The sequence below is a fragment of the Neolamprologus multifasciatus genome, chromosome 4 (assembly GCF_963576455.1).
Source record: "Neolamprologus multifasciatus chromosome 4, fNeoMul1.2, whole genome shotgun sequence".
Lineage (NCBI taxonomy): Eukaryota > Metazoa > Chordata > Actinopteri > Cichliformes > Cichlidae > Neolamprologus > Neolamprologus multifasciatus.
In genome coordinates this window covers 28,553,574-28,667,055 of record NC_140442.1, presented here as the reverse complement: position 1 = coordinate 28,667,055, position 113,482 = coordinate 28,553,574, and the positions used below count along the sequence as shown (strand labels likewise).

Genomic DNA, 113,482 nt, shown 5'->3' with positions numbered 1-113,482 from the left:
GCGCAATTCATGAGTAATAAATGAGCTGACTGCCAGGTTTATGAACTTGTGAAGAGTGCTAAGATTCTTATCATCTATGAATATTTTTTGCTTTATTCATGAGCAAACTCTCTACTATCACACTGCAGGGCCTTTTTTGTTATTTTTTAGAGCTCTAGTATGGCGATTACACTAAGCTAACCATTTGATTTCACAGAAGTTGCTTTAAAATCCAGACATGTTTGAAGAAGTTCTATAAAAGGTTAATACCAACTCGTGATTTGATAGTATTTTCACATCCAGGAGACCAGGATTCAAGTAGAAACTTGGAATACATTACCAAGTGTCTACTTGTACTGAAGCCCATCACCGTCATAAGAGGTGTCCATTCCTGTGAGGTTTGGGTCAATATTGATATGATAGCATCAAACAGTTGCTGCAGATCTGTGAGCTACACATCCATGATGTGCCACCATTCATTTCTCAGCTCGTCGTTTAATTCGTTTTTAAGTGACTGGTGAATTACAGATTTTATAAACACAGCAAAACTCAGAAACAAAGTGCATTTCCAACAGAGCTGTTAACAATAAAAAGTGTTTTGGTAAAAAATTACTATGAATGGCATAATCTTTGTCTTGTCCTATTGTGTGCAGCAGTGTGTGTGTGAGTGTAAATGTTAGGCAAAGTGCTTGAATGGGAAAATAAGACTTGTAGTAAGAAAATGCTTTGAGTGCTCAAATTAAGAAAAAGCCTTTATATATGTATATACATCCAGAGCATACATCCAGAGCATACATCCATTAAGGGTCCTCAGGCTACGCCCATGCTATCAAACCCTGCATCGGAATCTGAGTGAGAGACATATAGCTGAAGCCATAATGACTCAGATGTGGCCCTGGCTTGGGCCAGGTGATAAAGAACCAGGATACTCTAATGAGAAGTGGGCTACTGGAACAATTAAAGCATAAGAGGACAAGGGATGGGAATAGGCAACCTTTGGAATGCTACTACACATGTAATCCCAACAAAAGTGGTTACTTGAAGAGGATGTGGGATCTTTGCATTCTTTCTTTGACAAGAAAGTACCTTCTGAACGTCTACTAGAAGATATGAATGCAGCATTACAATCTCTACTGCGATCATCACTGAAACCAACCAGATGATCGACACCATGGCAACAGTGATTCCTGAGATGTTTGACTACAGCATGAACAAGGACAAGGAGCAGTACTCTCCTTGAAAAGGGAGACTAGAGGCCAAACTCAAGGTTAGTACAGAGGGAAGTTAGCCAACTATCAGAACTGAAGAAAGGTGTGCTTAAGAAATACAACAAGCTGGCCATACCTGAGACCTTAGAAACTGCCAAGCAAAGACTCATAGTCTTGGCTAACCACCCGAAAAAGTATACCAGAGAAATAGTAGCTAGGATAAAAAAAACAGATGTCCTGTACTGAACCATCCAAAGTATACTCTCAGTGGCAGGGAAGCAATATAAGAACAATGCCACTAAGCCTGGAGACTGAGCAATACTGTAAGGATATATGGAAGAGAGGATGCAATACATCAATATTCAGTTGCTAGTGGATCTGAGAACAGACCACAGCAACCTCCCTGAACAGGATCCAGTAAGCCAAGAACTGTCTTGAGTCTCAAGTATGATGCATTGGACAGCACCAGGCCCTGACATGATTCACACCTATTGGCGAACGTATAACTACAAGTACCTTGGAATCCCACAGGCAAATAGGAACCATGAAAAGGCCACTAGGAAAGCAAAGCAGCAACCACCAAATACCTGCAGAGAATAAAGCAAGTCCTGAGGAGTCAGCTGAATGGGAAGAATAAGATCCATGCAATTAACACCTATGCCATGCCAGTCTTTAGATACCTTGCTGAGGTCATAAGCTGGCCAAAGAAGAAGATCGAAGCCACTGACATCAAGACTGGAAAGCGCCTTGCAATGCATGGAGGGTTTCAGCCCAGGTTCACCTCCCTGATATTGTACGTTAAGTGGAAGGAAGGAGCCCAAGTTCCAGTGAATGTCAGAACTATGATCCAGGATGAAACAACAAAGATCCATCCAATAATGTGCTTAGTGAATACCTCAGGAGGCAGAAATAAGAGAAAGAAAAGGAGCAAAAAGAGGAACCATCATGGAAGAACAGGCTCTTGCTGAGCCTACTATTTGCAGGTAGAAGCAGTGACTGATATTGGAAAATGGCTACCAACACCAATAGCTGAAAAAACTGGACTGAAAGACACCACAAAGGCACTAATCATGGCAACACAGGAACAAGCTCTAAGGACAAGATCGATAGAGGATGGGGTCTACACCAAGCCAGATTCCAGGTGTAGTGTGTAAGAATCCATCACATTATGGAAGGGTGCAAGATGCTAGCAGGCAGGGTATACATGGGATACCATAATCAAGTGGCTAGCATAGTATACAGGAACATCTGTGCCAAGGCTGGCCTGGAAGTCACCAGGTCAAAGGTGGTTGAGAATGACCAAGCTAAGATCCTTTGGGTCTTCCAGATACAGAAGAACAAATGGTGACGGCTAACCAACCTGACATCATAGTGGTGGACAAGCAGAGGAAGCAAGCCTTAGTGATAGATGTAACTATACTAAATGATAGCAACATATGTGAAAAGGACCACAAGAAGCACAAGAAATAGCAGGGACTGAGAGAGGAGCTAGAGAAAATGTGGAGGCAGCAGTGGTCCCCATGGTAATCTGAGCACTCAGGGCATTGACCTCCAAAACTGGGTGAGTGGCTCCAGCAGATCCCAGGAACAACATCTGAGATCTCTGTCCAGAACAGCGTAGTCTTTAGGCCTGTCCATAGGCAGTGTTGTGGCATTGACACATTTGGCTGCCAATAGAAACGGGTCAAAGCTATACTCTGTGCTGAGATTTAGTAAAAATGCAGAACATTTGACACTGCTTCACAGTACACATGGACAATGAGCCAAAATGAACTGTAAAAGTGACTCAAAACAAGGTAATGAAATGTTCTCAAATGGGAAATTAAGGAACCTGAACTCAATTCATCTGAGCATTATATTACTTACTGTAGACTAATCTGATGGCAGAAAACCCACAAGTTAGCAATAACTGAAGGCAACTGTAGTGAAGGCCTACCAAATTATTTTAGGGAGCAAGCTTAGCATTTTGTGATGTCCATGTTCTGAGTTCAGACAGTCATTCACTGAAAAGGATACGTTGTTACAATAAGATGCGCCTTGAGGCGACTTTTGTTGTGATTTGGCGCTATATAAATAAAATTGAATTGAATTGAATTATTATTATTATAACTACCTTCATTGAGGACAGCACTTCAGTCATGTCAGTCATGTCAAGTGTGCGGAGGTGCATGAAAATGTTGCCATTTTTTAGGCATTTCTGAATCTCACTGTAGCCCACTAAACATGGGCATGGATAAGATGCAGTAATGCATCATAATGGACACCAAATTTCTAATATTAGGCCAATCAGAGTCAAAGTCCTGCATATCAGTAATGCAGGAGCACTTCAGTTCAAATTTGTCAAAATCTGATTTAAAAAAAAAAAGCCATTAGTCTGATGTAAACAGGTGAAAACAACTGTCAGATTTAACCGGAGAGCTCAGAAGAAATGCAGCAGAATCTCACTTTCATTCACAGTAAACAAAAAGAGAGGAGAGGAGGAATCATAGCTGAGGCTATAAATATATTCTCTCTTTGCACAATGTGAAAATGCTAAATAGATACATGCGGAGGAGGTGGACGGAATAAAAAATGGAGACTGGGAAAAAAAATGAGGGAGGAAAGGTTTGGAGAGAGATGGGGTAGAAAGGGAAAAAAGGAAAGAAGGTGGGAAATGGAGGAGAGGGTTGAGAAGGAGGACACGAGGAGGAGAGGAGAAACAATGTGCATTAAGACAAAAAGAGGAGAGAGGATGGGTTGCAATGAAAGGTCGGAGAAAATGGAGAGACAGAAATAGAGAAGTAAAGAGCTATTCTGGTAATGATGTTGTTGCCATGGAGACGCTGTCCTCGCTCAGGCTACTCCACAGGTGCCTCGTGGGTATTTTTAAGGAACTGTGCTGATTGGAGGGGTTTATGGAAGAGAAGGCTATTGATTGGTTGGTGTACATGGATGTCAAAGGTCGTGTCATTGCTTCCGATTACTCCCCACATATTTTCTTATCCCCTCCTTTTATGTTCTCCCTCTGACGAGTCATGAAATGAATTTAAATAAAGCTAAAATGAATGAGGTGCATCAGTGAAAGTAAATGTGTATCACACCTACACACTGTTATGTAGTAAATTACAAGTGCGTAGAGCGCTTAATGAAAGGGTTTCCATGGCCAAGCAGCTTCACCCAAGAGCTTGCCACCATTGGACTCTAGAGCATTGGAGATTTGTTCTCTGGAGTGACAAATCACACTTCTTTGTCTGGCAATCCAATGGACGAGTCTAGATTTGGTGGTTGCCAGGAGAATGTTACTTACCTGACTGCACTGTGCCAAGTGTGAAGTTTGGTGGAGAGGGGATTATGGTGTGGGGTTGTTTCTCGGGAGTTGGGCTTGGCCCCTTAATCCCAGTTAAAGGAACTCTTTATACGTCAGCACACCAGAACATTTTGGACAATTTCATGTCCCAACTTTGTTGGAACCTTTAATGAGCAAGTTTGGTGTAGAAGAACTTGACTGCACAGTGACCCAATAGAACACCTTTGAGATGATTTAGAGCGGAAACAGAGCCAGGCCTTCTCATCCATCATCAGTGTGTAACCTCACTTTCTGGAAGAAGAAAACGCCCGTGAACATTCTTCTAAACCTTGTGGAAAACCTTCCCACAAGAGTTGAAGCTGTTATAGCTGCAAATGGTGCCAACAGCATATTAAATCCAATGGATTAAAATGGGATGTCCTCAAATTTATATGCATGTAAAGGCAGACAACCAAATTCTTTTGGCAATATAGAGTACAAGAATTATTTATCAGGGTTGGGGTCACAAGGGCAGCAGTCTAAGCGGAGATCCCTCTCACCCGACCAGCTCCTCCAGCTCTTACTGGAGGACACTGAGGTGGAGGACTGAGCCAGTCAATCGACGTAACATCTGCAGCGGGTCCTAGGACGAGCCTTCGGCCTTCTCTCAGTTGGGCATGCCTGAAAAACCTCACCTAGGAGCTGTGAAGGAGGCATACTTGTTGCCTGAATGACCTTAACTGGCTGTACTCTGAGCCCCTCCCAAATTACCAAGCTCCTCATCCCATCTCTAATGCAGGGCTTTGGATCAATACCTGACTGCTCCAGTCCACACTTCAGAAAGGACTTTGGCATAGAAAAAATGCTTGTATGAATGGGTGAATGAGGCATTTTGTATAAAATGCTTTGAGTGCTCAGATAGAGTAAAAAGCTCTGCGTATTTACATTTACTCATTCAATATAGTTACTGAAAGGGTAAAAGTAGTATTGGGTTAAGGGTTTGTTTGTTTTTTTACTTTTGACCCTAATACAGTCATTTATGAAAACAGAAGCCCCACCCACATACTGTTCAAACTTTCTGTTTACTGGGGGTAACCAATCAGAAGAAAGCTAGCCAAAGGCAAAGGTAAACGAAACAGCTTGTTCAGACAGTAATAAATTGAGGGACTGCACCAAGGCCTGCTAAGTTTCACTAGACCAAAATGCAGGAGAGGACAACAGGTAAAAGGTAAAGGGTTTATTTACAACAAACAGAGAACAAGTTTGACAGAGGTATCCAGGTGAGTGTTGCAAAGGTCAGGGGCAGGCGTAATATCTAAAAATACACAGCAGAGATGTGACACACACGGGAGACGCAGAGAAGAAGAGATACAATGTAAGTCTTTGTCAAGAACCAGAATTACTAAATACAGCTGAGAGCTTGAATAAGGATTATTTTCAACTCTGAATCATTAAACATAATCCAGTAGAGTCCATGAGTAAATATCCAAAGCTTTAAATGAGTAGAATGCTCCAGTGGTATTCATATACTCATTAGCAACTAAAAGTATTTAACATAGTTTTATAAAATGAAGAAGTGAACTTTACGTGCGAGTGTTTCTTTAATTGTGACATCACACAGCACCAGTGGGTGGAAGTACAATCTTAGAGTAATAGAAATGTGACAGGTTCAAACCCACAGCCGTAGGAAAAAAAGAAAGAAAAAATCTATTCATACTGAAGGAGGGTCACAGAGACTTTATTATTAGAGTGAAAGAAGAGGGGGGGGAACTGGGCACATGGGTGTCATTAAAAGTTAGAAGACATTAAAAGATGAAAAGAAAGGAAGGGGATGGAGGCTGTTGAGGACAGATTAATAAACAGCATGTCAATATGTGGCGCGCGCACACACACACACAAACACACACTTACGCAAAAGGAGCAGTGGTGAGTCAGCCTCCTGTGAGTCACAGGAGAAATCAGAAATGTCAGACTGAAAAAGAGAGCGCACACACACACACACACACACACACACACACACACACACACACACACACACACACACACACGGCTGTAGCCACCCATTTCTGACATTAATGAAGATATCCTTGACAAAGTGTTCTCTTTCCTTCCTCTAAAAAAAGGTGACAGCGTAAGGCTTTAGGCACACACACACCTGAGAAACACGTGAGTTTAACACACCCTGTGTTGCAGTGCAGCTGGATGTTTGGATAATATTGAGCATACGCAGACATTAGACCTCGTCGTGGAGGATGGATATTTTCTGTCATCTGTTGTTGTCCCCTAACAACTCCCCAGAAGCCCAAGATCAACACCATCAAGGATTTGGCTGCTGCTCATTAAACACACGATCACAAGGTGAATTATCCGAGACAGCAGCGCCCTCAAGAGGAGAAGAAGGCAGAGTGCAGGGATGTTACTGTGATTGCAATAACGCAGTACTTTTACTACATTTTAGGAGTAAATGCTGTATTTTTAAGTGCACTTCAATCGATAGTTTTTGTTTTTTCACCCTTTTTTCTGCTTGTCCAAGTCCACTAGAAATGAGTGCATCTGTAAATGTGAAATTTACAGTGGAGCTTGTAATTGTGATTTAAAGGCCAAACAGCCACAAGCTCCCAGAATGCATTGCTATTTACAGAATATTACTGTGTTAAAAATATATATATATATTTAGTAATAATATATAATATATATAGCAAAATCATGCTGTGATTTTTGCAGGAAATTATTAGAACATATAATGTTGGGTTTTTTAGTCTGAGTACAAAGTCAGCCAGCTACTATTTATGAAGTTCAGGAGTGTTGGTGGTGACTAATCCTAAGGATTTATTGGCCTGACCTTCTTGTCTTCAGTCAGCCTCCGTAACACTGATGAGATGAAGATGACTACTAAAAATCAAAGCTATGTTAAACCTTTTTTTCATGAGTAAAACTGGACTGCAACAGCGCCACAGGTTGACACTTTTCACAACTGACAACTGACAACACGTATAAGGCTTCAGAGTGACACTCGGCTCTTTGAAGTAAATTTCAATCTCTTTTCCTGATGTTTATCAAGAACGTATATTCACTCCTGATAATATTTACAAGACAAGAGCAATGACTCATGATCACATTTAAACAGCAGCATTTGCTCCTGAGCCACAGCCGTCCAACAACAGCTCAGGAAAAACTAGGAGTATTATTTGACAGCGACACAGAGTGCCACAGAGCCTCACTGTTATATTGTAGCTGATATTATTACCTGCATGATTTGCTTTTCTTGTGTGTGTGTGCTTTTCTTTACTGGAATAAATATATTTCTGCTATCATGCACATATTGATGCTTAAAGTTTAAGAGAATGCAGGAAATGATGCGCAGAACGTAGATCTGTATCCGTGATTTTTTTTAAGAAATTGGGAAATTCTATCAGAATTTTTTTTAAACAAACAAAAGCATTTGACAATTCAATGAATTATAATCCCACCATTTGACCTTAGAACTGAAGAAGCTTCTCGGATGAGAGGTGAAACGTCTTCAAGCAACTTAAAGAAGTCCAGACGCTTTTCTTTGCAAGCTCCTTTGACTATGATGACCTGGATGACTGAGAAGCTTCACAGACAATGAATTATAATGATTTTAATGTGCACAGACCCACCAGAATTCTGTAAACATAAAAAATAATGTTTATTGGTGACTTAATAGGGCTAGAGCTGATAATAAAATGTAGTGTGGTTGCAGCAGTAAATATATTTGATTTTACTGAGTGGCTGTAACGATAGTGTCTCACATGTCTTGCTCACATTTCTCAAAGTAAACATGTTAGAGAGTTAAAGAAGCAATGGTTCAAAAATCACTCATGTGCTGTTTCCATCTATTAAACCAACATATTTCATCGATAGTGTCTTTTGACAGCACACAGTTATACATTTACAGTGATACACTGGTGAATTTTTCACTCCTGCCGATTACTGTGCTACATCAACACCCCCCCCGCCCCTGCGTCCATTGTCTTCATTACTCTGAGTGAAACTTGCTTTCTGGAAGGTAACGCAAACTGAGAATCCACACGAGTGGGCAGTGCCTTTAAAAACACGAGTGGCTATGACTGTCTGCGTCTCCACTAACGAGCTGCTCTCATTCAAAGACGAGCGCTCCCATCTTCCTCCTCCTCTTCTTCTCGCTCACGCACCCACCTCCATCTTTCCCACTCCAGCGTTGTCAAGGCAACAAACCGTTACATCGAAGCTGTTAGTCATAAGTCCACGCAGACAACCCCCTCCCACCCCTCCCTTGACGCTGTCGTGACGTTTTATCACGTAAAATCTCATTTTGATTCATTTTTCTTGGAATCCTGTGTGAGCTGAGTGTGTTCATCAGAGTTTCATCATCCTCATAATAATATTATTATTAACACGATCACAAACATATATAAACATAAGTATTGCTTTCCACTGCTTATCGCCGTCCTAAAGTCACGTGGGCTTTTTTTTTTTCTAATAAGGCCACCCAAAACAAACACCCACACCCACACACAGGCGCACTTCAGCCCGGTGGCAGGCAGGGAGGAGGAGGAAGGCGGATCTGTAAAGTCCACTCTGCAGGACTTCCTCGCTACAGCCGAGCAGACCCTGCAGCGCAGTAAGTACTCCACGCTTCCTGTCAACCTTGTGCTCTGTGCCTTTCCACAGTCACTGTGAACATAACTCAGACACAGCTAAAACAGGCTGGAGAGTCCCGTTGATCCCACGGGTAACAGGTGACAGTGCACCGTGGGAGCGTGAACACGACTGTTTGACTTGCTGTCATTCTTCCCGTGTGTGTGCGCGCGCGCCGTGTGCGTGGAAGGTGAATTTTAACAAAGAGGAGCTGATAATGGAGTTTGAGCTGCAGTCGTGGAAATCCGTTGGATTCGGCTGTTCTGTGCTCATGTAACAGCTGTGACACACTTCCTGTTATGCATTGGGAGCGGCACTGATACCTTGTGACTTTTGGGTTGATATGAAACATGATAAAACACAGCAGACACGGGCTCACGTGTGTTTTTATTTTTAAATCTTCCGCTTTAAACCGGTGTGGTGCTGGCTGTGTTCGTGCCATGGTGATTGTGTTCTGTAACAGTGACATCAGGGACTTTAAGATCCTATTGTGAAATGAAACAGACTTTTTGCTCCTTTTATGCGTCAGTAGTTTAGCGCAGTTCAGAGCCAAAGACGTGTAAGTACATGAAGGAGCCATTACAAATGGGTTATTCCATTTTATGCTATTTTATACCTTTTAATGCATTTCTTAGACTCACATTAGGGAATGCCTAACAGCATGAAAACATCAACCAAAAGAAGAAGCACGGTGGCAGTGGCATCAGGATTTAGGCTTGTCCAGCTGATGTTTAGCAGAATTTCAGTGAGAGCTCAAGAGCAACAACCACAAGGTGACCAGAGACCATAGAAAGTCAATGACGTTCAAGTGACTATGGGTGAAATAAGCGCTGGCAACAGAAAGTGGGCGGGACCCAAGACAACATTATCTAAACTTCCAGGCAAACATCTGAAACTACTTCCTGTGAAATTAATGTTAACTAATGTGACTACTAACATGAGAGCAAATGATAACAGATATATGTCAGGATAGCAAATTCATTAATTCAGGCAACCAGAGCCTGGAATGGCCATAAACAACCGACCATCAAGCCCCACCTCACAACTTACAAGTCTAAAGGATCTGTTGCTAACTTCTTGGTGCACCACACCTTCAGAGGTCGAGTGGAGTCCATGCTTTAGTGGGTCAGGGCTGCTTTGGCAGCAAAATGGGACCAACACAATTATAGGCATGATCAGACCTAATGTTATGCCTGATCAGTGTGCATGTGGTATTTGCATGTTAATATAATTGACATGCTCTATGCTTATTTTATACACTAATACGGCATCTTATGAAAAACTTACCCAAGAAACTGAAACAAACTAACCCATAACTCTTCTCATTCCTTATTGTAAGGAATGAGAAGAGTGTCGTTGCAGGATATTAGCACACAATAACAGACATGTCATGATGGCCTAATGTATGTGTAGTGCTTTTTGTTACCAGTGTATGAAGGGTTTAGAGCCTGATTTTATGTTCTAGCAGGCCTGAATCCTGAAACAGTCACAGAGGGCATTCAGTATATCTGTTTTTAGATATGTATATATCTTTTTATAGATGGAAGACTGTTCAGCTAAATCCTTTTAGCATGTTAGACGGCCCCTTGGTGAGTCTTTTCACTGCCCAGTCTTTGACCCTAAAGATGGAATACAAATGCAGGAGTGATGTTGGCTGATGTTATGTTTCATGGGTACAGATTTTCTCGTACTGCAAAATTTCCTGAAACAAATATGAGTTATTTTAGCGTTCTTTCCTCTCAAAAGCTCAAATAAGTCAAACTCTTTATAATGTGACATGATGAAAAATAATGTTTGTGAGGTACTTTGTTGATGCTCTGTGTTTATCTTTGTCTAACCCATCCTTCTAATTGAATTTACTTTGATTTTATTCAGCAAATGGTGCAGCCTAAGGCATCGGTTCTAACTGCTCTGTTCCTGGCTCTCAGATCATGGAGGACTCTGCCCCCCGTCGTAGTCGCGCTGCGTTTGCGGGGCTGGTGGGAGTGTCCCAGGTGCTGGGTTTGGCATCGGTGGTGCTAACCGGTGTGTGGATGGGTCACTTCCGTGGAGGTTTTGCCTGGAATGGCTCAAAGCAGGAGTTTAACGTCCACCCTCTGTGCATGGTGCTGGGCCTGGTCTTTCTGCATGGAGATGGTGAGTCCACACTGATCAATGACTGTACAGGTAGAACCACAGCCTAATCAGGATGTGGCTCAAACTGAGTGATGCATCTCTGTGATTGTATTATATATTTTTTTATTGTTAAATGGTCCTCACCCATCACTCCCCATCAGGTCAGGCTAGATCGCTGCCCCTCCCTGAGCCTGGCTCTGCTGGAAGTTTCTTCCTGTTAAAAGGGAGTTTTTCTTTCCCACTGTGGCCAAGTGCTTGTTCAAAAGGGGTCAGCTGATTGTTGGGGATTTCTCTGTATTGTTGTCAGGTTTCTACCTTACAAGATAAAGTACCCGAGGCGACTGCTTTTGCAAATTTACTCTGCATAAATAAAATAAAATTGATATCAATTGTTTGTTTATTATGTATTTGTTTTTTTTCCGGCAGATATACCGACCATGCGTCAAACATTTTAGATCCCTAATGTTAGTGTTAAGCAATAATCCAGAGAACTCATGAAATATCATCTGTATCATCTATAAAAGATTTATTAAACAGAACACATTGTACGAAGAATAAAGACAGAGACAGGAGGTTATTAATGCAAACAAGTGCTAACACACACACACACACACACACACACACACACACACACACACACACACACACACACACACACACACACACACACAAAATCCAGAATCAACATGAAACCAAAGAAAGCCATCATATTCCATTTAAAACAAGTTGAGCATTTTGGTAAATGTTTCAATGTTATTCAAGTTAAACTCTTAACTTGCACCACCTGGGGTAGAAATAGGCGACTTAATTTAAAATGTAACATCTCGTAGCTGATACTGATATTTGTTTATCGAGCATGTGGCTAAAACACAAGCCAGCCCTGCTCCCAATCGTGGAATTGTTTCCATTGAGCTGGTCAACTGGCACCATAAATGCCTTACAGAAGCAGAGCAGAGAGTTCTTGCTGAAATATCAAAGTGATGTCCAGCTGACCAGTTATCCAGAGCTCAGCTGAAAATGTTAGAATAGTTTGAAAAACCTGCAGTCAGTGATTGTTCCTCTCTCTTTCTTTCCTTGCAAAATGCTCAACAGAAAATGGCTGCTCTAAATTAGTAGGACTGTTGGTGTGTGTCTGAGCTTATGAGTGTGCACCAGTGCATCGTAGCCTCAAGCCACTGTTTTGCTGACTTGTTACATTAAGCTAACACTGGCCAGACACCCATCAATCCTCCCTAACCGGACCCAGCAGGACTGAGACAAACAGAGGAAAGGGGGAATGGTTTGCATCACTGAATGAATGTAAACAGCTTGTGTGTGTGTTTTTGTCACACATCCAGTAAAGGTTTGACAGGATGACTCTAAAGGGAAAAGTGGCACAAAAAAAGCACCAGTCAGCAAACAACAGCATATTTTTCATTGACAGCAGAGAGCCTCCACTCTATTGGTCTTTAAATTCTCTTGTCCAATTATGGCATTTCTCAGAACTGGGTCTTCTTGTTTGTTCATGCTGTGGCCTGTTTAGACAGCTGGATATATTGAGCTAACCACTGCTAACTGCACTTCACCAGTTTTAAAATGTGTCATTATTATGGAATTATTATGTTATTTGCACCCTGATTGTCAAAATTGTATAAACAAAATCAAATATTCTTGTGTTAGAGTTCAGGTTAGTTGCAATTGACCTTCATGCTAATTACCAGATTACCAGTTAACTTGATACCTGACATTAAGAAGGAAGTTAGTTTGTTAGATGAAAGTGAAATAATATTTTTGACTCAGCTTTTTCATGTATTTACTCTGCCTTTTGTCATCCTTTATGCACAAATGTAGCTAGTTATAACTAGATGAAAACAAAAGGATGAGGCTCTACACAAAAAATTAAAGCAACACTTTTTAATCAGAGTATATCATCAGCTGCCCAACACTGCCACAAGGAGGTTCTGGGGGACAGGCATTTACTGTAGGAGAGCTGGACAGGGTGGTAGAAGGCCCTCAATCCATCACTGGGACTAGTATCTGTTCCTTTGTGCAAGGAGGAACAAGGTGTGCACTACCAGAGCGACAAAATGAACTCCAGCAGACCACGGGTGTGAATGTTTCTGACCCCAAAAAATCATAAACAGACTTCACGAGGGTAGAACTGTCTGGTACCGTAGAGCCCTATTGGTATATGCCATCAAATACCAGAACTGGCCGGTCCACCATTGAGAGCATGTTCACCTTGAGTGACACACGTGACCCTGGAGAAGCTCTGGAGAATGGGATGCGGCCTTTAGCATTGTTCAGACTGACATCTCTGGTGGTGGGTCAGTGATGTGTGGGGAGGCATCCCCATGATGGGACACACTGACCTCTACAGGCTAGTCGACACCATCCTGACGGCCATTGGGTGTCAAAAAGAAATCCTTGGACGGATTGCCGGAAACTTGGGTTACTGCTAGTAACTCGGGAAATCACCTTATTGGTGCAGGAATATTATTCGTCACTGTATTGTTGATTTTTTTAGGCCAGTGTTAAGTGGCTCAAAAAACAAAAAAACATTCCTCTTCAAACGGTCAGGTACAAGGACTGGACTGAAAATGGGTGAAAATGCAGTCAATGTCCAAGGAAAAACTTTGAAGACCTTCAGAAAGCTTCTGCTCAAGAACACTTAAGAAAAACATGATGAAAGTCTGACTGCTGAAAACGGAAAATATAAGAAAATGAAGAGTGGCTTAAGATGTCTGCACAGCACTGCATGTTTTTGTATGTAGTCTTCATGTAGCTTTAGTCTTAGTCACTCTGCAACAGCACGATAAACATCATTCAAGACTGAACTCAGATCACCACAATATAACGTTACAACAGTGAAAAATGCAGAACACATTTCACACCACACATTAAGGCAGTTGGATGACACACCAACACGACATGCACATCGACACAGCCAGATTAAAGGAAGTGCAAATGACAGCTGAGGTGAAGTTGCTCTGTCACACAAATGTTTTGTGAGGTGAGCAAAAGACTTAAACAGCGTAAAAATTGTAGGAATTTTATCAAATCTGACTTAAACTTCAGATGTCACATGTTCATTTGATCCAGACGCTTGGTATGTGGACATGAAGTGGAGAGACTGCCCACCAGCAATTACTGTGTCACACAAGCGATTAATACGTCTAAATGTATTCATTCATTCATTGTTTCTAAATGACACTATATAGCAGCTTGGTTAGGCCATTCTTTCCAATTCCCGTGTTCAGTTTCTTTTTAATGCAGATTTTCCTTTTCGATGGTGCCGTCAGTCATCCAGCTCAACTTGATTCATTTTGGACACACCGTCACCGTTTTTGACGTATTGCTGCCACCTGCTCATGCTGCAGCACACTTTGCTTTGTGTCCGCAGCCCTGGGTACCGCTCTAATGAGAGTAACCACATTAGCTCAACTGGTTCAGTGCTAGATTGCATTAGAGCAATAAAAACAAAGGTTAACTGGACATTAGAATGAGTTTGAGGAAGGATCTTAATGTGAAATGGAAACCTCCTGGGGGTGTTCCTCACACAGAAACAAACACATGTCCACACTAATGCTGTTACACTTCAGCTCATGCCCCCCTTTTTCGCCTTTAATATTGGGTTCTTTTGAGTATCTTGCACCCCCATGAGGTGGCTTAAATTTCTGTGACGCTGTGAAGTGGAAATGAAACAAAGCTGTTGGCTCAGGTGGGTGAACGAAGGATTTATGCTGAGAACAATTAGAGAGTGTGTGTGGTAGAGCTGGAGGCTCAGTTGCTGCACAGTATTAATGCTGACCTTTTACCACAGTGTCCCCTCACTTCCACCTGGACCGTCCTGACTCTGGTTCTGCTGGAGGTTTCTTCCTGTTAAAAATGAGTTTTTCCTTCCCACTGTTGCCAAATGCTTGCTTATAGGGGGTCGTGTGGATGTGAGCTTGACAGATTGTCTGTATGTGGTACCCTGGAACAGGCTGGCAGTTTGTTTTGGGTGTACTCTGCCTCTGGAGCCATAACCATTGAGATAAGCTCCAGCCCCACTGTGACCTTATACTGGATCGAAGGAATGAAGGAAGGAATCTGTAATTGCTTTATTTTATAGAAAATCAAAGCTCCAATAATGGTGTCACTGCAGGAAGTGACACACAATCATGCTGTTTAAGTGTTGCCTTGAATTCTGAATAAAATACCGATTGTGTTTCCAGCAAAGTAAAGATAGACCTCAAAATAACAATTGTTTCTTTTTACTTGTGATTCCTTCCATAATGTCACGGTTTGGCTTGGCAAACCGTGGGGGGTGTGGTGAAGGAGGACCCAGGCGCGGTGCTCTATGTACAAGCAGTGCGTTTATTTACAGTGATGGAACTGATACACAACAATAATACATCCCTGTGTGCTCCCGACTTCCACTCCGTGTCTTCTCCCAGTGTTTGTGCTCATGTGTCTGCTCCCTCGTGCCAGTGCACTCTGTGTCTGCTGCCCTATCGTCCAGCAATCCTTCCTGGGAAAATAGAGGCAGTAGTTAGCACCCTCAGTTCACTTGGTAAGCTCACACTCACAAACAGACCAGCTGGAGAACTGACGGGAAGTCTCACGAAATGATCCCGCGTCGGTGGGAGCTCCAAGACTCTCTTAAGTAGCTCCCCCGACGAGGCCTCATCAGCAGCAGGTGCGTGGCTTCGGGTGTGGCCAGTCCCCTAGCGGGGCCACACCCACCAGGCCTGAAGGCGCCTGTAAACAAGAATTCAGATACACCTGCACCCATACACACACATTCATACCTACAAGGACGGAGAAGAGGAGGCAGCAAAAAATACATATAATATAACCGGTCCATGATTGCCCAGGGATCCTGGGTCGCACAGACCCAGAACCCTGACACATACTTTACATGGTCTTCTAATTTTGTTGCCCAGTGGTCAATGCAAACAGCTTACAGGCGTGCAGCGTGTTAAAGACTGATTGCAGACATCTTCATCCATTAGTAACGTGTCACATTCTGCCAGGCACCTTTAAAAATGATGGACAATAAGTGTAGATGAGTTAAGTTAAGAAGATGAAAAAATGTTTCTCTTTATTTAATAATAATTTCAATATTCCAAAATCACTACGCTTCCTATATGTTGCCCATTGGTCATGGTTCAAATACTGCTGAACCATGTGTGAAACGAATAAATGAAATGAAATGAAATAAATGTGTCAGCGTAGAGTTTCAGTGCGTTCCTAGTACAAAGCTCTCGTTGAGGGTTTGAAATATGAGTATGAATCATGTTTTGCTGTTTCAGACTGCATTGGATGAAAAAACAAAAGTCTAAAAAAGCAATTAACATGTGTGTAATGTTTGATCAGTGTTAAATGCACTTATTTGATCCTATAGTCTTCCCTCTGTCTCCACGTCTCTGTCTGTCTGCCTCTCCAGCCATCCTGGTCTACAGAGTGTTTCACAATGAGCCGAAGAAGAACGTAAAGCTGCTTCACGGCATTATTCACCTGCTCGCTCTCATCATGAGTATTGTAGGTAAGGGGGCTACATTAGCCGGCGTCTGACTGCTGTAGATGTTTGTATTTTTTAAATAACCATGTGTGTGTCCGTCTGACATGTTGCTCTACGCGTGCATGCAGGTTTTGTAGCTGTGTTTGACTTCCACCGGGCAGCCAAGATTCCTGACATGTACTCTCTACACAGCTGGTGCGGTATGACTACCCTGATCCTGTTCTGCTTACAGGTACACACACACAGACTGAATTTCTGCAGCAAATGTAACAGATTACAACACTAAACTTTTTATCCCTCCATTTTTGCCAGTGGGTGATGGGTTTGATGTTCTTCCTGTTTCCTGTTGCGTCGGCATGGCTACGAGCCTCATACTTGCCTGTCCACGTGTTCTGTGGCCTGGCTCTGCTGGTAATGTCCGTAGGGACCAGCCTGCTGGGCATCACGGAGACGCTCCTCTTCAACATCATGTATGTCTGTACTCGAGTATCTGCCCCCTCGTCTCCTCTTCATTTCATTAGTGATGTTCTTTAGGCATAAACCACAGACAGTATGACATCACACGAGTGGCTTGGTGAAGGTCGTTGTGTTTTTATCATTTCTTTTTGAAATCATTTCTTGCTTAAGTAACTAAATTTATTTGACTATTTCCACATTATTGTATATTCAGCACCAGTGGTTTCCCATTTGTCCAGGGAATATAACATAACATGGTTTTAATGGCTTCATATCAGATATTACGAGTCTGGTTGGTGGTGGATGGTGCGTAAAGGCCTTTTTAGTTCGGGTCATCGCTGATTACAACTTGAATCTCAGAAGTCAGATGGCTCTGATAAAAAGAAATCCAGTATAATCCAGTACATCCGCACACTGCTCTTGTTGCCTACCGTGGTGGACATGGTACAATCACCAGTTGTAGTGGTTCCTGGAGGTTGTTGGCTGCATGAAATTGGTTGCAAAGAAGGCGCTACACCAAAGACCTCCTAGCAGGCTGCTGAGGCTGTGAGCAATTTTTAAAAATCATTGTCTGTGAATATTTGCTAATGACATGCTAAGAGGTAGCAAAACTTTCAAAAATGCAAGTTTGTCATTTCCATTCAAACTACAAACACAGCAATATGATAGTGACCAAAGCAATCGGAAGAAGGTCATTGCCAATCGGAATAAGTTTTTCCCTAGTGACACGTGGTTGCCACGTTGATCACTGACCAGTCTGTAGGTCTGTGTGATCCTTAAGCAATCATTTCCCAGCAAACTCCACCAACCACTCGCAGTAAAGTCGGGGAGTACTACATTTTCCCTCACAACTGCTGGTTGAGAGATGGTCACTGAGTGACCTACATTCATTGATCCCACAAGTGCAGAATGTCAGACAAGTTAACATCACATGGTTAGTGGTCACATGTCTGCAAATCCTCAATAACCACCATCTGCTCCTGATTTATCTCAACTAACCTTAAATTTTACTATGCCCTTACCCACTTATGATCAGTGTTGGTCAAGTTACTTGAAAAAAGTAATGTGTAACTAATTACTGATTACTTTCCCAAAAGAGTAATCCCATTACTTTACTGATTACTTATTGATAAAGTGATAGATCTTTCAGCCCAATTCTACTTTTTCTACATAATCATCATACAAAATGTAATCAAATGGAAAAGTCTCTTTTTAAAACTTGTTTTATTAGTTTTAATCTTTTAACTTTATGCATCAAGCAAAAAATTAATTATCTGCAACATTCACTGACTGGAAGAAATTAGTTTAACATTTAAACCCATTTTCTGCACATTCCAGCACATAAAATAAAATATTTTGTGTGTTTACACTCAGTCTTTCAAATAGATGCAAGTAAAACACAGCAGAAAATAAATAAAGTCAAAGACTAGCGGTCCTGTTGCTCTATTTTCACCTGTAAAGCAGGAGTGAGGTAGGCGGAGGTTTACCCTGGTGCAGGTGTGCCGCAGCGGTCAGTGGAAGAATCCACGAGTTTCTCTGTGAGTTTCCCATTACGTCGTAGCTACTCGGTGCTTGTTCGGAAGTTTAGGGGTTTTTTCGCTGTAAAAAGAAGTTTTCTTCCCACGCACAACGGACACTAATGTTTTTGTCACTTTTCATGGAATCAAACTCAAAGTAAGGTCAGTACTTCCACGCTTTAAACGCTGCACGCTCATACTCTCTCTGCACTCGATATATGATCCATTGTTGATCTGCACACAGCTGTTGTCACGAACGTCGCACTCGCTTACGTCACTGTCATGAGACGTTCTCGCAAAAAATCACGGTTTTAGTAACGCAGTAACGCAGCGTTCCTACGGGAAAGTAACAGTAATCTAATTACCGTTTTTGCAATAGTAATCCCTTACTTTACTCGTTACCTGAAAAAAGTAATCAGATTACAGTAATGCGTAACGCGTTACTGCCCATCTCTGCTTATGATGTCTCCTTGCTTCCTTGGGGCCAGGCCGACCTACTCTAAATTCACCCCAGAGGGAGTGCTGGCCAACGTCTTGGGTATCCTGTTGGTGTGCTTTGGATTGGTGCTGGGACACCTGATGACGAGGGAGGAGTACAGACGCCCACCAAACCCAGAGGAAGAAGCTCTGTCCGTCCATTTCAAGACACTGACTGACGGGGGATCACCAACCACGCCTTAATCTCACTCTGAAGCCTGACGCCCCTCTGTGATCTACATCTACAGAGCCAACAGACTACCTGTGCTACCAGTCTCTGTTAGTACCTCCATACCTGTCAGAAAATGAGTTCAGCTTTAGGTTCAGTGAAGTAAGAACAGAAATCTTTAATAACTGTCTTTCTCATGTTATTATACCAACCAGCTCTGTCAAACATTTATACAAACATAGTTACAAATGTATTGTTTCACTACACATTGTGATATGGGGCGTCATGTTTGTGTAGTTGAAGGGCGCAGTTTATATTTTATTGTTTCCTGTTGTGCAGTGTTCATGGTTAGGTTGTGATTCTCGTTTTGCTTAAATGTGTCTTCACTTCACTTGTGTTTTATCATTGTGTCTTATCTATATTAAAGATGTAGCATCAGCCGACCGGAGTAGGTGCAGTGTTCTCCTCTCCCGTCCTTTCCTCCACAGCTCTGCTCTGCATTGTGTGTCGGCTTTGTGAGGACAGTTATTGACATTAATGCACTCCCAGCGTCTCACCCCCAGTTTTAACCATATTAACTACAGTAAATCTCACACCTAACATAACCCTAAAACCAGGTCTTCACCCTCAGACAGACAGCGGTGTGAGAAGATTCAAGTTGTACCTTCCACAAAAGTATTATTTGTTTCTGTTTTTTGGTTTCCTGTGACAAATAACTAAAGTCATGATGTGCGGATGGGTGGTTCACGTAATATTCAGAAAGCTGGAATTCAGAATCTGTCCGTTTCAATATCAAGTATTTCTCCTGACTTTTTTTTTTTATCCTGATCAATAAGATGGCACCACCACAACCACCATCACCTTTTCTGTCCTCTTACCAGTCACAGCAGATGGCTGCCATGGGCGTTATTTGGTGATTGCGCTGATGCTATCCTTTTTAGTACATCTGGCACCTTATCAGTGGAATTAAATTTGACTAAAAAAAGAAAACACAAACACAAATTTCTACTTTGACGCTCAAAAAGAAGCTACACTACCCTCAGAACAATTGTACAAATCCTGCAAACGTAGCCTTTCTGTGAGCAGGGTGGAGCAGGGTGGTGCGCTGGTAGTCTGTAGAATAGACTCTGTGCTCTGCTGGAGAACCACGTGTTCAAAAACTGTTCTCCGCAGCCGCTGTCTACTGTCCGTGCTGCTTTTCTGTGTCTCTGTGGTGAACATTGGTTGAGTTCCCCTCATGTTCCTCTCTGTGTAAGTAAAGAGCCACAGGTCCACGTTCATTTTGGGGTCAATATGTGGCATTAAAGGTGGTGTAAATTGGTTGTATGATAAAATTTCCTCTGCTGTTGCTCCGTCTTTGTGACCTGCAGTAGCATAAAGTCCTGTTTCCTGACCAAATCCTATCCTATCAGTAACTGTTCCTGTTTAAATGCTTCAATAACCTGTTGTGTGTATTCAAATACCTACATGTATGTTTTAAATCTACTTGTTTTGTTTTGCTCGCCTTCAGTCTTTGTGCCTCAGAGAGAGCTTGGTGGAGGTTGTTCATTTTTCTGTAAGTTGTGACAGTGTCGTTGTTCACAGGAAGTCCCGATCTTATCAGGACAACCTGAAATAAAGTGTTTGAAATTATTTTCCCCAGATTTTTAACATTGGATGTGAAAGCAGCAAGAAAACATATTTGAATTGTAGATTGTTTTAAAATGAACGTTCTAAAACAAACATTTTTACTGTACGTAACAAGCTGTTCACGTCACCTTTATGTGCATCAAGCTGCACGAGTTTTGTAGTTTTGCCTTTCTACACCAACATTGTGGATTTTAAATCCCACAGGCAAGATGTCACTGAAGTGCAGACATTCAGTAATAATCTAAGTGGGTATCACGTTAACTGTTCAGGGTTTACATTTTCTAACACTCAAATGTAACTGGACATGGAACTGAAAAGCAGTTTGATGGCCAGTTCAGGTCTGTTCCCTCTTTATTTCATGAAAGGTTAAACAGATAAAGGAGCAGTCTGGCTCATTCTTACAAAGCAATCATAAAAGGCCCGATAGCCCACTGACTGGTGCTTTATGTTAAAATCAATATTCTATTTAGATTGCTTCTGCTGCCCCCAAGTGGCCAAAAAACAATCAGTCATTGTAAGAGCACTGCATACAAGATCAACACAATCTTTCCACCACAGTTAAAACAAAAGCATTTATCCACACGAGCATATGACTTGTGCTAATAACAATTCAATTCAATTCAATTCAATTTTATTTATATAGCGCCAAATCACAACAAATGTCGCCTCAAGGCGCTTCATAGATACAGAGAAAAGCCCAACAATCATATGACCCCCTATGAGCAGCACTTTGGCGACAGTGGGAAGGAAAAACTCCCTTTTAACAGGAAGAAACCTCCGGCAGAACCAGGCTCAGGGAAGGGCGGCCATCTGCTGCGACCGGTTGGGGTGAGAGAAGGAAGACAGGATAAAGACATGCTGTGGAAGAGAGACAGAGATTAATAACAGATACGATTCAATACAGAGAGGTCTGTTAACACATAGTGAGTGAGAAAGGTGACTGGAAAGGAAAAACTCAATGCATCATGGGAATCCCCCGGCAGCCTACATCTATTGCAGCATAACTAAGGGAGGATTCAGGGTCACCTGGTCCAGCCCTAACTATATGCTTTAGCAAAAAGGAAAGTTTTAAGCCTAATCTTAAAAGTAGAGATAGTGTCTGTCTCCCGAATCCAAACTGGAAGCTGGTTCCACAGAAGAGGGGCCTGAAAACTGAAGGCTCTCCCTCCCATTCTACTTTTAAATACTCTAGGAACAACAAGTAGGCCTGCAGAGCGAGAGCGAAGTGCTCTAATAGGGTGATATGGTACTTCAAGGTCATTAAGATAAGATGGGGCCTGATTATTTAAGACCTTGTATGTAAGGAGCAGGATTTTGAATTCAATTCTGGATTTAACAGGAAGCCAATGAAGGGAAGCCAAAACAGGAGAAATATGCTCTCTCTTTCTAGTCCCTGTCAGTACTCTTGCTGCAGCATTTTGGATTAACTGAAGGCTTTTCAGTGAGTTTTTTGGACATCCTGATAATAATGAATTACAGTCGTCCAGCCTGGAAGTAATAAATGCATGAACTAGTTTTTCAGCGTCACTCTGAGACAGGATATTTCTAATTTTAGAGATGTTGCGCAAATGGAAGAACGCAGTCTTACATATTTGTTTAATATGTGCGTTGAAGGACATATCCTGGTCAAAAATGACTCCAAGGTTCCTCACAGTGTTACTGGAGGCCAAGGTAATGCCATCCAGAGTAAGAATCTGGTTAGATACCATATTTCTAAGCTTTTCAGCGCCGAGTACAATGACCTCAGTTTTATCTGAGTTAAGAAGCAGAAAGTTAGTGGCCATCCAAGTCTTTATGTCTTTAAGACATTCCTGCAGTTTAACTAATTGGTGTGTGTTATCTGGCTTCATGGACAGATAGAGCTGGGTGTCATCTGCATAGCAGTGAAAATGTATGCTATGTCTTCTAATGATGCTGCCTAGGGGAAGCATGTATAATGTAAACAGAATTGGTCCTAGCACCGAACCCTGTGGAACTCCATAATTAACCTCAGTGTGTGAAGAGGACTCTCCATTTACATGCACAAATTGGAGTCTATTAGATAGATATGATACAAACCACTGCAGTGCAGTACCTGTAATACCTACAGCATGTTCTAATCGCTCTAATAGGATATTATGGTCAACAGTATCGAATGCTGCACTAAGGTCAAGAAGGACAAGCACAGAGATGAGTCCACTGTCAGAGGCCATAAGAAGATCATTTGTAACCTTCACTAAAGCTGTTTCTGTGCTGTGATGAACTCTGAAACCTGACTGAAACTCTTCAAATAAACCATTCCCCTGCAGATGATCTGTTAGCTGTTTGACAACTACTCTTTCAAGGATTTTTGATATGAAAGGAAGGTTGGAGATTGGCCTATAATTAGCTAAGACTGCTGGGTCTAGAGATGGCTTTTTGAGTAAAGGTTTAACTGCAGCCACCTTGAAGGCCTGTGGTACATAGCCGATTATTAGAGATAGGTTGATCATATATAAGATCGAAGAATTAATCAATGGCAGGACTTCTTTGAGCAGTTTTGTAGGAATGGGGTCTAAAAGACACGTTGATGGTTTGGAGGAAGTAATTATTGAAGTTAACTCAGAAAGATCAATTGGAGAAAAAGAGTCTAACTTAACATCAATGAAACTAAGAGTAGCTGTAGATAATATTACATCTGTGGGATGATTATTGGTAATTTTTTCTCTAATGATAAAAATTTTATTTGTGAAGAAGTTCATGAAGTCATCACTAGTTAACGTTAAAGGGATGGTTGGCTCAACAGAGCTCTGACTTTTTGTCAGCCTGGCTACAGTGCTGAAGAGAAACCTGGGGTTGTTCTTATTTTCTTCAATCAGTGATGAGTAGTAAGCTGTTCTGGCTTTGCGGAGGGCTTTCTTATAAAGCAACAAACTATTTCTCCAGGCTAAATGATGATCCTCTAAATTTGTGACATGCCATTTCCTCTCCAGATTACGAGTCATCTGCTTTAGGGTACGTGTTTGAGAATTATACCACGGGGTCAGGTACTTCTGATTAGAGACCTTAGTTTTCACTGGAGCTACAGTATCCAGAGTCGTACGTAGTGAGGAGGTGAAATTATTAACAAGATAATCGACCTCTGTTGGGGTAGCGTTCAGATAGCTGCTCTGCTCTGTGTTGGTACAGGGCATTGACGATGATAACAGTGGCTGGATTATATTCTTAAACTTAGTTACAGCGCTTTCAGAAAGACATCTACTTTGATAAAGTCCACTCTCCACTGCTGCGTAATCAATTATTGTAAATGTAAATGTTATCAAGAAATGATCAGACAGGAGAGGGTTTTCAGGAAACACTGTTAAATGTTCAGTTTCTATGCCATATGTTAAAACAAGATCTAGAGTGTGATTAAAGTGGTGGGTGGGTTCTTTTACATTTTGAGAGAAACCAATTGAGTCTAACAACAGATTAAATGCCATGTTGAGGCTGTCATTTTTAGCATCTACATGGATGTTTTAAATCACCCACAATAATTATTTTATCTGAGCTCAGAACTAAATTAGATATAAAGTCTGAGAAATCAGACAGAAACTCTGTGTAAGGCCCAGGTGGACAATAGATGATAACAAGTAAGACTGGTTTCTGAGTTTCACAGCTGGGGTGGACGAGGCTAAGCATCAGGCTTTCAAATGAATTAAAAGTCTGTCTTGGTCTTTCATTAATTAATAGACTGGTGTGAAAAATTGCTGCCACACCGCCCCCTCGACCTGTGCTTCGAGATTTCTGGTAGTTAGAATGACTCGGGGGTGTTGATTCATTTAAACTAACATAATCATCCTGCTGCAATGCATGTAATGCTGTCTGCAAACACATATGTGAACACAGTTTTTCTTCATTGTAAAACCTTTAGGGCCTTTAACCAGTGTTGCCACACAACAAGAAGGTAATGTTCTTGTTCTAATGTAAGATTATACCCAAAAAAGCTTTTCCTTGTTGGGTCACACAATGAGAGACAGACTTACAGTTCAGTCTTTTAGTCAGCTTTATTCCTCTTTCTAACTCAGTGATTCCACGTGAGCCAAAAAACACATTCATGTTGCTTGAAATGTTTGATAATGAAGCTCTTCTTGTCACCATCCTTGGTTTTAAATGTAAGCTCATCTTACACACTGTGAAAGAGTCCAAAGTACACACTGACTTGGCTCTGTTCTGACGGGATATTTCACAGTCAGGCACCAATGCAGACAGAAGGTAAACATCCTACATGTGATGCACAACGCACAGTTTTGCTAACAGATTTTCAACGTTTTCACTTTGAACATCAAATTGCTAATATCATCTCACAGCTGCAGTCCCCTGAGCAGTACGAGATGATGGCAGTGGTCAGAGACTGTACTGTGTGTGCTGTGTCAGAGGTCACTTGTTTCATCAGCAACAGCAACTGAAACTGAGAAGTTTGGGGGGAAAAAGCACTACAAATGTACAAAAACTGGCATTCATGTTTATAAAAGACATTTTTAAAGAAGCCTGATCTTAATATACAATTAAAGTGAAACTTGTCCCTCTTTTAAATATTCAGCTAGCCACCTCCCCTTGTTGTTAACAAGGTTAAGATGGAAAAGTTCAATCATTCCTTGCTGACATAGACAAAAGCATTTTGAGCAGCAAACTGTGTCTTTTGCCATAAATATGTTGTCTGTTTTAGCAAGCTAGGCAAACTACTGGTTTGAAAGGAAAACCTTGTAAAGACATAAATAAACATGTGCTTGATGGATTCATAAACGATAGTGTGCTAAAAATTGGTAACATTCAAAAATCCCAAGTAGACGGTGATCGCTTTGGGAAACGCAAAAAAGAAACAGCGTCATTTCTGTATTGCAGCAGATGTTTGTTAGCCCTAGCATCTAAGGTACGACAAGAAAAACGCATTTTCCATTCAAAGTAACGATTTTTAAAACCCAGTAACGTGGCACAATGAGGAAAACTTTTTTTTATGTCACAGTTACTGTTACTGACGCCTAGTCTTTGATATCACATAAGCAGAAACACTGTCGACAACTATATTTGTTTGTTATATAATAAGAAACTTTTGATTAATGACTTAAAATCATTTGTTGCAGACAAACAATTTAATTATCATCTTTGATTACGACAGTTTTTTTCCTATTTAACATCCAAATTTAGGTCTATGTTCTGACCTAAACTTCCTTTTTTTAATTATACTTTTAAACAAAAACTTTCACCACTTTTAAAAAACTTTTCTTGTCTCTTTTTATTTCTGCCCTTGTTGCCTCAAGAGAATTTGCCTTTTCCCAGAACAGCACTATAAATAAGAACATCATTAAATAAAGGTTATATTGATTCACTGCACCAGCTCATGGTACAAACCGATTTCACATGAAAAGTCCTGCCTGGCTCTAGTACAACTTAAGATGGTGTTGCTCCAGCACAGTACAATGTACATGTTTTGGAGAAGTTGTTTCTTCACATTTTGTTTGAACTTAATTTTTGAAGATTTTAAACTTTTTCTGAGCGCAGGCGTTTATAACAAGCACAGAAACACACCAAAGTTGGAGGAACCATCTGAAGAGTAAGTAAACACACGGCTACGTATGCTAATGTTTGTGAGGCTAAGATTCTGATCTGACTGTGAAATACACAGTGGGAATAAGATGAAAAGAGTGAATTGAACTTTAGTTTTTGAAAAACAAACAAACCTCAACACAGTAAATGAATGTAGTTGAATAGTGGTACATTTTTGGGCCTCATTGGTAAGGCTCTGTGGCTGCTGTTGGTGGTAAGATAGTTAGCTTGGCATGGTCATAAACTAAGCTGGTTTCGCGCAGATAAATAGATTGTTTCATTGGAATTTTACACAGTTATCTTTGGAAAGGCAAGAAAAACATACAACACCATCCAAAGAGTTCAAATGCACATTGTTGAGGACAAATATCCAGAAATTACATGTCAAGCCTAGTTAATGGTCAGAGTGAGAGTGACTGACAATACTGACAACCGAGGCACATACAAGCAAAATGTTTCCAACATAATACAGTATGAAGAGCCCTGGTGTATCACTTGGAATCATATGGTTTGCATAATTAGACCATTAGGACTACAGAATATAAAAGGCCTTCAGAGAGCACAGAAAAAGGCTGAATGGATGACCCTTCCATAAAATCCAATTTTTACAAATGCGCTGTATCGTTCTGATTGAACCTAGAAGAGACCAATGTTAACCCAACATGGAACTCTTTAGAGTTTCTGCTTCATGTAAACTAAAAGTTTCAGTTTACGTGTTCTCACAGACGATCCCCCAAAATAAACACGATGGCAAATCCCAAAGGAATACCGTTTTAAGAAAAAACAAAAAGAAACTTTACAGTTTAATACAGACATAACTTAAAAAGATAAATACAACTTTTTCTCCTTTTTTTTTTTTTTTTAACTCAGTGTTTATTCAATGACAGTATTTTCGAGTTTCTCAAACTATGGCTTGGGTCTGGGTCACTAGCAAGCGTTTGACTGGTACAATGATGCGAGCCTGGATTCATCCATTTCTCTCAAGTCTGTGTTATTTAAGCGCTTCAATCTTGAAATGAGATCTTTATTAAAGGCGTCGGCAGCAGGCAAAGGTAATTGCGGTGCTTTTTCTCTCCTGTCTGGACGTTACCATTTAGACTTGAACTGCAGTTTTAAGATGTAATTCAAGCCAGAATTGTGCAAGAAGAAGAATACAGTCTTATTCCATAATTATCTTCTTCATTCTTGTGCTTTGTGAGGTGAACACCTGTTAATGTTTCACTTCCAAATGGCAGAACCAGTTCATTATTGGTGAATATGTTCCATGCCGTTCTTATAGGTTAGGCATCTTCACCATGAAGCAGTCAGTATGCCTAAGATGAAGCGGCACTCTTTCCAAAAACGACATACAGCAATCACTTAACCTAGCAAGTGACGTGGAGTTCTCTGAAGCATACTAACAAATACAACCAAATGAAAACAAAAGCTTTTACCCAGTCTGAACTTGGTGTGTCTTGCTCTTATAAACATTCCAAGTACTAAATGTAGGAACTTGACATTACTTTGTTTCAAGAACAGTCTTCCAGTATATCGGTACAGTGACTTCATTTATACCACTTTTCATTAATGTTCTTGTATTGTCTTTACACATTGGACTCTACAAAGGGTCTTTTTGGTTTAACCGGAGACGTAGGACCCGTACGTCTCTCAGTCGGTCTGTCCGAGCAGCTGTGGATCATGGGCAGCGTCCGAGCCACCTTCACATCCATGTAGGAGAGATTCTGACAGGCAACCTGCACTGAGCCCTCACCCTGATGAACGTTTCCTGGCGTCACCTCATAGAAGTCCAGCTGGTTATCATAAGAGGCGTGACCATTGTGGGCATTGTTGTTGCTGCGGTTGTGGTAGGCAAAGGATGAGAGCTGGGGTGGAGGGGGGTTTTTGCTGGGCGAAGTGACAACTGTGTCCACTGAAGACACGGCCCAGGAGCGAGACGGACTGAGACAGGACGCTGAGCTGGACGGAGCCTGTTGCTGATACTGCTGGTGCACCCTTGCCGTCTTGTCGATTATTCCCATAAAAGGAGTGTTCCTAGATGAACGTCCCACCTCTCCAGGGTAAGTCCCGCCTCCTGACATGCATATTTCTGACTGGGGAGAGGTGATCAGGAAGTTATCATCATGGTAACCACTAATGCTTCTAGCAGAGGCCAGATCTGAAGGTAGATCCATGTGCTGAACTGAGGCCGACGTCCTAAAGCCTGGCCCAAGATTAGCTGGTTGTCCAGTAGCAAGACTACCACTACTGGGGGAGAAACGGACGCTGACACTCTGGGAATGGATGAGAGGCCTAGGGGAATGACCAGAGGAGGAGGTTGGGTGAGCACTGAGTGGACGTCGAAGACCACCCTGGTGTTGATACTGATAATCGTGTGATGACTGAAGCCTATCTGAAGACCCCATTGCTGCCTCTGTAACTTCCAAAGGGTAGTAGGCTGCTTTGGATTGGTTACGGCTGAACTGACGGGACTGGCCAAAACGGTTTACCCCCGCCCACTCGGCTCCTGCTGCTTTCCCATAGCCAGATGTGCCTCTGGCCTGGCTAACCAGGTCAACTTCTTCTTCTTCATCCTGTACATAAGAAGCTCCAGAGCTCAGACCAGGCTGAGCCAATGGGCTAGGCCTGACATCCATAGGATTTGAGCAAAAGCCTTCCCCAAGCTCTGCTAGTTCTTTGGGCAGATGGGCGAACTGGGAATAGGCAGAACTTCCCAAAACCATGCTGGAGTGGGTAGAAGAACTGGGCTGATTGGTTCGGACCACCTGTGCTTTGGCTGGTTGGAGCCAGTGGCCTTGGACGGGGTTCTGCTTCTGGAACCTCTGACCAGCCAGATGGGGGTGACGGTGGACTCCCTGGTTCTGATCTAAGTCAGACTGTGGATAGTTTTGTACACCTCCACTTTCGGACAATGTAGGCATACTTTCAGACACTATGCCACCTCGCTGCTGATGCTGGATTAGGGAGGAAGTAGGGCTGAAATCGTGGTAAGATGTGGAAGGAGGGGGAGGTGCAGAGTGACTAGGTGAAGAAAGGGAGGCTGCGTGGGTGGGACTGGGGAGGTGATGATACAGATGAGTGGGGGAAAGGGAGGAGGGCGATGGTACCCCAGAGTGGCAGCGGGTGTCAAGACTTTGAACCGCAGGTTGAAGGTGACACGGAGAGGAGTCTCTTTCCCTGAAACTGCTCTCTGCTTTCTCCTCTTCCTCCTCTTCCTCTGTAAGCCCCTCTCTATCCTGTACCTGCAAACAACCTGAATCTCTAGACCTGGCCTCGCTGATGGACATGTTCTGCTGATAGATGTGATTAGATGATGGAGGATGAGTGTCCTTTTGCTGTGCAGCCTGCCGACACTCTTCTTTGACCCGTGACAGCAGGCGCTGAATCTCCCGGTTGGATGGGCACAAACGGCTGGCTTCAATCAGGTCCTCCAAAGCAGCGTGGAATTGTCTGGGTTGTGATAGTGACAAGGAATGAAAACAGGACAAACTTCAGAAGATGACAGAGAATGTGTATATAAAAATGTTTCTGGAATTATAGGTTTCATATTGTCAGTGTTTAGAAGGTCTGTTCCAATCTTTCGATGTCTGGTTACCTGAAATTTGCTGCAATCACATTCACAAAGAAAAAACAGGCTTAAAAATGTGTCCCTCCATCTGAAATCTATGCCTTCAGTCACTGTGACCGTAAAGCAATGCTAGGTCAAAGCTTTAGGTCTTTACTCTCTGGTGAACGGTGGCAGTCAGTGACCCCACGGTAACCACTCGTCACTAGTGGAAAATGTGTCTGGTTGGCAAGCGGTTGCAGGAAGTTGCATGTGGTCATCAGTGGAATACTTTTACTTTGAAGGGAAATGGTCTCCGTTTCTGGTTTGTGCTGTACTTTTTCATGCTTCACCACTACATGGTGGTTAGTTAGTGACTGAGTGCAGACAAGTTGGCATCTTCTATGCGAACTATGAGTGACTGCAGTAATCTTCTAGCAATCAAAGCACAATCAAGATGGTTTTTGGTCCAGCACCCTTTTTGCTTTCCTAGTGATTGGAGGTTAACAGGGGATTGCCAGCTGGTCTCTGGGCCTGTGTAGCTGAGGCCTTAGCAAACTGTGTAGAGCCTTAGCATGGAGGTAACTGGAAACTGACAACACCCCGCCAAGTTAAAACACATGAGACCCTACCTGACAGCACATATGTCTTCTTCTTCTTACAGTTCAGGTCACTCTATCTCTCAGGTTTTCTTTACATGGTAGTGAGCCTAAAACTACTCCACTCTTTCTCACTGCAATCTCGTGTCTAAATTTCAAATAGTTTAAAAATGTCAAACAATAAAATCATCACAGTTCTACTACTGAAGATCCAAAGAACCCAAACTCTCAGAAGATGACGATCAGTTAGTTTTATTCAATTTCTCACGACACTGTTTACCTGCGGCTGCGTTTGGCACGGGCTCTGGCATAAAAGGCTTCATAAGATTTGGCTTTTAGCTCCAGGGCCTTTGTAGCAAACTCCTCAGCAAGGCTAAAGTCCTGTAAGGAAGATTAACGATATATCGATACTGAAATAAAGTTTTCGAGATGAGATTTGTTTCAAAATAACAAGCAAAATATTCTCAGCATGTGTGTAAGAAAAAGCCTCACGTTCATCTTGCGGCGGCAGCGTGACAGGTTGAGCAGCACGCACACCCTGAGCTGTTTGAACGTCTTCAGCTCGTCTCCTGGAAACTTCTGGAGAGCTGACTGATAGGAGTGAGCGGCTTCCCTCACTTTGCCTTGCTGGAAAGAAAAAAAAGAAACTCTTTCAGAAAGAACTTTGGAATATCGAATCAAATCGATATCGAGTCAATCAAATCAAATCTCATCGAGATGGAAATGTGCGCTACCTTGTACAATTTATCTCCTTCTTGGATCAATTTACTGAGCAGAACCATTAAGATATCTGGCTTAGAGGTCGCCATGGCCCAGGTTGCAGGTCCTACAAACACACACACACACACACACACACACACACACACACACACACACACACACACACGATTTAGAGTTCATGAAGGTTTATTCTGCAGGATGATGTATTGCTAATGGAAATGAACTATATGGGAGTGCGGCCATGCAGCAGTGAAGATGCTTACTGCATAACTACAACATCCATGGTTTAATTCTTGCTGTTAAACTGAACATGCTTCATGCTTCTACCTATTTTTGCTCCCTTTTTCAGTAGAGCGATGACTGCAGAAGTGTTCCTGCAGCCGACTGCTCGATCCAGAGGGCGCATCCCGCTGCAGTCCACATGCTCCACTGACGCACCGTGATCCACAAGGTACTGCACCTGGACACGGGTCAAAGCGACATTTTTCACCACTTTTATAAATTCTCTACATTACATTGCCCTCTGCAGCGGCTGCAGAACAGGTAGGACAGGTAACTGTTCTAAATTAACTAACACAATCATGGTTACTCTGGCTGTACACACCACATCTGGGTCTCCGCAGAATGCAGCCAGATCCAGAGGCGTGCGTCCATTGCGGTCTGCATGAGTTGTGGCTGCTCCTCTCTCCACAAGCTCTCTGACCAATGAGAGCTGGCCTTTTAGACACGCCCAGCTCAGTGCCGTGAGCCCTTCTCTGTCGGTCTGTTCGAGGGAGGCTCCTGGAAACAGACAGATTCATTAGAGTCGGAGCTATTGTCAGGGTCAGAGTGATTAGAATGGGGGCTCTAAGGAAGACCTTATAAATAATGGCTACAAACACGGCCTCACTAGTCTCAGCACACATGCCATTTCTGTTAAAACCGTAAATTCCTACAGTGGAGTGTTTGATCACGAGGACAACAGATTCATTTCATATTTCTTTGTCAGGAAAGAGGAAAACACGTTTTTACAGCAGTGTACACACTGAGAATACTGTACAGTATCACAGCTGTCCTCTAAGATTAGCGTTTGTATTTAAAGTATTATTGATTAGGACCAATCTCGTTTTCAAGGGTTTTTTAACATCTGAATCTCCTGATCAAAGAAAAAGTAAAAAATACTTTCTGACTGAACTGAAGTTGGACATAAACAATGTGACTGCTGGTTTAATTGCATTGCTGCAGCAACTCTTGCTGTTTTTCTGGCTGCAGAGTGCAGTGTGTGATTACCATGATCCAGCAGCAGCTGGGCAGTGCTCATGTGCCCCTCTGAGGCTGCAGTCATCAGAGCTGTTCGCCCCTGCTGGTCCACCATGTTCACCTCCACCCCCTGATTCAGAAACAACTCCACCACCTGACCGAAGGATGCAGGAGGAGGAAGACTGCAGTTATCTGCTGCAGGTATCGTGTGATCATGTGCCTGTTTGCTTTCTGGTTCCACCATACCTGCCAGTGACCCCGTCTCACGGCGCTGAAAAGTGGAGCGACACCCTGCTTGTTTCCTTGCTCCACAGCTGCCCCCTGATCCAACAACAGCCTGCAGACAGACAGACAGCCACATCCTGCTGCTGCTGTCAGAGCTGACGCAAACACACAGAGTGAGACAAGGAAAGCAGACGATTACAAACTTCAGCTCTGTAGCTGAACATATGGCATTATAAAGCTGTGGTAGGTGTTAGAGAACAAACATTAAATACAGAGTTTATTTTGAAATGACGCGATGGATATTAAATGAATCCACGTCTGAGCTTTGGTAAGAAAAGTTTGCAATGAGACAGAATCACCCAGGTCTGATCTGCTCTGCTGGAGGTTTTTACTTCCCACTGTCACCAAGCGCTTCCTCACCGAGGGGACGTCTGATGTTGGGATTTTCACTCTACTACTCTACTCTTTACAACATAAAGGACCTCGAGATGACTATGTAAATAAAACTTCTGTATTTCTCAGGAGAACCTTTTGTTTTCAGTATAGTTTTCTATTGTGTATTTGCTCGTTTCCATGTACCGTAATTGTCGGGCTATAAGCCGCTACTTTTTGCACAAGTTTTGAACCCTGCGGCTTTTAGTCAGGTGCGGCTTTTCTAAGGATTGTCCATGATGTTTGTGACATCATAAGAGGATTTGTTTTGTTTGTTCCGCTGTTCTCTGGCACTACTTTGCCTGGCGGAAGGATCGGGGTTCAAGAGTGGTATGTTGGTCACATGTCCATCCGCCAGGCAACGTAGTGCCGTACGTAGTAGTGCGAAAAACAAACTTCAAAGTAGCGCTACGCGTTCAGCGGGAGGCGTGGATGACGAGCGGCGAAAAACTTGCGAAAAGCAAGTTATGCTCAACTCCACCAGTGGATTCTGACAGCGTGGAAAAGTGTGAAAACATCCACGATCACCAACGGAGTTCGAAGGGCTGGACTGCTGCATGATGGAGAGCAGGACACCGCCACGGCCCTTCAGAGGGTGTTCAACTCTGACACTGACAACGAGGATTTGTTTGGTTTTGAAAGTGACAACGAAGGAGAGAAGCTGAGAGTGGATGACGAAGCCATCCTGAGCCTGTTCGTATCCGACACTGGAGAAGAGGACTTTGGTGGTTTTAGTGCAGGAAGAAGAGAAAGATGGTGGTGAATGACTGACTTTTCTTCTTGTTAAAGCCGTGTCACTGCACCTGAGCCTAAAAGGTAGTCCCAATCTATTTTTCTGGTGTGCTGTAGGTTATTGTTATGTACTACATTTGTTACTCGTTTATGAAGCACAGTACATGTTTCGTACTTGTATTTACCGCTACTTGTACATATACCTAAAAAGTTATGCAAATATGTCCCCATAACTTGTTTTTCAAAATATTAATAAAAGGGGTGTGTCTCCAAACAGCCATCTCTTTCCTGACAATTCCCTTTGTGCATATTCTCTTACATATGATAAGTCAACATTGAAACACCTGCGGCTTTTAGTCAGGTGCGGCTAATGTATGTACAAAACAGGATTTTCCCCTGATTTTAGCTTGTGCGGCTAATATTCAGGTGTGCTTTGTAGTCCGGGAAATACGGTAGTTTTTATTGCTTCAGTATAGTCGTTATTGTATCAGCTTGTTTTTCACATTTACTGTATGTTTTTATTTTTATTTATTTATTGTTTGTCTCATTTTAATTATATTTTTCAAAGACTTATTTTATTGTGTTGGTTTTTTGCACTTATATAATATAAATATAATAATCTTGGCCAGAGGAACCAAACATGTAGAAGAGTCCAAATACTTATTTTTTCTGTTTTTACTGAAGTGAACACTTTCGTCCACTAGATGCTACTAATGTAAAGTATCGTGATCAGTCATGTTGTCTCCTGCTTGCCTCTCATTAATTATGAGGTTGTGGTGGGAAAATGATCCTGCTACATCATCCGTTATCGTAAATGACCTTTTAAGCAAACCAAAGCATGTTTATGAAAACATTGTTTCCCACCATGTTCCATGTGAATTTATCACACTGATGGCGTCTGGTTGACAGAAAAACAAAGCCTGCCGTGACAGTTACACAATAGTAGTTACATGGTCATTACCTGTCTCTCCCCATAGACTGTCATATGTGTTGATCTCAGGTCTCTCCTCCCCTTCTTCATCTTCCTCTGGAAGGTCCAATAGGTATGACACCATCTACACAAACACACACACCCGACTATGTGATTATATATTCTGTACCACACAGTGTTAAACATTAAAGGTGTGTGTTTGTATCACCTCTGTGTGTCCCATGCTGGCTGCAGCAATCAAAGCCTGCTGCACTGCTTGGCTCCTGCTTGCCCCCTTCTGTCCACAGCAGGTAGTACAACTCCACTCCGCCCTCTTTAGGAGAAAACGCAGCACCTCGAGGTGGCCTCGCTGGGCTGCGTGAACCAGCACGCACCGACCGGAGCCGTCCACGTGACCCACCTGCACCCAAGGGGAGACAGACACTCAAAAACAGGGTTGGGACTCTTTCTAGGTTAAATTGCAGTGATGCCACTGACTATCAGAAAAGGTTATGAGACCAAGAATCAAAAGAAAAAGAGCAACTGAACTGCAACAATCTCAATTTCCCTTATTTAACATATTTCACTGTATGTATAAGGTTGGTCCCTTGCATACCACGGTGATAATTTTTGGTGCACAATTACCTTGGAACAACGCGAGGGACAGAAAACTATTACTTTTTTCAGCAAATGGTGGATCTACAAGCTACTGAATTATGGGATGTACTGCACAGAAGCCTGTGAAAATCCTGCTGTTGTCATTCTTTACATTAGCTGCAAACATCTGTCTGACACCAAACTGCACATGTGGAGTAGAACTGGTAGCTACCTTGGCTCTGTGCTGACTCAGCATTGTGACGATCTCCAGGTGACCAGCTGCAGCAGCGAATCCCAGTGCAGTCAAACCGTCATGTGACCAAGCATCCAGCTAAAAATCGAAGGTGGAATTGTGGTTGGAGTAAATCTGCTCTTGTTAACACCCAATGACGCGTCTCTATGAACTCACATGATGTTTCCTTTTTCTTACCTGTGCTCCATGATCAAGCAGCAGTGCTACAGCATCAGTGTGGCCCAGGTGAGCGTGGACACACAGCAGGGGGGCGTTGTTGAGGACATCGCTACAGTAATCCACATCAGCCCCGGCCATAATCAGCAATCTGCTCACCTGCAAAAGGAAAAGAGGAAAGTTACAGCAGAACTGTGGTGGGAAATACACTCGTGTGTGTGTGAGTATGCATTGTTACCTTGATATTGGGGGTGTAGAGGTTGCGCAGTGACGCAAGAACAGGGTTCAGGCTCTGGGTGCTGTATGACAGCCACAGCCCTTGCAGAACTGAGGAGGAAACCCCTAGCTTCTTACTCAGGCCCTGGATGAGGAGAACAAATGCGACAGAAACCAACAGTTAGACATAAAACAGTTGCATCTCATTGGTTTGTGATCTGTAAAAAAATCTCCTGGTGTGGTTTCCAGCCTCTTGTATCTGCGTATGCGTGTCTAACTTTGTGTGTGAGAGCTCGCCTTGTAGATGTGCGCCTTCAGGATGTGATGCCCGAGCTCCAGTGTCTGCTGTCGGGTCAGCTTTCCTGCCTGTCTGCAGAGCCAGAAGGACAGGAGAGTGTGGCCACTCCTGGAAACAGAGACACAGCTCAGTGAGAAACATCTGTCCCTGTTTTCTTCTCTCTCCATTTGTCACTCATGCCCTCTGGCTGACTATACCTGGGATCGCAGAGGAACCGGTCATCCTGGCCCTCCTCCCTCCACATGAGCCACTCCCTGAAGGAGGTGTGGTTTAGCATCCGACTGCCGTCGCTGCGCCGCAACAGGAACGAGGAGAGCTGCTCCAGGCGCTGTGAGAACTCCGCCCACTCCAGCGAACCTCCGGCCAGGGTGCCCGCATTCACCACCTCAAACAGCTGTGCATCGACAGTATTGTATCCACTGTTAGCAACTATTAGCATGCTAGCACTAACTGAAGCACATCAGGAAGTTTGATGATATTTGTTCATAAAAAATATCCTGATAGCGTCACTGATTTCACAGGACGGTTCTTACAAGGTGACACAATTATACACACAATCGATGCATTTCAAGTCATTACTTCGAGGCCTTAAATCTATTTGCAATATTGAATATGGCTACATGAGGTGCTCTGTGAGTAATATCATGGTCTAATTATAACGGTGTGGTGTGAATGAGACACGGCGGGTCCAGGGATCATAGCTTTGAGCCATTTTATTCAATATTCACACCACAACACACTAACCCCTGAGTCCCCGTGTTTATAACTAGGCGGGCGTAATGAAGGATGCCGTGCAGGTGCGTCCGCCCTCCCTGCACGACACCGCAGACCACGCCCCACCACAAACGGTGATAAAGATGACAGAGGAACATTGTACAGTTCCCTGAAGGAGGGACCAACAATCAATTTTGAGCCAGCGGGGGAAGAATATGTTGTCAGTATTGCTAATGCTCACTAGAGTTATTCGGTGTGTATATTTGTTAAACAGTCATCTTCACTGAAGAAAAAAGTATCACAAAATTCAGTAGTGTTGCAAACGTTACTTCCACTAAACTCATCATGTTCTGAGTCCACAGTACACTACATAAAGTTTACCAACGTGAAAATGCTGGTGTGCTATGCTACAATCACACTGGGGACCACAGCCCACAAATTACTAAATTACTCCAAACTTGTTGCCTTTGAAATGGTTGTTTTGAGACGGTGACCAGGCCTGTGAACACTCAGTCAGCTGCCATCCTTAAAACAACTTTGCTGTGTCAAGATGGCAGAATAACAGCAATAAGACAGAATCAGTCTACAACTGATTGGCGTCAAGTCAGCAATTATATGCAATGTTTTTATGCTAAAACGAATAACTATGATAAATGTACTACCTGCAGTCAATTACTGATTTTTCCTAGTTGCAAGGAAGCTGCTGTCCTGTTTTTACTGCGACTGAGCCTTTACCTGCTGGTCAGTCAGCGGGTGCAGCGACGCCACAGTAACGTTGAGTAAAGGTAGAACTCTCTGGAAGGACGACTGGGTGGGAAAGCGCATGTTGAGCTGCAGCAGGTAAACCTCTGCTAGACTCACAGGAACCACCTACACACACACACACACACACACACACACACACATTAAAAGACTTTTCGGTACATCAGATGAGCTACAAAGAGTGCACACATTTGTGCTTCATGGTGACACATCAGTATCTCTTTGTTTACATTTAAAATGCCACGCCCACTACTTTCCTCAGTGTCTAATTATTTAAACTAACATGCTCTCGCTCTTGTACGCTTCTGTTATTTCAGCTGACATTTATATTATGTTTACACTGAAACTTAAACAAGTCACAGAATCACTGCTAGTAAACGTTTTGGCAAGTTCAGGGTCGACTGAAACAGAGACTGTCCCTTTCACAAAGTTGTTGGACATAAAATTCAATGACTGAAACTAATTTTACAATAAAATGTAGACAGAACAGTCAGTCCCTTTAAATACATTTACTCAAATGCTGATATAATCTCCAAGAGCCAACTGTGACGGACATTTTTCCAGCGGTATGGCACAGTAACTGACTGAATGTGTCTATAGCTTTTTAAACAGTAGCACACTAAATATTTCCAGTATGGGGAAGATTAGTAACTGTCCTATATTTTGGCTAAAAAAATCTGGTAAAAATGACAAGCAGACAGTAGAGAAAATAATTTTTGCCCTCCATGTGGAGTTCCTGTAACAATGTGATGTCATGTGGAAACTATGAATACCGCTTGATTTATTTCATCCGTGTTTAAATGAAAGCGCTTTAATCTGTGTCGATTATACTTCAACTGTCAGTTGCTTCTTTAGTCTAGTTTGTAGCAGTCTCGACTTTCTTCAGAACTTTATTTGACCTTTACCTTCTTTCCCCATCTCACCTTGAAGCTGGAGCTCTTCAGAACGAGGTATCCCCCCTCTATCAGGTCCAGGATCAGTTTTAAATAGAGATACGAGCCCCTGCTCAGGCTCTTCAGGTGGCTGATCAGTTTGGACAGTGCAGTGTTATCGAGGCGGCCATTGCTCAGTGACACATTGCTTTGGATCTCAGTGCTGCTGTGGATACGCTGCATCAGGTAACCCTGAGAAAAGACAGACCGATGCAGTACAGATGTGCAGACAGACAGAGAAACTCACAGAAAGGTGTAAATAGATTTACCTGCAGGTCCTGGTCTATGGCGCTATTCTCATCCATTCGGTCTAAAGAGATGCGGTGAAAGGGCAGAGAATGAGTGATGTCCTGATTGAATAAAAACACAAAGAAACAGATTTTGTTAGTTCAGAAAAAGTTTTGTTTATTAGCCTGTGTGTGCTGCTCACAGTAATTTGGCAGCACAGATAGTATTTGCTTCAGAATAATATGATTTTAATCATATTCAGAAGGTTCCAAACTGATAAGAGATATTCAGTTAACACTGGTAACAATGACAGAAACCAACACAACTCAAAATAGTCCCCATGTGCTTGTTTGTATGTTTATGCTCTCTTCACAATGCCGGGAACCAAGGACCCACTGCACTGGCATAGAGTCTTTCTCCTTTAAAGCCTTTCACATGAGTTCAGGGTGAACCTGCTCTCATCTATGGAGCTGCCAGTTCTGGATTTGTATGGCAGATGTGTATCAGGCTCCACAGTGCTGTGCTGTGACCAAAAGGCCCACTAGAGGACATCGGGCCCTGAGACCACCCTCATGAAGTCTGTTTCTGATTGTTTGGTCAGAAACATTCATGTTCTAATCCTCTTCAACCCTGTGCAGGTCTCCTACAGTCTCCTGGAATCTCTTCGATGTTCTTGAGACGTTGCAGGAATGGTACGCATTGGCAGGAGCCGGACTACCTGTGTGACCTCTGTAGGGTCGAGGTATCACCTCATGCTACCAGGTGACCCGAGTCAAATGCAAACAAATGCAAAAGTAGTGAAAAAACAGTCGGAAAAGATGAGGAGGGAAAAATGTCTGTGTCCTCCAGTTGTAAAACCATTCCTGTTTTGGAGGTTGCCTCATTGTTGCCCCTCCAACGCACCTGTGTGCTCTTTTGTTCCCATTTCACGGCCACCTTTGTGATTTTACACTTCTGTGTGTTTGTGACTTGTGTTTACCTGCTGACTGGTCCTGACGGTGGTAATGACCTTCAGCCAGGAAGGAAATTTCTGGATGGTTCGGGATAGAAAGGAGGTCAGCGTGTCTCCGTAGTCCGGCCGGTGGAACTCTGCCTCGTTTAGCCCATCAATCAGTACAATAAGGCCCGCCCCTTCTACATGCAGTTTATTTTCTGGAAAACAAACAAAACAAACTCACATTGCATCACTGCACATCAGTTAATGTGCCACAGTTTACCGAACACAAGCTAGCAGAATGTAGTAGAAGCTGTACCTCTGTAGAGAGCATCGAGCGGTTCTAGTATTCCTTTCTGAAGGGCAGAGATCGGATCCTGGATACAGGAGCGCAGACTGAGCATGCTCTGGAGCTGTGGCGCCCGGTGCAGTAGTTCACGATAGGCGGCCAGCTGAGGTGCGCTACTTAACGTAGCCGCCATGTTGTGGACAAACTCCGGAACGAGACAGGTGTGGCAGTTATCGGCCTGACAGAAGTGATATGAGACGACCTACAAAACAGAGGCAGAAGAAAGTCGGTGAATCATCTGTATCATCAGTAAAACTTTGCTGAGGTGGATTCACACGCTGATCATTCATTATACTGGTTGGTATTACAGCAGTCTAATTCATGTGGGTCTTTTATGGTCATTTCCACTGCTGTACACAAGCAGCCTACAGAAAATAATGAAAGGCACAATGGGTCATCTTTGATTAAAAAGTAGAAAGAGATTGTTATGTTGGAAGTCCCCTTCTCCCCCATCCTGGGAAATCTGAGAGATGCTTTGCATTTTAGCAAACTCGAAAAGATTAAATTCACCCTGCGTGGGTCTATGGCCAAATTTTTTAAGACCTGGCAACCCTTTTTTGACCATGTTCAGACTTTGCGGTCCCGCAAGGCTCCCAATTAGCCAGCTCAGACTTTATTCTATTTTATTTTATCTTATGTTTAAGTATATGGACTCTATTGTTCCTGCGCTTTATGATGGCATTTACTTACCTACTTTATACATATTTCCTTTCTCTTACAGATTTGACTTATCTCTACAACTAAGCTGACCACTCATGTTTGTGTTTGTGTTGTTTTTTTTTTCTTGGTTTGTTTGTTTTGTTTTTTCTGTGTCTGTGTGGGGGTGTGGGCTCTGAAACTCTCCACATCTCTCTTGTACACTCAGGAGCTGTTATCTTGTACTCCAGGGTTTACTATTCGTATTATTAGATTGGACCCTTTCTTTTTTCTTTTTGTACACCCACTGGTACTCCTATAATTATGAGGTGGGAGTGCATGTTTCATATTGTTTTATGTTCTTCAAAAAGAAAACTGCATATTGTTCAATTTGTCTTTTGTAAAAATGGATGCAGAAAATTTAATAAAAATATCTGAGGAAAAAAAAGTAGAAAGAGGAATGAAGTAGGGATACTACCTGTCCCGCGAGCCTCCTCAGCGCCTCCTCCTGTCTCCTCCTCATTTCTGGTGTGCCTGGACAGCTTTCTCCTGATCCCCCTTCATCTCCTCCTCCACCTCTTCCCAGGGAGTCGTGGGAAAAAGTCTCCACATCTGGGAAATTCGAACATACAAACGTGTCATTCGTTCTGAGCAGCTGTTGCCTTCATTAACTGCATGATTTTACATTGTTTTTCTGATGCCTGGCTCAGCTATGGGTCCGGCTACTGGCCCTGTGGATTTGATTGGGTTACATATGATGACTCTGTTACTCTGAGTGAATTTAAGTACATAAACATTTTTGTCTAAACTGGTCAAAGACACTCAGAGCCTCGTCTTGGCTGTGCGCTTTGGCTCTTTATCTTGCTAAAAGGCTACACAAGAAATGAACTTTCTGATATGCAAACACAACCTGAAGACAGTTTAACTCTTGCAGACATTTTTTCTAGGGTTCTGCTAATAGCCACATGATGTACGATACAGTTTACAGAGCTGTGATCTTTTCCTCTTACGTTTGTTTATGGTCTGGCTGCTAGAAGCATTTGGCCACATACGGTTTCCATGACAACTAAGTGCCACCAAGCGAGCAATGATGGCTGTTTTGCCAAATCCCATGTTGCCGATGATAACCGCGCCCCGGCTGGTTGCTGGGTCATCACTGCGGAGGCAGGTGTCCATTTCTTGGAAGAGCCACTCCCTGCCGGTGAAGAGCCAATCAGATGAGAGACCAGGAACCTCAAAGTGAAGCGGCTTCAGGTTCAGAGAGGGAGTGAAACGAACTGCTGGAAGAGAAGGAAGAGAGGAGCGCGTGTAATACTGCCATTTAGAAGAACTGCATCTCAGGATGTTTGGCACCATGTGTGCATTCACCTCTGTGGTCCTGTTGACTACGAATCCCAGAATTCTGTCTGGGCATTCTGAGGGATGTCCTTGAAGGGATGTGTCTCTGCTGCTCATCAAGATAAGCCAGGTCTTCAAGGTGGGCCGAACTAGTGGCTAAAGAGAAATTAATTTTTTTTAAAAAATGCTGTAATAAGACTGCTGCAAAATAATTGACATCATGTGCTTTATACAGATGCTCAGTTGGTTATAGAAAACTAAATTAGAGTTTGTAGATATATTTTTTTCCTCTGAAGAAACTCCAAAGTTTAAGTTAGCTATGGTTAATGTGTCCTTACTACTTGGTACAAACAGGTCTGACACTTTGGTAAACCGATGCATTCACGTTCTTGCCGAAAGTTAGACGAGAATATTCTTATAATTCTTGTTTTTGTTAAAGGAGGACACAGCTAGGAGAAATTAGTCAGTATAAAAGATGGATGTAGCCAACATGATGTCACCATCTGCTTTGTGAATTCAATTCAATTTCAATTCAATTTTATTTGTATAGCGCCAAATCACAACAAAAGTCGCCTCAAGGCGCTTCATAGATACAGAGAAAAACCCAACAATCATATGACCCCCTATGAGCAGCACTTTGGTGACAGTGGGAAGGAAAAACTCCCTTTTAACAGGAAGAAACCTCCAGCAGAACCAGGCTCAGGGAGGGGCGGGGCCATCTGCTGCGACCGGTTGGGGTGAGAGAAGGAAGACAGGATAAAGTCTTTTTATGTAGCCTAGAGCTATATATATGTAGAGTCATCAGCTAGACTCTTTGGCATATAATTGCAGCCAGCTCTTGTTTTACATTCTATGGACTCATATAGTTCCTAGACTTTAAATCTCTTTTAAAACTGTTCTTATTGTTCAGTTACCATTAACATACCTCCACAAATATACTCCACAACAGTGAGAAATATTTAAACACTCTCAGTAACAAATATGTTACAACAATTTAACAAGTTAATCTTAACATAACACCAACCAACCAAAAGTACTCATGTGTCTTCGAGCTTGTATGAAGACAAACGTGTTTATAGCTTTAGCTTTATTTCCGTATCTGTTGTTAGCAAAGCAAACAGGCAGGATTAGTCGGATTTCAGTATCTTGACAGTTCCTATAAAGTTGATATAAAACCTAACAAAGGACTAAAACAAGTTAAAAACTTTAACTTTCCCTGGCTGCAAACACAAAGCTGTGAGAAACCTACCAGAACTTTTGTCTTAATGACTCCAGTAACAATCCTGTTGCACTGCAGAGAATACGAGTGCAGGCTGTGCCTTGTATCCTGTGTGTCACTTCCTTCCTTCCCCAAAGTGCTCATGACTTTTAGCTTTTATTGAAACAGGAGAAGGAGAAGAGGAAAAGGAGAATGGGCTCTGAACACGTTACCCAGGCACCATCTCCAGTTTTCAGCTTGTTGCCTTTTATCAGCAGTTTATAAACTACCAATGACGAGCTTGTTAACACACCTGCCTGTGTACAGATGGAATAAACCAGAAACGTGAAAGAAACCAGACAGTCTTAATAGGTTATCTTTTTAAGGTGTTAAGGATTCTGTATTAATATCTGCCCGTGCCTCAGTTATGTCTCTGGTGAAGTATGGCCTGGATCCAGGACTGTGATTTTCCTATGTGTGCTTCTGAAACACTGTCTTTAACGCTCTGTGTCTAACTGTAGCCCTAACCCGTACATGTTATTTTTGGATTAAGCTAAAACTGACTTCTCTCTAAATAGATGTGCACAATTAGAATGATTATTTCCTTTGTTCTCAGACTGCCAAGACTTGGAACAACTTTTTATGTTTTTACATAAAGGTGAGGTTTTTTTAAAGAAAGATTATAAACTAGAGAAAAGGCTGTGTTTTAATTCCTCACTACTGCGTGCACGTGATCCAATCACACTGCAAAGTGTCCTGGCAGGTTTTTATAATAACAGCAACATTAAAAAACAAATTTCATGTTTTATTCAGTTTGATGCAAAATGAATGAACGTGCCCATAAAGTCATCCGTGTCACTTATTAATAATATAGGAATCTTTTTCTAACTGTCGCCCCCATAATTCACTGCAATTGTTTGTATATTTGTGTACAAATTTGAATACAAGTGCGTTGCGTATGCACTGGGACACACTCTGAATTCACTTTTGCAGAGCAGAGGGGTGCACTATGAAGCCAGATTATGGGCTTAGTGAGCTGTGCTGAGTTTAACCCTTTAAGACCTACCATAGAACCAAGTCCGCCAGAGCTTATATTATATGTTTACATGCTGTGGAGCCATTTTTGGGAGCATTTCAAGTTGCTATACATCAATACAACCATTACAGCCTAGATTTTAATAATATGTATGAATTAAGTGCATAGTAATTACATAAATTGCAAAAAAGTGCAATAAACTACAAAAAAACTGAAAATCGTTTTTGTTTTTTAACATATTTTTCTATTTAGAGAAATTTAAGAGGCTTATCCCTCAAAACTGTAAATACAAAAAAGTTGCACAAAATAGTTTCCCACCACAGGAAATTTATTTTGAGTGCCTTCATAGTTTTAGTTTTGAAATACACCAATTTTTATATACTGCAGGAAAAACGAAAATAAATATTATAATGCAAATTTGCAAAAAAGCAGCATATGCATCAAAATAAACTATTTCCAGCAGTGCAATATGAGTCCTAAGCATCCCAGAAACCACACAGAAAGTCATAAAGTCAAACATAACTTTTAAAAACACCAGTATAGGCTCATTGAGGCCCTGAGGGTAAAAAACTACATTTTCCGCGAAAATGACGTCACTTCCAGTTTCGGGCAGGTCATGGCGGACATGCGATAGTTCGTGCTGACGTCTATTCCAACATAGGAAGTGTTATGAACAGCTGATCGGATCGGCAAAGCCTGTTTCTGGAATATTATGTTTTTGTTGCTGCAAGTGCTTTTTATGCAGTTTTTGCAAAGCTATATGTGGAAGGAAACTGTGACCGAGGACAAGCTGATGGCATAAGATGTAAGTACAACTCCTCCGGTTTCATATGCAAAAAAAATTATTGCGCTAGCTCACGTGGTTGCAGAGCTACCGGGATTTAAAAATAGTTACGCAAAACAGAGCGTGCCCGCTCCGACCGGTTTTAAAGGGTTAAACTGAGTTTCCCTGTCCTGCCGCTGGCTCTCTTTTTACCAAGTTTTCTTTTAAGATTTGGTCTAAAATGAAATTATCTGTAAGCAATCTGCAAAATTATAGATTCTTTTATATGTGGAACTTGTTCAGCTGGACTTTTATGGTTGGTTGGCGTCAGCCAGTTAGTTGTGACTTTTCTAGACCACACTGACTATAAATATCTGGTAAAATGCAACAGAACCTCAAACTGCGCTGAAAGGCAAAAAAGGCCACATCGCATTCATCTGCCATCTTACCAGCAACCGAATTAGGGCGAGGCATGAAGTAGAGGGGGATGGAATGGGTGGAACCTGATGACTGGGTGAGGCCAGCGCCTCGATCTGGGTGGAGTTTGTTTAGGCTGTAAGTGGAGGCAGCCATGCTGTCGTCCACCCTATATAGAAAACCCTCATTTCTGCTTCCTGACGCTACCACACTGGTAGACGAAGTGGATGCCACCACTGGTCGACCCCCCTGCTGCCACAGGTTGAGACTGCTGCCATGGTAACATTCTCCTGCATACTTAGCGCCGTCATCTCTCTCTGCAGCCGAGTCAGCAGAATAGCTAGTCAGCGTGGCTGAAAATTAGAGTGAAGGGGAAACAGGGGGCATTAGCAACAAGAGCTGGTTGTTTAATGGCCCATTTGAAGACAAATGCCCCTTACCTATGATCCCACTGTCTCTGCTCTCCAGTGTTGAGGTGGGGGAGGTGACGGAGGCGTGGTTCGGGGAGGCATGCTTGTTGTTACTACTGCCTTCAGCACCAGTGGGAGGGTGCAGTGTGGAACTGGGCGAGGTGTTGCTACTAGCCAGACTGGAAGAAGGAGACATCCTCTGTGGGAAAGGCAAAAGAAAAATTATTGTGCATTATAGGTATTAATATTATATCGTACAGTTCTCATTCTTATAGTTATCATGTGTCTGTATAAGTTAGCATTTTTTGGCAAAACATCTTTAAATATTCGAATAGAAACACAGTGGATGGATGAAATAGATTTATCAGTGGAAAAACATCGTACGGCAGATTCACAGTTAAATCTCTGAACCTAAGAGCATTCGATGATTTAGGTGGAACAAAAGCGTGTGTGTTACTTACCTGCCCATCCTGAGCATGGTAAGGGGAGCCTGACTCTCCACTGACGACCTTTTCTCCAAGTAGAAAACCAAGCCTCGTCATCAGGGCATCAGCTGCCTCATCTACTGAGGGGGGTGGTCCTAACTCCTCATCTTCACCTAACGAGTGAAGAAAAGGGAATTTAAAAAAAAATACTATGCTGATGATGTCATCTGACTGTTGACTGTGACATGTGAAACAATGGAGACCGTATACCTTCATGTATTATAATCACATTACATTTTTTCAGTAATGTAGCGACATAAACCATTAGTGAAAAATATAATTCCAGTTGCAATTATGCCAGTACTCGTATTACAAAGATTTCAGCTTGTGCGCAGCAGAAGGAGAACGATGAAGTCTACAGCTTGTCAGGAATGACATATGGACATTCATTTTATTTTTATGGCACAAAGGGACGAGAGCGTGATGATAACGAATCTGCATGCAGGACAGAAACAACTGGATTATACTGGTGGCAAGATTTGAGCTTTTTGCAAGCACAGACAACATGCTAACGCAACATGCTAGCGAAAAACCTAGCGTGATGAGCAGGGAGAGGGTGAGCTTCAACAGAAGACAAAGCAGTGATGAGCAGTCAGCCTCTGTTTCTACCTGTTCATAAACAGGTAGAAACAAACCAAACAGCCACTTCACGAGCGCATGGCACAACACAGAAGAGCCACCTCCACAGGACAAGACTCAGCAGTCCATCTGCATCTTAAGGATAAAGGACACTCTTTCGAGGATGCCAATGTTCACATTTTGGACAGAGAGGACAGATGGTTTGAAAGAAGAGTGAAAGAAGCATCTATGTCCACTGTGAGCGACCATCTTTGAACAGAGGCGGTGGTTTACGACACCAACTCTCTGCCATCTATAATCCAGTTTTGAGATCCCTTCCCAGACGCCTTAACGCCCACTCACATCCTGGGCCATCTGACCTCAGGAATTCGCATGATAAGGTGGGGCCAGGTTTCACAAAGAGCTCACCTGAACCCTGGCTGATTGGGACCCACACCCAGTTTCACACCTTGGCTCAGGCGATTAGAGGATCATCAGGGGGTCCTTTTGTCCCTCTGTGGGGGGACACTCCCACTAGGTTTATATCTGGGACTCTCCACCATTTGACCTTAGAACTGAAGAAGCTTCTCGGATGAGAGGTGAAACGTCTTCAAGTAACTTAAAGAAGTCCAGACGCTTTTCTTTGCAAGCTCCTTTAACTACGATGACCTGGATGACTGAGAACCTTCGCAGATACCTGTTCATAGTAGAATCACTGTGATGATTGTTTGCAGGTCTCTCATACGCTCATGCATATTCCACGTGTGTCCGTATTTGTGTCCCTATGGGGATTTGTGTTGGTGTGTGGGACTGTAGTGATTCCACTTCCATCACTTATCGAATCGATTCCTTATTGATTCTCAATGGCGTCACTTTGAGAGTCACCACCATCGCCGAGCAGCTTATCAAACACATTACATTTGTGCAAATGAATTGCATGCTGGGTGATTACATTTTTTTGCATGTTGGAGGTATGTCCCCTCTTTCTTGCCATCTGGGTTGGAGTCATTGCTCAAAAAAAAGTGTTCTGTATTACACAGAACACTTTTCTAATCCAGCACACGTTACATTACTTTCGTGTTTCTCCATAAAATGACCTGAAACACACTGTCTCATGATTACCATTTAACAATATAAACCCACAGGCTACAGCCCCACACACCAACACAAATCTTTCTCTTAGTATGTAGGTAAGAACACAAAGCAAAGATGAAAACCAGCACAAAGAGACTTTAAAACATGAAGGTAGAAATGCAGGCTGTAGCCTGACAGCTCATCAGATTGTTATCTGTTGAAGTTCAGGGTCTGGCTGCTGGGCTGGGGTCAGCATATGCTCAGCATAAAGCTGCCTCAATGACAGTTTTCTACAGACATCCACTGGCAACCTGCTAAAAAGTCCCAATTTGATGTGCTGGGTTCAAGAGTAGACACTGTTATAAGTCCATCCAACCAGAAGAAATAATAAAAATAGAACAATTCAGAGAATCTCACACACGCTGCAACTCACTCAAAGCACATGCAAAACAGTGATTGATGTTGCTATTAATGTATTCACTATCATGACCTAAATATGCCAAGAGCACTGCACACACACACACACACACACACACACACACACACACACACACACACCAGGACAAGAATGTAAGCCGCAGCACGAAAGCTCCGACTCTGTTTCTCTCTCTCTGTAATTACAGCTTTAAACTGCTGACTGCTGGTGAAGAATCAGACACACACACACACACACACCAAAAAAAGCCATCCAACACAAAGCACATGTGTGTGTGTACGTGTGCACATACATGCGTGTGTGTGGTCAGTCAATGACAGGGTGTGTGAGTCGTTTTTAGCAGAAGAAAAATAAAATGGAAAGATCAGATACAGAGCGCGCAGACATTTCCATTTCTGCTTTCTTAACTAGTTCAGCTTCTGATTGCTTCTCCTGTCTTTCCTCCCTTCCTTAGGAGCCTTCCTCTCCCTTTGTCATCCCTTCTTCTCTTCTTTCTTTGTGTATTTTTTCTTTTTTCTTTCCTCCTTTCCATTCTTACGTTCAGCTTTTCTTTCTGTCATAGTTTCTCTCTTCTTCTAACCATTTGTTTTTCATCTCTCCTCCAGTTTCTTTCCTTACTTTCCCTCAGTAGTCTGCCTTCTTTTGTTCCTTTATTTCTTCTGACTTTCTTTGCACCCTTTGAGTTTTCTCTGGTCCCATCTTTCTTTTGTTTTTCCTTTCTTTGATTTACTTGATTTCTTTCTTTTTCCCTCATGTACTCTCTTCACTTCCTTTCTTCCTGAACCAGAAGGACTTTCTGCTGTAACAGAATCCTGATATAGAAACTCTAACATGTTTCTGTCAGTAAAATGATGCAATCATTTCTAAAGCTCTGGAGCAGTCTGAAAGTGTCACCATGATTCTGACTTCCTGTAACATTCAGTGAATAAAATGATGAACAGCACCAGGAGCATAATCCTGGGGCAAGAACGTTTAGATAAATGAGAAACTCAGAGCTTTGTAAACTGGGATTAGGATGCGTTTTAGCTGATCTAAGCACAAGTGAATGGATACAGGTAAAGGTGCAAATGCAGCCCACATAGTTGAGATCTGATTGGTCAGATCATTTTGGTCACATAATGCATTTTTAAATGAAGAAAAACGTCCTTTCTTTGATGTTATTTTCTGTTTTCAGTTATGGTTTGGATAAGTGAAAGCAACAGAACAAGCTGGTTATATTTTTGGGAAAGTATGGTGGCTAAAATGGACCCTGTGAACTCTCTGAATAATAATAATAATAATGATAATAAATTTTATTTAAAAGGGGCTTTGAAGACACCTAAGGACACTTACCAATAGAATAAAATACATAATAGATCAATGACAACAAAGCACAATAAAAAAGCAAAAGGCACAAGATAAAATAAACAAAAAATGAGTTCACAGTGAATATGCAGATTTGAACAGATGGGTTTTGAGTTGGGATTTAAACTGGGGGAGAGAACCAATGTTTCCTATATTTGGGGGCAGAAAGTTCCACAGCCTGAGAGCAGAGCAACTGAAAGCTCTGCTTCCCATGGTGGTGAGGCGGACAGAAGCCACAGCAAGCTGGATAGAAGAAGATTGAAGCGAGCGAGCAGAAGAAGTAGTGCTTAACAGGTCAGAAAGGTGAGGAAGAGCAAGGTTATGAATGGCCTTGAAGGTGAGCAGAAGAACTTCTCTTGAATTTCACAGGGAGCCAGTGAAGCTCCTGAAGAACGGGGGTGATGTGCTGGTAGAAGCCAGTTGAAGCTTGTGGAGGGATTTTTGGGGGAGACGATGTAAGAGAGAATTACAATAGTCAATGTGGGAGGTAACGAGGCTGTGAACAAGACTATTAACCACCTCACAGAGAGCCTGACACGAAGTCCTGAGGGCAAACTCAGTCTAAGGAGTTAGCTGTGACTACATCAGCCAACATTACTTAACCAAACAGCCTTGTGAGAGGTCCTGACTTCATTTTAACAACATCATTCAGTGTCACAGTAAGTACCTTGGGTTTTCTAAAGGCCATTAGTATATAACTTAACTCATTTCTAGATTGTAACATCTGTTTGGAAACCAATCTGATCTTGCTTTAGTTCTTTGCGAAGACATAAGACAGACGTTTCTCTCCCTTATTTCAGAAAAAAAAACCTCTTACAAAGTGAAAGCAGCAGCTGAGGCAGCTGAAGCACACTAAATTGTCGTAAATGTGAATATCTGCAGTTATTAATGGAAAGGATGAAGATGCTCAAGTGTATACGCTGGAGTACACAAAACCAACCTGAGGCTAGGACACAAGATACGTCTGCTGAGGAGGAGGAGTCACCACATATCGATATATAGCGATATAATACTTTGTCAAAAATGCAGATAATCACGTTCCTTAACTAAAAGGACAAACTTTCCTGCTCTGGCATAGAAAGACATGTGAGCCTTGTGGACACCTGCATAGCTGAAAAAATAACAAAACTGCAGTTCTTCAAACAGCCACTTGGGGCTGACTGTAAAATCATAGCACAGATAAACATGTTTACAGGCGAGTTTTTTTCTAACCTTTCTGTTCATAAAAAACAAACTTTTTTAGATTCATTTGCTTACACGCTTGGAACAACATACTAATCAGACCTTAAATGACATCACCGGGTTTTTGCTAGCTTGAGCAGCTCGACTCATTTTTAGGGGGAAATGTAGAATCCACTTTTTTTTTTAGCTAAATTTAAAGGGAAAAAAGATATTGTCGCATACTATTTGTACAAAATCTGAAAAAAATCAAACACAATTACAGATAACAGATTAGAGTAAATTAAAAAAATATAGTATTTGACTGATAAAACAAGAATTTCTGGCCATAGAGAGATCCATCACTCTCACCTTCCTCCTGTCTCCTTCCTCTTCGATCTCTCTCCACTCCTTGGATCGGACAATCCCCCCAATCGCGACACAACTGCGAACTCTCCTCGTGAGAGTGACAACAGCAAACGTGCAACAGCAAGCGCCGCAGGAGGGACGAGGTGTGGTTGACGAAGCCCCCCGCAAACACACCTCGACCACAACCGCAGCCATTCGCCGGCCACCACGGGTGACGGACACTGGAGCGCCCGTGGCAACACCACTTGGCTCTGGAGCGGGCGCATGCTTTCAAAATAGCCGCCGTGCAGTCCATGGCTAGCTGTCAGCAGGACTCCGATTGGTTCACAGTACTTCCATGTAGGGGGCAGAGTAAACTAAGTCAGCTGAAGTTGTGCTCTTCTCCCTCTCCATTAAATTTTGTTGGTGAAAATGTGATGACATCATGATCCCGTCTTCTTCACTTTGGTATCGAGCTCCTCCTTCTCCAGAGTACACAAAGGAGAGGGGGAGAAAAAGATGAAGGAGGTAGAAGTGAAGTGATAAGAAGAGGAAGAGACTCTCCGGAAAAAGAAAAAAAAACACACCAGAGGTGCTCCGACTTTTCAGGCTGAGTGACTGCGGGACAATAAAACAAGCAAATCCAGTGGTAACAGATGAACTTCTTTGTTACTCTTCAGAGGTGAAACAGCAATCTGCATACATGAGAAGTGCTCTAAAGTTGACTGCAACTCACACAAACCTGGGAAATGCATTTCCACTGGTTATTGTCCTTTGTAGCCAGAAAAATGAAAGTCTTTCTCATTCACAGGTAGAGTCCCAGAAAACAGAGTAACAACTAAAGCATCCAGTGCAAAAACAAGCAAAAAAGCCCACAACAATCCTCTCACATACGGTACGCTCTTAGGTCAGAACACACAAAAAAGAACACTTCTAAGTGTGCAAAGCCTCTTTCTCCACCAGCAGAGCCTCCGTATCTGGTCTGAAAGACGACCTCCCTCGTCCGACTGCACCGCAAATCAAAACCTCCCCTCCTCCAACCCCCAAAAAGAAAAAAAACCCACACAGGAGAGAAACAGAAAGCCTGCAGGAGGAGCTGAACCGAGAGCGTAATCTGTTACATGTCGAGAAGCACGAGGAACGTTTAGAAAAACAGTTCAGCCTTGTCTCTTCTAAAAGAAGAAAAAACGCGCAGAGACAGAACAATTTCCGAAAAGCAGCAGAGCAAAGAAATGCTGCAATTAAAGTGAAACTCTTTCCAAGAACAGAGGAGCGCCCACAAATCACAGTGAACATGGAGGACTGTAATCCACTTTAGACCAAGAAATGTGGAAAATGTATATGAAGTAAAAAAAAACTGGTTAAATTGAAACAAATATTATTTAAAATGTGATTTTATGAAAGAGTGCAGAAAAAACGGGTTTAAATTTAAGACTTGAAGGAAAGATTTAGGCTGAAATTTGTGGAAGAACGAATAAAAAACACAAAAAGCTGGTTTATGATTCTATAATGTCTCCAACTTTTACCTTTGACCTTTTGTCGTTCACCTAGAAATAGTTTTAGTGCAACCTAAAACATTTAACAGGTTACATTAATACCTTATAGGTAACATATAGATGTACAGAAAAATGAAACTACTAGAGATAATGTATCTAAAGCATTATCCACTCATCTTAGAACTTTATTACACTATTTATTTTTTTATTTAGTTTTCTAAAAACATACAGAGTAAGAACCTTTTGTAAAGCCACAGTTTAAAACAGAAACTAGCTCAGCAGAGCATTTACAAGCTGTAGTTGGTGGAGACCAAAAGCAGAGTTAAGCCAGAAGCCCAAACTCGGATATCAGAGTTGCTTTTTACTGAAGATGTGGAGTGGGTCAAAGTCGGAGCTCTGACCCACTCCACGATCGTGGATGACGACAGCAAAGAGGACGGGGGAAGCCTCTGTGATGTCACCCACTGGACTGTGAGGTCCTGCTATAAAGGCTCGAGTCAAACATTTTTACCATGAGCATCTCTTTGAAAGCCAGATGTGATGATAGAAAAGTGGAGCTGACTGTGAAACAATAACCTCCTCTGATTGAATAATCATTAGCAAATAAGCTTGGGCGATATGTTGTCAGTCCAACAACCGATGACAGGCGATATATTCGCGCAGGCACAGACATTTTGAAGGGCGGAGCCATGTAATCATGCGTGGACTGATTTTCACGTTTAGAATTTATACGTTTTGTTTGTTGAGGGAATATTTTATCTTCTTTTCTTGTTTCTTTCAGTATTAATATAGCTACTTTTTGGATTATTCATTCATTTATTTCTTTGTTTGAGATTCGCCAAATCATACAAAAGACTTAACATCACGACTGAGATTTTTTTTGTGCTGGCTGGAAGAGACATTTTGATTTTTAAATTACCTTTTGTTTAATTTGTATTTGTTGTTTGGTCGAGTGTGTAAGACAAACACTGGAACAGCCTGTAAACACGGTTATAGTAGAAAAAGGATGCAGTTTCTCGTTGTTTCCCTCCCCACCATTGTTGTTTTTTTATTTAAATAAAATGTTTTTGTGTTTTTTCTGAACACAGGCCGCTGCCTTTCGTTCTTTCTGAGTTTGAGTAAAGGAGTCGCTGCATTTTACGAACTCTGAGGAATGTGCGTTTGTTCACAGCTGGAAGAGTGTGCCATTAAAACAGCGCTATTATTTGTTTGGTTGACCGCTTCTCTTAGCTTCAATAAACAATATTAGCAAACTTACTCATGGGCAAATAAATAAATGCACCGCTCTTGTGTAAACGATCGGCGAAAGGCTCGGCCTATCGTCAATAGTCGATATGTTCATCCAATCGCCCAACCTTATTAGCAAATGACAATATGCTAAACAATCCTCCTTTCTGAGTCTATAAACTCATTAATAAAGAGTCTACCAGACACAGAATTGTATCCAACACAAAGTGTTTTTCAGGTTGAAGTATCCCCCCGTGTTCATTAAAAAGAATTCAGATTTAAGCAACTTCAGTTTTGAATGAACTTTTCTGACCCCCGAACTGCGTCCATCTTTTACACTGTTGGACTTATTAGTAAATTTTTGCTAGTTAGTGTAAAATACCAGCATAAAATCTGATTATATGTTAATAATGTCTTTGCAGCTTATTTACACAGCACGCACATAGTTAATCACGGGAGGTTTAAACATGTTATTCAAAGAAAATTTATCAAATATTGTAAACTGAAAATAAGCTAAAAGCTAACCTTAAGCAGTTAAGCTCAGATATGATAAGCTCTAGTCAATCTTGAGCTAGAGTTAGCTTGTGTTTTTTCTTTTTAATGACTGAATTTAACTGCAAAGGCTTTAATTATGGTGAATTATTATAGTATTATAATAATTCATCAGATTATAGTGTTTACTAAGCAAAATACAAGTCCCAAATTGTATTTTAGCAAGAAATATCCATTTACTGCTCTTAAAATGAAAGCTGCTAAACGTTGGTGGCCAAAAGATTTTACTGTTGACAAAAATCTGCTTAAATCAGCTTAAATCTTGGACTCTCCACCATTTGACCCTAGAACTGAAGAAGCTTCTCAGCTGAAAGGTGAAACATCTTCAAGCAACTTAAAGGAGTCCAGACGCTTTTCTTTCCAAGCTCCTTAGACTACTGTTGACAAAAAGTTCATCTGTGGCTTAAAAAAAGCACAACTGTGAGTTGAAATCTTAAGCAGGCATTAGCTCCTTTTTCTGGATTGAGGACATATAATTTATTTATTATTAAATTACTAAAAAACTAAATATTTGGCACAATAAAAAATGTTTTTGTACAAAGCAACAACTTAATTTCCAATTAAATTACTTTTAGCTATTAAAAAGCTAGCTTACACTTAATTACTGCTATGGCCCAAGCTACATACCACAACATACTTTGCACACTGCCTCTATCTGAGATCAGTACAGGCAACAACTCTCTGTGTTGCTTGTTCCTGACACAACCTCAAAGGTATTTGTGTCTCTTCCCAGGATCAAACTGTGGATCTATGTCAGCAACTAATGATGTGTAGAAGTCACGGAAAGGAGCAGGACAAAACAAAGGACAGCGATATGCCGGGGTGGTGAAAAAGAGTATAAGCACAGGGGAAGAAAAAAAAAGGGTTAAGAGAAATAAGCCAAATCTGAGATTGTCTATGTTTGTGTGTGTAGACGTTGTGCAATAACTAAAGAAGTCTCCCTTCTTTAGTGCCGTACTTTATAAAGGGCAGAGAGATAAACTCCACATGGTAATGTTTAAGACAAGTGTGTCAAATCAGCCCCGAGGAGGAGGAAGAGGAGCAGCGGGAGAAGAGTTTAGGTGAGGAGAGGATTGGAGAGCTTGGCAGGGGGCTGGGTGTAATATTTCAGTGTTTTCTCTCTCACTCAGGCACAGTGGGGCGATCAAATACAGGGTCAAAGGCCAACCCACCCCCATCTGCTACCATGTGTAACAGGTCACAGCCCTGTGTGTGTGCGTGTGTGTGTGTGTTTGTGTGTCTGAGGGAGGAAGAAAACACATAGTGCGCAGATGACACAAACAGTCTGCAGTTTTAACTGCCTTCGAGTGCCTTAATGAGGAACAGGCTTGTGTTACCATGGTTACAAGAAGATTTGCATAAATTGCGCGTATAGATTTCTTATGATATAGATTCATTATCCACACAGAAGAGGACACAGACCCTCCCAGCAGCTTGAATCCTGTTGTTTCAGCATGTTTCACACCAAACATGACGTTTTAAGCAGCAGAGCATTTGCAAAGATCAACTGGTGAAACGACACAGACAGAAATGAATATGTTGTCAGTTGACAATGTTTCATCTTCATCGAAACGTTCGCTTAATGACAGAGCTTATCAGCTCAGACTGTTCCAGAAGGATTCCCCAGCTTACTACCATTGTCTGTGTGCAGCTGGAGGGTTATGATTTAACTTTGCATTAACAGCCATACGGACTTTCCTGAAATCCTGACAATATGTTACACTAACTGGTTGTCCTCCTGTTGGCAAACATTTGTGGGTTTCCACTGTATAAGTGTACTCACATGATAAACGTGAGTCGACGCTTCACAACAACGGGCAGGTTTCTTGAATTTGCAAGGATGCATTTCATATGTATACATGTTGTTATGATTCAGTGTCATGGATATTTCTTTTGTACTGTGTTTTTTGTCTGCCACACCAGAGGGTGGCATAGTTTGTGTCCTGTGTTATTGCTGCTATGTGTGTTCCAGGTGGAGGCTGACCATTGGTGGAGGAGTGGGAGAGGCCGGCTATAAATGAGGACCCTTTTCAATCGGCACGCCCCGCCTACTTCCTGTTCCCAACGAACTGTGCATGTGGCTGCGTGTTAATTTGTATTCTGGAAGCTTTTGCTGTGTTGTAAATAGTTTGTTGTATATAGATGTAAATAGTTGTCGATACTTTTTTTTTACTCGGTAGCTATAGGGGTGAGAAGCCATTTTTTTCTTTGGGAACCTTTTCTCCTGTTTTTGGTTAGGGAGGCAGGTAAGACACTTGTAATTTTCTTTTGGGGTTTTCTGTGAAGGTGAGCCAGCTGCATTTCATTTCTAGAGTTTTTGTTTGTTGTTTTGGCCATGCTCACCATGACGCCCGCTACCTTTTGGGACTTAATAAACTGACTGGCTGTTGTGAAATCCGTGGTAGCTGGTTTTTTTTTTTTGGTTCATCTTCCTTGAGAGCAGGGAGTGTGGGGGCATAAGTTCTCCTTATTTTTATTTTCCTTATGTTGCACGCCGGTTTTCCACGGGCTGGGGTGTAACATAATTGGGGGCTTGTCCATTTTTTAAAATTTTTTTCTTGTTGGGTTCTTTTGGTGAGTGGGCTCTTTCATTGTATGTCTTTCATTGTAACAATGTATATCCAACATGTTTATTACATTTCTCACACAAATGTATTTTAGTCTTGTACCTTTCATTTATTCTCGAAAGACTTTTTCTTCGAAGGAGTTGAGCTTCACCCTCTAGAAACTATTTTTGTTTTGCCTTATAAACATTACTCCAGGTATGGACTTCTAGAATTTGATGGTAAGTAAAAATGAACTACTAAAATACTAGTGAGAAAGAGCTGACATAGTGTTTTGGTTGGTTATTTTTTATATAGGCTCGCTTTACAGTAACAGGAAAAGCAAAGGCTAAGCTAACTGAAGTTAGCAAACATTAACTACTAGCTATGAAACGATGAAGTAATCGAATATAATGTGAGTTAAGATTTTTTGAAGTATTTTCCCTGTGTGTGGTTCACAAATACAACAACCCCCCAAAACTTACAGCTTCGTCCTGTACTAAGTGGTGGCACCAGCAGCGCTGTAGCAGTTAAACAAGCTAACACAAGCTGGGGGATAAGATGGCATTTAGCGTTAGCCTGGTGAGTTAGTATCTAAAATCTACAATATCATGGAGTGAGCGGCATTGTGAGCTATGAATTGAGACTATTTGTTGGCATTTTTGTTATTTTAAACAACTAAAGGCATGCAGAATTGTCTGGTAGTTATTCTTGCTTCTAGTGCACCTGTGAATGTAAACATACCTATCACTCAGTGTGTCTGTGCAGGTTCAGTCATCCAGGTCATGGATGGAGCTTGAAAAAAAGAAAAGCGACTAGATCTCAATCTGGGTCAACACACCTGAATCAAATGATTAGTTCATTACCAGGCCTCTGGAGAACTTCAAGACATGTTTAGTCATTTAAATCAGCTGTGTTGGATCAAGGGCACAACTAAAACCTGCAGGACACCGGGCCTCAAGGCCTGGAGTTCGACGCCTATGATGTAAGCCAAGGTGTGAAAAAGGGTATGGGTCATTATCAGCAGAGGTTTCGAGTGAAACCATAGTGAGACCTTCCCTCACTAATCATGTGACCCATTGAGATCAATTGGCACAACTTTTTAAAGAAGTCCAGCTGCTTTTCTTTCCAAGTCCTTCGACTATCACTCAGTGACGCTGATACTGATAACATCATAAACATGTTCAGGAAGTATAAGTACAGCTCTGATGTAAGATTTAAGGGCAGATTTATAAATATTTGTATATCCTGCCAGTGTGTTCGTATTTTCATTGGGTTACAACATAGAAAAGTAGCTCTTGTACTTCCATTAAAAAGAACCAGGGCTGTGGCTCTGACAGTGGACACTTTGTTACTAATGAATGAAACACTGCAGGTATTAACCCTTTTTGGTCTAAGTCGTTATCATTGATGAGTTTGCCCTAATCCTGTGCTTTCAGAACATGATGTTTCTGTTCTTTTCAAAAACTGTGCTCCCAGGTCCAAATGTACAGGTTAGGGTTAACTCCCAGCATTATTTAGACCTCATATGGTTAACATGAGCATCCCATTAGTAAGGTAAAATAAAATCAAGGTATGTACATTGGATCAGAACAGGAAAAGGATTGGATCAGTGCATCTACGGGGAGAAGAAGCCACAAGAACAAAGAAAATCAAGTTTTGGTTTTAAAATATCACAGTTGCCATCACTACTGGTAGTTATTTCTGAGTCCTATGCAATATCAACAAAAATATTTTTTTTGTCAGCTGTTTTAAATGCAAATAAAATAATTACAATCACGTTCTATTTATAAGATGCAGAAATATATACACAGATATTGTGACTAATATTTGCACACATATTTCCAGCACTACTTGTTGTTTTTATAAGACCACATGAACGTCACACAATCAAATACTAAACATGAGTGATCGACCAACATACTGAGCTACACAGACAGCCCCAAAAGGTTGATTCTGTTCATGTGGACGTAACGTTTTCAGTGGGAGAAACCTTTCATTGAGCACGCACTGAGATAAATAGACAGTCCTACCAGGTCTCTTGCCCAGGCGAAGGTTAAGGAGAGGAGAGGAGGGGAGTGAACGAGTGAATCCTTCGATCATCCTGACTTCTGATGCCTCTGAGTCCGTGTTACCTATTGGAAAAGTGACAAAGAGCCACAGAGAGACACTGCTGCATGAAACAGTGGTGTACATAAGAAGAACTCATCTGTATGTGCCCAAACAAACAGCCACCCATGATCTGCGTGTTTTACAACAATATTAGATGAAAATATTTTGTGTAATATAGCATTAACATATCTATTTACACATCCATGACATGGCTTCATTGAAACACACAGACTAGAGGCACGGCTTCTGATCGGAGCACAAAACGACGGGTGAAAAACACATATAATATGAATTTACTGACCACTGGTATTGTTCTTGCGACCTTTGCCGCCCAGTAGCATCTTCAGGCTGTTCCGGAACATGATTGCTCACGATGTCAGCAAACACACATGCGCACACTTCCTGTCAACACTCCTACAGAGATGGAGACAGAGAGAGAGTGTGTCAGTAAACCATTAGAACTAATCACTTCCTTTTCCAGCTGACCTCTTATGTCCAGTCATGTTATGATCTGTATGTGTTCCTTAACAGAATCTCATTGCTCTAACAGTTTAATCATCTGCAGTGAATGTCATTTCCTTGTGTAAATGTCTCTGACTGAACTCAATATACTGCTATAGTGCTATAACATCAATAACAGCAGGTCCCCAGAGTATCTGAAAGGACACTTATGTAGCTTGGGTGGCAGAAACAGAAAACAGGGAGGAGACGTGGCACTCCTGAATGCCTGAGAATCCTGAATAGAAATATATGTAAGAATTCTGTTGTTGTGCATTGCATCAGTGATAAGCACGGAGGACTAATAAAAGGATAAGGAAATACATCTGTTATAGGATTATGTGCATTATATAGGTTCTGTCAGGTAGAAGATGAATCAGATTTCCATTTATTCTGGCATTATAAAAAGGAGCATGACTTGTTTCTAGAAGAACTTTGGTGGCTTTTAACAGGAAGAAGGCTCATGGAGAACCACCCTCAGGGAGGGGCGGCTGTCTGCCGTGATCGGCTAGGGAAGAGTGGATGAAGACAGGACAAAGAAATGCTGTGGAAGAGAACCAGAGATTAATAATAACATGAGGTGTATAAACACATAGTGAGTGAAACACTCAGGCTACGTCCGCACTTTTCGTTTGAAAATGCATCGTTTTCTCTCCGTTTTGGCCTCCCGTCCACACTGAGACGGCGTTTTCGGGCTAGTGTGGTCATAGCCTCAGTGCATCATGGGAATCCTCCAGCAGCCTAGACCTTTTGCAGCAAAGTAAGGGAGGATTTAAGCTCATCATGTGTTGATTCATCACATCCAGTTGAAAGCTCAGTGAAGCTAGCAAAGGGGTCATACCGCTGCAATGCTTTAATACATACATAAATGGACTGTTACTTACACAGCCCCGTTCTTTTCTGTTTGATTACTCAGTTTCTTACTACATGCCTCATTCACATACATTCATACTATCAATTTTGACTTAACCCCGTAAGACCCAACCCATCAAAAACAGCCAGAAAATTCTGTTTTTTTGGAACTGAGATGTTTAAAAACCCTTATAACAAAATGCTATATCATGTTTTTATGGTATATCTTTATTATATATTTATTAGTGCTGTCAGTGTTAACGCATTAATGCAGTCATCACGATTAACACGATTAAAATTTTTAAAGGGCTCAACCCATCTGGAGCGCAGAATGGACACACGTTGGACAAACTTCCTGAAATGGGTTAGCAGAGTCATTTCAGGGATTTTGAGTCAGACTGCGCTCCAGACGGGTTAATTGTTCATCGCTGAGTAACCCCTTACATGGATTGATCTGCGTTAATGCGAATTAGCCCATTTTAACGCGTTAATGCAGATCAGCCTGCGTTAACCCGTTAACTCTGACAGCACTAATATTTATTATATATTTTTTGTATGGCATTTGATACATTGGGCATTTTTGGCAACTTTTTGTTAACAACAATGTTAATTTTAGACAAAAAAGAGTTTTGTCCATAACATTTTGAAATGATGGCAAGTATTGATCATGTTCATGAGATAGAGGTCTCAGAAACTAATGTAGGAAATATGATACAAATGGCATTATAGGGTTAACATTCACACATTCCCCTGGAGAATTCACAGACCAATGGATACATCAGGGGCAACTTGGGGTTCAGCATCTCGCCTAAAGACACTTAAATATACAAACCAAAGGAGCTGTATGCTCTACCTCCTGAACCACAGCTAAACATATATGAGCTCAGAACTTCATTCTGCAGTCAACAGTCATTTGCTCATAATGGGGTCTAAACACATGCTGAAATAACCAGAAGTACGTTACTGATATACCATGGCCAGTTAGCTAGTGTTATAGCAATAAGCTCATCAACCCACTTTTGGTGTTAGCAGAGGGTTGTGTGTGGTGCACCCTCTATGAATCTTTATGACCACTGTCTACGACTGTAGCTGCGGACTAAAATCCTTTTTCTACTCTCCAACCTCCAAGTTTTAGTTGGGAATTCAGTCTTTTCAGAGCACATTTCCAAAGCTGAACAAGGACCACTGTCAGCAGCTGCAGTCCAAGATGGTGGAGGTGGAGTCTATCCATGGAAAACTAAAAAGCAGTATTACATTTAAGAGTTGATTCTACACAGAATCACACATCACACAACATTTCCCTTCTTTGCTCTTTTGCTTTACTACAGTGTGACTTTTGAACACACCCATACTGCTGCCTGGCAATGCTGTTGCTAGGCAACCATCTGCGGTTGCTAAGCAATCCCCTAATGATAATTCATATTGATGTAACCCTTTTTGCCTGTTGGTGTATGCTTCCCTGGTTTATCTGTGCCGTATGAAGGCTAAGGAACTTCAGATGTGGGTCACTGTGTCAGTGTGAGGTTATTGACTTTGAGCAAATAAACAACTCCATGAGACTTTACACAACTTTAACTTAACGTGAAAGACACTCAGGACAAATATGTGAAACTATTCAATTGAAAGATAGTTTGATTTAAAAAACAGATTTCTGACATATATCCTAAAACTGAAGATGGCAAATGCACATCTTTAACCTTGTGACGTCTAAGCTGTCAAACCCTAACCGACCTTGGGCAATCTAATGAATACCTCATTTGTGTTTTATTAAACTGTTCTCCTAAGTCAGCAGGAAAATTTTTTTTTATTCATTCTAACTATATTTTTCCAAAATATAGGGATAGGTTAGGGCTACCACCTACTTCTTAGATCTCAGATGGGTAAGAAGATAAAGAAGATGTACTCTACATTTCAAGGGCACTGATTTGATTACACGGTATGGGTACCTGACATCTGGGAACAAAAGATGTGTTTTAGTGTTGACTTCAGGTTTGGGGTTAGCCATGTGGTAGCTAATACGCACTGCATTAGTTTTGTTGTGTTCCAGCTGTGAGTTCATCAGACGACACAGTGTTGTTTGCACTATCAATGTGGGGGGGGAAGCTGGAATCCCTGAATGACATTATCGCCACTCCGAAAAAACTCTGAAAAAACTCATCTTTTCAAGATGCTGCTGTTTTTCTCTCTGTATAATCTGGGAATCTCTTATACTGATATATCATTAATGGTAAATACAGGCGCAATTGTACATGCACATCTTTAACCTGACCACACTGGCCATGCTGGTTTCAAAAATTGAGAGTATCCAAGGCAAAATGACGCCAAAGCGTGGTGCACGGTGCTGCTGTCAATTTTAGCTCATGCCTCGTGCCTTTTCGCTCTCCTTGTGTTCTGAACTCTGCTGGTGATCCCTTTCCTGTTCCAGCTCACTTCTCTTCCAATCAGCACTCAATCTACACACAACGTGATCCACGTCGAGCTACATACTGTTCGGTTTTTAGGCAAATACCTCTGCAAACAGAAACAAATGCGGTACTATGAATATGCGGAGTGGAGGAAAGTAAATGTACTTCCTTGTAAAAAATTTAAATAGTTTGTGATGTCAGTTAGAGGGATTATTTTCTTTGTTCCCTGATTTCCAAAATGTGGGAGAATAATGCAAATAAAAACAAAAGTTATATTTCCTGATAGAATAGAGTTAGGGTTACAGTTAGGGAACCCAATGATGACTTAGGGTACTTATTGCTACATAACAAAACTAAATTGTGTCTCGTGTGAGAGAGCCGACATGGCAAGAGGGACGTTTAAATAACACAGGAAGCCCGAGTCGCAGTGGCATTGCTTCCTCACTGTTTTACTAAGAAAATGTCTCTGCTTCAGGATTTACACTCTGAAAAACATCCATGTACAACATGCACTGAATAGTCTTAGGACTGGCACTGAAACCACACCAGGGGTTTACAGTTTAAACAGTTTAAGGAACCACTGACCTCTGGCCCCCTCTGTTGACCATTGCTGATAACAGCAGCATAGTGATAGTTTCCACTGGGAAACGGATGTTTTCACAGCACAGCAATTTAATAACTGTACTCTCATTCAGCTTTATTAAACTACCAGTGTGACTCGTGTCAGCAACAGTGCATATTAATTAGGCTTTTACACACACACACACTAATTTCTGTAATGTTACTGCTGGCTTATTCCAGTTCGAAATATGACATACGGCATAAGGTTTCTATATGATTTATCATTATCGTGTTTTCTTTTTATTGGATATGTCTGACAACCATAAGAAGATTGGCAGGTAGAGCAGGGCGATATCACCAAAAATATTTATCACGATATACATTTGAAAATTTACGATAACCATATAACTGACGATATAATTGACACTAGACAAAATACTTTACAACTCCACAACTTTATTAGTGCAAAAAACCCCATCAATGTATTTTCACTTAAACAAGCAGCTGTTTTTTATGTGCATTAAAGTTATATAAAGATTTAAAAGTGCAAATGCAAATTCCTTGCTGACAGTTTAACCAAAAGGCATTTCCAGTGGAAATTGGCCGACATATCCTCAGCATAACCATGTATAATATCCACAAAACTTAAAAAGAGGTTATACACACACAATACGGTAATATTATGTTGAAGCACAGTACGTATCACTCCGCGAGGCTCCGCCTACGATAGCTGTAATGCTCCGACAATCCATCAAGCGGTGCGGCTTCGTAGCTTAGCAAAGTCGTACTGAAACATTTGACAGATTTTCGAGCGCCGTGTACATAAAATGGTTTTGAGGTCAGTAAACACAACCAGAATTCATACATAAGGCACACGGGATTATAAGGGGCTCTGTCAATTTTCAGAAAAATCAAAGGATTGATTTGAAGTGTGCCGTATTTTCCAAACAACACGGTAATAACGACGGCCCGCTAGCATGCGCTACCAAAAATAGTGCTTTGTTGTGTATCTGACGAACGAAAGCTAAACCAGTTCCACACCACTGAAGCTGCAGCATTTTTACAAACCAACTCTGGTCCATCCGTTTCATTCAACGATCCGCTTTCGCCCTTCTCATTCTCCATCGCCGCCGCCGTGCTTTTCCCGCCATGTGTGTATGAAAACAAAGGCACTGCGCATGCGCGTTTTATCCATATTCCATCGCGATATTTCATTTTCTTATCGTTGCCCAACATTATACCGGTATTAACGTGAACAGTATGATATGGCCCAGCCCTGTTGGCAGGAATATTTTAATCACAAGAAGATCACAAGCAACACTGCTACTTAGACACTGTGTGGAGCCATATGCCCCTTTAGTTCCATTATATTCATAATAAGCCAGATACCTAGATAGCTAACATCTCCAAAGCTCAGATTACTCCAAAACATTACAGACAGATGAACAGGACTACAGACTGGAGGTAAAATGGATCAATTTGAAGTTTGATTTTTGGTTGAACGCTATGTCACAATATGTGAGCATAACATTAGCAAACTAGATGTCTGATAAGGTGAATAGTGTTATGAAAATAAAAGCTATGTCATTGTCTTACCAGGATGGTTAACTTTAGTGTGCTGTACAACATCAAAACTACCAAGTGATCACAAGAAAAGTCATCTGTAATTCTGATTTTCTTCCATTAACATTTTTTTCTGCTTTTACCGACCCTAAGTTACAGTAAAGTAAACCAACTGCACTCGTAGTGTCACAGGTGTGCTACTCAAATATAAAGCTTAACAAAAAAGAGCATCACTGTTTTTCAGTTCTTTTTGTTGGGGTGTTGGGGTTACACTGGAGGTAAACCTTAGGTTTAAACTGCACAATCTTTAACAGACACATTATTTAATAATGGAAATGTAGGCTTCCTGCAATTATGAGGTGGGGTCCACATGACAAGCAAATTTAATTCAAATGACTGACACAGCACTACCTGTTTCCTGATATAATCTAAAATGATCCAGTGTATGCTGGGAGACTTCACTACATCAACAATGTATCAAGTTGAAATTTCAAATATTTCCTGCTTTTAACAGTCCTACATGAACCCTGTTAGGATTAAGTCACCATAGGTAATAAGCTACATTATACTTATACAACCAGAAATGTAATAATAAAAACATTTTTTGGAAGGAGAAGAAGAAAAGAATCATTCTAACTGACACACATCATAAAGTATTTATAGTGGATCCAAAAAATAGTTAAAATAGATCTAAAATGCCCATGTGAACAAACCTGTCAACCAAAGCAGCCACATGCTGTAAGCAAAGCAGTAAAAATGCTTCTGAATGTCATAAAATTGGGCTTATTTTAAACTTTTGTGCTGACAAATAAAGATATGCTAGAAAAATAAAGGTAGTCATAATAAATATTGACTTTCAGTTCAGTCTTTATTAACTGTGTTATACTTTAAGGTATAAAAGGCACAAGTAGTCAGCTAAGCGGGCGCCCTCATGCCTTTCCTGATGACTGTAACTCACATTCATCACAGAGAAAATTTGATTCATCGCTGAAGACTGCCTGCCCTTTCCTCACCATGCAGGACTCACAAAGCTGCATCACGTTGTGAAGCTGCTGAAGTAAAATCTTTTTGGACATATTTACAGTCTTAGTGAGTTTGTACTTATTGACTACAGACATTCAAAAATACCACAGCGGTCTTTGCGTGCCCTAAATCATTTCAACAATCACTGTTGTGATGGAAGAAAAAAACTTTATGAAATATGTGCACACATATATGTATGACACATTTCCATCCAAACTTGTGCTGCCAGTTTGAGTCTGAGCAGCTCTTTCTCCATCGGCAGTTTTTATTTCCACTTTTTTTTCTTCTTTTCTTTTACTGTTAGTCTCATATTCCATGGTTTCGATTTCTGTTTTTTCTGGAAAGACACACACACACACACACACACACACGCGTGCATAAAGGTACATGATGGATGAGGAAACCACTCAGCATATCATCATTACTGTGAGCAGAATGTGGCAGTCTCTATGCTGTCCAGGCCTCTTCCTCTTTTCCTCTCCCTTTGTGTTTGACTATGTTTTCTCTTGGGAACATTCTCCTTTGTGTGTGTGTGTGTGTGTGTGTGTGTGTGTTTGTGTGCCCAAGGGAGAGTGGATCAGGTGCTACTACCAGGTGCACTACGAGCAAGAGAGACAGTGAGGTGACTCCACAAGGACGAACCTTTCTTCAGTGAGTGTGTGTGCATGTGTGTCCAGTCAGATAAGCCACTGCTGTCAGTAAATAACACTTTCCAATGTTTAATTTCATTCTTGAAGAAAAGCATAGTGCTGAAATTAATTTAGCATAACATTCATTCCCAGTGCAACCTCTCTTGGCAGCAGATATTTCAAAACCTGAGCAAATAAACCCCGTGGCTATCTGCGAGGGGAGTTTAGGAATAAGCCTAATCCATGTCTGAGAAAGAATCCCACAAAGAGCTTCTAGCTGCAGCAGCTAGAGGACTACTGGCTCTTTAGATATGATGCACACACAGCGGTGACTAGCTCAGCCTTGCATGGGTGTGTAATGTGTGTCAGTGTGCTAATCCTTGAAGGGAAGTAAGCTGGAGTGACGGGTCTAAAAAATAAAAACCCAGACACCCCCTCCAATCCACAACACGCGCATGACTGAACTGCAGCACATATATTAATATGACAGTGCATGTGTCTGGGAAATGAGAGATGTTGGCCTTCTTATGTAAATGCACTGAAGACAAATTAGACAATGGAAAATAGACCAAGAGTCCTTTGTGTCTGCGTGAGATGGAAAAATGAGAAGGCAAGCAATAACAAACATAAAAATGTTCATGTACACAAATGAAACAAAAGGAGAAGACAGGGGTTTGATGAGAAAAATGTTTTTGTATTTACCACATAAGAAAAGTCACCAGGATTGTAGTAAAAGCATTTTAGATCCGTTTTTTTAAGCTTGGTCTCACTTTTGTTTGTCAAATTGCCAAAAATGAGAGAAAAATACACAAACTTCTGTTAAGTGAGTTAACATAAACTTTGTTACTTACACACATGGTTTGTTACACAAGGAGGCTGTGGAGCCTGTGTTTTGTACTTCTATCAAACTGAAACAACGGTAAACCAGTGCACTGATTCAGAGACAATCATAAAGCAACAGTAACTATCATTTTGGCCACCTGGGTAAACAGAATGAGCTGTAAAAATGCTTTTATAGCCAACGTGCCAGCCTAGCGCTTTGTCAGGCAAATGTTAACTATTATGCATTAGGTCTAGCTCATCTAAGTCCCTGTAAGCAGATAATTCAATAATTGAATAAGTGACAGAATCAACACCAGCAAGCTACACTATCAGAGTTCTTGGAGCATGGGCCATGAAGGAGGAGCGGTGGCAGGGATCTTTCGCTGCAGCTTGTGAAAGCTAGAAGATGTAGACCCAGATGTGTTAGCTTTACTCTCAGACTCCCCCCAAGTCGGCTGCTGTTTCGGCCTCTCTTCAATCCCAGTCTCCACTCGCAGACATCCCACGGTGGAAGCAGAGCAGTAGGTAAAGCCAGTCGTAATTGTAAAAATGGGCTTTATGTAAACTCTCTCTTTTCTACACTTTTTCATTCAAATTATTCTTAAAGTTTAAATAAAAAATGTACATGAAAAGAGATATTTTTGACTTATAACTGATAACAGCAAGATAATTGTTAGTTTCATAAATAATTATGATCAATAAAACTGACCATAATGATCCTAATTATGATTTCTACTTTAATCAAGCAGCCTCAGAACAAAGAACCAGTCACAGTTCCTGTGGTGGATCCTCTTATCAAACAACTGAAGTGTGTCCCAGCTGCCAGATAAAGCTTCATATTTAAACTGCTGTAAACAGTTCCTTCTTCTTCTTTCGACTCTGTATGATGTCATAAAGAGAGAGTATCTCAGCTCTTTTGCCAAGGGACAGCCAATCAGCAGAAAGTTCTCTTAAACAGTGAGAAGCTGAAATATCTTGTTTCAGACAGTGAATGAACTGAGAAGCTCCATCAAGGCCCGATATGAACTAAAGAAGGATTATTTTAAACTATAAATTATGCAAAGCTACTCTAGTAAAGTACAAGAATAGAAATTATGGGGTTGAATGTGATAAACTGCCCCATTTCAGCCTGACATTCACCAGTTGTGTTCTTTAGCTGCCATTTTCTCCCCCAAAAGTTAGCCACTAACATTTTGTGGTTGCTGAGTAAGTTTCGACAGATTTTTTTTCTGTGAAAAACATCCAGTGGTGGTGCTTGAGAAGCAACACTTATGTGAGTGGAAGCTTAAGCTAACCATTAATATAAAAAAATTTAATGTAACAACACAGGAATTCACAATTTAATGTATTTTGAAGACAGATCATTCATTATGTCAGGATGTTGTTCAAGAAACTCGCTGCAGTGTCCAGCAACCTTTGAAATTTTGTGTTGAAGGAGAGACTGAACAACAAAACAATGTTGCTGCTGTCCAAATGTGTACAATCTGCACTCTACATCACCACAAACACACCAGAAAACATGCAGAACTGAGGAGACATGTGGGAAATGAGGAATCTGATGTGAGTCACTCTGATCAGACGGAGGCCAGTAAACGTGACTCAGTGCTGACGTGGTGAGAAGCTCATTCATGTGAGTGCCAAGACCACAGATAAGTGTGCTGTTTGCATGTCTCTCTCTCTCTTTCACACAAACACACCATCTGTCCTCCTCCATCTGACTTCCTCGAACTTTTAGTGAGTGTGTCACAAAAACAGAGTTCTCTCCAGATTTAACTGTAGCACAAAATATACATAATAGTGAAGCCGGCTGAGCTGCAGAAACTCAGCTCATGTATGCACTCACCAAACACTTTAGTAGGTACACTCTGCTAGTACGCTTTTGCCTTTAAAACTCCCTGAACTCTTCATGGTGTAGATTCAACGAGGTATTGGAAACATTCCTCAGAGATTTTGATTCATGTTGACATGTCACGCAGATGCTGCAGATTTGTCAGCATGCACGCCTATGATGCCAATCTCCCACCACCACAACATACCAAAGGTGCTCTATTGGATGAAGACCTGGTGACTGTGGAGTGAACTCACTGTAAAGTTCAAGAAACCAGTTTGGAATGATTTCAGATTTTGTGACATGGCGCATGGGAATGAAAAATACTCAGGCAGGCTGCTGCGATTAAATACCGCTCAAATACTAACGGGCCCAAATGTGCCACTAAAACATCATCCACATCAGCTCAACGCAATCTGCCAATTCTTATTAAACCTCTAACATTAACATCACATTGTTGTCAGTCACTGTTTTCTCTGTAAACCCTAGAAATGGAGTGTAGGGAAATCCCAGTCGATCAGAACTTTCGGATGGGCAGGTCAGCTGCTCAGCCCAACTGACACCAAAAACCATGCCACGTTCACAATCACGTCAATCATCTTTCTTTCACATTCAAAATGGTTACGTGCCTAAATGCAGTTGCTTTCTGCCATGTGATTGGCTGATTAGATAGTTGCATTCACGAACAGATGAAATGTGTACCTGAAAAAGCTGGTGCTATGCATACTGCTGTAGAGCACAGCTACCTGTTGATGCCAAACAAACACCCTAAAACCCTGAAGTGTTACATATTATTATCCCACCCATCTATCATCCATGTAATGGTGCGTTCACACCAGTGTAAAGCAAAATGTTGCCCTCCGTTACTTGTTGTCAGTTAACAAACTCACATACATTCATGTCTAACAGCTTACAGAACGAAGACTATAACTGATAGTTGGAATCAAGTAATATGAACATATTTTAATTACTATTAAGTAGTGTCGCTTGTTTTTGGTTTTACTTTATTTTGCGCTATCAATTATTTAAGTTTAACATTGACTAGTTATGTTCTTTATCATGCTACCACATTTATGCATGGAAATATGTTAGCTAGCATATTTCCATATGAGCTATATACCATCATGCTACCAGATGTAAGGACAGAAATACCTTGGTGCCGTTATACTAGCACACTTTGGTACAAAAATCTTTGCTACTGTCAAGCAAGCACATTTAGGGCCAGAAATACACTGACACAAAGCACATGAACAGACAGCACAGATAAAAGACTCAATTACTGCCCGATACACTTTTTAAGTATAACCAGGGTGACCTTATTGATGACATTTACAAACACTAAATAAAGCGTGTGCCTTTAGCTACATGTGGCTGATGGTCTGGATTTACTTTAGATAACTGCACATTTTCTGTCTAACCACATTTGTGCTCAGAGAGAGCTACAGTGGTACTATGGATGAATACAGTAAAGTAGTAAATCAAGAATTCAATTTATGGCTGCTTTAAACAAAACAAGAACAACTAATTACTCAGCTAAAATGCCTTTATTTGAAATGTAGTGAATAGGTCTTTATTTAAACTGTACTTGTATTGTAGATAGCCCTTTATTTCTGTTTGTCTCTACATTGTAAGTTGAATCTGTCATATTTTATCATAAAGACTCTTGACTCTTTGCACATATAGTACAAAGACTTCCTTCATTGCCAAATTTGTTTTGTTAAATTTACTTTACAGCGTTATGCTGTTGACATGGTGGAGAGCAGTTTTTTTTCTTTTATAGAGACTAGAGAGACCGCTAGAGAGATTGTTTCTCTGTATGACCTTTCCTGTTGTCATAAACCAGAGAGCCACTACTGAGGATCATTGCTGACCCACTGTACTCTTGGTGTCGCAGCTTTGCTAATCTAAAAGGAAGGTAACTAAAACACAGTGATTCTGCATCATAGTTTCCTAAAGTCTCAGTCTGTGTCATGCCAGATTTTCAAAGTAAAACTGGGTCAAAGGCATTTTCAAAGTCTTATGGATCCAGTGTGGCTCCTGGTTTAAACAACAGAGTCATTATTTACCCTGCAGTTCTCAGGCAGGGTTGACATAGCATGCAAATTTAATTCAAATCGCCCCACCTCTGCTCTACTTGTTCCAAGACAAACTTTGTGCATGTTTTTCCAGCAGCTCTGTGGGGAGTCTAAAATAACCCAAGGTGTACTGGGAGATGTAGTCCTACTCGCCTCCCTGTTAGGTTAACTTGGGTGTTGCACCGACAGCCCCCCAACACCACAGAGAGATTTCCCTTTTTATCAACCACCCAAAGAGTGTCTGATTATATAAGCAGAGGAAATCACCAGTGATATTCACACGACACACTCAAACACAACTTCAAACACACTGAACCTAGAGCACACAGGTTTGTTTGACTAGCTTTAGTTGTGTATCTATAGGTGTGTCTGTTATTAGCAATAGCTGAGTGCAGATGGTCTTGCATTAGACTGAATCCACTTGTACATGCACACACACATGCACTGTGCCAGACTCTTATCTCTCTTCCCCAGAGAGGCCAATCCTGACTTCCTGCAATCACTCAGGACTCACTTGGCTTGCCCACATACAGTACAGGAAGGGAATGAGAGTGTGTGTGTGCGTGTGTGGCCCCCAAAACAGCTTCCTGCAGATAAACAAACAAAGGCCTAAGTGATATGCTCACCTTTTACCCTTTCCTCATGGTGTAAACACTTCATCACTTTTCCACTCTTTGAAGTAATTTAAAGCTTCACAAGACAACTTCACACCCCTGCCCTCCCCTAGTGGGGTGAAAAGTGATTTAGAAAAAAACAAGAGGTCTCATGTACAGACACAACCTATAACTGTTCTGTAAGAAATAACTAAAAATCGGCCAACCATTGTGACCAAACAAACCTGCTGTAATTAAGCTCCACTAAGCCAGACTGTCTAGCCCCAGCAGTCTTTCTGGGGACACTGGTCAGTCCAAGGGGGCAAAGTAAACAGACAGAGAAAGCAGCATGCTAATAATGCTATGAAATACTATTCATTTCATAAGAGCATTTAGTTTAGACTTTAATCAGCATTTTGCATAAAAATGCTGATTCAGTGATAAAGTGATAAAGTCACATACTGTACTAACTGAGTCTTGTTTACTTCTTAAGTTACCAGGATAATGTTTGCTCTTGCTAATGGCTGTTGCTCTGCTCTCCAAACATTCAAAGATTCATCTTGTGTGATTTTTGTAAAAGTACACAAAATATTTATTTTCTGCTAGCATTAGTCATTTCTCTCTTGATGCATACTCAATGATATGAGCATGATAGTAAGTAAATCCCCCAGAAAACTGATTGTGTTCAGATGAACAGAATCTATTTTGGGGGCATTAGTTCTGTCTTTCACTAGAATAGATAGTATTTGAAGTGTATGTACAGTAGTGGTAGCAGAGGCTTTCTTAAATAAATTAGGTGAGCCTACTTTGTGACACTAAAATAGAGCAGTAACCATCAGTTTCTTCAGGGAGTATCTGATGTCATGGATGAAGTCTAACTCCCCCATCTTGGATTGCAGCTGGTACTGGTGGTCCTTGCACTGCTTTGAAGCTTCCTGGAGCTTGGCTGAGTACATCAACCAGTACTCCACTGCTACAGGCTCTGGTTAGTGGTCTTCAAGCTTACAGTGAATCTTCAGAGCACCACTTCTGCTACAGCTGCTACGGAAACAGGAGGAAGTTAGCAGCCACTTAACTTTCAAAAATATGAGTGAGGGGATTTTCCATGACCAATGGGTATGAAAGTTCGGCCCTATAGACTCCAATGTTATAATGTTCCACTTTACAGCATTGTGGCTGATACAAGAAACGTTTTTGCTAATCTTTGGATTAGCAAAACATTTCTTGAGTGTCTGTCTCTACTCTTTAGAGTCGCTGAACTGAACTGAGAATTTTTAATTCCTTACCCGATTAATATTCTACCCTGCTGTCTGGTACATGCCATCTAAGAAAGTTTTATTATGCTATTCAATATTTTATTAGTCTGTTACTTAGCTGATATGTACATCTGTCTATTATACCTATACAGTTTATAGATACAGCTTGCTAGCCAAGCTAGTTTTTTTTTTTAAGTGGTCTTAAGTAAAGGTTTTGCAGGCTTTCTGAAAGTCTGTCAAAGTTTTTCTTTAGACACTGACTGGTGGTTCATTTTCAGCTTTTGTCATTTTCAGTACAGTCCTTTTTCCTGAACATTTTCAGAGGAATGATTTAACTGACCAATAAATCACTGAAGCACATAAAGGGCACCTAACTCAAGGGACAAACTAGTGTTGTGTTTACAGGTAACTTAGCAAAGAATCAGTTTTAAAAGGTTTCGATCCTGTGTCTGTATCCTGCATCTTTGTTTCAGCAACAGAGCTTTATTATGTTGTTTTAAATGTACTTTTGTTGTTCTGGTCTGTGTGCAACTCCACACATGATGTTTCTGTTTCTGCTCCTGTTTCTATTTTTATTGCACTGAGCATATAAATGGCACAAAAATTAACCATGGGAATAATAAAGTTCTTGTGTGTGTGTATATAATTTGCTCCCATTTGTGGAACAAACAACAACAACAACAATAACACAGTTTGACAGGTATACAATTGTATTTTTTCACCAATAAAGTGATTCCCAAAGGTCTTTAAGAAGAAAATCTGTCATATCTTAGCATGCTTTACAGTGCATCCTTAAATTTTTTTAGGTAAACTGGACAAAAGATCAAACACTATCTACAAGAGATAAACAATATCTGAAAGTCAAGTCCTTAAGAAATAAGAAACTATCCAGCAATGATCTGACGAAGGACCTAAGAGATGCATCTGCTCTAGGGCTGCCACAAACGATTATTTTGATAGTCGACTAGTCACTGATGATTTTTGCGATTAGTCGACTAATCAGATCATCATCCATTGGATGTAAAACTTGCTCTTATATAACTATCATTAGCTTACAGCTTTAAGTGTTTAAGGTATGTGCTAACTAAAAATAAAGACAAGATGATAGTTTATTAAATTTTAATTAAATTTGCAGATTGTTTCGGTGAAGTTTAATAAACTCCTTGCTATCTAAAATATAACAGGACACCGGAGTATATTCTCGAGCATCTCACACGTCTGCTTGACGTTTATTCAGCTGTGTAAAAACTATAACTTTAATCTCAGCCAAACCGATTTACTCAGGAACAAATAAAATACTAAAAAAAAAAAAGCCAAACAATAACATTTTTAACTTATCTAAATTACTTATATATGTTTAACCTGAGTAGCGAAAGACGGCGGTGGGTTTGAAAACGATTAGCCGGGAGTCCGGTGTTCTCACGGCTCTAGTGAGCCTAGCCCCCAGCTAGCTATCGAGCTAGTGGGTAACAGACGTCTCCGAAAACGTCGGAGCGCTTTTGAAAATATGTGGTGTCTTGATAAACTGAGCAGATATTTGAGGTTTACACAGCTACATTCTCGCCTGAAAATATGTTAAACATTTATTTTGTGACCCAGAAAGAATAATAAGAGTAATATTAAAACTAACTAGCTGCCGCCATTGTTGGAAACTGAGCTGGGCCGCGCTATGAATTCTGGGACACAGCTTCTTCTTCTTCTTCGGGGTTTAACTGAAGCTGGCATCCTTGTACATGCAGTGCTGCCATCTTCTGTTTCAGTCCGTTATTACACTCTTAAATCCTACTACTTATTCCTGCGTCTTTTGTGATCTTACAAAGCTTCAAACGACGCGTTGACTATTAAATCAGTCGTCGACGATTTTGATAGTCGACGTAATCGTGACTAGTCGACTAATCGTGGCAGCCCTAATCTGCTCAATACTGTCTGCAGGAGTCTCAGCTAATGCAGTCAAAACACATCAGTCATGGCCTCCATACAGCCCAGACCTCAACATTATTGAAGCAGGGTGGGATCAACTTGGCATAGAACAGAACAAAAAGCAGCCAACATCCAACGAAGCAACGAAGAAATTGCATTACCAGCAGGGGGAGATAATATACGCCAAGCCACAAAGTCGGTAGTGAGCAAGTAGTGACTCCGTTACTGTACATGGAAGTTTTTCAACTTGTTTTGGTGGTAATAATAATAAACCTCTCCTAATCAGGTGATATTTAGTCCACTCCTTGACATAGTATAGCCATCACATTACTGCTGAATTTCATCTGACTAATAAATAACTGAACAACTGGAAACATCATTGCAAACACCACACAGAGGGCTGCATTTCATGTAAATGGACTGCATCATTGGAAGCATCCTGATAGGGTGCATCACTCTACTTTATGACAACTGGGCCGTTTTGGATGGCGAGCTGCTGAAGGACGGAAGAGAAAAATATTGGCATCCCTCGCTCCATGAGAGGTGCATTAGTCACGCCAATATGAAAAGCTCAAAAGATCATCAAGGACACAGGTCAGGTGGTCCACACTCACTCTGTGGAAAATGATGGTGGGGCATTAAATCACAAGATGCCCATTTCCAAGAGAGTTTCTTCCCACAGGGAGTCAGAGTGGTGGGGTATGCTCACATACAAGCACTTACACTCTGGATTCCCTTCTATCAGTCATCATAGCATTTTGTGAGAAATATATCACTGATTACACTGCGCTGAGCTCAAAAATAGAATTAATCAGGCAGATAGGTTTGGGAGAACGGGTTTTATTTGCTGGGTGAATTTAGAATTCATGTTGAACTTGTGAAGAATGTTTAAAAAAATCCTAATAAAATTACATTGCTAGGGCACTTCAGTTTGTATTCCTTTAATTGGCACTAGTGAGGCCACGCAAGTGATCTAATTAAACTAATGACTGACATGGTGGGGAGGGGGAGGCTTTTAATCAGAGCGCCGTTAAACCCAGACTACGAAGTACAGGGTTAGGCAGATTAATGCAGGATTATGCCCATCTGCACTCCCACTGTCTAGGAACAGAAGCCAGCAAAAGGCTGGGAGTGCGCAATACATGACAAACAACTCCATCACAGAGACGTGTAACTGCATCATGAAAAAATAAAGTTTGGTGAAAAATAGACCATCTTAGCTTCAGTTCTATCCATCACGCCTCAGCAGCTGTTGCCTACCGGCTTTAACATAGGGAGGAATCCAACAGAGTTTATTGGATAAAGATTAGAGTCCTGAATACTGACAAAAAAAGAGGAAGGTTACATTACTTTGCACAACTCTAGAGCTGAAATTATATTAGGGACGATTTAAGTTTTAGGTCATTCAAGCTAATGCTTGATTTCAGTCCATTACAGATATTTCTTGTGTGAAAAGAGGTTTTTATTTGATTTGTTTTACATATCAGGGCGTAAAAGGGAAGATTCTTGATGGCCTAAATTCTTTAAATATTTTAAGCAAATCAACTTATGCTCTGCTCAAGTATGGAAGTGGAATGGATTCACAAATTACTACCCTCATTCAGCAATTCTGACTTGCAACCTCATATTTGCTGAATGCTGAGGTCTGGACGGTACTTTGGATAAAAGGTTATAATATGAAATGTGACTTTTTATACTCTGCAGACTTCTGTATTCCCACACTCTGACAATAGATTCTATGAGTGACTTTTGAACACTTTTAGGGAGTACTGCATGAATCATCAGAGATATCATGAGAGAATCTATGAGAGAATTCTGATGGTGGTGAAATCAAATTTGACTGGTGCAGTTTTCCTTTTTTGTTACCACTGAAACGTTACGTTAACTTACCAGTAAGTCTCAGTAAGCTGTTGAAATTTTGTTGATATTTTCTTTGACTCCAGGAAAAAACGACACCATTATTCTCAATAAAGAACCAGTTTCTAAATACAAATAATTTTTTCCACATTTGGTCCATTTGTGAACAGCTTCCACTCATCTTCTTCATACTCACGATGTGCCCAAAAGTAATCATGGATTTCAAAGAATGGAATAAGATCTTTCTCATGACGCCACAAAATTTGCTTCCAGACGCCAGGACGTGTTTCCCCACAGAGCCTAGACCCAAGAAACTGGATCCAAATCTTGTGCTACGCCATTTAACTCCCGCTGACTTCACATTGAAGTCTCAGCTGGGGGCACAGCCATAACAGGGGGGACATGAGCTACTTGAAGATGAATCCTCAAAGTCCTCATCACTAGAATGTTGCACATCTGGAGACAAAACATGATCCTATCAACTGTGCCAGTAAAAATGGGAGGTGGCATTTCATCTGAATGTGGTACAGGTCTCTTTGCTGATGGGAGGTTAGATTAACCTTCCATAACCTACCTTATGTGGTCTGATAGATGATTTAGTTTGAGAACTGTATCCAGAAACATTGACTAAACAAAAGTCACCAAAGTGACTCTGTGGCTCCTTCCATACTACTGGAATACCAAAAGCCAAGCTGTTTCTTGGATTGGGCTTGTGGGCGTCCTGGTTTTCTGTAGCTCAAGAAGTAGAGCAGGTCATCTACTAAGGTTGGTGGTTTGATCCCTGGCTGCTCTGGATGCCTCTGGATGCGTTTGTGTGAGTGTTAAGTAGAAAAGCACTTAGGCATAGAGAAAGGTACTTATATGAATGAGGCATGTTGTAAAAAGTGCTATATAAGCACCAGCTCATTTTATCATTCTCTTTTCCTTAGTGCATTTTTGCAGCTTTTCAACAAACGATCCTATCAAACTGAAAAGGATACCCATTTTCATACCAAAAGAAGCAAAATATTTTTTTTTTCACAAAGCGCTTATGTTTTGTTGTTATTTGGATGAGGTTGTGCAGATATGATCCAATATGATGCAGGCTGGTGTATTCAGTGATGCCCCAGATCCTTCCAGAAGGCCACTGGCATCAGCACCATCAATTGGCCATGTATTACACCGCTAATAGTTAGCTATAACTGCCACTAATACAAGACACATTATAAGACGTGTCTTCGAAAGACTCCTGAATTTACATTTATGGGAGAATTTCGTAAGAACAAAGACGGTGGGACCTTCCAGAGAAGAAAAAGGATTTCTTAAGAATGGTGATTTGACTGGTGTTGGATAATACTGTTACTGCTTTATTCTAGTGACCACTGAAATGCAAGTTAGTGTACAAAATGCCTCAGATTAACTGCTCATATATGATGTGTTACCAAGATGGCTTCCAAGTGCTGAGATATGCTTCTAGAAGAATGTCGATATTGGTACACTGCCATCAATAAATGTCAACTCATATAAGTGTCAGTAAGGTATAAATTGAAACTAAGACAAATATCTGGATGGTGCATTCTCCACACCCCTAGTAATTAGGTGTAATTTGTACCTATACTAATTAATTTCAACCTGTAACGTGTTAGCTAAATAACAACACACACAGACAAACAGATCTGATTTAGCCATTCCAGCCAACAGAGACATCACAATAATGTAGCATGTACATAGTGTGGGAGATAATCCACTCATTTCCAAACAAAGGATTTGTGTTTCCTTCGAACACAACTGTAAACCACCAGCTGGCTCCATCACACATCCGGCCCAGCAGTGGAGGCAGGGGAAACTAAAATGTGACCAAAATGTGTGAGAAAAACAAGACCACACCAGGGCGGGAAAAGTAAAACCCGTGTCACACATGTACATGCACACAGTTCCTGGTGAGGGTCATCTTTTCCAGTCTGTCACGATGCTCCCTTCACTGTCTCTGCTGTTATTTTCTCCTTTTTATCTTCAACTGCTTTTTTATCTCAGTACAGCCACAGTCTCCCGCTGTTATCTTTGCTTTGTATTTTACACGTGATGTTTAAATGTGTGTCAGCTACACCTTACATTAACAGCAATGATTCTAATATCATTCAGAGAATATGAGAATGTGCTCATGTGGTCTTCAAGCATAATTTTATAGTGATGTTTTTTGCTGTCAACACAATATTTCTGCAGTGACTAAGAGCTGCTGTGCTGAGTTCAGCATTAATATAGGATCACATTTTTTTACAAGCACCTACATTACAATATTTATTAATTAAAAACACAAACACGGGGTAACAATAATACTAAACATGGACCTTTTAAGATTAATGGGCCTGTAATACGTTATATATACATAGATATATAAAGATATATATATATATATATGACACACGATATTATGGCTGTACGTCCACACACACACACACACACACGCACACACACACACAAACACGTACCACCTTACTATAATATTTAGCTCCTTCCTTCGCTCACATACACGTATAAACACAGAGAAACACAGGAAAGACAAGGCCTACCTTAAGTGTTGTTTTTCCTCAATTCAGCGGCGATGAGAAAAACAACCGTCTGACCGGTGGATAATAGGTCGGTCACGGTCGGGTTAATATCCAGCCCTCGGTGTATCCTCCTCCGTAAAACCCCGGTACAAACCAGCGGACCCGTTGTTGTGCGCGAGGCGGATTCCCACACTTCCCAAATTCCCCGTTCATTACCGGATATTAATATCTTCTTATCAGTAGATGGACTGGTTATATTACGCTCATTATTCTCCTTCCACCGGTGAGCACGAGCTGACGTCTAAAGAGCTCCGGTGGCACGAGTCTCCTCCGGTCGACGGGAGGTGCTGCATTATTCATAAGAGGGGCGTGGCCAATACGCGGAGTGTGTGTGCGCGCGTGTTTGGGTGCGCGCGCGTGCTACAAACAACAGAATGCTTGGGCTGGGTTCAGTTAAACCAGCGTAGTCGCCATGAAGCGCTCGCGAGGACGACATCTAGCGGCCAAAAGGTAATTTGCAGAAATAAATCTAATCAAAAGGCACATTTATTTTGTTGGAGAAAGTCAATGAGCAACACGGTTACGTTATATGATAGAGTAACAAATGCGTGTTAATCCGCATGTGAAAATAGACCACTGTTGTGTTAGTGTGCTTTTATCCGTTTTTTGTCTCTGTAACGTCGTTGTTTTTTGTTTGTTTGTTTGTTTGTTTGTTTGTTTGTTTCCTAGCTGACCTGTTCACCTGTTATATCAAGGCTTTAAATTTGCACGATTTGGGCACGTTGAGTGACATGTGAATCTAAACGATGAATCCTGAATGTCTTGCGGAACAAAATGATCTCATCTCATCAATCATCAGATCAAATTACATGCTTCCACTCATCAGGTGTTCCTTGGCACATGCAGCAAAGAGGAAATATTAGTCCTTCTTTCCCGGGGTGTTTCTCATGAAAGCCACTGATATCTTTTGCACCTTCACAGGATGTTACAGTGATGCATTAACAACCTCTTTTTTCTCCTCTTGAGTAGTCTTTTCCAAAATATTGCTCATGGTTATTTCCTGCAGACTGCCTTTGCTCAACAACTAATGAGCTTAGATGCATGAAGAGCTAACCAAACAATTTTCGAGCTACTTGTTAAGTGAAATATTGCTAGCATTTTACAAAACTGTCAGTGAACAGCGGCTACTCTGTGTGATGCTTCCACAGACTGAATATAAAAATGTAGAGCCACAAAGACATCAGTGAATACTCCCGGTCATGTAGTCTTTCAGAGTGTCAACTTGTCTGAGAAACCAAGGGACATTGGCTCTGATAGGCTAGCAATGACATGGTAAAACATACCCTACTTTCAAACTAGCAGTTTAGACCATCAAGTCGTCAGGAAGGTGCTTACTGAGGTCACAAAAAAACGGAGATAACAACAATTGTTCTTTCAGTGATGACTGATTTTCAATGTAGCAATTCCATGGAGACCATGGATGGATCAATTATAAGGCATAATAAGAATAAAGACATCTTTCTAACATTCACACTGCACCGCATCCATCAGAGAACAACTTGAGGATATCTGGCTAGAATGGAGCAACCAGGGATCAAAACACCAGCCTTCCTAATAGTAGAGGACCCGCTCTACCGCTTGAGCTATAGAAAATCACTTGCAAAGGTAAAGAACCTACAATACTACAGAGAAGACCCCAACAATCACGTCTCACTATGAGCAATGGCTTTGGTGACAGTGGGAAGGAAAAACTGCCCTCTCTACTTTCAAGATTAGGCTTAAAACTTTTCTTTCAAAGCATAGTTAGGGCTGGATCAGGTGATCCTGAATCCCCCTAACACTGCAATAGGCCCATGCTGCTGGAGGATTCCCGTGATTTTCTTCTTCACTCACTTTTTTTTTTTTTTACTCACTATGTATTTATCTCTCTGCATTTAATTATTAATTAGCTGATCTCTGGCTGTTTTCCACAGCATGTTTTAGCCTGTCTTTCTCTAATAACCCCCATGATGTTGCCTCTACCTGAGCTTGAAAGTAGAGAGGGTGTCTGTCTCCTGAATCCAAACCCATAACTGGTTCCATAGAAGAGGGGCCTGAAAGCTAAAGGCTCTTCCTTTTGTTCTACATTTAAACACCTCAGGAACCACAAGTAAGCCTGCAGTCTGAGAGTGAAGTGCTGTAATGGGGTGATACAGTAAGATGGGGCCCGATCATTGAAGACTGCATATGTACGGAAAAGGTTCTTAAATGTGATTTTGGATTTAATGGACAGCCAATAAAGAGAAACCAGTGTGGGAAAAATATGCTGTCTCTAGCTAGACCCTATCAGTATGCTTGCTGCAGCATCTTCAATCAACTGAAGGCTTTTAAGGAAGTTTTTAAGACATCCAAATGATGTACATGCTGCACAACATGCAGAGATGTGCCACATTTTCATCTAATACCTCTTTGGGACCACAGAGTCCACAGAGTCCACAGATCTCAAGCTCAAAGGGAGAGAGTTCCAGAGTCTGGGGGGCACCGTTACAAAAGCTGTCACCTGTCGTTTTCAGCCTTGTATGATGAACAACCAGCAAGCCCTGTGCAAGTGTTGTGTGTCTGCACATAACACTTGATCATTCCTTGAGTTAGATTCCTGTTTTGTTTGTCTTGAATGACACATTGGTCAGTTTTAAGTGGCTCAAACAAAACGATTCCTCTGAAAATGGTCAGGTACAAGTACTGGACTGAAAAGGAGTGAAAAACAGGCCAGTGTTCAAAGTACCTTCAAACGGCCCAGAGAGCTGAGAACTGATTACATATGAAGCATGTCTGGCACCTTGGAAGCAAAACAATAAGGGGCACACCTCTGGAAGGAAAAAAAAAAAACACACTGAGTTTCAAGATTTAAAATTTCTGCAAAATTTACTGCAAATTATCATCAGAATCAAGTAGAGGCATTGGAGAAACAACAAACTCTACCAAAGAATGCTTGACTGGTGTGGTAATTTCAGCTGCTCTCTACAACTCTACTAATCAGTAAAGGTCTGCCTATATGGCAAAACACAGCAGGGATATATCAATATTACTTGCATGTTAAAAACAAAAGCAGACAAAAAAAGAAGAATATACACCAGCAAATAAAAGTATTTTTTTGTTGTTTTTATAAAAACACCTCTTCTCCTCCCACCATTTTTTTTGGAAGAGATGCACACACTAAAAGGCTAAAATAAAGAATGACAATTAGTCTTGCAACATTTGTAGACTGTAAGACAGTAACACTAAATAATTTCTTATAGCAGCATACAGTTTTATATGCAGTTTTTTCATAACACTTTTAGCTCTAGTTCTAGCTCTTTAGTTTCACTTCCTTTGGCAGACAGCAGATCATATTAACTAGTTATAGTCATTAAGTGGCCAAAATAAACTGGCGTATGTCTCGTATTTAAAAAGGGCGTCACATAACTGTAATTAAGGTTAGGTAACCGATTGGTCTTCACCCCACTTAAATTTGATGAGACAAGGACATCATTAACCTCACAATACATTCATAGAAGCTCTGCAGTGGATGGCTTGCTTCTGCTAAGTTAACAGACTTAACACAGAGGCTATTTTAAAAGCAGGAAAACATTCTACAGTGCAACAGACAAAAGACACGATATTCACAACAGGCCAGTGAAGTTAAGTATAAGTGCTCGCCTCATTAAGGGACAGTATCGTAGGCACGAGACAGGTTTAGGGCGAGCCAAGTCTCAGCTGTCACAACAGTATAAATGTGTGCCTTTTCAAAGCCGTTGAAGTCAGTGGTTACGCTGACAGTGTAAGCGCCCATGTTGTCGACGAGAAGCCAGTCGCCCACGTACAGCTCAGGAATCCAGTAGCTTTCGGTTATTTTGTCGATGCTGTCGCAGGTTGGACCCCAGATGACGGAGCGGTATCTCGGTTCGCTCTTCTTAACAGCCTGCAGAGAGGTTATCAACTGAGATATATTTAAAAAAAACAAAACAAAAAACCCCCACAACCTGTCTGAACTAACACTATGCTCAATTTTGTCAAATGCATGTTTAATGTTCCAGCAGGCGTTACCACAGTCCTTGATTCTAACCTTAGCACATGATGTCACTGGCCTAAACATGCAGAAACTGCTGCTGTTGAAAGCATGGATGTTTAGCACTTTTCACCAGATGTGAAGAAGAAAAAAAAAAATAAGACAGTGAAATTCTTTTACAGGGATGCTGTTGATATTTACCCTGTGAGGGTACGGTTCAAGTTTGCAGTGAGCGGGGTCAAAGATGATGCAACTCATGGAGCCGTACACACCGTCGTTAATGTAGTACATCATCACTCTCTCGGGGCAGCTTTCTGCTCCATCTGGAGAACACAAACGAGGAATGATGGTTAGCATAACAGCAGCTGAGATGCTCAGAAACGACAACCCTGTACGCTAAGGTGTGTCGGACCTGTGCATTTAATGGCTCCGTCCTCGACGACGACTCTTTTGGCGATGACGTTCACTGCCAGCGTGAAGGCCGATTCCACGTAGTATCTGCCCGGCTCTGCAATCACCTCCAACCCACTGACAGGTGGGAAGAATTCATCCAGCGATCCGTTAATGACTTCCGAGAACTAGGAACACACACACACACACACACACACACACACTGTTAATAACTTGACTCTATGGCCTTATGCCTCTGCTCACAATACTTACTCTTTAAAAAAAGGCGGGGGTGCTTTGTGGTAACGTGGGTTCCTCCCACAGTCCAAAGATGTGCGAGTTAGGTTAATAAATGGTTGTCTGTCTCTGTCTGTGTGTTAACCTGCGATATTCAGGCAACCTGTACCTGTGTGTCTTTACCCATGACAGCTGGGACAGAATCCAGCCCAACTGCGACCCTGCACTGAATAAGTGGGAGAAAATGGATGGATAGTGTTGCAGTGGTTAACTTGCACTATAAGGCAGATCTTATATTTAAAGGCTCCTCCACATCTTGAGTTATGCTTGAGCGATCCGGTGTCTGTGTGAGAGTGCAGACAAAAAGCTCATCTCAGAACACACATACACACTCCAACTCTTTATTTACCATTGGCGAGCCCATTTTACATGCAGTCTTCAAATGACTGTGATGCCGTTACTGTTTGTGCTACAGACAAAATTCACTTTGATTCAGAAGAAGAGAAGACGAGCTTCTACAGGTGACTGCATTCCAGCAGATACAGGGTTCAGGACATCCAGACAAGTAGAGCAAAGACAGATCAATTATTCTGTCATATCAATAAAAATGATATGACAGAATAATTTTCAGCTCCTCTGAACGCCCTGGGAATCTCAAGTGTACCAACAGCACCATCATGTGGCCACTGCTCTCCTTTCACTCTGCTTTGAACTACAAAGGCAGAAAAACTGATTCCAAATATCATCTGCAGCGAGCAGAACACCGTGAACGCTCTCAATGGGAACCATCAAGAAAAACAAGCAAACCAACTGATAGTGAAAGCATCAGAGTCACGTTTGTGTTCCCGTATCGCTTCTTTGCTTGTTATATTGTTACGTGTTGTATTTGTTGCAACTTCTTCTAGACATTTTTATTTCAGTGAGACTTTTAGCTGGATAAATAAAGAATGACCATCAGGTGAACGTCTTTAAGGTTGCTGTGTGTTTATAAGTGCAACTTCCCCATGCTCCTTCCCCACATTTTGTCACCCTGGTTGGCACCAGGCTGGGAGCTCACTGACCCTCAGGAGGCATTTCCCAAACTGCCATCTCAGGCTAGAGATCCTTGTTTACCATCCATCCATCATAAACTGTGTTTGAGGCTGTGGTTGTTTGCAAGTGAGTGAGAACTGATTGTATACTGCATATTTTTTTAACTTTTCATACACAACTCTAAGAAACAAATCCTTTCAACCTGTGGGGAGTTAATGTGCCAGAGCTGGTGATTAGAAACAGGACTTATATAATGTGGTGGAGACAATGCTAAAGCAGAGACTTTACCTCTTCAAACTTCTCTTGGAAGTCCCCAATCTTAGAAAATCCTCCACCAATATCCAAGAGTCTCATCTGGAACCCCAAAACACTCTGAAAGAGATCAGTGTTGCATACTGGAGCTGCAAATAAACAATACAGGAATTATTGTTGCGTTTGTGTCACAATGGCTCACCGCTACGTCAAAGACGCGCCGAGCGTCTTCGATGGCCTGCCTGAAGGCCGAGCTCCTGGTGCAGCCACTGCCCACGTGGAAGCTGACGCCGACCACCTCTAAGTTCAGCTCTCTGGCACGGCCCAGCAACTGTCTAACTGTGGGCAGTCTGGCTCCAAACTTTGGACTGAGTCTTACCATCGATTTGGAGTCGTCCACTGCAATTCGTATTACCAGCCTGGAAAGTGATTCAAAGGTGCTATTGCAAATCAATCCTCTCAAAGGAAGCTGCACCAAATGCTGAAACATAGTAACGGTTGCTCACTTACTTGGCTTGGGGATGGACAAGAGAGATTTTTAAGAGTTCCTCCTCATTATCAAAAGTCATCAGATTCACTCTGTGAGCGCAGGCGTATCTGATGTGGGACAGCGGTTTGGTCGTGTGGGCGTAAATGATGTCATCGGGCTTCACGCCAAGCGACAGGGCCAGCTCGATCTCAGCCTGTGTGGGACCAAGATGTATTTATACAAGAGCTGACTCTCAAGAACACAAACTAATCCTCATTATTTTAAGATATTCCATCAGTACCTTGCTGGCACAGTCGAAACCGGTGTCCAGAGCGCTTAGCATCTTCAAAACTGCTGTTGTGTTGTTGCACTTCACTGCATAGAAGGGTTTCACCCGAGGCAACAGACTGATCCACTGCCGGTGCTTCTCTAATATATTGTCGAGATTTACGACACAGAAAGGCTCCTCGCTGCCCTAGAAGATGCATTTTTTTGGAGACCTCTTCATAATCATACAATATTTTGAGAGCCATCACAGAACATTTGGACAAAATTAAGGAATTTGAATGATACAATGCCTCTGATGCTCACCACCGAATACAGCTGTCTAATCTTGCCATCAATGATGTCACTGATGCTCCTTCCAGTCTCTAATATTTCAATGGGATTCCTCTCAAGAGACAAACCATGCATGACTGATCCATTTGTAGTTTCAGGTGCTGGAGGAGACACGGAGCAGGAAAAGGCAAAAATGTCTAGATTCGTAAACAAGAATCAACTTCATTCACAAAAACCAAAACATCAAATTAAGTTTTTCCCCCTGTTTTCTTACCATAGGATGAAACGTTCTCCATACAGTGGAAAAAAGAAACCAACAAAGCTATATAAGCTATTTTCAAACAGGCCCGAGTGTGTTTGCAGGGCTTTCTAGCTATGCAGGCACACTTGATAAGGATTCAGTCCAACAGATACTCAGTGTGCTGTGTTTTATTAGCTGAGAACAGACTTTTCTCCACCTACCTTTAAGGAAAAAAACAAAACAAAGAACATCAGTAGTATTTACTTTAAACCTGCAATACTATTTTTTTTCCTGTGCAATATCAAGATGTCTTTAAACTAACTACACTAAGACAAACAACGCCGCTGTTATGCAGTCATAGTCACAAGGAAAAAGCCTGTGAGGTTACGTTTCAGTAGTGTTTCCATGTGTGTGCCATTCTGTCTCTAAACATGACAGCAGCAAGTTTTCAATGTAATGTAAAACTTTGTTAACATGACCCAACTCAGCACTCCTGCAATCTATTATAATCCACCAAGGTCATCAAGATCAACTCGAATGATTTATCGGTCAAAAATTGATATAAAGCCTTATAACTATGATTCTTATAAGTATGATGACAACATAGGCATAGAGGGAATGATACACAAGGATGTTAAAAATGACATTATTTTGGCCTTTGAACTATTCTTCAAATAAAATAAAATCTTCATGTCTTACTTTTAAAGCTTTTCATGTTTGTATAAGGTGACCTGAAAACCTGTTACATCTTTAAAGTATCATCAAGAGAAACCATCTGCTGGGCTAGGTATAAATACACAGTAGTATAATACTGACGTCTGCAATGGTACAATAGCGATGGGCTAATGGACATCTGAAGACTGCCGGGTACCACAGGCAGGAGCTTCAATAACTTTATGAAAAAGTGATGATGCAACGACTACGCTGGGAGATGAAAATCAGGAGCCCCTCATGTTTTACAACTTTACCTGACTCATATTTGGCTGACAGCCTGTTCAAAGTCATCTTCTTAGACAAGTCCAGAAAGTTTCCAGAGAAGCTGGTGTTTTTAGATTTTTCTCCTGTTGCTAAATCTGAAAAGAAAAAAGAAAGAAAAAGCAGCACATTTATCATATCTTTTATCAAATATGCCACAGAAGGCCAGCATAAACAGGCAGTGAAAATACGTTTTTGCTGGGAATCCTGTGTGAACATGTGCAATAAAGAAATTTTGACCTTGAGCACCCAGACCCACAATGGCCTGTCCTCTGGGTGCATACTTACTCCCTGAGCATCTGGCACAAACAGTGGCGTGCTCTTACAGCAAAACAGCATTTCTCAGGTTTCTATATTTTTATTATGCTCCCCAGAAGTCCTGCGCTGGCCACTCCACCGCAGGCCTGCACCTGCACAGCGAGCAAATCTGAATCTGTGTCAAAGTGACCTCATCTCTGTGTGAAAGGACGTTGCTGGTGATGAGAGCCGCGTCTCTGCGGCGTTTCCCACACAGAGACGTGACACAGTGTGTGCTTACAGCAACTGGAGTGCGCTCTGGCTCGTTTTACTAGCAGGCAAAGCCCTCGCCTTCTGCTCAGAGAACGAAGTTCACCAGAAGAACCAGCTGCAGTCCACAGGACGAGACACTCATTAGTGATTACCAATTATGTTGCAAAAAAAGTAAATAAATACTCAACTGCCTGGGAAGAGCTATTGCACTTCCTGTGAATAACACTGAGGAAATTACTCCAGAAAAAGGCTGCCATTCAGCCCAGGGTGCTTGTGAGACAGTAAGTGAATGAGGAGCAACAACTTAATCTATTGCATACATCTGCTTCTACAAAAAAAGGCTGTATCTTAAAAAAAACCCCAGAAAACATCAACTTGTAAGATGATGCTTTACTCCAACTAAAAGCAAACCTGTAAAAACAAAGCTGCAGATATTGGAACCATGTAGCCCAGAGTGGGGATCTGATAGTATTAGAAGTTCCACTCCATTACTAGCATACACATACAGGTGTGCAGATGCCTCTCCCCTGACCAAAATAGACAAAATTTAGTGGGAAACGCTGCTGCAACTAATCTGAGCTGTTTTCAGTCAGCTAGTCCAATTTTTCAGCCTGAAGTCAATGCATCAGATGAGGAATGAGACCACGAGACCAGGTAACACATCCTGTAAAGCTGCCCAATTAACAGCTATGAAATCACTGACTAATGATGAATCACATCCATCAGACCTCTGTGTGCTGATAAGTAGGAGGGTCTGCAGTTTTTAAAAGTGTCACAATTCCATCTTAAACACACCACCGAGGCTGAAAGACAAAAAACTAAAACCATCTTTGGTACTTCTAAACATCAACATTCTCTCACGTCTTAATGACAGGACTGTGGTATTAACATTTTTATATTTTTGCCTGACTACAGAGAGGCTTAACTTGATTGATAAAAAAAGAGAAAAGGTACTGAGTCTGACACTTGAGATTGGTTGCTGGACTACTTGTTCAATGTGTCAAGCCTGACACTTCTGAAAGAGAAAACCAGAAGAATATAAGCCAATTACAGAGTTATTCACTTAATTTACTGCTAGTGTCAACACATGTTTTTGTTTTTGTTTTTTTTATTATGACAGTAGTTGGGATCCATGAGTTGACATTCTTGTAATTTATTTACAGGTGAGTTTTCCCCCATTTCTACCATTTGATTCAAGATGGTAACACTCGATTAGTTTAACCTTGGGGAAGGACAGAGACGATTATATCTCTGTGATAACCACAGAAGGCAGCACGCGGTGCCATTCGTGTACACGGGTACAACAAAACAGCAACATACTGAACAAGCAATTTATAACATTAACATGGACTTACTGATGTTTTTTTTCCTATTCAAATGTTCTTTGTGTTTTACTTCTTTGTACTGGTATAATGCACGTGTGTTAAAATGCCTACAGTAGGTGTGACTCTAGTAATTCAGTATTGACACAGCTATGCTCTGGTTTTAATACAGAGAAAGTGCAACCACAGTGCAACCACAGAGCAACCACAGAGCAACCACAGAGCAACCACAGAGCAACCACACCCTCTCCTCAGGGAGAGGGTGTGAGAGGGTGTCAGTAGTTTAACTGACAACCATTTGAATTATGTGCAGTGTGTTGTGAAACCTGTATTTCATTTTGCTTTTTCTAGTAAACGCAGTTGGTATCAAATTGATCTAACCCCCCCCCCCCCCCCCACTGCAGTGCACAAAGCTATTGTGGAGATATAGAAATTCTTTTATTGCTGCCATATAATCTGCATCATTATAATTGCATTGATAACATTCTTTACAGCATTATTTCTTCTAATAATATTTCTCACAGTATTGATATTGCATTAAAGTTGTTTAGTGAAGATGTCCATTTGAGGATCCTTCCATTATGTTAATTTTTATTACAAGTACGGTTAGAAGTATTTCATACACATTGCATATTTGTGCTTATTTCGAGTTGATGTTCGGTTCATTAAGGGTCTTAAGCTTCACTGGCGTGACTGTCCAGGTGATACATGCTGAGGGAAACTAGAACATAGAAGGATAACTGCAATGCATGCTTACAATACATATAACACATATAATCTAGGAATGTGTCAGGCCTGAGGCCTTAACTCATTTGGTGTCTCACTATATTTTACTCTACTTGGCAACAGATGACCAGAGTCTATAATTAGCCCCAGAGGTCCTGAGGGCTTGAAGTTTATTACCTTGTATGGAAGATGTTATAGAAAAGAGAAGTTCTATGTCTGCTTATAGCTATTAAAGATGTACAAGATGTACGATTAACTGTGACTAATGTCTGGAACCTATTTTAATCTGTAATTGACGCCATGGGGGGGCGTGTACCCCACTGCTTTATAAGTATCCACAACATGTATTTTGGTCAGAAGACATATGCTGATGTTTTCTCCGGGCTGTTAATAAACTCATCCTTTGATTGCACTTTTCTGGGGCCTCCGTGGTTTGTCTCACTGCTCTACATTGATCGATTTCGCGACAGCTTGGTGGAGGATGCGGGCAGTGTAGGCTTAGCGGTGTTACTTTCCGCGGTGGTCGAGCCGGTGTTGTGCCAAATTAGGTATCCCCGACAGAATTTGTTTCCCCTGCGTCGGGAGCACACGCTGGACTGTCCAAATCACGGACAAATAGTATCCCACGTTGTTGATTTTTAGTTTACAAACACTTCTTATAATGACTAACTACTCCTGACATTTTTGAGATGTTAGCTCTTTATACAACGAAGTTATAGTGGGATACAAATAATATCAGGCTGATCCTGCCACAATTTGTTCCCCCTGTGTAAATCACGGACAAACAGTATCCCACATTGCTGATTTTTCGTTCACAAACACTTCTTATTATGACGCATTACTCCTGAAACTTTGGAGGATTTAGCTCTTTATATAGTAAAGTTATAGGAGAATAAAAATAGTTATCAGCCAAAACGTTAATGGTTTGTTAAAAATAATCCCATCTGATACCTGTGAGCAATAAATATATAATTTTCTGTTGTAACCCTCAAACTGAATGGTAATGTAACGATACTAATTTTTCACTTTTTCACAAAATGAAAACATCAGTACTTCTTGGTGCTCCCAGCACAGGGGAAACAAATTCTGTCGGGGATACCTACTTTGGCACAACACCAGAAGAGTGAAACGCCTTCCCAGCCGCTGTTGTGAGGACTCCTCCTCGGTGGAGCCTGCTGTCTTGTCTTGTCTCGTCTTGTTTTGTTTTAGCTGGTCTTATCTTGTTTTTATTAAGTAGGCTTACCTTTTTCTGGTTCGCCTGGTTTTAGTGTGTGTGTGTGTGTGTGTGTGTGTGTGTGTGTGTGTGTGTGTGTGTGTGTGTGTGTGTCCTTTTATTTATGATCTGTAGCGAGCCTGACGCTCAGTGTCCTTTTATTCTTTTAACATATTTTTCTGTGTTTATTTCAGTGAACGGAGGACGTACCAGTGGCCCTGGGACCTCAGGTGGTGGGTCGTTTTCACACTTTCTTTTGTACAGCACCGGGTGGGCTGCAGTGATTTTCTTTTTTGTGTGATTTTCTTTTGGGTCCACGGCTGCTGGTAGGTCCAAGTTCCCTGATTGTTTTATTTTCACTTTAGGACACTGTCAGCAGTGACGCTACATCTTGGGTTTTAATATTTTATTTATTTTTACTATAAATAAAACTGTTTTAATATTGGAGCCAACCTGCCTCAGTGTGCATCCTTGAATCTGTGCGGCCTCTTATTCTTATTTATTTTTCTTAAATATATTTCCTGGGGGTGAAATTCCCCTAGGTGGCGTTGTCATTTTATTACTTTTTATCTAACCCCGCCGACCACTTGGTCACACCAGCATTGCTCCCTGTCCAGGATGTGTACATCCTCATCATTGAAAGAGTGTCCACTGGCCTGTAGGAGTAGATAGACTGCAGAGTCCTGGCCTGTGTTGTGCAATCCGCTTAGCCAGAAGTTGATTAGTTTTCATGTGTGTGTATATATATGCACAGGTGAGAGGGTTTATTCTGCCTCTGTTTGACACCTGTGTTAGTTGAAGACGAGTTTTCCTCTACCAAGCTCTCGTGTGCGGGTGCACACTGCGACCAGTGGTACCAGGTATCGCCTTTCCCTTTCGGTTGAACTGCTGTAGTCGTTCTGGCAATGACCTCGTAAGGACCCGTCCAGCGTGGTTCCTTCCACTTTCGTTTGAGCACCTTCAACCACACCACCTTTACCTCCGGGGTCGCCCTGTCCACAGCGTGTACTCCAGAGGTGACCTGTTTTGTGAAACTGCAGACAAGAGCTTTTAATTCATTCCAGTATTCTGCATGAGACCTGTTACTCCTGGTGCTCTGTTCCACCGGGACCTCGGTCCAGGGTGCTGGGAAGGGCCTTCTCGTCTGCAACTCATGTGGCGTAAACCCTGTGGCTTGATTAACGGAGCATCTTATAGTCATTAGAGCAATTGGCAGAGCTGAGATCCAATTTAGCCCTGTCTGCGCACAGATTTTAGATAATTTGTTTTCCAAATTATTCAATTCAAAATTGAAGTTCATCCTCTCTACCTTCCCTTGAGATTGAGGATGGTACACTGTTCCAAACCTGTGTCTTACTCCCAACATCTCCACTTCTATTAACCCCGATTCTTTTTTTTTGACATGACAAAACAGAAAACCGACTCATAGTGTGTTAAAACATTTATCTATCTTTTATTCAATCATCTTCTGGAAGAGAGAGACCTCTGCACAGCTCAAACACCAGTTGCAAAAGCTCTCTAACATTAGAATCATAAACTGTGCTTCATATAGGTTTTATTTTGGTACTTTACATGTCGCACAGTCTCAAACATTGCTTATACGGCAAGTTCCTCATTTCAGTGTCTTATCTATTAATATGGCTGTGCACTAAAACTTCCTGTTTTTCAGTCTGGCTGAGCACTTACTTTGTGAGTTAAAAGTGGCCTTGCTCTACAAGCCTTTATTAAAGTACATAAAACAATATAATGAGCAGACACACATTAAAAAATATTTATCTTATCCCTAACAGAGGATTTCATCTAAGATGGGAGACTTAATTCTGGGGATGAACACATAAATAAACACATATGAGACAATTCTCCCCATCTTAGACGAAATGTGACCTTAAATGTCCGTTTCTAAGTCATGTTCTTCTCTACACACAACTCTTGGCCTCCAGGGCATAACCTTTGGACTTATAACTCTATAAGTCCACACAGCGCACCAAGCACAGAGAAGATTCTACCTCAGTGCTTCAGAATTCTCCTCAAAATTCAGAAACTGTTTCTGTCATTTATCTGCCCAAGAACTTCATCATATGGACCTCGCCGGGTCCAGTAATCTTCACCACGTGTATATCACTGCAGCCAGTGATGATTTAAAAACAGTTTCTTGTCTCAGTTTACCCAGCATTCACTTATCGGATGGACCGCAGCCGATCCATCCATATCAACACAATTGTGTGTCCACATGTACACAACTTATTCTTCACTTGTATCACAGCACATCTAGTAATATCTTCAGAATTACTTCAAATTGGTAAACATTGATTTTTCTTTAAAATCAAATTACCATTAGAACTCAAGATCACAGCTGACTCGATTCTCTGAAATCCCAAGTCAGTTAAACACCTTGCTCAGCTCAAGGTGTCCTTTCCACCGGAATGTTATGAGATCTTCCACTCTTACTTGGTGAAAGAAGGTAACTTCGTAAGGTCTCTCCACTGTCTCACAGTAGCAAACAACCTGCGCATTCAGAAGATCCCCTTCCCACTGTAATTCAATTCTCATAGACCCAAAAGTAAGCATATTATTTCCCTAGTCAAAAGTGAAACCGTTCCTCACACAGTAATTCTTAATCCAACCTTAAAATGAAGCCAACAGCCTTCGTGTTTTGAAACAAAAAATTGGAAGGAACAACGCCCAATTTTAACTGTGCATGTTGTGACTCAACAACACACACACAGACACAGACCCAGGGCAATTCTTCCTGGATCATTTATCAACATTCAAACCAACACAGTCCGCATTGGTTGTTCTTCTGGACCTCAGCGGATCCACCAAATTCATGTAAGTATATCAACCATTCACTGATTTATTTATTTTCCTCAGACCACGCCGGATCTGTTACTTCAGCACAATAAACACTGATTTTCCTTCCAAATCAGTTTACCAAGAGCCACAAAACCATTTCTGACTCGATTTTCTGAAATTCTGTCACTTAAACATCCTGACAGCACCAGGTGTTTTCTGTCGGACTTCCTCGTCCGAAATTACTCTTTTTACTCAGAGTCTCAGAAAGGGGAAGTGGCCGCACCCACCGTCCTGTCTGGTATTCAGAGAAAATATTACGCGTTTCTTATTGAGGTGAAAAGGAACAGTTTGTCCCGTAATTCAGCTACAATGAAAAAGACACAAAGGTGGAGTTATTCTGTGTCTTTGCTGCACAGCTGCCTCTTCTTCTCTCATTCTCTCTCCCCTCCCTCTCCTGTTTCTACTTCAATCATGAAACTGATCAATGATCAGCTGATCGGCTCTCTTGTTTGTTTATCGCCCACTTTGCGCCAGAAAGAGGAAACCAGCCGATGTCGCGCTAAACAACAGCAGCACGTTTAAGCTTGATCAGCTGTTGTTAGAATTTATTTAATATTAATTTCTACTATCAGCTGATGTTTGCTGGAGCCACAGCTGTAAAAAAGCTGCTGGTCATGATATCGGTTTGGTTATCTGGTGAGAGGGAAACATGAAGATGAAACCTGGAGATGTCCTTACTGAATCATCAGAGCTGAACAGGTGATGGAGAAACAGGTTCACCTTTTAGGTGACATGAATGAGTTGAAGTGAAGTTATGAACTGTTTCTGAGAGACAGATAACACCAGGATCCTTTTTTAGGTAGCTGATAGCTGGTAAGTGTGCAGGTGCGGATCTAGCAAAGTTTTGCCAGGGGGGCCAGGTAGGGCATTAACAGGGAGAGGGGGGCACAAAGAAATACTTTTCTTTCTTATTCTCATTTAAATTGTCTAGCTTTTAAAAAAATAATTATCTGAATCTTACAACAAACGATTGATAGATTGATGCATATATACCATCAAAACAGTGAACATCACTGTCACAACAGCGTTTGTTTTCATTCAAAGGCTTTATGATTTTTCCTATAATGGTGGGCCAGTCTCTAGTCAAAATGCCCGGGCCAATTTTCTGTCCCAGTCCAGCCCTGTATGCAGCTCATCTGCAGTCTGGTGTTACCTACATCTTCCTATTCAGAAGGCAGAATTTCCGAGTTCTGAGTACAATCAAAGCACCACGACTGTAGTTTTTGTGTTGGATGTAAAAGGCGCACATGACGCTGTGACGTAGGCTAGAATCATGGCAGCAGTCAATGACGGTCCAGGCGTGGGATTTCTCTCGTGGAAATATGCGCATTATCTTTTCCTTTCTATTGGTAGGTGGCACAGTGCACTTGTGGAAAGTAAGCAAGCTAGAAGACTGGCAAAGTTATGGAAGCAACACATTAACAAGAGAATTCTGAGTAAAACCAAAGTTACTTTCCCTAGTAACTAGTTACTTTGAAAGTAACAAGTAACTTGAAGTAACTGAGTTACTTTTGATAGAAGTAACTAGTAATGTAACTAAGTTACTATTTTAAAGTAACTTACCCAACACTGCTGTTTTCAACTGTAACTTGTGGATCACGGCTGATCCGGATATGGAGCGGCGGAGCTCCCCTCAGACGCTACTAGTCGTTCTCTGATTCAGCAACGCGTAATTTACCCTATCCAATGATACTGAATTTCAAACCCATTAAATACACGCTCGCAGAAGGAGGAAAATGCCCTCTCTGCCTCACGCGGATCTTCGCCGGGTCTCGCACTGTACATTACCAAGCACCTAAATATAAGGAAACTCCAGAAACAAAAAGCTATATAAGTCTGACTGTCTTATTTCTGCAGCCACTGTAAAACCATAGGGTGTTTCTTCCGTTTCACCACGACATATACATTTCATGTATAGAAGATCCCCTGTACGTGAGTATTCAATTTGGCACGATCCCGAAATGAGCATGCCTTTCTCTAGATACCGATGAAACTACTACAGCCCCTGCAGCATTATCATCAAAATTACTTCAACACAGTAAACCTTGACGTGCTTCAAACTAAGTTTTTACTGTTTCCCTCAAGCTCACGGCTGGCTTGAGTCTGTTAAATCATATGTCAACTCCCCGGACCTCTGCGTCCGGTATTACTCTTTTTCTCACAAATAAGTGTATCTCAAAATGATCCTCTGATCATAACCTATTTTAAACCAAGGTCCCAAGTCTTGGTAGATGGTCAATCTCCAGTACGGCCACGCCGGACCACCTACTGGACGTCTCCAGTAGGGAGGAAGTCTGCACTTCTGAACTTGACACTTATTAAACCATAAACTGACCAATAACTCTTATATTCTCTTATTCTTTAATCACACATTGGTCTCTTTTCTTTCTTATTTCCTTAAAACAACGTCTTGAGTTACTTTTAGCTCAGTACTGTTTCTTACGAGCCGACCTTGAATGCAACACTACAGTTTCACTTTCGTTCCAAACAAAAACTCGAAGCAAAGATCAATGGATAACTTCTTGACTACATTTTAGAATTATAATCCAATACAGCACAATTTCAGTTTAAGAGGTTTGTGCCTTACCTTTTTTATGTGGGCCCACAGTAGTCAAGAAACCACCCGTGACGTCTGCCCGTCTGACCACCAATCCGGTGTTGTGCCAAAGTAGGTATCCCCGACAGAATTTGTTTCCCCTGTGCTGGGAGCACCAAGAAGTACTGATGTTTTCATTTTGTGAAAAAGTGAAAAATTAGTATCGTTACATTACCATTCAGTTTGAGGGTTACAACAGAAAATTATATATTTATTGCTCACGGGTATCAGATGGGATTATTTTTAACAAACCATTAACGTTTTGGCTGATAACTATTTTTATTCTCCTATAATTTTACTATATAAAGAGCTAAATCCTCCAAAGTTTCAGGAGTAATGCGTCATAATAAGAAGTGTTTGTGAACGAAAAATCAGCAATGTGGGATACTGTTTGTCCGTGATTTACACAGGGGGAACAAATTGTGGCAGGATCAGCCTGATATTATTTGTATCCCACTATAACTTCGTTGTATAAAGAGCTAACATCTCAAAAATGTCAGGAGTAGTTAGTCATTATAAGAAGTGTTTGTAAACTAAAAATCAACAACGTGGGATACTATTTGTCCGTGATTTGGACAGTCCAGCGTGTGCTCCCGACGCAGGGGAAACAAATTCTGTCGGGGATACCTAATTTGGCACAACACCCAATTAACCTAGTTGCGCGGCGAAGAGAGCGAGCGCAGGAGAGAGCGAGCGAAAGAGAAAAAGAAAGGCGAGTAGCCCATCTGGCTACACTGGTTTGAGTGGGGAGTCAAGGAGCCCAAAGGGAAAGACCATCTCGAATTTGAGGAGGGGCCTAAGTGTACATCTTTGTGTGATTGCAGCCAATTTAGAGAGAATTTTTTACTTTTGGAAAAATCATTGAAAACTCTTTTACATGTGCAAATGCTTATAAAGGGCTGTGAAGCTTAGGAACTTTATCTTAACTGCATTCTTCAGTTGTTGATAGCAAAGAACATTTCTGTTGCCTCGTCCAAATCTTTGAAACACATTAGTAGCTGGCATGAGCATATTATTGTGAAAGAGGGGATGAAGATGTGTGTTCTAAAGTAAGAGTTGAAACTAAAGCTGAATGTTCATTGTATGCTTGTATCTACCTGTGCCCAAAGAGGTTATTTCCACCAGTCACAAACAAAGACTCAGTTTTTTTTTAAAACTCTGTCCTTTATCAGAAGTTGAGAATCACTCTGGATGTTCTTTGAGTTTTAAAAGTAGAATGGGAGGCAGAGTTTCAGCTACCAGGACCCTCTCCTGTGGAACCAGCTCACAGTTTATATTCAGAAGACAGAGACTTTCCTCTGATGAGACTCCAAACTTTCCTTTTTGATGCATTTTATAGTTAGAGCTGGATCAGTTGACCCTGAGTTGACCCTTAGTTAGGCTGTGACTGCTGGGGGACTTCCAGTAACTTGTCTCTCTATTACTGTAAGGGGTTTACCTTACAATATAAGATGACTGTCTTGTGAATTGCCACAATATAAATGAAATGGAATCACATCAAATTGAACTTGGATCATACAACTCAATCAAACCTAAACTCGTCTCACCCAATTTGGACATCCAGCACAATCATCCTCATATCCTCCTGAGACCCAGCGTATTCATTATGTCCTCTGTAGTGGACAAAAAGTTAAATTAAAAGATGGGGATATTAATCTTTGAATTTTGTTCACCCTTTACTTTATTTAATAAAATGTTACTATTTTGTTAAACAATATTGACTTTATTGTTTTATGCTATAAAATAAAGCTCGCCTTTATATGTGGACATATTTTTTTTAAGTATGCAACAGCAACAAATTAATGACTTTCTGTGAAAGTGAAATACATCTGTACTTTCTGTTGTGAGCTGAAAATATAATGCTAGGTTATTGTTGTCACTGTACCCTCCCTCAGTCATCTTCTTCCTCACAGATGTTCCCTATTTTGTTGTCAAACTCAGGATCTAGCAGTAGATATAATCATCAGTAAAACCACTTTTACTCACTCCCAGCAGAGGGCAGTGCAATATAGATGGAATTTAAGTGCCTCTCTCGCCTGTTATCTTTACTATGAGGCTTTAATGCTAATTCTACAGTAATTTAGAGAAACACGTATCAATGCTAAGCTATTTAGAACTACTTACAATAATCTCCAAAAAGTTGATTCTGTTCATCTGGACGTAGCGTTTTGTGGGAGAAACGTTTCGTCACTCATCCAAATGACTTCTTCAGTCTCAGCTGACTGCAGGTTTCCAATCTTATAAACAGTACATTTGCATAATGACTGAAACCAGCCCACTGAAGGAACAATGGGCTGGGAGGTCAGTTCCTTAATTTTAATTATGCAAATTCTCATGACCATTGATCAACACCCACTGACCAAAACGCACTTATCAAAGACCACTGATCAATGGCCATGAGTACCATTCACAGAGAGTTGGGGAATGGCCACTTGGATGAGTGACGAAACGTTTCTCCCACAAAAGGCTACGTCCAGATGAACAGAATCAACTTTTTGGAGATTTACTTTCTTGGATGATTGAAAATGCATCAAGATACTTACAATAATCTATCTACTTGAACTTAAACCTGTTTTGAAGATGAATGGTCCACCTGTGATAACTAGTAACTTAGTGACTAGTAAATTTAAACACATTATTTTAACACCTATTCTCTACCAGGTTGATACTTTTTTCCCCGCCTGTCCTGTTTGGTTCTTTTGCCATCAGAATTATTGTCTAAAGGCCAAGAAAGATGCCCAACGGATTTACTTTACCAAATGGACCATCCTGGGCTTGCGGTATTGGTCCATTTGATTGACCTTTGTTTTTATTGTTTTTTTTGTTTTATTTTCACTTGCTACACACGGGACAGACATGACTGGGGGAAAGAAAAGGGAGAAAGAAAGAGAGGTAAGGAAAGAAAAACAGCGGGGAAGAGGGACGGTGATAAAGGGCAAAAAACAAAAACAAACAAAACAAACAGACAAAAAATACATATATCAATCACCTGGATCACCTGTTGAGAAAGACAAAAGAGAAAACAAAAAAGAGGCAATATACTAAACAATATCATCGTGATAATCAATGTGAATATAACAGTAAATACTAAATATTGAATATTATTGTGCAGCACATAAGATCGACTTCGATACTTTATTTCTATTGACAACGTTCAAAATCCGGTTGAACTCAGAGCTGCACTTGCACATCCATAGACTACATATTTCATAGGGTTATTCAGACGTTCTGCGTGGAAGCCCTGCAATCTGTGACATAACAAATGAACCAGTCCCCCCCTTCTCCCTAAGTAGTGAGTATCCGTCAGCTGGCTGTGTGACTGCGTCACTAAACCAAGATTGTCCATGACAATGACGTACGATCCTGCGATGTCCGTGGGGTAGCAACAGACAGTGTTGGGGAGTAACGGAATACATGTACCGCCGTTACGTATTTAAAATACAAAATATGAGTAACTGTATTCCGTTACAGTTACCATTTAAAAAGGTGGTATTTAGAATACAGTTACTTTGTTGAAATATATGGATTACACGGCGGTATTTTCCTGTTTCATATTGTCGCGGGTCAGGACTGTTTGAATTTTGTTTGACAGCTACGTTCTGTTGTTCCAGGCGGCATTGTTGCGGTTGCCATGGTTACAGGGTGATGCGCTCTCTGCGTGTGTTTCCTGGGTGAGAGAGTGCCTTTTTGTTGTTGTTGTTGTGCTAAGCTACAGAATGCTACAGGCATAGGCCTAAAGAATGTAGCCTCATGGGCAGTGTAGTCCGTGCTGCAGGGAGAATGGACTGCCATACCCGTTATGTGTCTTTGAGCGCGAGGAGGGAGAAAAAGGAAAAGTACGAGCTGTCATCAAGCAGAAACGGGAGCTGGAAGCATGTAAAAATAATAATAACCACTGCAGCCAAGAAGAGTGCCTGACGAGCCCAGTTGTAAGTATTAACTGGGTTTTAATTAAGGTATCACATTATATTGTTGGCAAGTGTCAAATGTTACAGTGGAGAGAACATGTTATTATTAACCATAGCAGGCCACTGTAAAAAGTCAATTAACTTTTATAGAGGAAAAAGCCAAAACTTTAACAATACCTATGAATAACAGGGAAATGATAGACTTGTCACATTCACAATGGAGATATGTAATAACAAACACTGGTCCACATGATTTAGGTTCTCCATTGAAATAGTCAATAATTTAGAAAAGTAGAATATAACCGACAGGGGCATGTAATAGGATGTGGTACTGCAAGAGAACAAGAGCAAATTAAAGAAAGAAAACCTATTGTGTTTAGTTTTGATAAATTCTAATTAAAATGTACCATTACACTCAGAGGATCAATATGAAATCAAATATATGCAAATTTTGCATGAAGCACATGACTGATAACTGTTCTGTCCTGAGCTTTTGTTTTTACAGCACCTACTTGACCACACCAACAGTTTTTCACCACCAAAGGGGTAATTGCAAATATTCCAGGGAGGAATATCACCAAAAGTGGGCGAGGTAAGCCCCGATGGGGGTGATAACACCATAAATGTCACCTAGTGTCAAATTCGTAAAATTTGACACCAAGCATAAAAATTCTCCAAAATTTAGAGACAGAATGGAGTTCTAGATAGACATAATGTAGCAAGCCACATGAGGATGAAGCGTTGGAATCTATAATATGGGGAAACTACACTCAGTAAAAAGCTGACCATGTTGATTATGTTTAATCCAGTGTGCAGAGATTGGCTATTCTGACCAGGAAATGTAATAAACAGAATTGTTGGAACAATCGGCGTCAAAAGTCACCTTTGACAGTCCAGACTGGGATGGCGTTGGACATCCTGAGGGTGGAAAAGGGTTGGTGTGACCAAGGTGAGGTTTGGCTTGTTGTATGTATATTTCAAAATGATATGGCTCTGGAGGGACCAGTTACCAGGGCATGGAAGGAGGACAGACTTATTAAATGAGGAGAAGGAATTTTCTGGGATTGATGATCCTCTGGGTGAGTGGTTGACTAAAGCATGCATTAAATAATCATTTTTGTTATTGATTGGTAATAGATTGATAATTGGCCACATTCACAGCTGTATTGACTTGTTGTGGACGTAGTCTACTTCATGTTTAAGCACTCTAATTAACAGATTGAAAATAGTGACATCAAGGGAAGAATATGCAGTACTATACTATCAGATGCCAGTGACGGTGGGGCTCAGTGATGAATCAGGTGAGCTGGATTCATGGCTGAATCAAGACATGGATTCCCCTGCTGTGGTCAGTGAGGGAAAAACAGTGGGAAAAAAAAAGAAAAATGGTGTTTCAAATGTGAAGTTCATATTAATACGGATTTTGATGTCACTAACCTTTTCTTTTAATTTCTAGCTCCAGGTGAATTGACACATGGGAGTGTGTCAAAAAGGAGAAGATGAGTTTTAACATCAAACAACGGTTTTATGAATATTCTATGACTTTATTTGTATGTTTAATAATTTAGGTATGGTAAAACTTAAGCTTGTAATCACCCAAACGTTCCCAGACTTTTTTAGAGAACCAGTGAGAAGTATAAATCATGATTTTCCTGTTTAAGCATTAATGATTGGAATAAACTGAATAGCGTTTAGAGGATAAAATGCCTGTGTTCACGAGAAGCTGAGTATCGCACTGGAGAGGAAATCGTAGGACGGAAAGCTGAAAGAAATACATGATTTTTGTAAAAAGGTGGCAAATGGTAGAAGTAAAAATGATTAATTTGTTTTTGATTTCCTTTTACTAAAATAAGTGGTTATTTTTATTTTCATATACGCATTGCAAATGTGCTCATAATGAGTTGGCACTCAGTCTTTTGAAGGTCATAAGCTTCGTTCGGCGTGATGGTCCGGACTGATATATTGCAGGTATTGACTTTGGGTGCAGAGGGCTAAATGCAAACACGCTTACACACACATAGATTATGATGAGAATAAGTCCCTGGGTCAGAGCGTCCTGAACATTCTGAATATTCTAAACCAATTTTGAATCACTAGTAGAACAATGAATAATAACATTAGATTATCAAGGCTAGGCAGAGAGGTGTTTTGGTTTTCTGCCTTACAGAGAAAGGAACAGACACCAGATGAGGTCACGGAGATATGAGGATCCTTCGCAGAAGAGATAGACGTGGAGACTGCCGAGACAGCAACTGGGGCCAAGGGTCATGCAGTTTGGGCTCCAGCTAGTCACCTCAAAAGGATGGATCCCATAAACACAGCAATAACAATGAAGGGGTTGGCGAAAAAACCAGGAACACCAGACCAACGAGGTTCGAGAGGCTCTTGGTAAAAAGGGGGACACAGCTGTGACCCCAGAATACACAGATCTTTGTTTGAAAATTGGGGCAGAATAATCCCCTGATCTGTGCAACGACTGAAGGGTTGTCTAACCCCTGAGGTCGAAGAAAGAAGAGCAGAGAATCACCCGACTGGAAAACACTGATAGCTGCAGCAATAAAGTAAAGGTTAAAAGCTCCTTAGACAGAGGTTCTAGTCTGAGTACGTTTGAAAGGTACAAGGTGGCACCAAAATGAGGTTGGGGAAACTGGAGCACCAAGATAAAGCTGTGTGAGAACTGGAGAGTGGAAGTGTCATCTGTACCTACTATTGTTGTTGTAATCATAGTTTTTCTTGCATCTGAACTGCGCAAACACAGAGGTCATCCCAGGTGGTTCACTCGTTAAATGGGGACACAGGGCCTCAGGACTAAGAAGAAGAAATGGACCTCGCAAACCTGGATTCTAGGGTGTAAGTGATCTCTTTAAAAGAGATCAAAGGGGGACTGTGAGATTATTATATTATCTTATGCCACATTATGCCCCTGATTAATGATTGTGAAGCTATTATGTAGTTTTAGTTTGCATTATTCTCCTGAATTAGAAGAAGGTGATAACTATTACATTTGTTAAACTGATCTGCATTACATTAGACTGCTGATTTATTGTGAATGAATGATATTGTTTATGATGCATTATACTGCTGAGTTGCTGAGAATACTGTTTTCAGAGAGTCAGGACCTTGCTTTATCTGATGGTAGAGAAGACAGAGAGCACATTCCACGGGAGCTTCACTCCCACCGTTGTTGAAGGTAGACGAAATAGGGAGCCAAGGCCATAAGTCAGGCTCGCTTTTGATTAGAGAGTCCCAAACATGATAGCTTGAACCAAGTCTGAAGAATTAGGAGACCAATTGAGGAGATAAGTGTGGGAGGCATAGTAGGGAAAGGTGTTTGTCTTTGTCTCATGTCTCAGAGGTTGTTGTCTCATTCCCTCGGCCAGAGGACGGGTAGAGAGGGTCAGAGCGAGGGCAGTGGACCTGGCAACGGTGACACGGGCCCATGATGCCATTGATGGACATGGAAGCAGCTGATTGGGCCGAGGAGTGACACTTTATATCTAGACTTTATATCTAATTTAGTTCTGAGCTCAGATGAAATAATTATCGTGGGTGATTTTAACATTCATGTAGATGCTAAAAATGACAGCCTCAACATGGCATTTAATCTGTTATTAGACTCAATTGGCTTCTCTCAAAATGTAAAAGAACCCACCCACCACTTTAACCACACTCTAGATCTTGTTTTAACATGTGGCATAGAAACTGAACATTTAACAGTGTTTCCTGAAAACCCTCTCCTGTTTGATCATTTCCTGATAACATTTACATTTACAATAATTGATTACACAGCAGTGGAGAGTAGACTTTATATAAATAAAATTGAAATTGAACTGAACTGAACACAGCGCAACATATGGTGACCTCTTGTGGTCAAGAGGTCAAAAGGAGAAGTGTGGAGATCAGGGAAATATTTTACTGCTACTATTTATAACCATCCTCATTGCCATTACATTAATTATCATTTCATCAAAGCATTTGTTCAATAGATTACACATGTTCTTAGTTAAGATTATTACACATATCACAGAGAGCTTCTGTCTGGTAAAAGGCCAGAAGCGCCAACGGGCGGGGTGAGGCTAAGTGCGTTGGAGGTCGAGACATACACACACACACAAACAGTAGTTAGACTCATGTTTAGGCTAGGAGTTCGAATAACAGTTTGCAAAAGCTTGTGACTGCAAAAGTATGCCTGTGAAAGGGACAGTCTGCTCCAGGAGATAAATGAGAGTCGGCACCTGGCCTCGAGACGGAGAGAAGGCTCTTTCCATATATGTCGAAAGTCGTCAATATTATTGTATGTGCTTTGTATGTGTTCTGACGCATGAGGGGGCGTGATAAACCAAACCCTGATGGTATAAAATAACCGTTTGTGTATTATTGGACGGAGATTGATGATGTCGGTGGGCAGTGTTCATCCCCCCACGCGTGTGTTCATTAAAATCATTGTTTGACCGAAGCTCTTCTGGACCATTATTGTTCTTGTGTTTTTGTGCTCACCCTCAATATCTGAACCCGCAACATAAGTAAGCTATTAAGACTCAATTGTACACTGTGTTCCTGTTTTCCTCCAAAAACAATAAGTTCTGTTGGAGCAGCCTTTCAACGCCTCTCTCTGTCTCTCGCTAGCAAAGTTGACCCAGACAACAAAGTAAAGCTAGTTTTCGGCTACGAGCCCGACATGAACCCAACGTATTAGCCAGAGGTCCCTTTACTACGGTTCGGAGCCGCGGACCTTCAGTAATAGTAATAAATCACACAGCAATAGTACATTCACAAAATACATTTTGGGGCATGTATTCTGTAATCTGTAGTGGAATACATTTTAAAATTAACCTTCCCAACACTGGCAACAGATGTGTGTAGATTAACAACAGATAACATGGAGAGCAGGACAGAACATGACCAATGCTTGGACGTACCAACATTACTTTGAGTTTGACTCTGTAAAAACTGAGAAGAGCATTAGCGTCCTAGGTGCACTCTACATGGGAAGAAAACTTCTTTCTATGGTGAAAAATTCCACGGGACAGAGAAACCTGCCAAACACAGCAGAATGTGATGAAACGTATTTGTTGATTTCTCAGTTCAAGTCAAGTTAATAGAAAAACCTTGTCTGTGCAAGTTAACCAAGTGGAAAAGATACCTGAAATTCATTACTTATTATAATATATGAATGTCTCTCACTCTCTTCTTCTGCCTCACTGCATCAGGAAGATCCAAACCTGAGCAGTAACTCGACAAGGTGAAAGAAAAATGTGGAAAAACAGTAGTAATTTGATGAAATTATGACTATTAATTATCATGTCACATGATATGATGAGTGACAGTGGTGTAGCACAGACTCTAATGTTCAGTATGTTTCTGTTTGTTAGTTTAATTCATTTCAATTAAGTTCAACTTTCTGTATTTTCTGTATTGTCAGAGAATTCTCAGCTGTATAAAACCAAAACGAAATAAACTCAAAAACAACACAAAATTTTTGCTTCTAACAGCTACGAATTGAATCCTCAAAGCTGTCCAGCTCTTACACTGCCTGTCATGAAATCAATATCCTTAGTATCCTTATTTTCCTATTATATTGTTTTATGTACTTTAATAATGAAGGCTTGTAGAGCAAGGCCACTTTTGACTCACAAAGTGCTCAGCCAGACTGAAAAACAGGAATATTAATAGATAAAGACACAGAAAAGAGGAACTTTGCCATATAAGCAATGTTTGAGACTGTGTGACGTCTGAAGTACAGAAATAACACCATATAAGACACATGTTGAGCTAAAAATGTTAGAGCTCTTGCAACTGCCGTTTGAGCTGTGCAGGGGTCTCTCTCTTCCGGAACATGATTGAATAAAAAGAAATATAAATGTTTTAACACACTATGAGTCAGTTTTCTCTGTTCTATCACGGGGACAACAGAATCGGGGTTAATATGCCCCAATTTAGCATTTGTTGAATTGTTCCTTCAATCCAAAAACCATGGACGCTACAGTTAAGAAACCATTTTATGGAAAATACAATTTCTGGAGAATTTTGTTATTTATTTGCCAGTGACATAGAATCACTGACTGCCATTTAAGGTTTTGCCCATTTGTTTGTTTACACAGATAGTCCCATTGAGACTCAATGTCTTTTTTATGAGAGAGACCTGAAACAACTGTCTGAAACAATTGTATTGTAATTCAATTCAATTTTATTTGTATAGCGCCAAATCACAACAAAACTCACCTTTATATTGTACAGTAGATACAGAGAAAAGCCCAACAATCATATGACCCCTATGAGCAAGCACTTTGGCGACAGTGGGAAGAAAAAACTCCCTTTTAACAGGAAGAAACCTCCAGCAAAACCAGGCTCAGGGAGGGGCGGGGCCATCTGCTGCGACCGGTTGGGGTGAGAGAAGAAAGACAGGATAAAAGACATGCTGTGGAAGAGAGACAGAGGTGTGCGAGTGAAGTGCTCTAATAGGGTGATTTGGTACTACAAGGTCATTAAGATAAGATGGGGCCTGTAGATTGTATTGTCATTTTAATTAAAAATGATAATTGCAACAATAAAAGAAACAATACTGTCCCTGATGTCCGAGCTTAGTTGAATAAACATTGGGTGCCTTGAGGGTTAAAGGAACTTTAGCCATTTTTCAATGGCCAAACCACCCATCTGATCTTAACATAATAAAGCAAGCTTTTCAGTTATAAATTTAAAAAAAAAACTTAACTCAGGAAGCGTCACACACAAGCAGCTACTCATGGTGGAGAAAACAGCATCTGGTAATGTCCATGTTTTCTAGACTAGACATCATTTTGGACCTCAGTTAAGTTCTATTTTATTTATATATATCACCATTTGTGTAATCACAGTGGTTGTTCTTTAATAACAATAAGTACTCTGTTGGGATAATATGGTACTATAAAGTCACATTTCACAGAGCGAGAAAATATAAGTTAAAGTGTGACACTCGGTGATGGAGAAAGATGTAAGAAGAATAGGAGAAGCCAATGAGAGATTATTTTCAAAGGTAAACACTGCTCATCAATGGACAATTTACAACTTACTCATAATATCCCCAAAAATTATTTGTTTCTAGATTGTGATTTTATGAAGTGTCTGAAAAACAAATTTGAAGTAACATAATTAAGTGTTAACACTGGAAGTCCCAGGCTTTTCTAACCCCAAGTCAGCCAAGTGGAAGCTAAATTGGCTAGTCTTTTAGCCCGGACCAGCCCGGTGTTAGGAGATGTCAGGCAGATGCTGGGCTTCTGCAGTGTCACTGGGTAAAAGTGAGACAGAGTAAACACAATTTAGGGTCGATTAAGGATTCTGAAGATGCATTGAAACTATTAAACAAGCTGAAGTGAAGCTGGTATTTCTGGGTTATATTCTGTAGGAAAAACTAATTGAAAAGTTCCACTGCCATTTGTAATCGAAATGCTGTTGGATTAGAGTGCTGTAACAAAATGTACAGACTTTGCAAGGTGAGATTTTCCAGCAGGGAACAGGGATTATTGTAGGTGGAGCTATAAAAACATAAAAAGTCCACTTTTAAGCACTGCTCTCAAAATAATCTACAGTGGAATTCTGCTTGAGTATTTAATTTTCTGGCAACTTTTTACTTTTCATCCTTATATTTTCAAAACACACATTATATTCAACAGTGTCTTTTATAGTGTTTATACTTGGGGGTTAATATGGGCTGGAATGAGTTACACAAGTTAAGTCACGGTACTTCAGCAGCTAGTCCTGAAGAAGAGGAGCAAGCATTTTGGGAGTAATGTTTTTTAATTGGCAGGTAATTCCATATGCAACATTTCTATCAGCTCAAGATCAACAGAGACACAAAAGGTAAGGACTGTGACACTAAATTAACTGCAAAATTAAGCTTACATTTAATATCATAAGTCGAATTACATATGGGATTTGTACATCATGTGTTTTGATTAAAAAAATGTTTTACTGTGAAACATCCTGCAAAACAAATTAAGCTCTACTAACTTTGTGTTATTTCAATGTTGCATAAAAATATTGGGTAGTTTTGCCCAGGATAAACAGGTCAGCATGTTGTACTGTCTTGGGCTTGTGCACAGTGGCTGTGGTGCTCATGGTTATTATTAGGTTACATGAAGTAAAGGAAATTAATCTGCATTAAAGCTGATGCTGCATAGATCAATTCACTAAATTCTACCTTTGCCCCAATTGTATACAGCCTAGTATAAAAACAATATACAGTATACGGTTAGTTTATGAAAGAGATTGTGTTCAATTTCAATTTTCATTTTCAATGTATTTATACAGCACCAAATCACAACAACAAGGCGCTTTATATTGTAAGGTAGATGTGAAAGATCTGCTCATATCTTGTTGAATGCAGTTGTGCAAATCCACAAAGAGCCGCATCCACATTAAGAAAATCTACTGGACCTCACGTTAATTATTATTCAATTATTATGAGTTATGATTCTTTTCCTCATGCTGAGCCACTACAACTGATCTTAGGGTTTCGCCACCATTCGCACTGGCGAATCCTGCTTTAACCCTTCACTCTACTGATTTTCCTGTTTAGTTGTGGAGGCAAAGTTACCCTCTACATTATAGACAACAGAAAATAGAGCTTTTTAAAAATTATTTTATTATCATATTAAATGTTAACAGGTTGAATAAACCATAGAGAAAGTGTATACAGTGATCCCTCATTTATTGCAGCAGGGGTTCTCAGAATTACTAGCCCCTCGCCACGCACTTTATACACTTTTTCCCCAACAAACATGAACATCAGTCACAGTTCTCACAAGTTGATTCTCAAAGTGCAAACCTTTGTAGATTGCAAAACGTAAAAGTATTATTATGCCGCGTTTTGTCTTCATCTGCCTGCCACTTTCGTGTGCCTTTGTCCCTCATGGTGCAGGTGTCTATTTCCGAATGAAGGTCATAGTTATGGTTGTTTTTGTGCTGTTTTTTTCTATTGGACGTGATGGTTATCAAAACCAAACATGATAAATTTGGCAAGCGCAGGAGACACGACACGGAGGAGATTTGTCAATCAGGCTGCAGAATGCAATGCTGTACGGTGCAATAAAAAATCTGCGAAAAAGCGAAGCAGTGACGGATGAACAGCGGGACCACTTTGTGCTGTTTATTAATAAACAAAATATATTCCTGTATGACAACATGTATAAAAGCAGACCGATATTTGTACGTCAGTGGGAAAATAGCGGTGGCTTGCTAGCTTTTGTGCGGCTTCCCCGGGTCAGTCAAAAATGTAAAAAGAGAAATGAATGAACTTACCAGGTTGCCCGATCTCTTCACATATCTTCCTCCAAGCTCGTCCTTTATATTACTGTCTCGGTACAGAAAGCAGCTGGTGTCGAACAGCTCCGGATGGTTTGCTACAGCGTTGATTAGCCTTCCCTCCATTGAAGAATGAAGGACTTTGGCTGGATCTGCCCCTTTGACCTAGGTCAGAGCCATGTCACCAGGCTCTTGATTGGTTGTCGCGGTGCGATTTGACGCTGGAGTTCAGATTTTTCCAACTCGAGCGGTAGATGCGAAACGCGTGTATGCACAAGAAGCAACACAAAAACTCACGCGCGTGGTTTCTTTTGCGAGTCAAACGCACCAGACGCGCTACACTGACACGCTACACTGACGCGCGTTTCACGCGTTTTGGCGTTTTGGCGATGCAAATCTGCTTCCAAATTTTCGCGGGAGCCGCAATCGTGGGTCATCGCGCCTTTCCATTGACTTTACATGTAAACCTGACGCTCTGGCTGCCTGTATCGCGTTCGGTGTGAACACACCGTTACTCATTTTGAGTACACTGTACAGCCTTGTTAGTTCCCAGAACTCAAAAAAATTAAGGAAACTCGTTGCCTCAAAACAACTAAGTAAAGCTTACTTAAGATGACTGTTAGGACAACTTATTCATTGCAAGTCTGCAGTATTAAGAATAACTTGATATTTCTGACTGTACAATGCTAATTGTTTACCTACTGACAAACAGTTCAAGTTCAACTAAATGAAAAAACAATTTGTGGTAACCTGAATATGATTAAAAATAATTAACAACACTTTTTGTAATGATGTTAAGATGAGCCCAACTTTTATTTTCAAACACAACAAAGTATAACAGCCAACATACTGGACACTGTTCTGCTGAACAACAAACAATTATATTGCCATCACTGTTATAATCTTACAATGAAACAAAGTCTCAGATGTAATTATTCTGAAAATAAGTTTAGGCCTACCTTAAGTTTGTTTTGTACTTACATTACTTATATAATCAAAATAAAATATTTGTTGTTCTGTCACAAGTGCAGTCTCTAATTTAAACAACACATTTGTTTTTCATTACAACACATGAGCTGGAATGTTGTATTATTTTAAGGATGCTTGTTTCCAGTCCAGGCATTACTGCCTGAATGACTGTCATGGATCGAGGTGATCCAAATGTAAGTGCAGAAGAAAGTCTTTAACTTCCCTTAAGTACAGTGGCAGTGGATGTGGGTTGGAGATGCAATGAGCTTGAACCTGCAGGCAACCATCTTCACTGACCACACCATCTGTGACGGAGGACTCATCTCTCCTGTTGTCCTGCAAGCAAACAATCATATTTTTGGGAACATGAACTTAATTGCTTTCTTCAAACACTTTTTTCTGCATTTGGTATAAAACAGACTCCAATTTAGACAATCTCAGGCCCCCTCCCCACCAGAGAGGTGACATTCAATGTCCCAATTGTCAGTCTGGATAGCCGTGACCACCACCCAACATACAATAATGTCATGAAAGCATCATTTTAAAAAGGGCTATGCAAACATGGCCAATAACTTTCATTCTAATGATGTGCAAAATGATTTGGGCACAAAACAAATTTTGCTGTTAGAAAACTTGCAGACTTCACTATATACAGTGTAGACCCTCTAAACTAAGTTTGGGGGATGTGATCTTTCAAGAAATGCGGACAAACTGTTGTTTGTTTACTTACACAGCATGTCTTGTAGGATTAACTGGAGTCAACAGCAACAGCATCGTGCAGCCATATCTCAAGTCTAATAACAGAAGACAGGAAAAGATCAGTACAGAAACAGCTTCCCCAAACCAAAGCACAAATAAAACAATAAGTAAAACAGGCTGATCTAAAGTATGATTAAAGTTCAGTCTGATTAATATAAATGTCACTGACAGTTGCTAATATATTGGAAAACCAAAATACTTACTGATGTCTTTCTGTCCAACAACGGGAGTGCTGGTCCCAAGCCTCAAAGACAGTAAGAGGCAAGCAGAGGGAAAAAAACAGAACATTTTTCAGAAACTGATTTGATCCTTAATGGCTGTGCAATCATTGTGACATAGAGTTTGCTTATGTTGTAAAATAAAGTCTAGATTTGACATTAATAGATGCCACAGATGTTCAAAAGCTGCAACAAAGCATGAAAAAAATGGACGTCTCCGAAAACATCTGAGCATTTTTGCAAATATGTGATGTCTTGATAAATCGAGCAGATATTTGAACTTTACACAGCTACATTCTCGCCTGAAAATATCTTAAAAGTTTATTTTGTGACCCAGAAAAAGTAATAAGTTTTTTAGCTGGGCTCCTCCGCCATTGCCGCGCTTACAAGTAGCACAGGCTCCGACAACCGTGGCCGACAAATGCGATCCTCCTTTTCCCCAGACTACCCTTTCTGGGTCACCAAATAACCTTTGAAAATATTTTCAGCCGAGAATGTAGCTGTGTAATGCTCAAATATCTACTTAATTTATCAAAATATCACATATTTGCAAAGGTGCTTCCACTCTATCAAGCCAACCGGGAGGTCAAGGCTCGATAGAGTCCGGGAGCACAGCTAACTCCTGGCTTATTGTTTTCAACCCCCCCCCCCCCCACACACACACACACACAAAAGCCACAAAATCAGTTTGAATAAGAGTAAACATTTACTTACCAAGTCAGTGTATCAGGTAAAGATTCACAGCAATGACAATAATATCTTGAGCTGACGCTTTTCCAGGTTTGCTCAACATATTCCATAACAAATGCTGGCACCATGAACATGCGGACTGATCCAAGAGGGAGGAGGATGGTAGTGACGGGGCATTTTCAAAACACATCTTTCATCCTTCTGCACTGAGAAGCAAAACTTCCATCTTACTTAGTTTTTCTAAGTTAAGACAACTCAAATAAATTGAGTTTATCAGCGTTTTTGCATAAAAAGTACTGGTAACTTATTTAAATCGAGTTCTAATAACAAATTGATAAAAACTGAGTTCAGCCTATTTAATATTTTTAATTAAACACAATATTACATTTTACAGA

General features: G+C 41.1%; 3 protein-coding genes and 2 long non-coding RNA genes across 14 annotated transcripts; 1 reads left to right on the top strand and 4 right to left on the bottom strand.

Moving 5' to 3' along the window:
- Window positions 1–8,800: 8,800 nt before the first annotated feature.
- On the top strand, window positions 8,801–20,944 carry cyb561 (cytochrome b561). Its single transcript, XM_085158269.1, has 6 exons — window positions 8,801–9,076; window positions 11,022–11,229; window positions 16,619–16,717; window positions 16,822–16,925; window positions 17,006–17,163; window positions 19,155–20,944. Exons 2-6 carry the CDS (start codon window positions 11,025–11,027, stop codon window positions 19,345–19,347), a joined length of 759 nt encoding a protein of 252 aa, XP_085014395.1. The 5' UTR covers window positions 8,801–9,076; window positions 11,022–11,024; the 3' UTR covers window positions 19,348–20,944.
- Window positions 15,197–16,237, bottom strand: LOC146520751 (uncharacterized). Its single transcript, XR_014873907.1, has 2 exons — window positions 15,783–16,237; window positions 15,197–15,700 (listed from the first exon to the last, which is right to left on the bottom strand). It is a non-coding gene; the product is annotated as an uncharacterized LOC146520751 (long non-coding RNA).
- Window positions 20,945–24,920: 3,976 nt separating the features above from the next.
- On the bottom strand, window positions 24,921–80,227 carry tanc2a (tetratricopeptide repeat, ankyrin repeat and coiled-coil containing 2a). 6 transcript variants are annotated; one of them, XM_085158250.1, is made up of 29 exons: window positions 79,885–80,227; window positions 59,755–59,867; window positions 59,375–59,476; window positions 46,582–46,718; window positions 46,151–46,319; window positions 45,743–46,063; window positions 42,327–42,452; window positions 41,969–42,238; window positions 41,437–41,570; window positions 40,293–40,524; window positions 40,019–40,191; window positions 39,081–39,161; window positions 38,803–39,003; window positions 37,853–37,987; window positions 36,601–36,797; window positions 36,403–36,511; window positions 36,128–36,250; window positions 35,911–36,048; window positions 35,713–35,811; window positions 35,113–35,304; window positions 34,935–35,028; window positions 32,831–32,964; window positions 32,615–32,738; window positions 31,950–32,125; window positions 31,673–31,805; window positions 31,360–31,451; window positions 31,118–31,252; window positions 30,906–31,006; window positions 24,921–29,932 (listed from the first exon to the last, which is right to left on the bottom strand). In XM_085158250.1, the coding sequence occupies exons 2-29, from the start codon at window positions 59,813–59,815 to the stop codon at window positions 28,069–28,071; spliced, it is 5,853 nt and encodes a 1,950-aa protein (XP_085014376.1). In that variant the 5' UTR covers window positions 59,816–59,867; window positions 79,885–80,227; the 3' UTR covers window positions 24,921–28,068. The 6 variants fall into 6 exon arrangements, with proteins under 6 accessions (XP_085014376.1, XP_085014377.1, XP_085014374.1 ...); XM_085158251.1 differs by having other exon boundaries at window positions 59,758–59,867; XM_085158248.1 differs by lacking the exon at window positions 79,885–80,227 and having other exon boundaries at window positions 51,548–59,476; window positions 59,755–59,796.
- Window positions 80,228–81,848: 1,621 nt separating this feature from the next.
- On the bottom strand, window positions 81,849–91,888 carry LOC146520748 (ornithine decarboxylase-like). Of its 4 annotated transcripts, XM_085158260.1 has the most exons (10): window positions 88,038–91,886; window positions 87,103–87,286; window positions 86,862–86,989; window positions 86,572–86,745; window positions 86,312–86,484; window positions 86,004–86,220; window positions 85,838–85,921; window positions 84,303–84,468; window positions 84,092–84,213; window positions 81,849–83,803 (listed from the first exon to the last, which is right to left on the bottom strand). In XM_085158260.1, the coding sequence occupies exons 2-10, from the start codon at window positions 87,122–87,124 to the stop codon at window positions 83,546–83,548; spliced, it is 1,344 nt and encodes a 447-aa protein (XP_085014386.1). In that variant the 5' UTR covers window positions 87,125–87,286; window positions 88,038–91,886; the 3' UTR covers window positions 81,849–83,545. The 4 variants fall into 4 exon arrangements, with proteins under 4 accessions (XP_085014386.1, XP_085014384.1, XP_085014387.1 ...); XM_085158258.1 differs by lacking the exon at window positions 87,103–87,286; XM_085158261.1 differs by lacking the exons at window positions 81,849–83,803; window positions 87,103–87,286 and having other exon boundaries at window positions 84,099–84,213; window positions 84,303–84,418; window positions 88,038–91,888.
- Window positions 91,889–105,952: 14,064 nt separating this feature from the next.
- On the bottom strand, window positions 105,953–113,040 carry LOC146520747 (uncharacterized). Of its 2 annotated transcripts, XR_014873906.1 has the most exons (3): window positions 112,151–112,406; window positions 110,449–111,756; window positions 105,953–108,436 (listed from the first exon to the last, which is right to left on the bottom strand). It is a non-coding gene; the product is annotated as an uncharacterized LOC146520747 (long non-coding RNA). The 2 variants fall into 2 exon arrangements; XR_014873905.1 differs by having other exon boundaries at window positions 108,424–111,756; window positions 112,151–113,040.
- Window positions 113,041–113,482: the final 442 nt, after the last annotated feature.

What these genes read in the sequence shown, in the direction of transcription:
- LOC146520748 (XM_085158258.1), bottom strand. Translation starts at nt 88,383, where the DNA reads ATGCTGTTTTGCTGTAAGAGCACGCCACTGTTTGTGCCAGATGCTCAG. An exon ending in GGCGCGTCTTTGACGTAGCG is followed by an intron (nt 85,922 to 86,003) that starts GTGAGCCATTGT and finishes GATCTCTTTCAG; the next exon opens with AGTGTTTTGGGGTTCCAGAT. An exon ending in CGGAGCCATTAAATGCACAG is followed by an intron (nt 84,214 to 84,302) that starts GTCCGACACACC and finishes TGTGTTCTCCAG; the next exon opens with ATGGAGCAGAAAGCTGCCCC.
- cyb561 (XM_085158269.1), top strand. Translation starts at nt 11,025, where the DNA reads ATGGAGGACTCTGCCCCCCGTCGTAGTCGCGCTGCGTTTGCGGGGCTG. An exon ending in GGTCTTTCTGCATGGAGATG is followed by an intron (nt 11,230 to 16,618) that starts GTGAGTCCACAC and finishes CTGCCTCTCCAG; the next exon opens with CCATCCTGGTCTACAGAGTG. An exon ending in TGATCCTGTTCTGCTTACAG is followed by an intron (nt 16,926 to 17,005) that starts GTACACACACAC and finishes CATTTTTGCCAG; the next exon opens with TGGGTGATGGGTTTGATGTT.
- tanc2a (XM_085158248.1), bottom strand. Translation starts at nt 51,839, where the DNA reads ATGGACTGCACGGCGGCTATTTTGAAAGCATGCGCCCGCTCCAGAGCC. An exon ending in GAAAAAGGGAGCAAAAATAG is followed by an intron (nt 31,452 to 31,672) that starts GTAGAAGCATGA and finishes GTGTGTTTGTAG; the next exon opens with GACCTGCAACCTGGGCCATG. An exon ending in CGTGCCAAACGCAGCCGCAG is followed by an intron (nt 29,933 to 30,905) that starts GTAAACAGTGTC and finishes ATCACAACCCAG; the next exon opens with ACAATTCCACGCTGCTTTGG.